The following is a 125,132-nucleotide window of genomic DNA, read 5'->3' as shown; positions in this document are numbered from 1 at the left end:
AAAACAATATTGGGTCCATTTAGTAGCTCTTCCAGATCTTTTCAGTCATGTCACATGAGCTTCATTAGTACAGATGGAGTTTTCCTACTTAGTCATAGATCGTCAAATACTATTTTTTTCAAGGCATTTTAAGGACTTCTCATGGGACTTTCCTTTTCTCGTCTGCTGATGAAGATCAAATGAAATGATCAAAAGCTGCAGATCAGCTACTAAAAAGACTTTATGGTGATGAGAGAAAAATGAGAGAAAACTAAATAAGACTGAATAATACTGAATAATTAACAATACATACTGCAGGTGAGTAAAGTAACAGTAACACAGCATAGCATTACTATTTTTAACAGCAGTAGCAGTAGTGCAGTGGCAGCAGTACTACTTGTTTGTTTAAAGTTGTCCTTCATTAGTTTAAGTAAAATTTGTACATATCTGTTTACCAGCTCTGCACAAAGCAGCACTTCCCTTGCTAAAGAATGAGGTTGTCTAATAAATACACTCTGCAACATAAACTGCAAATGGTGCAGAATTCATGCAGTCCAATAAAGGCGTAATGACTTGAACATTATACAATAGTCCCTAAGAAGCCTGTAAATATAAATGTCAAACACAGGGAGGTAAAATTATAGCTCCATATTGATTTATAGAAACATTAACTGACAAATGTTGCATTAAATAATCTCCTTGCATTAAATAAGGCTTGCCATGGACCAGCCCCTAGTTATGCTGCTATAGGCGTAGACTGTGGGGGGACTTCCCATGATGCACTGAGCTCCTCTCTCTTCCTGTCCCTCTCCATCTATTCATGTACCATTAATGCATGTTACTAACTTGGTATCTTCTCTGGAGTTTTGCGCTTTCTCATCTCGCAGGTGACCTTCGGCTGCGGACCGACGGATGTCCAGCGTGACGCCCACCGCTGCTGCTATTATTATTACTACCATTATTATTATTATTGTTCATATCTCTATTATTATTATTGTTGTTATTGCTATTGCTATTATTGTTGTTGTTGCTGTGTCTGTCTCTGTGTCTCTCTCCCCTCTCCCCCTCTCTCTTCTCTCTCAACCCAACTGGTCAAGGCAGATGTCCACCCACCTAGAACCTGGTCCTGCTTGAGGTTTCTTCCTGTAAAAGGGGAGATTTCTCTTGCCGCTGTCTCCAAGTGCTTGGGGGAATGTTGGGTCTCTTTAAATCAAAGAGTACAATCTAGACCTGCTCTATGTGAAGGGTGCTCTGAGATAAATAAAATTGACTTGACTTGAATTGAACTGACTCCTCCTCGGCTCCATGAAACTCTGAACTGCCAGCAATGGCTCGTGTCCTCCTTAAAATCTTATATTTATTATTGTTGTGCTGTCACTGCGCTACTGTTTACTAGTTTTTTTTATTTCATTTTAGAGAAAGCTTACACCGTCTTTGCTGCTGCTGTAACCCTTCTGTGTCAGTCCTCGTTGTCGTAATAATCCTCATATGTCTTCTCCTCTCTGTCCTCGTGCTGGCTGAATATTTGTTCCCCTCAGGGCCAAATAAAGCTTGTTTAATTGAACGTGAAATATCATATAACAATGAGATGACAGGAAGTAGTTGTGACACACACCTGAGTGGGTTTACTGTCGGTTAGAGTGAATAAGCCTCCCTCACATGGTCAGGTCTGATTATGTAACTGTCTTCATGAGTCCATCCTGTATTGTAGGTCATGGAGCTGTCTGAACTGACGAGTATAAGAGGATCAGATACATTGTGCGTAAGGAAGGGCAATAAAATATCAATGAACTAATCATTGCTTCCACTACAGCATCTGTTCGTAATACGTATTCTGAAAGGGATGAACCGAAACTAGAATTTCACTTGTTTGGACAATATTGTGTATTATATTCTGCAGAGTCTTTTCAGGGTCCTGGCCTTCTACAGTACTCAATAAGCATATGTGTTGTGAAACCAAAGCAATTATTTTTTTGCTCAATAATTCAAATTGAGAAAAATCAACCCCACTACAAGTGATGGTAGCAGTTCTGCAGCTTTTAATGTGTCATCTTCACCAAATGTTGATTTTTCCGAGTAGTTTAAGGACTTTTTGTACACGTTGTCTTGAGCATGGAAACAGCAGTTAACTAAACCATCTGAAGAGGAAAACTGTGTGATATGTGGTGTGGTTAGACTGTTTTGTCATCTGCTGTTTCCAGCGTCAACAATTATTAAAATGGAATTTGTGAACTCCTCATGGAGAAGGCTTCATGGCCCTCCTTGGCACTTTGACATCAAGGGATGGCTGAGGACTGTCTGGGAAATGAGGAGGAAATGTAAACTTTATTCCCTAGGAGTGAGGACTTGTAGGAAGCCAGAGAAAAAAAAAGACTAAACAAATGATAGTGGACAGATGAGATAAGAAGGGTAGTAGCAAAAAGCAGGAATAGACAGAATTTATAGGAAGAGAAGAAAAGACAAGAGAGAGATTCTTCTGAATTTTAAAAAGTCCCTTTTATTGTGAGTACTCAACCATAATCAACTCAGACACCAAAAAAAGTGAATCAAACATTAAAACATACTGTCTGGCACTAGTGTATGAAAGTATCCCAAGTGTTTAAAATAATTATTGCAGCCTAATCTGGACCACAAGCAGATAAACCAACATTGACTCTGGGTCAATTGACTCTCGACTGTTGATCTGTTTAAGCAAGTTAATCAGCACACAGAGAAGCTTTTTCTTCGCACTGTGCTTAGGTCCAAAAATAAACAACTTCAATAAAAATAGCCTTAGACCATGGTATCATCCCTCTAAAAGTGGCAACAGCCCTCCAAGCATGTAACACTGTGCAAATACATAGGAGTCTGCCTCTCTGTATATACAAAAGGTCAGTCCCCAGTGTGCGACTGTAGATACCCTCTTGAGGCTAAAGCTCCATGCAGAATCTTGGGTTTGTAATTAGCCTTTCTGAGAAGACACTGGACCAAAAAAAAAACCCTTAGACCACCATAACACCTTCAAACCTGTTATAGAGCATTAGTGTGACACTTTAATACAGGTATAATACAGATCTTTCTTCGAAAAAGGTTTAAAGTAAACACTAGTAAACTCTAAAAGACTAAATGGGAATCTTAATCTTTTCCTAAGCTTAATACAACACAATCATGACAGTGAATAAGAAAACCATAACAAAACACCTCTCAAGAGTTTCTCTATCTGAAGCTTATTGGTTGAAGGATAAGGCTGGATATTTTCTATATTTTTTCTTATTGTCAACAAATCTCATGTGCAGAGCCAAACTGACAACGAATCAATCAACGCACAAGTATTGTGTGTGTATCCAAAATCTGATATATTTAATTCCTCTGTCAAATACCCCTGTTGATGTCCAAAAAAGATTAAAGACAGGTCAGCAAGTCACAGTGTTGCACTGGGTGACATGACATCCTTCATCCCTGAGGACAATGGTTATCGTCATTTGTTTAGAAACGCCTCCGAAGAGGAATAACAGCAATCACGTTTTCAGTCTCCAGAGAGTAGTTCCGTGTAAGGCTATCTTGTTGTGCTACATATCACGACCTCTTGACTTTATACTAAATTTATTTACAATGTGCAATGTAGTACAAAATCAAGAGGATGTGATATGTAGCACAACAAGCTATCGAAACTGTAAACAGAACTGCATTCCTGCACATGCTCAGTCGTGTCTGCCTTACACAGAATTACTCTCCGGAGACTGAAAACGTGATCACTGTTAGTCCTTGGGGCCATTTCTAAACAAACTAACGTGACTGCAATCTTCACAATGAAGGAAAATGTCACCCAGTGCAATGGTATGGCTCACTGACATGTTTTTAATATTTTTTTGGACAACAACAGAGTCCTGAGGCACAGAGGAATAAGATATATCAGGCTTTGGATACACACACAATACTTATAAGTAAGTATGATGAGTTCATTGTTGGTTTGGCTCTGCACATGAGATTTGTTGACAGTAAGAAAAATATAGAAAATCACCAGCCATATCCTTTAAAACCACTCATGTGATTGCTCATAAATCAGTTTATAACCTTGCAGGATATGTCTAAAAGCTTGTTTGGCAGCATCTCAAATAAGCTGTCAAACTCGCAGCTGTTCACTGCATTTATCACTGAGTCATCCTCCAGATAAGTGAAACCTTAATTTCATTGCACACAAAGACAAAACTCCCCTACTGTGCACATGTCTTTAAGAGACATGAAATCACATGTAGAAACCCAAATAAAATACAGAATGACTCATTCACTCCTGAGATGCAGACAAAACAATCAGAAGCAGTCCTCTTCTGGCATAAACCCATCTTTGTTTTTTTTTCTCCTCTGGTTTTATGTCACTGTGAACTGGATCATAGTTGAGCTCTATAGGGGAGGTCTCCTCGTTCAATACACACCACACTACGCTCTTTTCTCTCTCTATCCTCATTTTCTCTGCTGTTCTTTCCCTCTCGCTCCCTCCAACAGCTGCAGGACTCTCAGCATCTCCTGCACAGCTGACCCGGATACACTGACAGCCATGAAAAGAGCTGTTGTTGTCCACTGATGAAGAACACACACGTTTCACCACTCTACAGCACTAACAGACACGAGGACAGACTTGCGATGGCTGTTGCTGGTGTCAGACTTCCCATCCTAATCCCCCTTTTTGACATTTTATGTTTCAAATCCTGAGATTAAATGTGGATGAATGGCACGAAACTATGTCTAACCATTTGTTATTCTGAGTAAACTGCTATTAAAGCTTTTCATAATTGTTATCTTTCAAAAAAAAGTTGCCCTAGATATTCTTAAATTGTGGTTTATCCATGAAGCTTCACTGGTTTGTACTTCTTTTACATTCCTAATTTTGGCTTAGAAATCTTTTTTAATATCATTTGCTGCTGTCTGACCCAGTTAGATTATGTAATTGTGTAATTGATTTGCACTGTCATATCCCACATTTTGCAGCAAGAGAAAAAGACTGCTGCATCCGATAAAACAAAGTGTTTCCTGCTTTTTTTTCCTTTTTTCTTCCTCTTCTTCTTCTTCTTTTTTTTTTTTTTTGCACCAGGGCGTCTGTTACAAATGAGGCCCAGCAGCTGTATTTTTCTCGTCTCATCTCAGTCACTTTCATCCAGATCCAAATGCACAGTGGATCCGTCTCGCCTTTCTGTCACACACCCACTGATTTCATTTTGTTTAATGTAGCAGCATGAATGCACTGAAATGAAACCAAAATTAGTTTTTTTGTACCAACAGGGGCTACCGTTACCTCTGCTGTCTTATTTCATGTTTTTGGTGTAATTATGGCTTTCTAGCTTGTTTTACTTATACAGAAGCTGATGTAATACAGTTTAAAGTGTTATTTATCTGTTCTGTTTTCCCTAAATTGAATACTCTGTCACTTGATAGCTTGCCTGAGTGCTGTTGTCTCTTTTCATTTTGACTTTCAGGTGATTTGGGTTCAGTCAGTCACCTGGAAAATTATCCCATTCACAGCTCTTGGAAAGAAGGAAACAAAGGAAGCCACAATCAAAACAAAATGACGAACAGCATGAAAAAGAAAGAAAAGCATCAAAATGAGAACAAGAGAAAAAGCAGAAGTGATGGAGACATCAGACATGAAAGGAAACCAGGGCAGTGACTTCACAGAAAGGAGTGGGTGAAGAGGCGTAAAAAGAGGACACAGACAGAAGGGAACAGGGTGAGATGCAGAGAGGAGAGAAATGATGAGGAAAAGGAGAACAAAAGGGGGAAGAGAGAATAATGGGTGCTGCAGAACGAGGGCACAGACGGGCAGAGAGGGACAATAAGCTCGGCTGTGGTGGCTGTTGGAGTCAGACAGGTTCACCTGATGACACATCTGGCCGTCTGACTCACCAGACTCACTAATCTCCCTCTTAAAGACCTGCACAGAGCAGCAGACAGCACAGACAAAAGACATGACACGCTTATTATGTTATGTTATTAAACATCCTCTGCATTTCACCCATCCCATAGGAGCAGCAGGCAGCCACGGTGCAGCACCAAGGGACTAACTCCAGTTCTTTTTGCCAGTGCCAGTAGTCAAGGGCACTGATTCGAGTACTAATCCTAATGTACATGTCTTTGATGGTGGGAGGAAGCATGCAAACTGCATACAGTGGGTACCTGGGTCAGCCAGGATTTGAGCCCTGTGCCTTTTTACTGTGAGGCAACACTGCTAGCCACCAAGCCACCGTGCTGCCCTACTATTGTCCACTGCTGACATGTTGGAGGTCACAGCCTGTGTTTTTGTTTTTTTGTGTCTGAAAGTATCTCCTCCAAACATACCACTCAATCTAAAAGAGTGATTGTTGATTGTGCATGATTGATGGATGAAACAGACATTTGCAGCTGTAATTTTTTTCAGCATGGAAACAATCAAATCTAAATTACATGTATTAAAAAGACTTGTGGCATTTCTGTCTGATCACAGTTTTGTTCGTGAGTTCAGATGCAGGAATGTTCATTAAATAAGGAGTCATTTGAAAATGTGTTTTCATCACAATTAAAGTTGATGGAATATGCATTCTTTTACAAGTAGGCTACAACCTTAACTGTACAAGCTTATAAACCTAAGATTATAACTTGAATCAAGCACACATTTATGAATGATATAGGATTGTATACATGACTGGCTGAATGAATTAAAGGGTTTCAGAAACTGGGCCAATGTTCTGCATACATGTCGTAATACTGCACTCTAGTGGACAATTTAAGTCAATTTCAGAAATATATTGTCTGACCCAGATCCAGAGTTTGGGCTAAGGAAGTTAGTTTTATTGGAGTTATTCAGCACTAAAAGTCCAAATTACAAATTAATTTGTTAAACTGTGATGAAGCTCTATTGACTAACAGGTAATGACAGGCACTTTAAACTGTGGTGACCATTGTCAAAATGCATAAACGTATGGTTTTGTACAGCTCTGAGCAAACATCTAGTTCATGTTAATAATGTTTCATGCTTTTAGCCAATAAGCATTGTTTCTCTACCACAATGTCTATTTTGATGCATCATTTTTAGAATAGGTAACCATATCCAGAAAAAAATGCACAAGTGTTAATTATCCAAAAATTCAAGTAAGTCTGGTCATCACTGCAGTTATCACCATTTGAACTGAAAGCACTTAAATTTTACAGGACATATGTTTTTTCTTCATATTTTATTGAGAACATGTCACACAGAACATGAATGACATCATTTAACAATCAAACCAGACATAATTTCGTCATCACTATATGTTTCCTATATATATATATATATATATATATATATATATATATATATATATGTATATATGTATGTGTGTGTATATATATATATATATATATATATATATATATGTACCCAGACACAGGACCCCAGGTGCAGGCTGTGCAAAGATGCTCCTGAGACAGTTCAGCACATAATAGCAGGGTGTAAGATGAAGGCAGGAACAGCGTACATGGAACACCATAACCAAGTGGCTGGCATAGTGTACAGGAACATCTGCACTGAGTATGGGTTGGAGAACCCAAGGTCACAATGGAAGACACCTCCTAAGGTGGTTGACCAAGCCAAGATCCTGTGGGACTTCCAGATCCAGACTGACAAGCTGGTGATGGCTAACCAACTGGACATCGTGTTGATCGACAAACAACAGGAGGAGCTAGAAAGGATGTGGGGAGTGAAGGCAACAGTGGTGCCAGTAGTAATTGGAGCACTGGGGGCTTTGACTCACAAACTGGGAGAGTGGCTCCAGCAGATCCCGGGTACAACATCTGAAGTCTCTGTCCAGAAGAGCACAGTCCTAGGAACAGCTAAGATACTGCGCAGAACCCTCAAACTCTGGTAGAGGACCTGAGCTTGAGGAAGACACACCACCACCCCCCCATGGGAGGGGGTGAGAGGGAGATTATTATTTATATATATATATATATATATATATATATATATATATATATATATATATATATATATATATATATATATATATATATGTATATATATATGTACACACACAGATCGGTGACAAATTAAAGGAAAAACCAACATAAAGTGTCTTAGTAAGGTGTTGAGCCACCACGTGTGCTTGGACAGTTTCAAAACACCTTGGCATTGATTCTACAAGTCTCTGAACTCTACTGGAGAGATGAACACCATTCTTCCAAAAGATATTCCCTCATTTGGTGTTTTGATTATGGTGGTGGAGAGTGCTGTCTAACACGTCAGTCTAAAATCTCCCATAGGTGTTCAAGTGGGTTGAGATCTGGTGACTGCGAAAGCCATAGCATATGATTCACATCATTTTCATACCCATCAAACCATTCAGTGACCCCTGTGCCCTGTGAATTGGGGCACTGTCTTCCTGGAAGAGACCATGTACTCCCATCAGGATATTTATTTGCAGTGACCTTTCCCTCTAAGGAGACAATAAATAAAAAGTTTTTTTTTAATTTTTAAAAGCGCATTTATTTACAGCACACATGTTAAATTTGGTCGCTTACTGCATAACGAGGTTTGTTTTCCTAAAATAATTTGGCAACCACTTACATTTTATCCTTGTCTAAAACAAATCAGTAAATTTTTGGGCTCATTATTTATTAAATTTGATGACGTTTGGATGAATTTTGTTGCATTTTGATGGGAAAAAGGCGTTTAGTAAAACCGTTAAAAACCGTTAAAATGGACCGTTAAATCATGCGTTAAACTAGAAGGGAATGGGCGTGCCCTGTGACGTATTTCAAGCTAACGTGCGGCCTTAACTGTTAAACAAACAAACAAAGCAACACACAGGTGTGAAAATAATTAGCCTACTTATTATTCAAAATAACCCCAGATTAAAACGATTGACGAGTTAGAAGATTTAGCTGTATGTTCCCAGTATCCGCCTGTTCCCGGCAGGAGGAAGAGCCACCAGGTAAGATAATAACCTCAGCTACTTCATGTTTGCTAGCGTCATTAGCTTTTGTTTAGGTAAACTATTTTTAGTGCTGGCTCCTCAAATCAATGCAGTTTCATTTTCACTTTATATCAGTTATGACTCCTATAAAGCCTTTTGAAAAGTACTGCAGAGTGCAGGGACAGTGGCAAGTGTGTATTCATTAGTACTTTTGAACCTTTCAAATGTGCTTTATGCAAAATTCACCTTTACAAACTCAGTTTCCTATCATTCACTATTTAATTCATGGCATTGTGATGTAGTTGGGATGCTGGGGATGTTTACAGTAGTGCAGCACCTCTGAACCTCTTATACTAGTTACTGTACCTCTGCACTGCAGGTCTTTTGTTTATATACCTGTACTGGCACTGTACACAAGTTCACATCAAATTAATGTGCACCTATATAACCAAAACTGCATTTAAATGTGTTGATATCTTCCAAATATTAATAGGAACATTCTGTTGAGGTTGTTGTTCATAATAAAATATCTCAAACAGGGCTGTGGCTACAACTGAGGAAACTGAGGTCATGTCCTCCTATTTTTCCATTTCCATTTTTTATTTTACTTTGGGGATTTCAGTCAACACTTGGTAGATATTTTCTAGACACAATATATTTATTTATTTTTTTACTACTTTTAGGCTAATAAATAAATAGGATGTATTTTCTAGGGCTGCAACTATTATTTTCATTAATCTGTCTATTATTTTCTTGATTAATCGACTGGTTGTTTGGTCTATAGAATGTGAGAAAATTGTGAAAAATGTTGATCAGTGTTTCCCAAAACACAAGACACAACCCCAACATGTCTTGTTTGTCCTGACCTACAGTCCACAACCCAAAGACATTCAGTTCATTGTCAAAAAGGACTAAAGAAACCAGAAAATATTCACATCTGAGATGCTGGAATCAGAGAATTGGGACTTTTTTTTCTTGAAAAATGTCTCGAAAGGATCAACCAATTATTAAGATAGTTGGCGATTAATTTAATAGTTGGCAACGAATCGATTAATCGACTAATCGTTGTAGCTCTAGTATTTTCCCCAGCACAGCTGTATTTCTGTGGAGAGAGATCTGGACCTCCATGTTTGGAAATAAGTAACAGACAATATAAATTAACACTTAAATGAATAAACTATGTAAAATGGGTTTCATACCAGGGAAATTCAGTGGTAGCAGCTCAGATTCAGAAAGACTTGATAAAGCTGAAGCACTATGAAATGTTGTGCTTGGTTTTGCCTCTATGCTCACTTTGTATGTTGCATCTGAATTGACAGAACTTCCCAGTAGAGGGCACTAGATACATGTGGTCATGTTGTCTTCTACTGGCTGCTTGCATTTGTTGCTCTTTACATTGATTAGTGTTAAAGGACTGGTTCACAATTTCTGTCTTCAAGTCTCTCTTAAAACAATAGTCAGGTGCCCAAATGAACACTGAAACATGTTTTTCTTGCCGTAATTATTCCTCCTGTTCATACTGACCATTAGAGGATCCCTTCATAATGCACTGACAATGTAAGTGATGGGGGCCAAAATCCACAGTCCTCCTTCTGTGAAAAAATGTATTTAAAAGTTTATCCGAAGCTAATATGAAGCTTCAGCCGTCCAAATGAGTCAAATCAAGTAGATATCTTTCAACGTTACAGTCTTTTTAGTGCCAGAGTCCCTCTTATTGTTCCTATACTTCCGCAGCTCAACAGGAAAACAGTGTCCGAGGAAACACAAAGAGGGAATTTGATGCTAAAAAGACTGTAAATATGGCAGATATCCACTTGATATGACTGACTCAGACTGCTGAAGCCTCACATAAGCTTCAGATCAACTTTTGACTGTTGATTTGGACACCTCACTGTTGACAGACATGAAAACTTTTGAACCTATCCTTTAAAGCCTCCGGTGCCAGTTTAGCCTGGAACTAACCTAACCTGTACTGGCAAGACACTGAATGCTTTTTATAGAAGCACTGGGCTTGGCAGCAGTAGTAACGCTCAGTAATCCATTATCCCAAATTAATTGTTGGCCTATTTTGCCAGCTTCTCTGCTTTTATCAACCCTGCATATTACTGTTGCTATCAGAAATGCTCCCCGGCAAAGTTCATGTACATACATTACCACAAATCCTGGCAGATGATTGACTGATGTGACTATTATGTTAATGCAGTGGAACTAAACTAGGATCCAGGAAGCTTGAGGGGCCTTTGGGTGAACTCATGAGGACCCCCCACCAACAAGACAAATAGTTTATTCTTATAATGATTAACAAGAATTTTTTAGAAACACATTTGAGTCATGTTTGGCTGCATTATTATCTCTTAGAGTGAACTGTTTTATAATTTCACATTAAATAATCAATTTTATCAGATAGTCCTTAATAGAACCCAAACAATTAGTCAGTTAATAGATTAGTAGAAGGAGATGAGAAGAAATAATCAGCAACTAATCTCCCTTAAAACCACAATGTTATGTTTTTGGGTTAAAGAAATGAGATATAACATGATAATTAGTGAACTTAAGAGGTGCTGGTAGATGCATTTTTACCTTTGGACAGAGCCAGGCTAGCTGTTTCCATTTGTTTGCAGTCTTTGTGCTAAGCTAAGCTAACCGGCTGCTGGATTTAACTTACCATACAAACATGAAAGTGGTATCAATTTTCTCATCAAACTCAGCAAGAAAGCAAAACAACGTATTTCCCAAAAAAGTGTAACTACTCCTTTTAAGTCATCTATTGAGCACAAATGTCAAACATCCATTGTTCCAGCTTCTCAGAAGTGAGGATTGTTTGCTTTTCTTTATTTTGAATAATTGTAAACTGAGTATTTTTGGGTAAGGTGCAGTTGTTACCTTGGGCTCTGTGAAACTGTGATGGACATTTTTTTGACCAATTTCTTTTTTCTTTTTATTTATTGATTGATTGACAGGATTATCAGTTATGGAAATCATTGTTTATTGTTTTTAGGATGATCTGTGATATGAAAAATACTAGAGCTGCAAAGATTGATTGATTAATCGATTAGTCGAATCATTTTTTAAGAAAAAAAAAAAGTCAAAATTCTCTGGCTCCAGCCTCTCAAATGACTTTTTTATGGTTTCTTTAGTAAACTGATAGTAAACTGAACATCTCTGGGTTGGTCAGGACAAAACAAGATATTTGAGGACATCACATTGGGCTTTTGGAAACAGTAATTAACAATTTTCACCATTTTCTGACATTTTATACACCCAACAATGAATTGATAATTAAAATAATTGCTAGTTGCAGCCTTAAAAAGTACACTGTACAATATAAAAGGAGATCAAATGGGGGTCCATGGTCTAAAATGCAGCTATAGAAGAGGCTCAGTTTTAGCTTGGCTTTCATAGTAGCTAAAGTTTCTCCAGTCTCTGCCTCATGTCTTCCTGTATGTTTGTCAGTTTGTCGGCCAACCTGTCTGTCTTTGACCATCATGCCTGGTGGGGACTCGGGGGGGGTCAAACCTGTTAACCTTTCCACTGAAGAACACATCATCGGGGGGGTCGATGTGCTGTTCGCTACACCTTTAGGCACACAAACAGACACCCTGATCCCACAGGCAGAACGTAGCTTTCATCACCAAGCAAACATTTGATCCGGCAGGGGATCAGCGCACTAACCCTCATCCCCCATTAGCTCGACGTGTTTCACTCCATTGCTTGTTTTTTACCGTTTACAGATTGAACAGATGCAATAGAGCTGATGGCAACACGTATAAACAGCTATAACCCATCACCGAGCAGCTTCAAAAGAAACATTCACGGTGGCGACTTCATTGTAGAAAAAGAGTAAGACATTAGCTGTGTATTTAGGGTGTGATGGGATTTATAGGACCAGAAAATTAAGCCTTTCAGCCCCTGTTTTGGGATTTCAGGACAACTTGTTTGTTGTTGGAGCGCAGCCTGTGGTGTTAACCCATGACCCTGCTGCCCCTTGACCCTGAGGGGGACAGCTCCATCCACGCGTCAGGGAGAAGGGCTGTCACAACGGAAACATCCAGCACACAGGGAGGACTGCTGGGGAGGGGCCGATGGCGAGGCAGGGACAATTAGAGCGGTGTGGCTAACGCAAGATCAAAAACACCGCGCGAGTTAAGAATGTCAGGCTACCGGATACATAATCTGTCTGCAGGAAAAGTGTGAATAGATGCCACAGGCGGAAGAGGAGAGTGCGGATTAAGAGCTTGGTTTCTTGGACCAACTGATTTGTGCAGTGAGCAAGTTAAATGACAGATTAAACTTGCAGTGTTATTAGTAGTAAAGATACTCAAACATCAGTGGGTCAGGTGCTGGATACAAAAACCTTTCAATGTTTACAACTGCAGAAAAGCAATCCTTCATTTTTACACTAAAATCTTGAATCAACTTAGAGCTGAGAAACAACATAATAAGCATCAGTTTTACACAGCATCAGTGAATACACAAAATGTCTGGAGATAAAAACATGCACAGTATATATATAAAATTTCTCATTTGAAGTTATGATACAGCCATAAAAATAATGTATCAGATGTAATATTTTAGGTCTGCAACATTATTTTCATGATTTATCTATCAATTATTTTGGCAATTAGTTGATAATAACTTGATAATGTCAGAAAATACAGACATGCTCATTACACTCTGCTAGAGCCCAAAGTGACTTCTTCATGTTGCTTGTTTTTGCCAACCAGTGGTCCAATATCTAAGACAAGAGATGCTTATTTTACCTTTTATAGCACTGGAGTCCTGCCCTTTTCAACTGTTTTGAGGAAACATTGCAGGTTCAGTGTTTATTTTGAGCACATGCCTACAGACTCCATATCACTTCACCTCACTTTAACAGCAACGTGACCATTGTTTTCAGCACAGCATGAAAAAAACACTCAGCATCAGTGGCACAACCTATATGGGACATTGTCTTACAGTTTGAAAAGAATGTTTAATCCAAAGCTCAACCTACTTCAGGGGAAACTTAAGGGGAACATTGTGGTTTGAGTGGTCAAGGTTCCTGCATCTATTTTGCCGTTTATTTTATCTGGAACTCGTCATCCATCAGATTTTGAGGGCTCAGAGAATTTATCACTGTTTTTTGCTGATAGCTGCCTTCCATTGTGGTCATAAGTTCCATATTTGTCATCTTATTTTTTCAGGTGACATGTTTTGCCATCCACCTTGCTGATGTGCCCAAACGTTTGCACCCATGGGCTGAATAACTGCTGAGGGCGGTTTTTATTCATGTCTGCGAGACCTTCAGGCTGTCAGAGGAGAATGTAGAGGTGGGTGACCGCAAACATCCGTGTGCCAAAGCGGTGCCACACATGCATCAAACAGGGTCACATTATCTTCAAAGCCTGTCGCCTCCAACATGTGATACGACTCAGACCTAAAAAAAAAAAAAAAAAAAAACGGCAGACATCTTGCATTCCTCAGCCCATTCCACAAAGTACAATAACTTCCTAGAATTCTTAGACCCTCGACGGCGGAGCCAGGGCACATCCTGTTGTCCTCGCAGCACTTCCTGCTCATGCAGCTCAATCAGTCTTCCTCGTTGCCATGGCCACTGGAAAACACTGTGCTCATGCTTAATAGGCACACTAACAGGTAAACGCTTGGATGATCGTAGAGCGATGAGTGAGAGATCTGGCAGGAGTCTCACAGTGAAATGCTGGCATCAGTTGGCTGTGTTTGTGCACTTTCAAAACCTCCATCTAAAGTCTAAGTAAGGTGCATATTGGCATGATAACAAAGCTTCGGAGCACTAATAGTGGTTCTGGTTGGTTTTCAGCCTCTTGGCATCCAGTTTTTGTTTTCTTTTAGGCTGGAAAATCATCTTATTCTACAATGTCTAACAATATCATGTATATATTCTGTATCAGCCTTCATTGAGGATATGTGATGTTTACACTGAGTGAAATATTCAAACCCAAAACTTCATGTTTTTATAGCTGCACAGTTCCATCAAATGGAAATATTCTGGATGTTGTGTGCATCATTTTATGCACATTTCCCCAAAATCCAACCGGACATAGTTAGTATTTTAGGGAAGTATTTTAGGGAAGTAGAATTTTAAATTAAGTTTTACAGTGTTTCCCTGAACAGCATGAGTTTATAATGACTTCCTACCAGCAGGTGAACAGGGTTTAAGATGGTAAACTGGAAATTCAGGCAGAAAAGTCACAGTGTGGTACATATAAATACATGAAAGTCAGGTCTCACAATTTCATTTTAATGCACTGAAGCCACAATTCCATTTGAATTCATATTTATTCAAAAAATGCGATAATGCATATTTTGCTTGGTTTGATTTTGGGGTCACATGAGGCGCGATGGCAGGGATGCGTCATTCGACACCTGTAGCAAACATCAGACAGGTCATACAGACAGAAGAAGTAGTCTGTCATGGTACAGGAGCTGGGATGTGGCGATTCAGGCAGCAAATGTCATAAAACTGCTGCTTCTCTTGAGAGTTGACATATTTTGACCCGTTGGCATTTGTCGACCTGCAGTGACAAAAAGGCTGCAGATGTGCAGCGTCACATATAAAACAATGGGTGCAGGTGTTCCGATGTGCGTCATATCAAAATCCTGTTTGAGAAAGGATCTGTGCAGCCTGATTTTCAAAATTTAATGTATAATTTTCAGTAGTCTTGAGCACGTAAATGTGTATAGTGTGACTGTGCATACTGTATACTTCTATATATGTGTTGACTCTGTTCTGTTCTGTAGTTTTATTTGTGCACTGGCTCTGTATATCCCTTCTGCAGAGTCTTTGGTTATGAAACGAACAGTGCAGGCTAGAGCGTGCATCGACCGAGAAAGTCCTTGTTTGGATGCTGAACTGAAAGCAGTGAACTCGGGAGAGGAAAAATAAAATACTATGGCTCGCTCATTTTCATTAAATCTTGTTTTTTGACCTTGTATATTTGCTTTTTGGATGAGTGCTAAATTAAGTTTGGTTTGTTTCATAACCACATACTTGCTGCCAGCTCGGTGTTCATTTGTCAGCTTCCAGCACGGCAGTCCTGGCCAAACTTTCATGCTGCTTTGTCAGAGAGTGAAAGACGGAAAGCAAGCAGGCTCTCCTGGGTATATACTAACCCTGGAGGGATGCATTCAATTCTGCTTCCTGCACCGCTGCGTCTTTCCAAGAGTCCACAAGCCAGAGGAAGTCAGACTGGCAGCAGGCCCGTTTTAAAGAGATGTTAAAGAGGTCCAATGATTTGGACGTTTTTTCACAATGGAGAATAAGTGTTTTTTAAAGTCTGATTTAACTTATTTGGCTTATTTTTAACTGTCACTCCACGTGAACCCCACCTGCAACCTACCTGTAACTCAGCGCCAGCTTTGTAAGCAGAGGAGTGATGTTACAAACCCTCATACCCTGATGGGATAAGGATGAGCAGACACTTGGAATGGACAGAGATGGCAGACAGAGAGGTGGCAGCCCATGACATCATGCGTCAGGAAGGTGATACCGCCTCGCCTCTGTTAGGGAGTCGACCTGTTTGCCAGCAGACTGCACACCCCACCTCCATCTGCTGCTGGTAAACATGGTGGCTGACACCGCCTCTCTGTGTATTAGTGCAGGAATGTTCAGACTCTGTTTAGGTTTGTTTTTATCATCCAGACAGCTGGGATAGGATCTGGCTGGAATGAGCTCAAACTTTCCCTTTTACAGTGTGTTGGAATATTTTCCTCCCCTATGTTTTCCTAAATCATCCAGTTAATTGTTATATTGTGTCACGTTGCTGCTGACAGTTGAGTCAAAGAGATTTTGACATCCGGTGGCCAAAGCAGTAACGTGAAGGTAATGAGGGTATTCGTGACTGTACACTTTTCCTCACGATTCATCCCGTATCATGTCATGCTGAGGAGTTTTCACGCCTTTTGGATTAGGCGTATCAGATGGCATACCGGATGCATGCGTCTCGACAAGGATGCAGTTACCTTGAGGATATTCTTCAGATCAGGTTGTTTTCATGAAATACCCCTACACAACCATTCCCAAACATACACAAACAACATTTTAATGCAGCAACAGGAATGTACGGACGTTATGTATTTTCTTTATGGGACATATTTAGGGTCTTGGGTAAAAAAAAAAATACTTAAACGGTACCCTGTCTTTCCTCCTCTTTACCTACGTCATCATGATGTATCAGTATCATATTAAGTTATGGAGGTAGACAATCATTGGAGGTGATCTCTTATCTTAGATGGTGCTGAAATCTCTTTGGCACTCCCAATGATATTGACTATGACGGTCTCTCAGACTGTGTCCAGGGCAGGTATGTATGAAGCCGCTCATCATTTTAGGTATGATGTAATTTTGCTCTTATTTTTAGAATGAAGAATAAAAGTCCACGCTTAAACATTTGTGAGTGTTAAAACAGGTCAAACTTTGGATTTCTTTACTTATTGAGGCGGTAAGCATGAGACTGTAGTAAGAGTGGTACTCAATGTCTAAAGAATCTGGAGGGTGCTGTCCTTCTTCTATTTACTTTAACATAAGCTGCAACTGTTAGCATATCTGGCTAACTAGCTTACTGCCTACAGTAGTAACCGAGCGTTACTTCCAAGAGTGAGGAGTATTTAAAGGGGCAATAATGTGCTTTTTGTGATTTTATGTCATTTATATACTGTTACAATGTCAGATGTCTATGTTAAACATGATCAAAGTTCCAAAGCTTGAGGTGAATATATGTAAAATGTTCCCTTAAAGTCAAAAGCCAGGTCTTCAGCCTGCTCTGAATGTATCGTTTGCAAAGTTACTTCTACTTCCTCATTGAACTGACATCTGGTTGTTTGCGCATGTCCAAAAACAGCCATCCGTTACGTAGTTTTTGTTGCTAAGGTTGTTCCACGAGTTGTTCACGTTGTCCGCTCACATATTTCAGATCAGATTCGAGCTTGAACCTGCACGGATGCATTTGAGAACATTTTAAGTAAAGAACAAGAAAAGGACGTGACATCTGACTACTATTGTTTGGTTACGTAGCCTCTGGAGCCAGCAGAAGTCAGCTGTGATGCAGCTTCCAGAAGCTAACCGATCAGAACAGAGCGTGCTCATCAGGAGCAGGGCCTTAAAGTGACCGGAGCTAAAAGAGTTTCAGAAGGAGGCTTAATTGATGGGCTGCATAATGTGCCAGTCTAAGATAAATAAGGATTTTTTTTAAAACTGTAAATCATGCAAAGATATTCCAGTGATATAAGAATATAAATGTAGACCTGGAAACGTGCATGATAGGTCCCCTGTAATAAAGTAACTATATAACTTTGTGGGGTTACAGGCTACGTTTAAAAAAAATCCCTGTTCACAACTGGTTTGCTATTGGCTGATCAGATGCTTGAGGGAGGGCATTTTGGGCAGACATAACTGTAGTCCTTATTTTTTAAGACTTAGAAGTCACTGCAGCACTTACTGTAAGGATCAGATGCTAAAAGTTACTTTAATCTTCATTTCTTCATTCCTATTTTTTACTAAGATTTTTTTTTTTCCTATAAGTCAAAGTTTAGGCTCATTTTCAGGACCGTTTCTTAGAAGCATTATGCATACCAGCCACGATGGAAGACATTTCTGGCATGCAACCATTGTAGTCAGAAGTATAATTGCCTTCAGTTTCAGCAATTAGACATGACTCAAACAGCTGTAAAATTAGATGGTATTATGTCAGAAGAACACACAGATCTGAACACCAGGTTCCAGTCTGCGAATCTTAACATTTGACATGTTGAAACACGTGAAATCTATGAATGTTTTCAATTCTGCCGTCATTCTTTAAATGTGCTCCACTCTGAACTGAGCGACACCGTTTATTGGCTTCTAACATGATCAACGAAATCCTCTTTAAGCCTTGTCCCCTCAGCTCTGCACGCTCATCAAACTTCACTCAAATATGTTATGATCTTCTAACTGCTTTCCCCAACAGGGCAGCATGTATGGAATGCTGCTTAATGTCAGCTCGCTGTCAGTCCGACTTAACGCGAGCCACCCTGTAACACTGCGAATATGTTAAACCCCGTGATGTCATGGCGTGAGAGCCGGGAAAGAGAAACTGCCGGCACGCGATGTTATTAATAGTGTGATGTGCTTGTGCGCGTGTGAAGTGTGTGTGTGTGTGTGTGTATGTGTATGTGTGGGTGTGTGTGTCTGCAGGGAAAACCTGAGGAACAGACATTGCGTGGGACAGATTGGTCTAATCAGAACCCCCAAAGGTATTTTATCAGAAGTACAGATGTGAAGATTAAGAAGCATATGTAGGAACTCTTAATGAAATCTTCACTTGTTAAACTCAGTGTGCTGTAAGTGGACATCCATGACTGTATGGTCTATATACTATACTGCTAAAACACACAAACAATAAAATTTTTTTAAATTTGACCAAAATAAAACACCATTGTTAAAAGAGACATATTATGCTTTGTCATTTATACACCGTTGATGTCCGAGGTCCATGTTAAACATGGTTGAAGGTCCAAAACTGGAGGTGAACGTATGTAAAAATGCTCCCTGTAAGACAAAAGCCCAGGTTTCAGCCTGCTCTGGATGCTTTGTTTGTTTTTTTACTTTCCCGGAGAGTAAAACATCATGTTAAGTAAGAAGTTTTTTTAACTGTAAGTCATGCAACGGTATTCCAGTAGAGCCCAAGAATAAAAATATGGACCTGGAAATGTACCTAATATGTCCCCTTAAAGGTTGTTACTTTTCTGATTACCAAAGGATCTTGGGCAAACCTTCCCAGCTGTTCTTGAGCCCTTTACCAGGACGCTAATGTAACCTCAGTGAAGTACTTTTCTCATTAAGTCTTACAGACTCTGAGCTTGAAATTACACTTGAGTCTCAATCAATATTCACATGACTACACATATTATCAGAGTTTTGAATCGGAAAGTGTGCATAGTCTCTTGGCCAACATCAAGATTACGTGTTGACACAGAGTACCAGATGAGATTGTTTCTCATAACAGATGCTTGTCAGGTGATAACTTTGATGAAGATGGCTCTACCACTTATTGTGAGCTTTGTTTAAATTGATTTTACATTAACTATATGTGCGTTGTGTCCCAAATGTCAAACATGCTCGTAAATATCTCTCAGATCAAAGAGAACAGGGATGCACGTGGTCCCAAATTCTAATCGAGGTTTGAAAGGTTTATCAGTGAGCAGCAGGACAGTGAACTCATCACCCAGGACATGTTGGCATTTTAAGTCAGTTTCATAAATTTTTACTATTTTTACTAATATTTTTCTATTATGTAGTGTATAATTAAATAGGGCTATGAAAAGGTAAAGGTAATCTGCCATCAGAAATTAGATTAGACATTTAATTCTCTGTAATTAACTAAATTCTCAACACTAATCAAAAAACACATTTCAATTTAACAGTTTTATTTAGATGCGTTTTGGGTTTTAGGCATTTTATCGAATTTGAGTCATTTAAAATCATTTATCAGTTATATTTAGGCTCAGTTTTCATTCATTTTTAAATAACCAAAGTCAAAATATCGACACTCAGAGATCTAAAACATTAATTGTGGCAGACAGATTACACATTTGTTATTCCAGTAAATGGCTACTTGCGTGTTTAGCACATTGGTCTTTGCCATAATAGAAAATGAAAGATTTATTTCACTTAAATGCAGCCAGCTATCAGAGCCCATCCCTAATTACTTATATAACCCAGTAATTTGAAGGAGGATCCAAAGTCATTAAAAGGCTTCTTCTCACATGTCCTCATAACTTGTTATTGTCTTTTAGTTTCATACTTGCTTGTTTCTCCACTGAACATATACTTTTTTTTTTTTTTGGAGTTTCTGTCAACAGTGTCCGACATGAGTTTATAAAATCACTTTTTACTCTCATAGAAGTTTTCATGAATGTTTACTGTAAAGCAAACTGACAGACATAAGGGTGCCTGCTTTGGCATGCCATACATGCGGTATTGCAGTGAATAATAATAATAATGTAATAATGCAGCAAGTCTGTGCACCTTTAATCTAAAGATGAGTGACAAATTTAAGGAAAAAACAACATGAAGTCTCTGAACTCTACTGGAGGGATGAACGGCATTGTTCCAATAACCATCATTCTTTAATTTGGTTTTGATGTGTTGTGATTATGTTTTGAAGGCTGTAGCACACAGACTACTCAGACTCATCAAATCACTCAGTGACCACTCGTGCTCCAGTTATGGGGGGGCGATATAATCCCGGAAGAAACCACTACCATCAGAATAGTTGTGCACAATGCACATCAATGCATAACACAACCACTGGACACCTTCTCTGTAGTCATGCATCCAGGCATGTATGGAAGCACATGCGTTAGTCGTGCTTCTCCATTAGATTTTCTACCCCGTTTGTATTTGTGTTATGCACCATGAAAACTACATTATTGCTTTGAAGTTTAACTTAATCAAGTAATGTTTGAGCTAACTGTTCAATCACACGTGAACTTGAGTTATGTGGACTTAAAGGAGCACTACCGATTTAGCATTCACAATGGAAGGTTTAAAAAAAAGATGACAATTGATGCAGCAGAATCAGAGAATATCATCTTTTTTATTCAGTGCCCACAATGCATCTCGACCACAGACCGTTCAGTTGGACACTCTAATATAAGCTAGTAGTGGCTAATGTTGCCTCGAGCCGCTAGCTTCAAGCAGAGATGAAGAGCGGGCTACAGAGGTCTGGTAACCTCACTTCTTTCTAGCTCCATACCAACCAGTAGTCATCAACCCCAGCTGACACTGATTCAAGACATCGCTTGAGGCAATTTATCAGACTTTGCGCAGCTCCCTCTGGATCCACAAAAGGCGTATACTTTTTTCACATATGCAGTAGTACTCCACAACATCCGTAAACAGACTTTGATGTGTAAAAATTGGTGTAGTTCTCCCTTTAAAACTTGACTTGGTGTCTTTGATTTGAACATTAAAGACTGAACTTGTACTGAAGATTTGGTGACTCAGCTACAACACTTAGAGGGAGTGTTTTGTTGTGAAAGCCTTTTCGCCCATAGCAACATTTTTTTATCAAATGAGAAATACAGTAAAACTCAGATCAAAGTCAGTATAACTGCAAACCTCCAACATAACTGAACCTGTCTGCCTTTCATAATAACCTGGCGCACTTCCTTGTCCTTAATGCAGAGTCCATGATGAGGAGGAACACATGTGCGTGTTCCAGTTTAACCTGAATAACAAGCAAACAGCAAACACCAGCACAGCCAAAGGGGAAAGTAGTTTAGATGGTCATTGTTGTTTGTTTGAACTCTGTGTTACTCTGAATCACCGTGTTGCTGAGCAGCTCTCTCTCGCTCTCTTTGTTATGTTTTACCGAAATTCTTCAGAAACCCTTGATTTGAAGCCCACCATCTTTTCACTTCCCCTGAACGCGTTTGTTGTTTTGACTGTTTGGGAACTCCTCATGAGGAGTGGTAAGAATGTGGCTTTGGCTCGTATGCCAAAGTCCTCAGGGTATCCATAGTTCAGAGAGATTTCTGCCACACTTTTGTGTTTTTATGTCACCATGGGTTTAGAATCTAGGCCACGATGCTCAAATTTAACAGGAATTACTTATTCATTGAAGATTAAATTAATTAAGTTGTTGACTGGCATTGTTTAGCACAAAAATATGCATCTCTTGAATTTTTGCAAACATGATAGATTGCTGAGAGTTAGATGAGAAGATCAATACCGCTCTCATGTCTGTGCGCTGCAGAAGGATATGTAGCTGAAGCCAGGAGGCAATTAGCCAAGCATAACATAAAAACTGGCATAAGGACTAAACAGCTACCCCGACTCTCTCTAAAGTTCAAGACCCACCAACACCTCTAAAGCTTTTTTTAATCTTGTGCTGCAACGATTAGTCAATTAATCAGCTAATCAATTAGTCAACTGACTGAAACTTAATCGCCAACTGTTTTGATAATTGAATAATTGTCATTTTTTAAGCAAATATGCCAATATATTTGGCTTCTCAGATGTGATGATTTAATTATTTTCTTCATCATTCATGATAGAAAACTGAATATCTTTGAGTTTTGGACTGTTGTTTTGACATTTAAAGACTGGGAAATAATAAGAGGCGTTTATTAATCATATTGTCATTAATACATATTAATCATAAGTTGCAGTCCTATTTTAATCCACAAACAGAAATCTAAAAATGACCAACGGTCTGCTGCAGTGTTACAACATGTTAAGATAATACTGGTAATACATAATTACTGGATTTCCTCAGGAAAAAATGCAAATAACTTCTGCTGCAATGAACACTACTAGGATTAGGATTGTGTAATAAAGAGACTGTTTATGTAGATTTCTAACTCAAAGAGTGCTTTTGTTGACAACACCTCATGAATTTGCAACCACTCTCCACCTCGACCACCTCTCTATGAGTTGTGTGTGGTAAATAAACGTTTCTATATTGGAAAACACTTTGCCAGTGAACATAATCCAGGGAGCAATTATATTTCCCTTAAAATGTATGTTGCAAAACTCTTTAGTAGCATATAAATGTAATTTCTAGGATTTAATCCATATCTCCACAATTTTATGTAGGCCATACATCTCAAATTCAGCTGAAATTATATTTTAATTTATGTTTACGTTCCAATTTTAGCATTTGCCAGATATACCTGCTGTATCCTCCTTTTCTTTGGTGTTATTTTTGTAAGCCTGCATCATGAGGAGGCTTTTATGCAAGAGCTGTTATCTATATTTAAAATGATTAATCTAAGTTTGTAATGATTACAAGACCTTGAAATGCAAGTCAGTGCAAACCACAGGTTTGTTTATGGACAAGTATACCCTTCGGAGGAGCACATTCATTTAGCGTTTTGTAATCACAGCGTGTGGTGTCTACATTCAGCACTGCAGTTTGTCAGCAGGAGCACGCACACACAACATGCCAACTTGTATTATAGGTTAAACAACACATTAAACAAATTCAACCTGACCTCGTTTTACTGCAAAAAAAGTCTCAATTAGAATTACATAACACGGTGGAAGGTCTTTTCCTCGGGCAACCTCTGTTCACTGATGATAAAGGCAGATAAGCGTGTTGTTTTTGAGATACTGGTTAGTAATTTCATAATATTTTCACTTTAAGAGACCAACAGCCAAGACGTTTGACATTAATTGGTAGTTGCCCGGGAATCTTGTCCAAAACATCGGACAGAAAATCACAGTCAATCAGCGTGCAGACACAGGAAATGGAAACTGGCGTGGCAGAGTTTATTATTTCACCTTTACATTCAATGGCGACGTCCTGCTGAGTTTATGGTTTGTGAGGGCATAGAGGAGTACACATGAGGATTTAAAGCGAGCGGCATTCCTGAAGTTGTTGTCATTCTATGTTTTCCATGACATCAGAGCTGTCTGAAAGGCATAAAGGGGAGAAAATCGCTGTCAATTACTGAGACAAACACATGTCACCATCAGCGCTGACGTTGTCTGTTTAAGAAAAAGAAGTCATTCCATGATGCACTCAGAACGGTTGTCAGAGGTTGACGTTTCGATGCGTCATGTACGGAACGTTTTGGGTTTGTCCTCTCAGATTCCAAGCAGTGTTTTGTCTTGAATAGTAGTAGAATATTACCAGCATTATTCATTATTGGAACTTTTTATGAGGCAGCTTAAACAGCCTCAGGTCCTCATTCAGCGTGGCTCTTATCTGCAGCGCTGCAGGAGCCACTCTGTGGTTCCTGTTATTGCGATCCCGCGTTGTGCAGGCAGATACTTGCACCCACTTTGGCTGCAGCCGAGCTCTCGCCTTTTCCACCGCCTGACAATTCAGATTGTGTAAACCTCGATGGCAGAAAATAAGGATTGTTTGTTATTACAATGCCAGTCCACAGTGGCTTGAGCGTGCGTTGTTTTGACTCTGAGAACAATCAACTGTTGCAATAAAAGAGCCTCCCTCCCCTCCCCGCACAGCTCACCACCTCCCGTCTAAACCCCTTCCCTTCCCGGTTTATTTACAGCAAGGATTCCTCTAAAAATGTCAGATCCTCATTCTTTACTTTTACTGGAACAACGGAAACACCTCTACCTTTACTATTATGTGGAATAGACAAAGAAAGAATTTCCTGTGTTGACAGCTGTCAACCAGTAGGTCTGATTTAATTTGATATCGATTTAATGAGGTGTTACACAAGAATGAAATGAGGGAAATAAAAAACACAATAGTATGTTGCATATGAATGTAAAATGAACGTCCTGTCAATTTGTTTTATAAGAACAATGCAGACTGGACTTTTAACAAGTACATATATATCCAATGTAACTGTGATCGATACTTAACCCACATTTAGTGCATTGAAGTGTCCTGTTTTATCTATTTTAACTTGTAACCACAAGAAATCTTCCTTAATTAACCGTTTGCCAAGTCCTCCCAACTTTGTTACTGTCGCTACACTTGCCAAATTTTGCGTTCTACCACAGCACATATACGCAATTTAAAATGATAATGGTGTAATATTTATTATTGAAACAGCAAGCAGACAACAGAAGGCTTCTTATTTCTTCTTCTCCTTCATTTCTAACTGATTTAGTGCTCCCCATCTAGCCAAATAATATTAACTTTGTGAGGTGGTTGAAAGCCATAGCAGTATCTGCAGTCATTCCCTATTTACTTTATTGTGCTCTAAATTTACTGTCCGCCATTTTTTTGTGTGTAAAATTTGTGGTCTATGTAGAATCCCTAAAAAATGTGTAGTTTCCACTTTCTGTAACAATCCCACAATGCAATATGTCACATTTAATAGATGAATGAAGAAGAATTACAGTCATGTGATAGACCACCTGTCAGTGATGATTCATTAGTGTCTGGAATCTCAGTTTACTGCTCACTACAGAGTAAACTACTTAGTGTTTATTAAATAGAGAGCAGTTAATAAATAAACAAAGGAGTAATTTCAGACACACCCAAAGAAGGAAATTCCTGTTCTGTTGTGTTGCCGTCCACATGCAGGTCTGAATTAATTTGATAATGATTTAAAGATACTGACTATAAAACATTTACTTCAAATATGGAGGTAAAACCAACTGTTTTGTAAAATAGCAAAGTTTGAACTTTAGTGACGTTATCATGCATCATCATCACTACATGAAGCCACATGTCTGGAGTTATTTATGTTTCATTTCTGAGCACGTAATTGGACATTTTTAACACATAAAAACGTTTATTGCAAGCATGTGAAATATATTTTGTAAAGGAATTATAATCACACAAAGAAGGAAACCTCTCTCTTAACTCAATTCCCCCTTTCTCAATGTCCCTGCTGTGTCTTTGAAAACACTCGGGCGATCTCTCACAGTGTATCTCTCTCAACATCTCTGCTATATATATATATATATATATATATATATATGTGTGTGTGTGTGTGTGTGTGTATATATATATATATATATATATATATATATATATATATATATATAATCACAATATATATATATATATATTGTTCAACACCATACACGTAGGGAAATGACTCATGCACCACTTCACTGCCTTTTATCTGTTTATTTATTTATCTTCTCTGGTATCACAAAGAGCTCACAAAGAAATAACTGATTATGAGCATTAATATTATCCACCTCATGTTATGAATGATGATGAAGAGGCAGAAACAGGATGAAAAAGAGGCATCTTGTACTGTAATATTACACTGCGGTCAAGCCAGCTGCCACGTTATTTCCTCCTGCGCGTACATGTGCCTTTCTACGTCTTTTTAAAAGTATTCTGAGTAGAACAACTTGTCTTTTAGTTCATAATATATTTGAAAGGCCTGTACTGTGAGATTCCACAGTGAAAGGTTCTGGAAGTTTTCATGCAGCTACCTGAGGTCCTCTAAAATGTGTCTGAAGTGGAATTAGTGATTGGAAACAGACCATTTCCTTTTCATAATATGTTGAATATGATACCTTGTTAATTCCACAGTGAATTCTCTTGAGTCATAACCTCCTGGAGCCAGTGAAATTGATTTGGCGTTTAGAACAATAGTGTGTTTTTTTCATCTCGCTTTCTGAATCAGACCCTAATATCATTAGTCGAATGTAAAATAAATGAAAGCGACGACTAACCGCGCTTTGTCGATGGATTATTCAGTTCTTCCAAGTGGAAAAACCTCATTACCGTAATAACACACTTGTACACATGAGGAGGAGGATATAACGTTGCGACTGACTCGACCAAAGTAATATTACAGGAGGAATAATTACATCTCACTCACTTTTTAATGAGGCCAAATACAGAGTAGTGAACAGGCTCAACACCTGCCGGTTCAAAGTCCTTTTCACTTTTGGATTTATAGCCAAAAATCCTCACTCTCACATAGGGGTGTAACGGTTGTGAAACTGAGACCCGAACCGTGACACAAACATCCACGGTCTCGAGTCACAGTTGCATCTTCCGTGTCGACCCCACCCCCCAACCTGCTGCCTGTTTGGCACTCATTATGTTATTAATGGAACACAACACACACAACCGATTCGTCTGATTACATTTGGAAAGTCTAGAGGAGCTGCACGATTCAGTTATTTTATCCCCATTCAAGTTAGCAGAGGGCTAACCTGAAGTTAGGTGGTGCGGATTACTGTAATTACTGGTAAACAAACGGAAGAGGATCAGAAAACTAGGAGGCTTCATACTAAAATATTATCAAATAGATTTATCAAACAGAGCAAATTAGAAATGAAGGCCTCTGTCTAATATAAGCCTGCTTCCAATAAAGGTTTGGTACCCTCTGCAGTTGAGCTAAATAAAGGCCTGGGCCACTACTAGCTGCTTATACAAATCGCCTCCCTGACAGTTCACAATCAGCAGATTTATTAAATAGTTCTTTAGCTTTTGAATTCATGCTAAAATTATATATATCTGCTATCATAATATCCTAACACACCAGAGTCTGAGAGTTTGGGCAAAGAGGCTGATGGACTAGATTTTGTGTAAAGCACCTTTTTAAATAGTAGTTAACTGCACAACCTGTGGGATGTGCTGTAAAAAAAATAGCCTTCACAGCTCTTCGTGTAGGCCAGTCTTACATCATGTACTGTACCTTTAAGCTCTAGTGGTTTCATTAATGTTTCAGCACCACTTGATCTTAGGAAAGTGTGGAGTGAACAACAGGAAGCCACGCTGCATGTTTATGGAACAGGTAGCTTACAGACAGGCTACATAGCTTTTTGTGAGCAAGATAAGACACAAAAGCTGTGAATTAAATTGCCCCACAGAGAAACTGTCTGAAATGGAAAACTAATTACTGATAGAGACATTGAAAGCTTTTCAGCTTTCCTCTCCAAACTTTCCATCCTTTTTTCTTATGAAACTGAAGAGGGAAGGAGGGAGTCTGTGTTTGAGGGGATTGAGGGGAAGGGGGGAGGTTAGATGGACGGTGGGTGGTGGAAAGGTGGGAGTCTCTCCTTTCAAAAGGTCCGAGAACAAAACAGGAAACCATCCCCTTGTTTTGGCTCGTGGGTGCAACAAGTGTTTGGAATTTTGAGGAGGTGAATTCACATGTTATGTTCATGTCTGTGCTCAGGTCAGAGCATGCACACACAAACATTTCCACGCACACAAACACACACACACACACACACAGTGGAGGGAATGTCTGGCATGCCTCGATAAGCAGAGACACGAAGACTGCGAACCCCCCGTGGATGTTATGAGGAGCGATCGCTGAATAGACTAAATACTCGGCGAGATGGTTCGGTGACCTTGCTTGAATCTGGGCTCATGTTCTATGTGGGTCAAAGTGCTGCTGATGCTTGTGTCTTTATGGTTTTTGCTGCTTTTGTCTTTATGATGATTGTTCAAAAAGCATCATGACCTCTTTTATGCACCGTTATCTTCACAATACTTTTATCAGTCGTGCTTTCTGAATCACGTTGCTTTGTGTTTCAGAAATTACACGAACGCAAAGAGCGTGGCTTCTCGGAAAATGTCTTATCACCGCCAACAGGCAAAACAGACAGTAAGAGAGAAGGACTCAGTCTGCAGAAATAAGCTCTGTTGTTGTTGTTGTTGTTTTGAAAGAAATCTGGGAGCTCATGCTGTTGCTGATGTTGTTGTTTCTAGTTAGATTCCTGCGCTTCCTGTGGCACCGTGTTATTTTGGCACGGCTGGCATCCTCGAGCAGATTTTTCTAATACTGAGGTTAGTTGGCATCCTTCACACCCTGAAAACAGAGTAACTAAACAACGTGACACCTATTCTTTTCTGTTCATGTGAGGGAACCTCCCCGGCGGATGCTTTCCTGTAGCTGTCAGTTTTGTGCTCCTACCCTCATGATAAACAATGTCACAAGAGATGCCTCTCCTGATATTAAAACTCTTTAATGCTTCCTATTATTGTGTGAAACAATCGGGCTACACTGAGGTCAAAGCTACAATGAGGGAAAAAAGGAGTATGGTTTATAATTGATACATCAATTGTTTCAATTCAAATAAAAACAATCAATCAAACTTTTTTTTATGCGTCAAAATCTTTCAACTACAGGTTTCTTCTGATGGAAAGTATCACTACTGATTTAAAGGGAAATGACGGTTTGTTACGTTATGATACCTGGTTACCTTGTGAAATTTTGGACTTACAGGATCCCACTTCAAAACTAAATCAAATGAAATGCACTGAAATCTGTAGGACTATTTAAATATTAATTGATTAATTCTGCACCACTTATATATAATAATTCAGCGCTTCCTCTAGGCTGACTGCTTTGAGATGGTGGCGGCGGTGGTCTGGGGGCGTTGGGGTATGCACTGAGCAGCAGCCACACATTTCTCCATTCTCTATTTCTCTGTTTAGTGTCTTCAGGTCAGGCTAACCCATTGTTGCTAACTTTGGAGCTAACCCCCTTTACTTTTCCAGCAGTTGGGGAAACAACAGATGTGACTTTTTTTGTCTTGAGAAGCTGCAACATTTATTAAATGACACACTGTAGTCTGTACTGTACATTTACTGCCAGATCGACAACTTCCTGCTAACCTTTTCCTCTGCTCCGCTCACACTCGCTTACTTGCTACGCACACACGTTACGCACTACCCTATTCCTTAAAGGAGCTACGCTACCAAGAGTTTCCCGGGCAATGACACAGGTTGACTTACATTTCGGAACAGCGCTGCACAGAGACGCCTCCAAATGCTATTGTACTTGTGTTATTTTTGGCATTAAAAAAAGATATTTTTGGCCTGATGGGGGTTCTCATTCGCCTGACGGCCTGCCAGATCTGTACAGTTAAAGGGGAAACAATTATTATTAGTTTTATTCCTTTTTTTTCCCCAATTTTTCATTTTCTTGTGTTGTTAATGTTATATATATTTATATAGTGCATTTTGATTATGTTTTGGTATGATTCCATATATACATCTATATATCATTAAAACTTAAAAGGATTTTTCCAAATTAAAAAAAAAAAAAAATCAAACCAAACCTGCATCATTTACTATGTAAAAGTAGCAAATATTGACACATATACTAAAAGGTTTTTTAGGCATTGAGCATTAATACTTAATTAATTAATTATAACTCCAATATTTATCATTTATTGTAGATGTAAGAAAGTTAATAAAACATCAAAGTATTGTGTATTTTGATAAAAAGTATTTTGGAAAAGCAAACAAGAAAGAACAAAGAATAATGTGACAGATGAAGACTATATTTTCCTGTGTTCCTGTGAACCTCAACATTTCTCTCATTACACTCAGTGTTTTTTGTTTGTGTATAGACGTTGTCACTCAGGTTCAATAGCATTGACCTTTGACCCCGGAGAAGTACTTCCAGGTGGGGCCTCTCTGGTCTCACCCCGACACAGAGCAGAGACCTCCTGCAGCTACACACACAGATATTCCAACGCTAAACAAACAGTGATCTGACTGCTCAGAAATGTCACGTGATCTCCCTGAACATGCCGACTCAGTCATGCAGAGACGGAGCGACAAGAAGGGAAAATCCAAAAAGAGTCAACTCATAATGAGGGTGATCAAGAGTTTGACTGTTTGATTGTCGTAATACTAAAACACATCACTTTTCTTGTTAAAAAAAATATCTGTAGTGATCATATCTTTCACTATGATACCTGGTATGTGGGACATTATGTTGCCATGGTGATTCCAATTAGTCTGTGTGTGTGTGTAGCTGTATTCATGTGAACACAATACCTCAAAATCAAAACACGATAGCAGCTTTGCACCACAGTGTCAAAAACATTTAATGCTGGAGCACCTTCTGGCATAAATTTACATATTAATGAGGAAATTATAATTTTCTTCATACAACTATTGCTCCTTAACAGGGAAGGATGTCAGGTTTTCAGTCTTTCTGACTATCTCTACTTCTGATTTGATGTTTTTATTATGTATTAACTGAGAGAAGACCAAGAGCTAGAGTGTCTATTAAACAGACAAATAAGACACAGAATTATATAGAATTGTTAGACTATATATATATATATAATTACGTTAAAAAAAGCACCAAATGATTTTAAGTTTCACTGTTTCCATCTCTCGTATGCTCTCTCTTTCTTGTTAGGCCAGTCAAGCACTTTCTGTCTTTCTTTCTCTCCTTAAATTTCTCTTTCCATCATAATATAACGTTATATTAAATGACTCCCCTCTGGGCAATTTCCAGTGTTCAGTCCAGGATCCAGGAACATCTTATGGAACTCAGCGTTCATGAAATTTTTATTTTACACTTTCCTTATGTAGATGTTTTTCCACCTTAAAAGTCACTAAAAACTAGAACTAGTGAGTTCCTATTTTCAACATTCTTTCCCTTTCATTGAATGAAAGAGCAGTGATACATACTGTAGTATGGCATTTGTGCATCACTGAGTCAGTGTAAAAGTGCTTTAATATCTCTTGGGGCTCTTCCTTGAAGTTAGTGTCCCAGGCAGCTTATAAGTCCAAACTTTTGACTTGGACCTAAAGGTTTTTCCGATGGTCACAGCACTATTACCACACAGTAAAGTTTAGGAATTCATATTCTGCTGCCAAAGATGGACAGTCTTTCCTCTGGATGCTATGTGTTATATAAGAATAAATATGTTGTTAACTACTTTATTTGCTAAACAATTCATTTAGCAGTGTAAAAACCTGAGCTATCTGATAACGATCAGTGTGCATCCTGAATTCTGGTTTGTTGCTCGTCATCCCCTCCCTCTCTCAGTCTATCTCCCACCCAATTTCCTGTCTATCCTCACTGCCAAATAAATGAAACCATGATAAAAACATAATAAGATTATATTTTCGTATTCGCCTAACCTGTGTGTCTTTGGACTGTGTGAGAGTAAACTCCACACCGCCCAGGTTCAAACCAGGACCTTCCCGCTGTGAGGTAACAGTGGAAACTAAGCAACTGTGCCTTCTATTACAAAGGAGCTGATCAGACAGTTTGATGCATGATGATTCGGTTGATTTAGTCTCTTTCCATCACAAACTGCGCTCCTTGTGTCTGCAGATGTTGACATGTGTGTATCAGCCTGCCTTCTCATATACAACGCTCGCCTGTGGCTCCAAACATCATCAGCTAAAGATCAGCTGTCAGGCCATCGTTGCCTAAATCTGCTCCATGTGTCGGAGGAATGTGCGCAGGACAAAGGCTGTGGCTTGTTGCATTAGTGAAGCTGGAAAGAAATTATCATTCTTTCCTCCAGTACCTCAGGAATGCTGGTGTGTGAACTGAGGGGTCAGTGCGGAGCGCAGAGAACATGAATGTGAGGAATTTCTTTTTCCAAAATCCTTAGCAGGTGCCTGCAAGCATACTTACTGTACATGTAATATTCCCTGAGGGGACCATGGCGGCCCTGATATCACGCAAGTCTTAGTCATATCGTTCTTTGTCTGGTTTACCTGCGCTCTCCCAGCGCGTCTGCGTGCTAAACATTAAGCCACAGTTAGCGATTAGTGACTTGTACAACACTGTCTTATGTTCCACACTGAGACGTCCCAGACCCCACCTGCGAAGCTTCAGAGGAGCTTTTGGGACTGAAGCTGAAGCATAAAAATGTTCACAATGCTTGAAGTGACACCCTTAAAGAGTTACGCAAGCAAATCCATCCGCATTTTTTCGGCTGATTTCACTCAACTTGAACGCAGCAGTTCGTGGAAAGTTTGCAGAACTCACGGGAGGTCTGTCACCTGTAACAGTTGATTGAACAAACAAGCTCGGATGCATTAGGATGATGCTGAAAGAGTCAGCAGGCTGAGGAAGAGGATGCTGTTCACAGTGTGGTGGTGACTGAATGATGCCAGCTGCCCACACAAACTGCTTCGGACCAGTTAGAAGCTGTCCCCCCCGCCCCCCATTTCTGTACTCACATTCAGCCTGTTTATGTGACTGAGGTGTAGTCAGTATGCCAGGCATTAACAAGCATTACCGTCATGGTTCCTATTGTTCATCTCTCTCTCTCACTCCTCTTCCTCCTCCTGTTTTAAAGTTTTCCCTCAACTCAGAAATGGGAGATTTGGCAAAAGTTCTGACTCTCAATGTTTGGTTTAAACTCATACAAAATGCAGCAGTGGATTCTCACTGGAACAAGAGATTTGATGAATAATGGTCTGTGTTATGTCTTGATTTCCTCGTTTTTTTCCATCGTTCCTGTTTGTGTCTACACCTGGGCTTTGTATTGTTTGAAATGTTTTGATACTAATGGAGATACGATAAATGAGTTTCAGGACTGACACCAACTTTAAACTTATTTTTTAAATACCTTACCTTGAGGGAAATAAAAAATGTTTCAACAACACCTTAACTCATTTAACTTAAGAAACTTTACAATTTGTAAGATGTTAAATGTTGCTTAAACACAAGCAGTCGTACAAGAGCTTTACCTAAATAAAATAATCCAAAATTGGTTAAATTATCATTTAAATCTGTGAATATCTGATGCATGACTTCAAATCTGACCTGTTATTTAATGCCAAACTTAAACAGACACATTTGAATTTGTACCCTGAAAAGTACAGAGGTTCGATACCCAGCCCAAGTCAAACCCGAGTCTCTGAAGTCATGCCACAAGTCTTTGAGAGCGTGACAAAGCCAAATTAAGTCTTAAAAAGAAGAAACTTGCATGTCAAAGTTGTCAAAGCATTTTTACATCACTGAGCCCTTTCAGTGCTGCATGTATATTTATTTTTCTTGGATTTAAAACTTTAGACTTGAACTCTTGAGTCAAATCTTTAGAGATTCAAGTGTTAGTAGTCCTCTCACGTCCTCTCACGTCCTCTCACGTCCTCATTTTTGTGACTGACTTTAAGTCTCAAGGCTGCAGTTCTGGTTTATACATAGTCAAGACAGTTCCAAATATCAGGACTTTGTTTTCCCATTTGAGACGAAGCCTTTACTGACCTGCATCCTTACACAGCAAGAAAAACTATTTCCATAGTGATAATTCATCATAGCCTCTGTAGTTTGACGTAGTGTCCAGTGTTCATATTGTGGCTCTGATTTTTATTACTTTTGCTGTCACAGTTTTTAATAGACCCATTCTTAATCACTTTGTAACTGCTCTTAAATGTGCTTTATAATAATACTACTATTATCATTAATAAAGAAGTCACGTACAACATGTCAGAAGCTTAGTGGCGTCAGTCATCCCTGCTCCCTCTGGGCATCACTGGTGCCTCCGACTTCTGTCACCCTAAACCTTCCCCCGCACACGCCTTCACCCATTTCACCCCCTCATCTGACTGAACCCACTGTGAGCTGCAGGATTACCCCAGTAAGAAGCTGTCTGTCGACGCCTGCGGCCTGTGGCAGAGAGGTAATGGAGCAGTTAAGAGTGTTTTGAGGTGTGTATCTGTCAGGCAGCGCGGGATGCTGCAGGCTCATGGCTTTGGGATTAGCGTGACAGAGAAGCGAAGGGGCTGTTTCCTCATATTTGAGCTGACTGACTGACCTCATTGTCGATGGAGACACACCGCATGCCATTAGCCTTTCTGATCGCCTCAGCAACACCAGAAAATATTTCATAGTGCGACCAGAGAAACTATAAAGTTTATTGCATGTGCTTGTGTGTGTGTGTGTGTGTGTGTGTGTGTGTAGCCGTTGTTTCCACAGGGTCTTTGATGGCTTTAATCGTCCCACCAGGGGCCTGAACTCTGCGACCTTTGGGTCTAGCTTTGATCTATGGTGTTGTTGCCAGGGATCTCTGAGGGACAGGTCAGGAATTAGGAGAGAGTTAGGCTCGTTCTACAAACAGGCGGTGACACCAGCGCTTTGCCAAAATATTTCATGCTTAGCCAGGCTTGCCCAAAGCTCGTTACCTAAGTACGTCCAGGGAGGGAGGGGAGAGCTGCCGGTGACACCAGCATCAGGCCGAGATGAAGAATGTGGATAAGGGTGTTTTGTAAGGATCTGCCTGCATAGAAATTAAAAAAATAACAAATGTCCAAATGGAGTCATCAGGAGTTATAAACTCTTTCAGCAGGTGTTAACAGGGATTTGCTGATGTTTGCTGTCGTCCAACAATAACAACACGCAGACATAATGACGCTGCTGGGAGAAAACATAAAATCTCTTAAACATCAATGTTTTCTAGACCTGCATGTATTACTCTTTATCCTTTTTATTGTTTTGTTATTATAACAGTTAACCATGAGGAAACATTGAAGGGGATACTATTTCTTCAGTTAATGTTTAAATATCCTACTTGATAAAGCAATATCTCACAAGGTCCATTTAGCAGTTGTTCTGGAGCTTTCAATCTTCCTCGGCAGATGGAGTTTTCCCAACTGTAGATTTTCTGAGACTTTCAGAACTTCTCATCCATGTTGGTTTAAAAGCTGAAATTGATATGAAACTTATACTAGTGTATCACTTTTAGAACCCTTAAAACCCTGTTCTCCTCCTTTATTTCCAGTTAAGTGGCTTTAAGTTTGGAGAAATCATCTCTGTCTGATCATATATATATATATATATATATATATATATATACACACAGGTGCAAATATGTAGATTTCTTGCACATATTTTGGACACATTACCCCAAAATTTAGTACATTTGTTATCAGTAGAAGCTTTAGGATTATAAAAAATTGTGTGCACAATCAATGTAAAAAATGTATCCAAGGCTAAATGTGTCTGATTTTCTCCCAACCTACAGAGGAAACATGAGAACGACCAAGACTGCATTGACAACAGCAATATGCAAAATCGAATGAGTTGCAATATGATAGAACTGATATAAAAGGAATAATTGGACATTTTACAGGGATTTGTGCGCTGGACTAACTTCCTGGAGTTGGTTGCCTGGTAACCTCACGATGATGACAAGTCTCCAGGAAGTCCCTGTGTGTAGCCAAAAAATTGTCCGGCACATTAATCTCCGTGAAACCACAACTTGTCTTTTTTACACTTCGGTTTTGACATGGATTAATCGAACAAGATATAACGCGTTTATTTGTGAGCTTTAGAGGTGCTGGCAAGAAGATTTTGTTACCTTTGGACAGAATCAAGCTAGCTGTTTAACTCTGTTTCCAGTCTTTATGCAAAGCCAAGGTAACCAGTATTTGTCTGTAGCCTCATATTTAGTGTACAGACATGAGAGTGGTATCAATGTTCTCATCTAAGTCTTGGCAAGAAAGCAAATAAGTGTATTTCCCAAAATGTTGGACTTCTGTAGAAAAATTTAATCTTTATGAATGTCTTTTCAGTATAAAGCGGCCTGTTATCCAATAAACAAAACATATGAGGTTAGCAACACAACTGTTCTCACCATCTGCAGGTGAACTACATTGAACAAACACAGAATCAGCCGTCTATTCAGCAAATCAAGTGAGCTGGAAGAAGTGAAATGAAGCTTAGTGAATCGAATATGTCCAACGTCTTGGATTATTTGGGATTTTAAAGAATTTTCATTATTGACTTGAGGTTGCATCACTCGAAGTGCAGATCATTGTGATGACTGTGGCATGAATGAAAATGGCTGTTGTGTTTCTCATGTTTACTTTAAATGTGTTTACATAAAGATGAAATTCAGGATAACTGCTTACACTGATCTGTATCTTCATGCCTCTGTCACCACTATTTGTCTATTCCTACAATTAGAATGAATACCAACTCAGGTATTTTGTGCATTTAATCTCGAGATCAGATGAGAATCCATCCTGGTTCATTCTGAGAAAGAGATAACATCAACATGGTGAAATGTGTATGAAAAAAACAACAGGAAACTGGTGGAAACTGGTGTGATCTCACCCCAGCCAGGGAGAAAGTAGTCCATGCAATTAGACAGAGAAGCATGCCGGGGTGTTAAAATCACACCACAGCATGTTAACTGTAAATTCAGTAATTATTAGTCATATGTAGGTGTATTGGCATATTAAAAAAGAATTTTTCACTAATACAGGCCTCCTGTAGTTCTGCTTTGAGCCCACTTGATTCTGCTTCACCCCTTGCCGACACTTTGCACTGTAACCTTCCTGGACAAGTTTTTTTTTCTTCTCTTGTTCACTTCATTCCTCTCTTTCTTTCAGCCTTTTGTCCGTGACTCTTGTCTTCCTCTGGCCTTTCAGGAGAGCATGCTCGTTTCAGGTTCAGTGACCAACAAGCCTCTAACACAATAAGTCTGAGAAGTGGGGTTCAACTTAGTTCCTGTGCAGAGAAATCCAGTTCTTTCCAGTTTGTAAATGACAGGAAATAAACACTCGTTTTCTCAGTGGTGTTTATAATGTATCTGTGGTGACAAGTCCATTATGCAGTGCTAGTCAATCAAATATAATGGGTAATGGGTTAATGCACTGTAATGAAAAGTATAAAGAATGAAATGTAAATATACATATTTTGTAACTGATATATTCATTTTAATCTCTTAATCTAAAAGTATGTGTATATGTACGTATGTGTAATTTGACAGTTGTTCAGAGTGACGAACCCACAGAAAATTGTGTCTTAGCATCTTTCAACTCATTGTTTTGGTTTTACACCTGTAACTTTACTGTTTTTATTCAGTACTGTTATTTTTCTAGTCAAAGCTGCTGTTGTCAGTGAAAAAGCTCTGAAAACCCACTGTACACTACCTGCTTAGCACCAAACAGCAGACAGATAAAGTTAGTGACAAGCTAACAAACAGTGGAGCGTTAGGTAGCTAAAGAGCTAGGTATTTCCCTCAGGAGACAAAAATAGAGCTAAAAGAAGAAGAAATTTTAGAGTAATGTTTACTAGATGGACAGAAACACGACTCCAAGTGAATGCTAATGTTGCCTTGTATCCGCTGGACATGTAAATAGGTAATTGTTGACCATATAAACTTTACAAATAATTTGTCTGTTGTGTTTACAGCTGGCTCCCAAGTAGCCCAAAAAACCTAGGGTATGCAGGTTTAATATAGACATAGCTTTGTTCCAGACCTCAGATTCAAATACAGGGATGTAGCTAGATTCTCAGCACAGAGGGGACGGGAACATTTTTTGTGCTCATTGACAACAGTTTCCTCGGTTGGTTGACCAGTGAGAGCTTTTTTGTTGGCTTAAGAATGATTAGATAAAGAGTGGGGACATCATCTTCCCACATAGAGTAGCTAGCCTGCTAACTACATCCAAGAAAAATAGTGACAGAAAAATAGCAACAAGCACTGGAAGAAATTGACAAAGCTGTACAAGTTGTTGCAAGTTGAGTTGTAGAAATACCAACTCTTAAATAGGCATATATTTTGGATTGTCATGAAAAATGTTTACCGCTCCTAGCAACCGCGATCACAGCTTTCGTGACAACTGAAAATAACTGCACTACGATGGATACAGTATGTCACTAGCTACTGATTGGGCAAATTGGGCAAAACATGACAAAATAACCCCCTCTTGCTACCAGAAATTGGCTTACAGGAAGAAAAAATCAAGGTGAGTGAATTAAGTGGAAACAAAATTGCATTTCAGTCAATAATCAGGCTAATAATAGACTTTGGAGACAGCCAGAAGGCAGACAGATATATAGTGTGACACTGAGCTCAAGCTCTTCCACTTAACCACCAGTCTTCCACTGTGCCCCAAACTGTCACATCATCAGTTGTCTTTCATTTCCTGCCTCTCCAAAAACAACACGAGTCACTCAGGTGAGGCTAGATGCTGGCTCGCTCTGGCATTCCTCCGGGTAGTCACTTTTGAAAAGTGGCTGTTTTGATTCTGGCGGTGAAATTGCTCCTATCTACAAAGGGACATTAGATTTTTTTTTTTTTCTCTGCGCTCTCTAAATGCCTTGTTAAGAATAACAAACAAGCTGCCAAGATAAATCATGCCATGTTTTTCACTCCCAGTTCTAAAGGCTGCCATTTCATCATGCTGCTGTCATCCTCGCAGTGCAGTTCCTGAGGCAGATAAAGGGTCAAGAGACTAAGAGAGTGTAGAAAGCGATCTGTCCTTTGGCTTCGCTGCACACTCACACACATACACACATACACACACACACACAGCCAGTTTGCATCCTCCTGTCTGTGCCTTTTGGCAAGTGAGCATGAAAGGGAAATTTACATTGATCTGTCCGGATGTCTGCATCACAACGGCCAGAACGGTGATATGAGGTGTTTTACTAAGGAGATAAAAGAGCTTGGCCAGGCCACACGGCGGACACAAGAACACAACAACTCTGAATAGGAACAACTGACAGGATACTCTCAGCTAAATAAATATGACCAGTGCATTAAATAAAAGATAAATGTGTCACAATACCATTATCACTTCCGCTCACTCAGACAGACAACACAATTTTGTTCCTTTTTATAATCTTGGAATACCAAACTTAAGTGTTGTCACGTTATTAAAGGAATATGATGGTGTTTTTGGATATTCTGTCTCATTAATTACACACATTGAAGAATTCCATCCAAAAAGATGTCAATTTAAAAATGTTATCGGTTGTTTGGACCTACAGGAACCTTTTCATCATATCAGTATTGATATGATGAAAAGGTTGATGAAAAGCAGTATATGCTTCTGCAGAATCCTGGATTATGTAAGTCTGGTCAACAATTTAACAACAATACACAGTAATACATATTGTACAGACAAAATTTAAGCCCTCTAGAACAACATACATAAGTGTTTTCTGAATTGATGTCATTTGTTAAACCACTGTTGCAAAAATAAAAATGTTTTTTGATCTGGTTGAGGTTCAACACTTATGACCCACTATATGTGGAGTATTTATCTGCAGAGACCCCACCCTCCGCCTGTATTTTCTTATTATTTTGCTGTGTTAGGGATGTTTCTGGGCGTCAACCTTTAGGCAGCAGGTCTATAGCCTCCAGCCAATAACAGCACGCAGGGTGTGAGGTCGGGAATCGTTGCGTAGCGACCAGGTTAAATCACTGTCTCCGTCTCTCTCCTCTGCTCCGCTCTGCTCTCTGTCTCTGAGTCATGGATGTATAAAGAGCCGCAGGTCTGTGTGTCTGCCGTACTGAGGGCGGGGCTGTGCTACACACACACACACAGAGCAGAGAGGATGAAGCTCTGCAGTCACACAAAATCCGGCGATGCGGCACCTTCCCGCAGGGTTGTGTGGAGGTGTGGGCGTGTTTATTTGTGCTTTAGACTGTAACTGCCGTGCAACAATCAGAAAATAACATTTTATTTATCTGATTCATTCTCGCCAGCACTGCTCACTCTCTTAATTTACTCTATAGCTCGCTCAACCACCACAAACACCAACCGACAAATCCTGCATAGTATGACTTTAAAAGAATCCAACATTGACTGTATGTGAGAAACAGTTAGTAATCAGCGGTCACATGTCAATTGATGTTTTGTTGACCCACCCATTCCCCCTGACTCTGACTTTGTGTACTTTGTAGCTCTATAACAACATTAATCGGATATGACTCTGCGGACAAAAGTAGTAATTTCTACGGCCACTAGAGGGCTTTGTTACTTGAACGTAAACATGTCTTTTCTGGGCATTTACTGAAACGACTGATGCTGTAGTTATTCTTTGGAGGACAATCTCAGACTAAAACATTGTGGCTTTGTTTAATGAAAGGCACACATCAATACAGGTCTGTTACCGGACGGAGACTCACATTCCCTGCATGAAAGTCAATGCTTCTTGAGGTGTGTTCAGATTGAAGTCAATGCAAATTTTTAGTCACTTTCTTTATGCAAATTTGAATACTGAAATCTTTTGCACCCCATGTTTATGAGTCACAAAGTGCATGGAGAGATATTCTGATAAAGGTTTATGACTGAAAGCTTAAATAATAAACTGGGTGCGGATTATTTGTCATCAGAGAAATAATCTTTTAATCTGATTAGTGTTACTGTAGGTGTGGCAGCTATACAGTAGAATATCACCGCACAATGTTGTCATACACCTCATTTAGACATTTATGTTACCACATTCCCATGAAAAAACATAATTGCGGGAAACTTTAGACTTTTATTCATCAAACTACTGAGGAAATATTTGGCTTGTCATCATACTGCTGTGATCAAAAGAGGCTTGTATTTAACCTCTGTTGGTCTCTTACTCCCTTTTTGCTGGTAGTGATGACCTGTGTGGTCTGGAAAGTGGATGTTGGGTCTGGGGAAACCATAAAGTCTGTAGGATATATGCAGCCCATAGAGAGAAACTCCAAGAAGAGAGAAGATTGTGAGCAAACAGCGGCTTTATGCTGCAAATACTTAGTCTCTATATGAGTCAGTTGTTGTTTTTTAGAGCAAGACAACACAAATATCACCATTTTTAAGACAATGACAGTGATAATACATCAGCGTCAGCATAAAATGTCAAGGCATAATTTATAACCACCTAGATAAGTTTGTTCTCTCCGTGAAAAGCGTGTCGGCATTGTGCTTCAATTACCTCGCCTGAGGCAGACTAGAGTGAGCCACATGCTGTGAAGGGACGTAATAAAACCTACAACACAGAAACCTAAATCTTAACACTTAAAAACTACAGCAAATAATGTATAATAAAAGTGTCAGTGTCTCACAGGGCGGTAAATATGATCGTCAGCTGTGCTTCAACTCAAGCTTATATGTTCAGTACAGTGATTGAAAAGAAGACAAAGAGCTGTTGTCTTTCCTGTTATCACTAAATAAACACAAAGCCGAACAACAACACACAGGACCACACAGGCTGAACACAGGGCAGAACTGGACAAAATCATATTTTTACCGTTTTTGCACCTCTTTTTTTCTAGTTGTTTTGCTTTTTCAGAATCAGAAAATCCTTATAATTATTGTTTTTGTGGTTTAAGTGTAGTTTTTTTTGTCCCACCAGTTGTCAGCCCTGCAAACAAAGATGTTGTGACATTTACTGACCAGATTACCTTAAACTTTGATATACATATTCATGGTCCCCAGAGCATGATTCTGAATAATTTTGGTGACCTCCAGAACTTTTGTTTAGGGTCCTTATCACCATAGGCGCCTGAGCAATGGAGCAAGTGGAGCAAATGCATCACTATTATTTAATTAGGGGAAGCAAAGTTATGGTTTTGCTACCCCCCTTTTTGTCTTTTTAAAAATAAACTTATCATCATACAGTCCCTGCAATGAGGTGATTATATTTAAGCAGGCTATATCAATGATCATTTTTCTATTTTCAGCAACTGACAAAAACAAGTAATAAAAAATCTGATGTTTTCGGACCACCCTTTGAGTTGGTTCAGTCCAACCTGTGAGAGACAGACAGACGGAGCAAAGCTTTTCCTCACAGCGTGAAAGTGTCTGAATTAACAAACAGTCAGATGTTCAGCATGGGAAAATAACTTGTTTAGACTTCTGCTAAATACTCTGCTGTAGTTTCAGTTTTAGCCAGACCAGACTTTGGATGGAATTATGTTTAAATATGATGACGGCATCACTCGGTGTAGTGATCCCTCATCCGGCTGCTCTGTGCTGAGCTGTCATTATTCTGATTTTTCTCTCATTTTCTCATACAGGCAAAATGAGAGCAAAAGTTTACTCTAAGGTCAAGTAAGGTCTAGTCCTCAACTAAAATGGCACCTTTTTAAGTCTCGAGAAGCAAAAATCACCTTCTGAGTTGTACATTAAAATAGTCCTTGATTTGAGATAATGTAGATTAAAATAATCTGCTTTTTAGGTTATGATTATTCATTCCTGTATAACATTACAACTACAATAGCTACCACTAGAACCTGTGTGTGGGATTGGAATTAGATAGTTGTTGTGAGGCCATTTCATTCATCCAAATTGTTTTTACTTTGTTGCAGTTGTTAGACTTTGAAGATGGCCACGTGAGTATTGAGAACAGAAGCCCTCAGGTTTAACATTGTTTAACCAGGGTTAATTATACAAGTCATATAGTGATGTGTTGTAAGACTATTTCATTAAATAAATTGTTTGTCCTTGTTTAACTTTGAAGATGACCTAGTAGCCTGCAACCTACTAACATTTTAGGCTACATAATGTTTTTATGAATATAATTAATGATATGAAATAGCCATTCTTCTAAAGATCATTTCCTGCCGTCATCCACCCAATTATACACTGTTCTTGATGCATTCCTGGTTGCCATAGCACCCTCAATCTAACTAATAAAGACTAGTGCAGGTGGCTCTTTATTGATTTAAAGCAAGAGGTTAGGTAGTGTAGAAATGCAGGAAATTTGTTTTAAATTACAATTTTTTTTAAATGTGGGAGGACCCCTAGATCCCCCCACCAATTATGTACCTTTCCAAGTTTGCTCCCCCATTTTTAATACATAACCAGGCACCTATGTCCAACTAATGGCCACATTTTCATTTATGTTCACTGTGGATATTAATCCCATAGGACAACTCTGTTTTTCTTAGTGACTTCCTGATGTTTCAGTCCAAATTCAGTCAAAATCGAACGAGCAAACATTTACCTTTAATGGGTCGATTTTTCAGCTTTGTACAGATAAGGACTCAGAATCCATGAACAATACTGTCCTGCAATAAAATGCAAAAGGGAAATGAAGAAGCTTCTCACAGGTGCAATAAAACTCTCGACTCTCGAACCTGTCTATTGACCTTTATATGTTGTCATCACATTGTTCTGTTTTTAAGTAAGATGTCTTGCCAAGGTGTTTTTCACTTTTTTGTCGAGGGGACTTAATGTCTATTCTGTTAGGAAAGAAGAAATAGAAAGGTTATCCGAGGTGCATTTTACATGGTGACCCAGATTCTCAGAAGTGATTGTTGGAAAAGGGGAACTTAGCAAGAACCGGGAACTGTACGAAACGGACATGACACTATATTATTGTTAATGATCTTGCAGGAAATGTGTGAGGAGGTGGTTGTGTTTGGCGGAAAATATAAAATGCTGATCAATGTACTTCTCCTTTGCTACAGAGCTCGGAAAGCCTATAAGCATATACTTGATGATCTAATTGTCGCTGTCACCTAACTAGGCAGGCTGATTTTTCAGCTGCATCGACAACATTAGTGTGTACTTAATGTACCTTTGAAATCACATCATTATTTTTTTTATTAATTTATTAGATTTTATTAATTGACCAATGATTTTTTTTTTGTTTTTACTAGGTTCTATAATAGTTACTAGTACTAGTTTTTAGAGACTGATTATCAACTGGTAGTATCTAAAATATAAGTTCACTAAAAGGCAAAAGCTAGACTAGACTGAAATACTGAAAAATGTCCATATACATAAATATTATTATATATATACACACATATATTATTTAGCCTACTGCTGCCACTATTGGCTCATATTGATATTGATTTATTAGTGTTATGGTCATGTTGGTCATGAATAAAACCAGTGCAGTAGTGAGCAGGTTGAGCTGACATTAAAATGCTTATTTAGTTGTGGTTAAAAAAAACAACAAAAACAAGTCAGGCCTCCAGTTGTTCATGAATGCTTCTGTCTGGAGTGAAAGATGTGATCAATCACTCTGTTCCGCTGTTGTCAGAGTATGTTGGGTGGTCGGTAGAGCTCATGTTATAGGTGGTGAAATTTAAAACAGACGGAGCAACTTGAGGCTTTAGTCTGTTGGTCCGGCGGACCACTAGCTTGCCCACCTCAAAGGTCTTCTCTATCTAATCTCCCTCCAGAAAATGTTCAAACCCGGGAGTCAATGCCCATCGGAGGGCTCTCTCTCATTAGTGCCGCTACCCAGCGCAGCAGTACTGTTCTCCGTTTCAGCTGCAGTTTATGAAAATGGGCTTGTCCGTGGCTTTCACCCTATAAAACTCATTTGTACATCCAGGAGCAATACAGTAGTGGCCTCCTTTTTGTCTTCTTCTGTCCTGTGGCTTCCCAGTCTCCATCTTTCACTGTCTCACTGTCTTTGTCTCTACCATTCACTGTTTATTTGTTTATTTGTTAGGATCCCCATTAGCTGTGCCCTAAATCACAGCTAGTCTTCTTGGGGTCCACATTTTAAAACATACATTAAACATTACAGTCAACACAAATGGCATACATGAGACATATATTAGAAAACATTAATATGTATGAGTACAACTTACACAGCAAAAAACTACAAATCTGCATATGCAAAGCATCCTACAAATATGTTGTTGCCAGGTGTGTCCTTATTTGCTTTTTAAACATTGATTTCTGTGTTAATTTAGTCAGTACCAGTGGTAAAGAATTTCATGTTTTCATTACTCAACCTACTACTGTGCGTTTAAGGAAATGAGTGTTTGCCTTGGGAAGTGAAAACTGGCCTTCTGTTGCCTGTCTGGTGACATATGTATATGACTGTAAATTGTGTTTTAATTGATCGTACTGATATGATGAAATTCTGGATTGTTAAACTTTCCACAGACATCCACTGTTTCTATCTTTGTCTTTACCGTTCACTGTTTCTATCTTTGTGTCTGTTGAACTCAGCCAGTCCAACCAGCCCTGTGACGTCACAGTTTATAGTAACGATCTTGCAGGAAATGTGTGAGGAGGTGGTTGTGTTTGGCGGAAAATATAAAATGCTGATCAATGTACTCAGCCAGTCCAACCAGCCCTGTGACGTCACAGTTTATAGTACCGTAAGATGGTGGCGCTCTCACCACGAAAGATATAATAGGGTTTCTCTTTTCATTTATATGTTTATATTTGTCATGTTTATTATATAATTGTTGATTTGAGTGTAAATCCTTGTAATAAATTATGTAAACTTTATTTACTGCTTCATATCCACTACAAGTCCCCAATATTAGCATTTATAAGCAGTATACAAACATTTACTCTTCATGTGGGCCCCATAATGTTGATATTGATGTTGATGTATTAAAATATGATAAATGATAATATAGTAAAACACAGTTGTAATGATAAAATGACTTCAGAGAAGTTACAATTGCAGCATATATCTGCTCGTAACACATTATAGTGTGTTATAAAGTTCTTAAGTGTTTGAATACTGCTTATAAATGCTGAATAGAGAGACTGAAAGTGAAAGTTTTACTCCTGGGAAAACATTTTTCTTTCTTTTTTGTGTTTCATGACATCTGTTTGCACACAAAATGTAAAAGTGCAATGATTTCTTATGTACTACAACTTCCAACAACCTGCTCAAACAGTATACTATTAAAGTTAGTTTTTACTGTGTACTGAACGCTAACAGGGCTGCATCCCCCAGGAACAACCTCTAGGGGCCGCTATTGGAGCTTCAAAATTTAGATCTTGTTTTTATTTTTTTTATTTAGACTGCATAATTTTATAACTGTATAATATATTTGCTATACAATTGATAATAAGCTTGAAGTAGACTTTGTCCATGTTCTATGTACGTTACACTCATAAGAACAAATTAAATATTTATGGAACATGCTGCTCAGTGTTTACAAGCTGACAAGAGGCATCAGTTACATTTCATGTTGCCATCAAAAGGAGCAGTGTTTTGGTACAGTATGTGATGTCAGACGATTACTACAAAGCAGTGCATAATATTTAATTTTAATACAGCACCCAAACAAGAATGATGTACATTTTCCTTTTATCCCAGACCAAAACATAAACCTCCAGATTTGCTGTAATATTCTTATCTTTTGTCAGCTTTATGTCAAAGAGTCATAGATAATATAGCGTTTGAGGTCACACCTGCAAACTGCTACTGTACCATCTGTGGGTTTGCAGGTGTTACAGTAGTAGTTTATGTATGTAACAGCTGCCGTACTGTATTAGAAGTTTATATTTAACAGGACTAAAGTCGAGTTCAGAGACAATCAGAGCTTATCTTTGTCTTAGTTACAACCACAACACCTAACTTGCGACCTCTCACCCTCTTCAGTTGTTTTAGAAGTGCAACAGTGTCACAGTTGCTGCCTTCATGTGTCCGTTCCCAGTGTTTCACCATTATATTTCTCTTCAGCTTGTGAAGTTTGGACGAATGGAGGCCATTCAAAGCAGGGAGGGGATTTGATTGACCCTGTTGTTTCTCTGCACCTCCCTCTCTGCCCCGAGGCCCTGGCCTGAAGGGAAGGTCATCACGGCCTGAATGGCGCCCCAAATAGCCCTCATAAAGGCATGGTTGGTGCGGGACCCCTGTGGGGATCAGGTAGAACATCTGGGCCCCACAGTCGAGGCGGGAGAGGAGGGATGAGATCTGACCCTCCAACAGGCATGTTGCCATCCTTAGTTCATTTGTAGTTTCTATTAAGGCTGCAACTAACTATTATTTTTTTTATCGATCAATCTGTTTAGCATTTTTTAAATTAATCTATTAAACCTTTTGTTTGGAATATGTTGGTGTATTGTAAAAAATAACAACTTCTCAAAACCAGGTGACGTCTTTAAATTACTTGTATTGGCCAATCAACAGTCAAAAACCAAAATGTATTTAATTTACAATGATTCAAAACAGCATAAAACAGGAAATCCTCACATTCTGAGAAGCTGGGAGGAGCACATGTTTGACACTTTGGCTTCTGGTAATTGACCTAAAGCATTAATTACGAAACTTGTCGACAATAAAATTTAGATTGTAACTTGTCTAAATGCTATATAAATCATCACAACCACCAATAACAGGGCAGTTATGCATTCTGTTAAACAATAAATCTTTTTTTATAGATGTTTTGGTTAAAGTTATAGTAAGAAGATATTTTTATAGCTAGGTTGTCACATTACTGCGTCATTATCATGTATTTTGTAAATGTGAGCGCTATTATTTAAGAAAGATATCGTATGTCTGGTCCACATCTTCTAAACCAAACCTCCTGTAGTTTCCTCCGACCTAAATGAACAAACCTTATGCTGCTGTCCAAATGTTGGGGTCCTGACCTCTAAGTGGACAGGACATTTGTTAGAACATTTCTTTGACTCATATCATATAACCGTGTCAAATAAAGAGGTAAAAGCAGGTTTGAAATATATCACCATTTTTTTTTTTTTGCAATTCCTACATACTGTTAAAATTGAATACAAAAGTTCACCATACTTAAATTCTCATGACTACTTGACCACACTGTTGCACAAGGGTCACAAGAATTTTGGCACCTAAAAAAAAAAACCTCCTAAATCTCAGTTCACTCCAGCAGGTGTGGTCCAGGTATGTGGATTAATTTTTAACAGTTAACTGAATGATTTACCACAGAAATGTGTGACAAATAGTAGATTGCTGTTAACAAATTATGAGCCATGTTTTCCTCTTCCTCTTTTTTGTAAGTTGTGATTCATTTTTGAGATGAACAAGCAGCAGAGATTTCCACAGGGTATGGCTTGGCTAACTTTAGGTTGAAAATTAGTCAGCGTGCAGCAACAACACAAGTCTACAACATTTGTATCTTTGTGCAAAAAGCCATGTCCTGATATTTCTAAGGAGGAATGAATACATGATTTGTATCCTAATCCCTTTTTTATCCACATTTGGTGCTTTTAATAACTGTGAACACAAACTCCTGAATCATTTGAATTTATAACATCTCCTGCATTGGCAGCACACTGTTGAATTACAATTTTAAAAAAAACATTAATGTATTACAATTTCAGTTTCATTTTAAGCATGTTACATAATTTTCTACTAACATTTACTCTAAATGACACATCTTCTCGTTAGATACATCAGTTTAGGTGGGGGTTCACTTTCGGTTGTGATAATCTTTCATGTTGTTTGGGTTACAGTTGTCTGACAGTGTGTTAGTTGTCAGCGGACTCACACGCTGTTGACAGAGTTTGAGTTTTGTTTGGGAACGACTGCCTCAACATCTTGCAGGTGCACACAATCATGTTTTGTTTCTGGGAGATAGCACCAAAGCAGTGAGGGAGAGGGTATATTATTCAGCGATGGGTCACAGCAACATTATAAGACTGTAGTAGTTTGGTTATTGCTGACAGTCAGGAATGATAGCAGAATGTGGAAACACATATCATTTTAGTGTCAGTGAGCTCAGTTTGTGTGCAACTTTGTCTGGAAGTCAGTGGCTGTTGCTTGTGATGACAGGCCACGGTGAGATGCACATGCACATGCATATAAACAAGCACACATACACACACACACACACACACTGCATCAAAATGGTGGCTGTTTTACTGGCAGTGAGCTGAATTGTATTGTCCAGACTACACTTTGGAAAAATGGACCAATTCACACAAACAGTCAGATAATCACATCAACAGTTGACCTTTCGGTTGACTATAATTGGGACGTTTACATAAACTTTGGTTGCTCATGCTTGTGTAACAGAAGAAGCACTTCAGACTGCGAAACTGCAAGAGGGTGCAGGGTTTTGCACAACAGCACAAAATTAATCCCTGTACTGATGCTGATTTTTGCCCACATGTATACATACATATACATATATTATTAAAATCTAGTTCTGCAAAGCTTTGTTGACATTTTTGTTCAATTTCAATGTCCTTCATATTAGATTAGAGTTGATTCATTGTAATTGCCTGTATAACAAATCAGAAAGTGCAAACAGTAGCAAGGTACTTTTAGATAAATTATGAAGATGAGTTAATGTACAAAATGAACAATTACAAGACTAAGAGTCAACAGCCATGCTAGCAGCTCTGTCATTAGTTTTACAGGCATTTAGTCATAAACTAAATATTGACGTGGTGATGATGCTGGATGAAAAATTAAGGGATCACCAGAGTTGATTCATCCTGAGGGAGACATGAATGTCTGCATCAAATTTCATGGCAATCCATCCAGTAACTGTCGAAACATTTCAATAAAAAAACAACACCATGATCCTCATTATGGCGCTAGATAGAAAGTCAGATAATCACTAAAATCAGCATGATTCATCCTCCGGGAATGTTTGCATCAGCATGTCAGTGTGGTTATTGTTAGCATGTTAGCATACTGATGTTAGCATTTAGCTCAAAGCAAAGCTGTACTTAACTATAGCCTCACAGAGCTGCTAGTGTGACTGTAGGCTCTTGAGGTTTGTTCAGACAAGGAGCAAAGTGAATTTTTGCCTCGGGTCATTAATATGACTTTGATACAGGAGCGGGCCTGTGTTTGTGTTCGATGCAGCCTCTGACTGAACTCCGAACTCACCAGAAACTCCAGTTCTTTCTGTATGTTCATGAAACAGATTCATAAAGCTCCAGGATATTTTCAACTCTCACAGACACGTCTTCTTGTTAATTTGCGCTGCCCCAGGTGGATTGGCATCCAAGTTTTTCCATTTACTTGGTATGCAAATTCATGTGCCCAATTTCTGTCTGAACACACATTTAGTCTGGTTACACCTGATTCCCTTAAATTTTATGAAAAAAGGCCTATATGTATCTGTAGCAGCTCTTCTTTCTCTCCGTACCACTCATACATCTCTCTGTGATTCTCAATCTCTCACGTGATGGGACCACAGGACCTGTCAGACCGCGGGCCTCTAGTGCAGCTGCGCTGTCTGCACCGTCTATATTTCCGCTGGTGCTGCGAGTGTGGTATTCAGTGTTGAGTGGGGACGTGTGGGGCCTCGGTGGAGACTGACAGATTCTTTGGGAAATAGGACAAAGTCTTGCAGCAACTATGTCTGGAATGTATTACAGAGTAAAAGAGAAAAAAGAGAAACTTTCGTAACCAAACCAAATGAAGGTTAACAGTTACGGTACAGTTCCAGTTTATCAGTGATGTAAGTGTTTAACCCCTCGGCCTTGCAGATAATTTTCAAGGATATTAGCCAACCTGTGGATATTATCCACATCTGCAGTATGTACAGTACTTTTACTGAAGAGGGTCAAGGTAATGGATTATGTCTTCCATATAATGTAGTTCATTCTTTGGTTTGTGCTATTGTACATCCTTGTACATGGTACTGTAGTGTGGAGGATTATGTGAGCTTAATTACAAACTGAAATTAGTTAAAGGTTGTAAAAATAAAAAACAAACTGAAACAAACCCATTTGCTTTCACAAGAAGTTTGATGCCACTCTTTGTATTAAAGGTGCCATTTGGAGTTTTCTTCTAAACAAACAAAAGTTACGTTTACATTCATTGTTTCTCACAAAAACGCATAAGGTCTAACAAACATGTTGAATGCATTTCTTTCCACATAAAACATTGCAGAGCTGCTTCTAAAAAATATTTTAAATTGTGCATCGTTCACCTCTATGTTTACTTGGACGCAGTCTTCTTCGTCACTGTCTTTGTTAGCACATTGCTCTGTTTGTTGGAGCGTTGACATCACATAAATGTCGATTGGTTTAATAGCGTCACCACAACAGGATATGAATTGTGCTTCTTGCAAATGTTCAACACAAACCAGGGTCACAACTGGGGCCAGCTCATAAAAACATTGCTCCATAGCGCTACTAGTGGTCAAAAACTGCACAGGGTAACTTTAAGGGGTTACACCTTGAAAAGATTGAGAAACTGGTGTCGCAGACCTTATGATAACATGAAGGAATCCTCTCCAAATGTTCCACATGTCCTTCTCTGCACTGATATGTTTCAGTCCTGAAAGCTCACAGTTTACAGCAGATCACACACCAAATTTAAACAGATTGAGTGTGAGCAGTGGCCCTTCCAATAAGGCCTCACCTGTAAGTGCCCCAGCTCATTCCTCTGATTGCACTTTGCACAGACCTGTTGGCCTGCGCTGCTCCTCACTTCAAAGAATTTGGATGTCTACATCTCGGGCTGCATCCACATTGTGCCAGTGCACACATGTCAACAGTCTTCTCATTCCTGCAAGATCCCGTATTTTTAGAGCACTTTTTTCTGCAGCTCATCCCGTATTGTTCCTCCCTTATTTCCCGCCTCAGGATGGGATTAAATCTCTGAACTTCCACTGAACTACATCGATCTAACTTAACACACCTAAGAAACTGGATACACATAGAAGGCTGCTGCAACCAGCTTATTTGTTCTATTAAATCTGCTTAAATATTACAGCAAGTCTGCGATGGTATAATAAAGTGACACGATGATGTAGTGCTACCTGTCGCAATCAAGGCTTGGACAAAGTTCTGACTCATTCAAACAACATTTATTACAAGCAGAAATGTCAGCACGTTATGTAATCTGATTGTCCAAAGATTATCTGTCACTCCTTGAAAAATAATTGAATAATGATTATGTGACAAAATGCAGCTGAATTCATGAGGTTATAAAAATATCTCTAGAGATATTAAGAATACTGTCAATGCAGAGTTGAAAATAGCTAGTGACATGTGTTATTGTTTTGGCTGAGACTGCTGTCTGATTTAACCACTAAATTTTTTGTTGACAATAGAGGGGAATTAAAAATTCCAGGCCACAACATGAACAATCATCTTGGCACAGCCATATACAATGAAAGGCTGAGCTAAAGAGGATGATGATGGAGTATAAAAAGACTTGACACAATGAGTCTAACCCCGAAGTTTATCACTTGGCAGTCGTCCTGTCAAAACAACAACCCGGATTCTCGGTGCTGTCCCAGCCCAGGTTTGCTGTCGCTGGCAGCTGGATGGCGGAGGCTCTGAAGACTGGCTCAGGTCATTTATCTCTCATAACAAACTGGGTTAGGTGTGTTCAGGGTCAGTGTGTGAAGCTGTTGTTAAAGGAAGAGTCCAACATTTTGGGAAATGTGTTTCTTTTCTGAGACTGAGATGAGAAGATAAATATTAATCTAATTTTAGCTTTAATCTTAGCAAAAATACTGGAAACAGGGAAATCGCTATTCTTGCTCTGTCCAGAGTTTAAAAATAAAACCATAACATCCGCAAATTGTTGTTTTTACATTTCTGTTTATGTAGGGATTAAACAAACAAAATACAATGTGTTAATTAGTGAGCTTTAGAGGTGCTGGTGGGTGTATTTGTTTCACTCACTGCTTTCTTTATGTGAAACTAGGTTAAACATGTCCTGACTCCAGCTCCGTCCTTAAAGGAATAGTTTTGTCTGTAAGTATGAGTACGAGTATGATAAAACTAACAGCTTAGTCACTGCTTCTGGCAGACATCTTGTCTTTTTTACACTTCGGTTTCTGTGCAGGTCAATCAAACAAGATATAACATGTTAATTAGTGAGCATTAGCGGTGTTGGTAGGTGGATTTTTTTTTTTGTTACCTTTGGACAGAGCCAGGCTAGCTGTTTTTTTCCTGATTTCAGATGCTAAACTAAGCTAACAGTCTCCTGGCTCTAGCCTTATATTGAATATACAGACATAAGAGTGGTATCAATCTTCTCATCTGACTCTCTAAAAGAGAGTGAATAAGCATATTTTCCCAAAATGTCTAAATATGTACAGAAATGTGTACAGAAATATTTATAAAAAATGAGATTGATATCTTACTCTCATAAAGGAAGCAACACAAAGTTAAACTATTTCTTGGATGTCACTGTATTTTGAATTGCATCCCAAAGCTGATTGTGTAACTCAAATTTTGGTGGATTTTCAAACAGTTAAATGTCTTCCCAGCTCTTGGGTGTTTGAAATAGTTTTGGAAAATATTACATAATGTGAAAACTAGTACGCCATGAAGCAAAAAACAAGATTTTTTTCTTGTTATACAAGTTACTGACATGTTGGATATCCAAACTATTTACTGCACAGTAAACTATAGAATTTTTAAGGGTACATATCATGCTTTTTGTGATTTTTGTTGTTGTTGTTGTTATTTTTATACTGTTATGATGTCAGATGTCTATGTTAAACATGATCAAAAGTCTTGAGGTGAACGTATGTACTGTAAAATGTTCCCTGCAAGTCAAAAGTCAGGGTTTCAACCTGCACTGAACGCTTCGTTTGTATATTAATATTACCTCCACTTCGTGAGGATGTCAGATGTCAGTTTGTTAATGCCCAAAAACAGCCGTCAGCTCCGTAGCCTTTGTTGCTAAGGTGGTTGCTAAGTTGGTTCCGTGGGTTGTTCACGTTGTCTGCTTGAATATTTCAGATCAGATTCTGGCTCGAACATGTACAGATATATTTGAGAAGTTTAAATTTCGTGTAAATTATGAGAAAAAGAAGTGAAATCCTACTGCTATTGTTTGTTTATGTAGCCTCCCGAGCTGGCCAATCATAGCAGAGTGGTCTCATCAGGAGGCGGGCCTTAAAGAGACAGGAGATAAAACAGCTTGTTTCAGACAGAGGCTGAACTGAGGGGCTGCATAAAGAACCAGTATAAGAAAAAAATTTTTGTTTTTTGAACTGTAAATCATGCAAAGATATACCAGCAGAGCCCCAAAATATAAATTTAAACCCAGAAAAGTCCATGTTATTTATGGAAATGTTGGCCTTGTGTCAAAATGTGTTCGACACACAGTTTGTGTGTTGTTGGACAAGCTGTGCCAAATGAAATTACAGAGGTAACTCATTTAACACAAAGTAGTTGTTGTTCCAAACCCACTTAGTCTAAAGACTGAAGTATGGCATTGCTATTTACACACATTAGCAAATTAGAACTGAGATAATGGCATTAATCGCTGATGAAATGTTTGTTTTGAAATGTTTTACACACAAAGGAGAAGCCTTCACTGCTTCTTACACACCATCAGTGTCTATCAACGTTTACCTTGTGCATCCTTCACAAGGGATTTTCATCATGTGTTGAGAGAGACAAAGCAAAAAAAAAAGGGAATGGCAGAATTAGAGTTTCATCTCCACCTACCTACCAATGTAAACAAACACAGTGACAAAGGAGAGCAAAACAAACAGCAACACAGACGCCCTTAATAACACTGTGCATGCTACTGTTAGCGAGTGTCCCCATTTCTTTATGTATATGTCTATGAAATTATCTTTGGAAACTCAAATCAGATTGATATCTGTCTGTGTGCAGTGTTGGCACGGCAAAGTGTTTTCCCAGATAATGTAATGTTTATTCTAGGTCCAATATCTCAGCGCTTAATGTTGACAATTAAAGGAGAAATATGGGTCAAAACTTCTCAAGCCGAAAGGGACATTCCCATCAGCAACACATTATTATTGTAATAAGATAACCTTGAACCATTTTAATTCTATTTAGAATAAAGCCTCAAGGGAATCATAACTTCAAAATATGACCCCGTGAAGTTAATTCTGCTATTTAAAGCTTGCACCGAGAGAAAACTGCACTTGTGGATAGCACACCCTCAGGCCTTTTCTTGTCAGACATTGATGAATGTTCGACAGGGGGAATTACTCCATCTGGTATGCTCTAAGACTAACACCTGTTAGCCACTCCAACAAAAATGCAAATAATTACTTCAAGTGCCAAATAAATGCATCTTTTCCAATGCATTTACTATCTGTACGTATCAACTGTATATATGTCTTATGTAATATGTATATATTTAGATTCTATGGAATAAGTGTTTTTCATCATCCCTTAGTTAATTTCGGATGACATAGTTCAGACCGTGGCTGGTTTATGAAACATGGTGTATAATTCCTCGCATTCTGAACATTCCCTCCAAAGGTGTATATGAGCAGTGGGTGACAGGGCCCCCCACTCTCTTTGATTTCAAAGTACAGCAAAGTTAAATAAAGCCAGGAAAAGCGCCCAAGCATAACTGCAGACACGACTCATCCTCTCATTTGTGCTCGTCAGCAAAACATTTTTTAAATGTCTAGGGGATATTCTGTAATGCTTTTCAGTATTTGTTGTGCTCCTGGCAGGCAGGGCAGGGAGGGATAGAGGGAGGGAGGGAGAAGTTGGGTTGGGTAGGACTGAGAGCAGGATTACAGGCAGACAGAGTGCTGAGAGATACCTGTACAGATTCCCTTAATCTACTGTCTGAGAAGTGTGTCATCTCCATTCTCATCTCCACGTGACGACAAATCAAATTCACTCAAGGCTGAAGTTGCCAGTCTGACTTTCTCCTGCCTAGCAGACATCTCTTACCCCCCCCCCACCGATCCAACTCCCACTCCATTCTCATCTCCACGTGATGACGAATTAAATTCACTCAAGGCTGAAGTTGCCAGTCTGACTTTCTCCTGCCTAGCAGACATCTCTTACCCCCCGCGGCCCCCCCACCAATCCAACCCCCACTCCTCAAGTAAACCTCCCTGACAGGTTTCTCATGGTGCTCAGTCATCCAGCTGACTCCTGGTGACCTTTTCAACCAAATCCTGACTTTGACTACACCAGCCAAAGTAATTAATCCCCTCTGGTTGGGCTGCGGCAGGGTTTCGTGAGATGTCTTGGCACAGCGGGGAGTGTTAGTTGGAAACCTGGGCGTGTGGAGGTAGAGAAGGGTGTTGGTCAGACGTCAGAAATCGAGGCCAGTCCGCCCCGCCCAGATGTTCCTTGCACAGAGTCCTATTGTTCGGCTCCTGAGCTGGAGAATTCCTGTCGAGTTGAGGAGATTCCTTGCTGTGTAATGGGCTATTATGTTAGCGCTCGCTCTATTCAATAGACTAATGAGTTATGCCAAAAGCTAATGTCTCAGGGGAGTTTCTTGCATAGAGCTGCATAGCTCAGAGGGTAAGTGCCATTGTTTTGGGTCCCGGGCCCGTCCACATTCTGTTAACCTCTTCAATGTGCAGGTACATGGAGGCATCTCCTTTTAGCAATGCCTCTGCAGAACTGACAGCTTAATAAAAGTTATTGCTGGCTCATGACGTAAAACGGCCTGTAATGATCTTGAAGATAAGAGCGAAGGAGCTAAATCATAGACGCCAACATGCAGCAGACATGTTGATAAAGGTAATCTGATAACAAGTTCAATCAGTGTAAGGGCTGCAGCGATATGGTGCATAGTAAATAAGTACATTTACTCAAATGCTGTATGTTTTTTCTTACAGTTTGGAAGTACTTGAAGTTTACTTGAGTCTTTCTTATTTATGTTTTATGCTTCTACTCCACTACATTTAAGATGCAAATACTGTATTTTATCCCACTGCATTTATTTAACAGCTAACTTTCACACAGTTTCTCAGTCATATGATAAAACTACATTACATTACACAGATCAGAACTACTCAACAGTGTATAAAGTAGTTGCTCACATGCTAAAGGAGACCATTTATCCTCGTAATGTGCACTTTTATATTTGGTACTTATGGTACATTTTGCTGATAATACTTGTTTACTTTTACCTATATAAAAGTTTGAATGCAGTACTTTTACTTTTACTGTAAAAGAACCACTTTTAAATAGAAAAGCATCATCTGTGTTGGCATCTATATTTGCTTTCTCTTGTTATGCAACATGTAGATAAATAACTTTCTGCATTATAATGCCGGTTTCTTGTTGACTTGATTGCATTTCCTTATACAAGAGAGAAGATACACATCAGCAGATCCCCCTCCTTTAACAAGATGTTTGTTTGGCTACATAAACCAGCGAACGCTGTACCTTTATCGTGGGATTAAATCTAGCTGAACACTCTTCTTGCATGTCTAAACTTTCTCTGCCATCCTCTATTGTCTTTATCTGCAGTCCTGACTGACTGCTGCACCAGACATGTCTTAAAATTGTTTTGCAAACAAAAACTAGGTCTGTCTGGAAAATATGACATCAGTATTATTATTATTATTGGACTCTGCACGCAAGAGGGACACAACAGTGTTTCTTACAATAAGCCCGAGGCACAAAATCCTGCATGGATTTGTTTGCTAAATGGGCTGGATAGATAAGACTTTTCAACCAATTTGCATTGGATTGTTCTCCGCTGCCAGTTCAAGCAGCACTCTGACGAGTGATGGGAGCACCACTGTTTGAAATGAACCCAAGAATAACTCATAGGACGTTCATCTGCAAGAACCGAGATCCAAAAGGGACGAATCTGACATACTGATGCGACACGTTCACACTGCTTTAATCTCTCCTTCACAAAATTTGAAAAAAAGTGTTTGTGGTGATAGAAAACGCCTTGAAGGACTTTCTACTTTGAAGACTCTTATACCTAAAAGAAATTACAGAGCTTGAAAGTTTGTCAGTTTTTTTTAACAGTGTCCAAATTTACTGGGTGAGTCTTAATTAGGGTTTTTTTTGGTAGAAATGGTTTTGCTGTTCAGTGAAATCCAAGTTTGATGGTTTTTACATTTTCACATGAACTGAAGAATAACACGCTTGTTTTATGGGTTGGGAAATTCTGCATCTTGGGCTAAAACTTTTTTTTTTTAAAAAAGCTAATGTGATTATCTCAAACAGGCATTTCTCTTAGTTCCTGGGAAGTTGGCATTCGCAGAAAGACCCAAGGTTTTATTTTGACAGCAGCGATATTAGCTGGATGAGTGATTAACTGAAATGAAATGAAGCTGATCCAAGTCGAAATTAAAAATATCTGCGGAAGTGCCAGGAGGTCTGAGTTCATTTAGGGAGAAAAAACAGATGCAAGGCCCCTGAAGGAAGAGTGGTAAAGGTTGATGAAGGGACAGCAGCTGTTAATAATAGCTGTTATCTGCAATAAGGTGCCAGAGGTGAGTGGATAGGTGGGTCTCTAAAGGCCAGGTCAGGTAGTTAAGAGGTTAACATAAGAGTGACTCTTTGTTGAATTTTGCTGAGTCACTTGTTAGCAAAGGATGGAAAAGCTCAAGCTGGAAGGTGGTAGATTGTTGATATCCAGAAGATATTTTAGAGAAATAAGATCATCGCAGGGCTGAAAATAAACAACGTGTTGGATTTCTTTGAAATCCAAGCTACTGGAAAAAACCTTGAATCCACTTTCAGCTGATTCAGAAATTGCTGTGTATACACTGGTTTGGCACACAGATAAAAGAGCAGAGTTAGCAGGGCTTTATTGTTTTTTGCCTCTTTGTCTTCCACATCAACACTTTCTTGTTATGACATGAGTCTGTCCCTCTCTTTATCCAGATCTCTCACACCGTCTCACTCGTTTTTCTTTCACTTTTGCTTTTTCTATTTTATGATTTACAATGATTTACGAGAGTCAAAGCTTCTCTCCTGTCCGTCATCTATTTTAGCTTCAAAGATCGGCGTAATTATGATCCAAAGAAGAAGAAGGAGTTGATCAGTTAGTTTTAAATAAGTGTGTAAAAATTTATTAAAGTTTGGCCAGAATATGGCACCTCAGTGACAAAACATTTCATAGAAATGACAAAACCAAACATACAACCAATATGGCCATCAGATTACAATGTATGAAATGAATAAATAAATAACACAGTACGTAGTAGCGACAGCAAACATAACATATTTAGTGAAAAATTAAATTATGCTAAATGCAAACCAATCTGTGATAGCATGGAAAACTCCCAGGAGCTACAGTACGACACAGCTAGAATGACCTGTGTCCTGACATACAGGAGACGACCTGTTACGTAAATGCAGTAAATAGTTTCAGTCAGTGAAAAAATGTCTTGAGTAAAGTGATGACACAAGACACATAATCCCTTCTACGGAGGCATCTGTGGGAGAAAAATAATGGCATGTTTGAAATATAATAAGTAGAACTGCCTTCATCCATATATGGCAGTGTTTGGTTGAGAGATTTCTATTAACTGCTCCCAGTAATGTCAGGAAAGTTTTTGAAATGCTATTTGGTGGGGTTTTTTTGAGTCCAGATGATGTTACAGCGACTGTAGAGCGACTGAGTCTGACCGTGACACCTGAAAAGATCAATAAATGTCTTTGATTTTTGCAGAGTGGGGGCCAAGTCCTCTGTTCAGCTTATCTGTCTTCACCTGAACTCCCCTTGTATTGTCTCTGACCTTGTTCATCTGTCTGATGAAGTGCAACCAAGTCGAGGTGTAAATGCTTTCTGCTCTGCTGCAGACACCTCAGGACGGCCATCGAGCCAACACGGAGAACGTTTTTCCGGCCTTGCGTGGGGCTCTCCAGTGTCTTCTTGAGGGACTCCTCTTTGGCAGATGGCTTTAGAGAAGGGTTATGAAACTCTTTCCCTCTCTGTATGACAAGGTGCGGAGGTTATCTGTCTTCTTTTAGGAGGCTGAGCTCTCGCCCTCCCATGCTCTTGCCCTGTGGCGCTGTCTCACCCTCCACTTCTCGAGCAGCAGGCGGGTTTTCAACGCAGCCCTGAGAGCTAGAGGCGACACCCGTTTCTTGTTGCTGCTCCTCATCCTGCAGACACAAGACAGAAAAAGCAATCAGACATCCGAACCACTGAGCTCTCAGGTTATGCGAAAGGTAAAGCCTACAGCTAGGTGGATTTCGAGCTGTCTGTCACTCACATTGAAACAGCCAACTATGCCAAGTGTCATGCACAACACACTTCTAAATGTCTCAAGTAGATGGAAGTTTATTTTTCCGTTTATTAATGTGTCACAGTGCAGACGTAAGGCGCCGCAAACTTTGAGAGGGTTTAATTTTGTAACAAGATGGGACATGAGTGAAGAGAGGAGCCATAACCCACATTACTCTTAAGTTGAGGGTGAAAAAGTGATGCAGCTTGCTTTTTAGTAAATTCCACACAATCTTAGAGGTTTTATGGAATTCATAATGGTGCTTAGTCATCATAACATGCGGGGAATTCCCTGCTTGAAGGTTAATCTCCCAAGTTTCTGCCTCTAAAACACGTGCTGACTGTTTTTATCTCTCAGGACTCTCTCAGAGGGTTTTATGCATGCAGACATGACGTGCCCTACAAAAGACCTCAATGTTGCGTGAGGTTATATAATTACCGTGTCCATTTATATTTTTTTCTGCAAACACACTTTAAGGCATTCAGTCTTCTTCAGTCTGAGCGGGTTATCTTACCTCTTAATCCTGCCCGTGTCGGCTGCCAGCTTGTGTTTGCACTGCTCCCCAGCACAACCATCGCCCTCGGCGGAGCGGATCACCGTGTCTGGCGATGTCTCATACCTTTGAGCGAAACAAAAAAAAAAAAGAAAACACACATGATGATGACAGCTAGATAACATTTCAATTACTCATCCCGCTGTTTCGACGCATTTAGGAGCCCATTTAAGAAACGAAACTTGTTCTAACATGCGGTGGAAACAAGCACAAAATGATAGACTCGTTTTTTAGTAGGTTATCACCGACAATAAACATGATAGATATGTTGCTTACGGTTGTCATTGCTTGTTTACGATGCGGTTTGAAGCAGTGTTAAAAGTACCTGAGGTGGTTTTCCAGTCGGCAGAAGTTTCTGCATGTGTTGTCGTTCTCGCGGAGGCACTGGCAGCGAGGTCCGCTGTTGGTTGCCATGGAGTCCGCGACCGCGCGCCTCGTCCTGGGAGCGTTGCCCAGTCCGTAGGAGACCACGCGCCTAGATGAGACAGGGGCACAGTTAGCGTCAAATAACTGAAATCAACGTTAAAAAAAAACGAGCAATTTAGGTAAACAGAGGAATGTATGACGGTAAAATACGTTTCGATCTGCTTGTGACAGTCCATTTATCAAAGTTACATGTATCCAGGACTGACAAGGTAGGCAAAACAGCACTTTATGTACAGTTTATTTACCCCCCAAAACAGTTAACTTAGCGTCCCCACCCGCAAAAACGTTAATTTACAGTTAGCTTACTGTTAGCTACTTGTCTATTATAGTGTAGTATTGTTTTGTATTTAAACCTGTATCCAATATGAGTAATTAATTATTAATATATTTTTATTTTCTAAAAACAACCTCTTAAAGGTTAAACTAAATATTTCTGCAACTGTTGTCAAACAACATTACGCTAAAGATGACTTACTCAGGTGTATTGACCCATATGATGTCCAGGTGGCAGAAGTAGACGCACTCCTTGTCCAGGAAGGTGGCGCAGGAGCAGCGCTTGGTCCGTACATGGCGCCCCTGGGTGACGGTGGAGGCGGTGGGTGTCTCTCCAGCTGGTGCTGATAGGACTGCAAGTAAATCATCGTTATCAAAACAGAGTCCATAAACTATAAACCTATAACTAACCTATGTTATATGTCAGGAAAGGGTAGCCTAATGATGCAATTGCAGCAAGATTTTGATCTGCACTTATGCAAAAGGTATGATTCAAATTTAAACGTTTAAATAATACAAGTAATTGTATTTTACCCACAATTAGTGTTTTTTCTTAGATTAAACAGCTAAATCTATTCTTTTGGCTGTTGGGAGGATCATGCAAAAATTACCTGTGCACAAAATCCAGGAGTACATCACTGACAAAACGGTAATCAAAATGTATGTATCCATCTTTCCAGGCTCTTCTAAAATAAAAATTTTGCTCAAGAAAATAAATAATCCACAACAAGTGAAATAAAAATCATCCAGTGTATCCCTGCTTCGCAAAAATGTTGCAATGAGCGTCCTCGGAGATTGACGCAGGAGCGCAGAGGCGTCAGTCTGGAGCCTCTCTGTCAATGTGGCCCCACATGTTCAGCCCTTTGACTTTATACAAGTGCTTCCCACCTCCCCTCCTCCTCCTGCAGCGCCGCACAGTTTTGTCCTTTGGCTCTTACCCAGACAATGCTGTTTGTTAGTAGTCGGTCGCTGATAAGCAGCCGTGCAAGCCAACTTCAGGACTTTGAGATTTCTTGGTTCCGAGTTAGGGGATGGGAGGAGGGGAAGGGGACGCCGGGTGATTGAATGCGACCTGTGCCACACTGCCGCCTCTCTTCTTGGATGTGGAGTTTACTTTTCAAACAGCAGGTGGCAGTCAAGTGACAGCATTTTTCAGTTTTTATGGTGAGCATTGCATACAGAAGTACTACTGGAGCATGTAGACTGATGGGATTTATGTGATGTGATCAATTATAATTTAGCAGAAGTGTAGAAATTATAGATATGAGGTGTTGTTACTTGATTTAAACATCACTCTAGAAGAAATGAGATTACATACAATATGTCTTACTGAAAACTACTCAACTAATAGATAGATAGATAGATAGATAGATAGATAGATAGATAGATAGACAGATTGAGTAGAGGTAGGAGAAAAACTACTGTGTTAGAGCAGCAAAGTCACATATTTTATCTTATTTCTTTTTTTTAATTTAACCAGGTAAGTACTGTTAAGGATGGAAACCTCTTTTGGAAGGGAGACATAAAAATAGGCATACAAAATGCAGGTAAAGCAGTACTAAAATGGAAAAAACAAAAGTGGAAAAGAAAATACACTAAGAACAGAGAAAAATAACCAAGGGGGCATTTACCATAAAATTTAGCCTCAAATTCAGTCAGAGATCTGATTCCTCAGATTAAAATCACAATACAGTTGAGATCAGGACACTCAAATGTCATGACATAAATAATAAACAATCTGAGAATAGAGACAGGCCTAAAACCTACGTCCATACTGTAACTACAGTTATGTTTTGAATATACACTGTACAGTTCAGTCATAGTGTCCAGTAATAAACTACATTTTTAGTGCAAGACAAGTACAAAAGTGCCTCAACAGCCTCAGTTGGGCATCCTGACTGTAACTCCATTAATGTGAATTCATCCATATCACCAGTATTTCTTAAAGTGGTGAGATATTATTTATCAATATAAAATCCACTTGATTTGATGACAATAGCACAATGTGGTCTTCACCATTTTTCTTGCCTTTTGAAAAACAGTAGTAACAAACCTCAATATGTTCATAAAAATAATTTTAAATGAAAATGGTATCAAATGTATACTGAAAAAGTGCAAGTACATTATAAACTCACTTAGTTTCAGCAGTAAAAGTACTTCTTGATAGATATTTTACCCTGTTCTAAAGCAGCAATCTTGTCACGTATCAGAGTTTGAACTTTGTTTCTATACATTAGTTGCACTGCTGCAGACAAAGAAGCTGCCTGGTACGAGGGGATGTTGCCCTTTGCATGATCTGGACTGGAGAACTGAGTTGGAAAATAAATCAAAGTGTAATGCACCTTATTCACTGACCCTAAGAATATAGTAGTTTAGTCTTAAAGCCTTATAGTAGACACCCAGTATGACATAACAACACATCTTTTACATATTGTTCTTTTTGAGCACAACTCTTCACAACAATCTGAGCTATAACTAGATGAAGTGTCTTATTTATAGAGCATTAATTCTGCTTAAAATCCAAAACATATATGTATAATCAAATCTAACCTACTAGGCAGTCTGTCTTCCTGATTGCATGTTGTCTTACATCATCCCCTTGCGATGAATATAAGGTCCTGCTGGCTCTGTACCTTGTGCTCCACAACTGCTGTGTTTTATTAACTGATTAATGAAGTGATGCTGATTACTGAACGTATAAACTGGTTCCAAAGTGGCTGTTAATCTAATGGTTGTTGGTGGAGGGAAAAACTGTGGAAACTGAGGGGTACTTCATCTCCATAAATCACTCACACACACACATACACACACGGAGACATTGTGTGTGTAAGGCAGTGGTGGAAAATTGACTGTGTTCGTGTGTATGCGTGCATGCATAAAGTGGGAAAGTCTTGAGTAAAGTATCCTGACATGCTGCACCTTTGAGGCCCCTAATCAGAGGCTAGTGTTAGGAGTTTCCACTGGCCAGGGGAACAGCTTGTGCTACTGGCAGGAGTAGCTGTCCTCTCTCTTCATACAGGACAGAAACAACAGAGCAGAGCTGGCAGATTTGTTATGTTTCAGTTCAAATTTGGACTCTCGAGTTTATCTAGTGAGACCGTGCAGCTGCTGTGATGCTGTGGTGATGATGTGTTATGTAAGACTTTTGTTCTGACTGTGCTTGGGATTTAGTGGACTTCCATCAGCCTTCATTTGTCTTCTCAGCACTAGCAGATATTCACCTCTAGAGGTCTCTGTTCACTTTGCTATTGCATCCTCTACAGGTTTCAGTCAGCCCTGAGGAAGGAGGGGGTCTATACTCTAGATGGATGAGTCACCTTCTGAATGGGAACAAGCAGGTTATCACAGTAAAGCCTCTTGAGATGAGAGTAGAATTTCCCTCATTGAGGCCAGATTGTTATGTTTGGTCCTGGTCCTCTGAGAGCTCTTTAACCATTACTTTACCTGTAGGTGTAAATTAAAACAAATATAATTTTTCATCAAGTGCCACTCGTTTGATTGGCCAAATGGTGATTTTTTAATTAACTGTTATCAGTGTGATGTTGAGAGGATCATGAAGTTGTCTCCTGAGGATTGAATCTAAATGATCTTTGCTCCACAGTACATGTCACCTTTTATAGTTAGTGGGATGTTGAAGGAGATGTAATTGTTTTTACTGTATGCGGCGTGAAATGTTTACATTATTGTCTTCATACAGAAAAAAACACAATAGTAATATTTTAGTTTATGTCTCTGTTGAGCTCCATAGAAATGTTAGAAAGCAGAATGGTACAGTATATAATTATAGTGGTGGAAAATGATTTTGAGTGACACACAAATGTCACAACTATTGTTACAGACACGTATCCAGTCATTTATTTTAAGAACTGGTTCATCTTATGCTGAATGTTTCATTGTCATGCAAGAGGCTTTATTTGGGCTCCGCAGAGCATCTCAGTGGTTGATTAGTCAGACCTCATGCAGATGCTGTAAGTGATTTAACAACTAAATATCTCTAATTTGCTGTAGAGTAACTTGTAGTATATTATAAAAGTGCACATATTAATTAATCAGATTATTGTTGCTGGGTATAAACATTTTTTAATATTGAGCTGGACATAATAGCCATTAATCACAGTCCTACTTTCTATGTAGTATATACTACATTATCACTTACTTCAAAACTCATTTTGGAGTGAAATGCTTTATTTTTCTACTTGACTTTCAGCAGCCAGTTTAGGCTGCAAATAATTACTATTTTCATTATCAATTAATCTACTAATTGTTTTCTCAATGAATCAATAAAGCGTTTGGTATGTAAACTATCACCAAATCTGGAGACTTAAAAAAACAGAAAATATTCACATTTGCAAAGCTTGGATGAGTGAGTTTATGTTTATAAAATGACCTAAATGATAACTTGATCATCAAAATTATTGCAGATTTATTTTCTGACAGTTGACTAATCGATTCATTGTCGCACCTCCAATTCTTTTATGTTTTAATATGGAAAATATGATCACTACAATATTATATATCAATAAGAGTAAATCATGATATGTTTCAAAATGATTTAGAGAATTTGATCCACTCCACGGCCCCACTGTTAACACTGACTCCAACAATTTGTATTGATCAATTTCATCTGTTAATTAGAATGAATACTCTAATACTCTGATTGTCTATGATTTAATGTTAGTGTATGAATGTGTTATCTGTTTTTGATGTCCAGTGAAATATGTACTATATTTTTAGTGTTTGACCAACAAAATACAGTGACATCACTTTGTTTGTAAACAAATTTTTACTGATACAATTAAGAATATTGATACAGCAATGTAAAGCTACCATAATGCACATACCTATGGACTTATGAATCATAATGGGCACTAGATGGATTATAATAAATAGTTGAACACAACATCTGTACACAGAAACATTGCCCCATAATCCATAGAAATGTACATATACCAGTACAACATTTATAATTCCATAAATTTACGAATGACAAGTCCTCCAAAATAAAACTCATATCCTCCATTGTTATGCCTCTCTTTACTTCTAGTTTTTTGAAATAAACACAAGCAACTACTGAATTTATAAGGAATTATGTACAGGTTCCTAAACAAGAAACTCCATAAAGGCACAATTGTCTATACAACATGTACAAAAAAAATTGGAGCTGACAAAAAAGTAAAAATAAAATGATTGGTCATCATTATAATTGTCATATGATTGCACGTACAATATGAAGGTCAGCATCTGTGCTTTGAAAGGTGATTTGCAAAGAAACAAACCCCTGAAGAAGTGTTTTCAGTCTTACAAAGTGACAAGAATTACAAAAAGAGAACATAGAAGAGCTTTCCGCTTGGGGGTCTTCAGGTGGCAATGACCAGTCTGTCTTCATCATCACTGGATACCTCATTATAGTCATCAGTTACCTTCTGCCAGCTGGACACTGGCAGTGGTCTGGGAGGTGCAGGATCACTAGCTCCCTCAACTGGTGAATCCTTAACACTGTCTCCTCGACTCTGTGGAGCTGGTGATGGATGCTGCTGTGGGGATTTATTTCTTTCTTCCCTCTCCAAAGTCTGTATGAGCTCTGCTGCACCTCCAGGGCTGGGCCTGCTGCCTGAGGTCAGTTCTGGAGGGCTGTTGACCATCAAAGGGGCCGGCGGGGAAGCAGGCATGCAACTCCTTGAAGGATGTTCAATTTGAGATGGCTGTGCTGCCAGAGCGTCTGGGCTGCCCTGCCTCTCAGAAGACCCGGGGAGAGGACTAAGGGCAGACAGAGGGCTTAGAGAAGGAATGATGGCAGGCAGGGCGATGTTAACTATCTGCAGGCCCGGCACATGTGTCTGGGGGCCGGTGCTGCTTTGGGAGGTGGGGTTGGCAGCTAAAACCTGCAGGCCCAGGGTGGCATTGAGGGTGAGCCCTTGCTGGGGTAGCAGCTGGGTGGGTGCCAGGCCCGTGTTGGTCAGCCCCATGAGGTTGAGTGTCTCCAGACCCACTGGCTGTATTGTTTGAGCCTGCAAGCCAGCGACCTGCCCCAGGGGGAAGCAGGGCACAACACTACTGATTGGCTCCTGGACCACAAGGGGCTGTGTCTGCAAGCCCTCCGGCTGGGGTGGAGTGTTGGGAGCTGGTAACGGGCTCGTGTTTCTGTGAATGACGCTCACTGCTGGAATGGTGAGCTGGACAGGGCCAGCCTGGATCGGTACAAAGGTGGAGTAAGCTGCCAGGCCAGCGGGCACCAGCTGGATCCCCCCAACTGGGACCATACTGTAAGAGGAGCGAGAAGGCTGCTGGGAGTGCAGAGGCAGGTGACTGAACAGGTGGGTCTGTGTCTCTGCTCCTGGTGTTTGAGATAGACCATGTTGGGGAAAGTGCATAGGACCTTGAGAAGCATAGGAAGTCTGAGTGCTCCGGTCCACTGGTATGCCCGATTCACTGGTTGGCACAGAATGAGGGGCAGAGATGGTGTCCTATGAAAAGAGAGGAAAAAAAAAATAGATATTCAATCTTATTTTGTGACTTAGCTGTGGCACAATCCTTGAAGATTTGAAGAAGATGAAATCATATTTGGATCAATCCACCAAGCCTAATCAAATCATTATTATAAGACTATTCACCTTTTTCTTTTTTTTTAGAGCATTCACAGGAGCTTTGTGGAAGTGCCTCGCATGCAGGATTCAAAGTAAGGGTATGGATAGGAAAGAAGGGAGGCAGGTAGGGGGTGGTGGAGAGACACACAATGAGAATACATGGGTCTCACCTGGCCAAGCTTGAAGCCCTTGCCTGGCACTGGGGGACTAGGGGGCACATCAAAGTCAGGGTAGTCGATGGACATCTGCCTGCATGGTGACACTGGGCTCATCATGTGCACTGACTCTGTGTCTGAGATGTAGGAGTCTGATGTGGTGGCAACAGGTGGAGGAGAGTAAGGAAGGGGCATTGAGCTGGAGCAGCACCCAGAGATGGATATCTGCTTGCTCAGGGACACGGGGCTCATCATGGGGACAGATTCTGAGTCTGATGTGTGGGATTCAGGGGCTGGAGGCTGGGATAGAGGGAGGGAAACTGAGCTGATTGACATCTGGGCGAGGAGGGCGCTAGGAGGTATCTCAGCCTCTTTGGAAGGAATATGCTGTGGGCTGGCAGAAACAGAAGGATTGGTAGACAGGCCAGACTCTGCTTGGCTGTCTTCCTCTTCCTCCTCGTTGTCGTCATTCTCTTCATCATCAGGGCCATCGGAGTCATCACCATCTGAATCTTGACGGTCAGCACTGCTCACATGACTGCGGTCTCCTGCAGATGAGAGAATACTGTAAGTGAGGGGGATGTCTATTCTCAGTATTCTGCAGAAAATATGAGTCATCACAGCTAGTATGAAAAAAGAAAGCATCTTCAGAAGCATCTCTGTCACTTTCATTCATTAAAAGTCTTCCATTATCATCTAGGTTTCTCTCTCACGGTGAGAAAATCCACCACTAAGAATAAAATTGATGTTTTGTGCTGGTGCAGCACTAGTGTTTTACACCCTAGACCACTATACGCCCCTGAGCTCCATCACAGGCAGAGGAGGAAAAACAAATATGCTCTTAGAGACTGGGACCATAGAATGCTTTCAGGCAGCTTCTCTCTCTCTTTTTTTTTTTCTAAAATTAGACGCAGCAATTTCCTCTTTCTAAACGCTGTGCATGCCGCCCACATGCGCTTTGAGTTAACAGAGGAAGAAGCTGCATTTAGAATTTCTAATTAGACCATGGCAAAGCTATTGATCGACATAGCAACAGAGCACAAACAGGGACAATCTGTGTTTTATATCTCATGCCATCAACAGAACTATTTAAAGAAGGGCGATCCTGTTGTTTGAAACCAAAGCAAATGGGGTAAACAAGACCTTTCTGTAGAAGTCACTAATACATATCTGACAAGATACTGTTAAGAAACCCTTAATTATTAAAAAACCCTTCATTTTTTTAAATTTTGTTTTAAAAACTGTGGCTTCAAGCACACAATAATCCTACTATATTTTCCCCTAGGCTAAGGCTGAGCGGTGGAGCACTGTACCAGAGTCCTCTGCATCTTGATCCTCAATGAGACCCTCAGGCACCCCCATCTCCATGCACTTCTTACTGTGGGCCTTGGATTTCATGTGCTTGGTCAGATTTCCTGCAAGAAGAGAGGCAGAAAGGTCTTATAGGTGGGTAGAGCTTGAACAATAGCACAGAAGGAGTTTATGTAAGAGAATACGGTCTTTGGGCAAGCTGTATGTAAAGGGTGAGTAACTGATAAAGACATTTTTAAATGAACGTGGGTTGCTCTGACACCAAGTACTGTTCTGCAGTGTCGCGTGGGTAGGCAAGTTCGATAAAGAATGGTGAATCATACTGTCTTGGTTTAAGAGATGGTGAAACCACATCTTTAATTTCATAGCTCCTAAAAAGAATAAGTGAATGTAGCAGTTCAAGTCTATTCAAATATATAGTCTCAGATGTAAATTGTGGTGGAAAAAAATTGTATGTTCAGATGTAAGTGAAGTGTGCGAACATTTTTTTTTTCCAATTAAGATTTGTGGAACTAAATTCATCATGGTGAGTGTATCCAGTAATTTAGAACTACATACAATTAAATATCATAAAATAATGCAAAAAAGAGACAAAAATCTCATATATGGGTAATATCTGGATCATGTACTATGTGATGATGTACTATATTAACTTGACTTGAGGATACATTTCAATTATTTTCTAGACAGTTGATTAGTGTGAAGGTACTGACACTGTCTATGCACTGCAAGAAGGGAAAAACTAAGTTTCACTAACTTCAAACTTGGAATTTTAATCAAAGGTTGATAGGAAAATATTTCATTGCCAAAAAAAAACATCTCTATTATATCATAACATATGTACCCAAATAAAGGAGTTGTGGTTTTAGATTTACAGCTTTAAACACTGACTAACCACTAAGCTCTAACCTTTTGTCTTGAAGGAGAAGTTGCAGTGGACACAGTGGTATGGCCGGACATCAGAGTGGGTGCGAATATGTTTACGCAGCATGCTGGGTTTCTTACAGCGGATCCCACATTCCTCACAGATGTATTTACCGCGCCCACGCCCACGTACGTAGACATACTCTTCATTAGATTTGTATCTGTGGGGTTGCAGACATAAGGTTAACATAACATGGAAGACAAACACATAAAACTTAAGCAAATAAGAGTTCTAATTTTGATATTAAATTAATTAATTGATTCATTTAATTAATTGTTTAGAATCGTACCCGCCATCAAATATTTTGACCCGTCTTGGTTCTGTTTTAGATGCCAAGTCCTTGTCTGACTCACTGCTGGCCTGAGTTTCTGGTTGCACTTTACTTCTGGTTTCAATTGATACAGACTTCTGGGTTATTGGCAGCTGCAGAGAGATGTAATTGATGTGTTTATCAATATGATTCAATAAACAAGGCAGTAATATACAAGAAACATTAAGATTGTCTAAACTGTGCAGGAAATTAGTTCTTACCCTTGGCATGATGTCTTTCAGCTTGCCTGAGTAAGACAAGATATCAGATTTTCCACAAGTTCTTATGGCCGAGGTGTAGTGTATTTTCTTAGAGCTCTGCTTGGAGTCAAACAAAGACATGACCACCTTGGTGGGCAACCCAAGTGGGTTAGGGTTGTTTGGGCTGACTGTCCAGGCAGCATACGCTGAAGTCTTCAGGTCAGTCTGTGGCACATGAAGAGGTTTCCTCTTCATCAAGAAACACCATGTGAAAGTGGTAGCAGTCTTCAGGCTGGGGAAAGACAGGCGATGGCTGTCTTTTGTGTTAACCACAGAAACAGATGTGGTCAGTTTCACCTGACCACCATGGAAGCTGGAGGGCCTAATAGGAGATTTGGTAGGAGTCCACCTCTGTTCCTCAGCTTTCTCTTGAGGCTTCAGAGTGTTATTAGCTGGCATGGCGCTGCCCTGGCCACCAGGTGTAGTATTTAGGGCAGGGCCAGCCTCTTCAGGAATAACAGTGCTTATGTCTTTTTCCAGCCCAGCACTGTCAGGTGACATTGGCTTAATGTCATCAATAGCCTCTGAGTCCTTCTCTCTGTCTGTTTTAACCTGAGGCAAAGGTGGTGCCTCAGTTTCAATGGGACTATCCACTGGTTCAGTTGTGCAAACCTGCCTAACAAGTGTTAGCTTCCGCTGTCGGGTCACCTCTGACATCTTGGAGTTAAGATAATTGACTGATCTGCCATCAGTTAGACAGGCCACACCATGCTCATCTTTAGCTCGTTTTTGGTGCTTTTCCATGTAGATGTCCAAGCTGTTGGCAGGTGACAGCATTCTTTTACTTGAGGCAGTGGGTTCCTGCTGTGGGCAGAGTGTTACTGATGCCAGTTTCTGTGTGCAATGTAAAGACCCAAGAGAAGGTGCTCGTTCTCCTGTATGGTTATGACTGCTAACAATCTGAGTTTGAGTCCTATCCTTCTTAACAGCTGGTACAGCATGGGCATCACTATCTACACTGTGACTGGATGGGATGGTATTTTTATTGGACACAGAGGGAGCAGGGTGCATCTGCTCAGGAGTGATCAGGATCTGTGGCAATGTTATAGCACCTGCTTGGGTTTGACTGAATGGATCCCTTTGCTGTTCACCTGGCAAAACTCCAGTCTTGGTCTTAATCTCAGACAGCCGTTGATTGGGTTGAGCAACGTATACATTTTGGAGTACATCTGATGATTTTGAAATGCTCAAAATTGGATTGGCAATAGGTATTGTTAAAACTGGCAAGGCTATCTGAGTTCCCTGTGTGTTGGAGAATGAAAATGTTTGGCTAGCTCTCATGGCAGGACACTGCAATTGGTATTTGGGCACAAAACATTTCTTTTCTTCAGAGTCAGCTGGCTTATTTTGGACATTCTCACGACAAACTAAGATCTGGCTCAGAGGTTGTTGTAACTTTTGGCATATTTGAACCCTTGATGTTTGATGCCAAGGGTGTGGAAGGCCATGGACTTGAGGCTGCTGAGTCGGGCTGCCCAAATGAATACTTTGCACCATTTGCTCATTCTTTTGCAAGGGTGGTTCTCCAGAATGTAAGATAAAAGGTTGAGCCATGTTGCGCCTATTGGCAATATGAATTTGCTGGGATCTATTCTGAGATAAAGAGCTAACATTTGTAATGGGAGGTTTATCTAGAGGTATGACAGCTTTCCGAACAGGTTGCTGACTCTCTGGGCCTATTTTTAAAGACATTTGGCGAACTAATGGCCCCCGCCTCCTTTCAATAAGTGGCACCTGAGAAAGTTGCGAGATTTGTCCACTTTTTGGCTGGCCAACAGGTGACAGAGATCTGCTGGGAGATACATTGCCACAGTCAAAAGACTTGCTACGATAGTCACATGAAATCTCCACAGAGGGTTGAGTACAAGTGATCTGTTCAGATGCGGCACGCCTCATCATTCCAGGCACACCAAGAGTGTTGAAGGCTGTTGGCAGACCTTGAGCCTCTGGAATTTTGCTGACACACTCCCCTCTAGATGGACTCTCTGACCTAGATTGTTCATCCCTGTCAAAAGAGGCTGAAATGCTCGAACAGCGAGATAGACTGCTGTCCCTGCTGAGGCTTCGTGAGAGGCTGGACTCAAAACTGGATTCACCTGAGGAGTGGTCCATTTGAGCAAGACGAATTCTTTTCTTTTTAGGCGGAAGTTTCTCTGCGGGTAACTTTGACAAACTCTCACTTCTCTGAGGCCAGCTGAATTGATCTGCAGGCTTATCTGCTGGCTCAGAAGTCTGTGATTCATGTTCTCTGTCAGGCTCCTCTGTGACCAAAATCTCAGGGACCTGGATGTTGTTTTGACGAACCAGACGAGACTGATGGACAGGAGTAGAATTTTCACTAACTGCTGCTACTGTACCATCAGTGCATTGTTCCATCCTTTGTTTTCCAAAGTCAGCACTCTTGGGTTTGGACATTTTTTCATGGTAGCTGTCAGCTGAAGCATTTATAATTGCATCTGTTTTGGGCTTGTTTAAGGGATCTTTTTCCATACCATCAACAGGAGAGGCCCTGTCAATAGATTCTGTCTCAAATGAATTGGGTCTGCTGAGAGAGTTGGTGTGTCTAATGACTGAAGTACCGCTGCCTTGCCTTTGCATCTCTCCTTTACTACAGGTGCTGATTTGGGTTTCTCGTATTGGTGACAGTCTGGAATCTGAAGTATTCATACCTCTTGCTATGAGCTGAATCTGAGGTAGCTTTGACTGGTTGTTTTTGGGCTGGATGTCTACTATTACAGCATGCTGAGAAAAAGTCCGACTTGCCAGAGCTGTTGGTAGCTGACATGAATCAAAACTAACTGAACAAGGTGGAATGGTGTCAGTTGGAGATTGATCATCCTCATCTCCAACACTTTTCATTTTCCTTCTCTTCCTAATTGATGTCTGTTGATCAAGTATTCCTGAACCAATAGTTGATCTAGGGACTAGAGGCTGTTGTATGTTAACATGAAAAACATCTTGATCCGTTTCTTTAACAGCATTTGGCTTGTTTTTTGGACCATGGAGCTCAGAGCAGTAAAATTTCTTGTGAGTTTCAAAATTCTCTAACTTTCTGTACCGGTTACGACAAGTTTCACACTCATACATTGTGCCTTTATTCTGCTGAGGCTTTCTGTTTCTGTCCTGGTTGTATTCAAAAGATCTGCTTCTTTGCATTAGTTCTGTGGAATTGCTTAGACCATGATAGCCTTCATCCATAGAGCGAACAGAAGGGAGGCCATGCCCCTCACTTGTGGAGAAGTCCTCCACTGCTGCTTGTCTGACTAAGGTGCGAGAATGTATTGCTGGATTTGGGGTTGACGGGGCTGATGAAAATACATCATCATTCAATGAACTAATTTTGTCATCAAATGACTGACAAATTCGCAAAGGGTGGGGGAGGGGGGCAACATTGAGGGGAAGAGCAGAATGTCCTGGTGTGGTAGGCATAGAGTTACTCCTTGTTATTGGCAAACAATCCATTGGCGGGTATTGAGAAGGTACAGAGAGAAGAAATACTGGCTTTGATTTATCTGTGGGGGTGAATGGGGACTTAGGGATGTCTGAGCTGGAACTTGACCGTCTTCCCATTGGTTTAAGATCAAACTGAAAAGAGTCTTTAAATATGTATGATTTAGGGGAGTCTATGCTACCTCTCCTTGAGAGAGATGTTCTCCTTGGTTTGACACTGTCCAGCTGCTTGTTGTCAACCACTGCCTCATTATCTGATATCAACTTTGAAATTCGTTCTTCCAGAGAGAGTGCTTTTGCTTCTAATGGTGGACGCATCTGTCCTTCTATGGCCCTCGGCTTTTGCTCAGCTGCTACATGCATTACTGCAGCAACCACAGGAGGGACAATGGGAAGAGTATTCTTGGCTATGTCAATGTCTGGGGGAGTTATCTTTACAAATGGGCTAGGTGGACTCATGGCCTGGTCAGCACTTTCAGAGCGTGAGAAGTAGCCAGAATCTGTGCTTCCCAAACTGCGGGGACTAAGTAGGCACTTAGCCTGTTGCTGTTGAGAAAAGTCTGTCGCTTGTTGCCTCTGAAGCTGTGCATGTCCAACTAACAGTGGAGACTTGCACTGTTGGTCTTCATCTTCACTTACAGTATCTAGTGATTGATTTGTACCATCCACTTCTTTCAGAGATGACAGGACTGTGATGTTTGATCTCAGATTACCAGTCTGGCACTCTCGTTGCCGTTGTGCTGCAGCTTGCTCAGGTGCTGCACCTGTAACTCTCGGGCTATCTGCCCTCAGAGGGGAGACATTAACTGGATATACAACAACTTTTGGAAGTGCAGCCGTCACTTTGGGCTCATGAGCCCTCTGACCAAGGGCTGGTTTCATTGAGTCAAACACAGCTGACGAGTCCGCTTCCCCGTGGCTTGCTTGGGTTGTACCTGCACTCTGTAAACTGTTTTCCGATAAAGCTGCCACACTGCTCTGTGATGATTCAGGGTCCAAGTCTGCAGTGCTACCTTCCTCATCACTGTCCCCGCTCTCCTCCGCCTCCGAATGTGTTCCGAGGGCTTTGTCAGATTCTTGTGATAGTGATCCACCTCCAGATTCAGAGCGTGCAATGAGACCCAGTTTTATAGCATGAGCATGGGATTTCTTGTGCTTGTACAAGTTACTCTTGGTTTTGAATGAGAAGCCACAAGTAACACAGGGGTATGGTCTCTCTCCTGTGTGAGACCTTATGTGTTTGAGCAGCACACTGGGTTTTGCACATGCTCGGCTGCAGTATTCACAAACATACTTTCCTGGCTTCTTAGGTTTTTGGTCCTTTGAGACCTGTTCAGCACCAAAGTTCATTACAGTTGTCATCTGAATTTGGTTGCTTCCAGGTGTAACTGGGACCTGAATGGTGCTGGGAACACTTGCTGAGAGGGACTGGCATGTGTGCACTATAGGTGGTTGGCTTTGTGGCAAAGCATTGGAGCCGGAGGGAACAGGCGCATGAGTTATAGTGGATGGTCCAGTATTAAAGCTCATGTGCAAGCCAGGCTTTTCTGGATTCGAAGCAACGGGCATAAAATGCGGTGTGGCAAGCGGAGAGGACTGCAAGGGGGTACCCTGTGTAGATGTCTGCACATTTCCCTGTAGTGGTGCTGCAATGCCAATGAAGTTGCCTTGTTTGTCAATATAATAAGTCTGCATATGGGAAGTTTGGGTCTGGAGACCAACATTGGCAGCTGGCATTGTTAGTTCACCACTGGATTGAGCATCAAGGGTGGAAACTGGTTTTCCAATGGCTGTGACTTGCAAAGAGTTTTTCCTCTCAGCCAGAGTACTAAAGTCAGGCTCCATGGCCTTAAGTAGGACATCAAGTGGAGCACTGGTGTGGTAAGGATCTCCCTCAAAGCTGGGGTCTTTGCTCTCTTTGTGCTGAGACACTTCAGCTGTTATCAAAGAGCCCTCCTCACCATCTGCAGGCTCATGTGATGGTGGCCTAGAAGACGTTTCCTCCTGCTTCAGCCTTTCTTGGTCAGTGGAAGATGCCCCTTTATCAGGGGATGGTGCAACTGATTGGGCATACTGTTGGTCTCTTTTCTCACTGGGTGATGTTGAAGGATTGTGGGAAGGGCTGTTGGAGGAGGAGGAGCAAGAAGTTGTAGTTTCCTTGGACGATGATCCGTGGAGAGCAGTTTCAGATGTTTTCAACTGCAGAGGCTTCTTCACTGGAGATTTAGGAATTTTCTTCAGCTGATTCTCTGCAACAACCTTTTTCCTCTTCAGGCCTTTTATGTTATCTGCATTTCTTCGACTGCTTTCAGATATCCCTGTGGACAAACAGACAACAATGAGAAACAAAGAAAAGCAGAGTTGGCACAAAAACACCATCTTTTTCTAAACCTTTTTCTCCACTGTACCATATGGGCAGATTGAGCACAACGGTCCCTGCTGAGAAAATAAATTCTATTTTCTGTGCTGAATTGGATTCCTTATTGGCTTTTGAAACTTGACACACTTAAATAAATAAAAAATAGACTGCAGATAAATGTAGCATGTTATATTAGATTAAGGGATCAGAATTTTTAGACATTTAGTCATTTGGTTTAAAAATAGAGAGACTATTTCCAAGAGTCCAAAAGTCCACCAAGACTCAAAGCTTGACCTGGTGTGTTTTTTTTCTCCTTTTTTTTTTTTTTAGCTCTGTCTATCTGTAATATTAAATAGAATTCTCATCCAAAATTTACTTCCACAGTTAAACCCATGAAAGAAAACAATGAGTACAGTTTTTCCCCATAATGATGAACAAACATGATTCTATCCCAGACATTTAGTATCCAGTGATAAGCATCAACTAATTGTAGAGGGAATTATCAAGTCTAATTACTACACTTGTCATCTATTAGTCACATTTTCCTTAAAACCTCTTTTGGCAAACAGAGGACAAAATGAAGACATTACCCATGAAAAACAAGTTTTTGGTACACCTACATGACATTATATTTCTTTGTTAGACCCAAAAAGAAAACAACAAAACACTAATGTTTAAATTACTACAGTATTTTTAATTGTTATATATGCATTACCTCCTCATTGCTTTAACTTTATATTACTACTCCCTATTGTAAAAACTTTATGTTTAATGTTATTTCTACACCTACACACACATAGCTCTGGTGACCATTATGGTTTTACAACACTTAACACTGTTTTCAGACTGAAACACAAATAATAATCTTGTTCTAATTGCTTTGTAATGTCATACAGTCATTCTTAAAACCATCAATTCAATGCTGACGAACATGCAGAATACATGTATGATTGCAGCATTTTAATTATAGTTCAATACAATGACATAATTTATGTATAACATTCACAGCTGTTATATAACAAGATATTGTGCTCTACAGCATAAGTAAAGCATAACCCTACCACCACATTACCATAACCACATTAAATCTCTTTAATCTTTACTCTGTGTTTACAGTGATTTCATCAGTAACTGTTTTTGTTGAAGTGGGATATACTCAACTTAGACACATCACCCTTACTTTTATTTATTTGCTGTGTGACTAATGCTGAAGAGGCCCACACTTCATTACATAAGAAAACAATCCTTTCTTCCTTTTCTTGCTGTTCAAAAACCTACGTAGGATTGGCCGATTAAAAAGAAAACAATTAACTAAGGCAGCACAGACAAACTGCATGTGTATGATTTCAACACTGCCACTAATAATAAAGCAGCACTGTTTTAAAAGGGCACGCCCATACCATGGTGTCCCATAATTTGTCATGTTGTCCCTGCAATACTGATTCAAGCAGGTGTTTTTAAAAGGACACGATGCTGAAGTTTAGCAATGCCCTGTCACTGTTTCCTGGCGTGTGTAGGTATTTCCCAGGATGAGGTCAGGGCTCCTTCGGGGCCACTGGCATAATTAGCTTGAGGAACGCCTTGTCTTTACATGAGTTAATCCATTCTCCACACAAACATGCACCCAAAGAGCCTTGAAGGCAGCACAAAACCAATATGAAATGCTCTCAAAGTAAACCCTGTGATTTTTCTACAATAACCCGGTCTGAAAGATGCCTTACAAAGAAACACATTTATATCAACTGCTAAGAGACATGGGAAAAGGATTAGTTCTCCGTCTGCAAAAGAGATTCCATGACTTCACCGCAAGTTTTCCATCATAAAAAAGTACTTCATAAACAAACATGTGTCAGTGTCAATCCTCAGCTATAATGTTTATTGTTAGAAAAAGCTGTTAAGGCTATTTTCATATAAAAATAAGAAATCATCCAATCAGCAAATTCTTTCAAACAGTAGCTAAGCTTTTTCCATGACTGTCTGAAGCTAATTTTTAATGTAAAATAAAGACCATGCCTTAGCGATCCTGTGTGAAGGAACTACTGACAGATTTAACTTCTTTTTAAAGAGGGTTGTAATGGAGATTAACCTTTGACTGGTAAGGAAGGGTCATCAGTACTTGCTGTACTTTGAGAAGGGGATTGAGATATTCTTATTTGTATCCTTTCTATTTAGCGTCTCCTCCCAATCTCATTTACAGTGGATGATTCAATCAAAGCTTGCATGTCCTACAAATAAGCTGGGTGTTTTTTTAAATGACAACGTTGCAGTTTTAAAGTTTGCTCAGCTGGTTAATTCTCAGGCAAAGCTTAAACAGACACCATGACGCTGCCAATTGCTTAACCAAGATGACTTTTCTATTTGAATGAAGTTACATAATACTACCATTACTGTAGCGTTAGTGCTGTACATTGCAGTAACACTACAGTTATTGCATTGTTACCTGATGATATCTCTTGTTTTCTTGAAGTGATAAAACATTTCCTGTATAATCATTACTTCCTCGGATGCAAACTATCGTATTTAATCATTAACTTGGTCCTCACATTTCAATGTGTCAGAGAAATTGAAATGTGAATTTAAAACTGTTGTTATGACAGGTCACTGCTGTGAAATATTCTCTAAGGAATGTGCAACCCAAATGAAACTTTTAATATATTGCAAATAGTTTCACTGAAGCAGAAACATTTAAGTGCCGCAAAAATCCAGATGCTTCACAGCAGCTGGATCTGCTACTGCAACAAGTGGTAACCAGAAAGTATTTTTAACTCCACTTACATGTAAATAAAGCTAATTTTAATAAAAGAACACTGCAATGATAAACACACCCTATAATAAATTTGATTATTGTGTGTAAATCCTTTACAATCCAGACCACTGAATTATTTTGTGCTTTTAGTGAAAACCCTATTTTAGGTTACATCATTAATTTTATTCCTTTTAAGCTGGTGGTGAATACGAAAACAGAAAATCTCTTACAAAATTCCTTCCAAATAAAAGAGAAGGCATTCAATTCATTTCTTCTTTAAAAATAAATTTAATTCGTTACTTTTAATCCAAAGTGTTGAGAAAAAAAAAAAGATCTTACCTTTCTGTGAGCTTTTGGGGTCTTTAAGCTCTTTCTGTGCTTCTTCGATTTTATCTGTAACACAAGAATAGAAACCATATTGAGCACGAGGAACATTGCTGCACAGATGCACACAGACTCCACGGTGAAGGCAGTGCAGAATGTAACTAATGTGATATAATTACATGTAACTACTGGGGATGCTTCCCACACGGCTGTAGCAGGATGAAGGTCTTTTAAATGAAAAACAGATATTCTTCCATAGCCGAGAGAGAGCACTATTCTATTATGGAAACTACTGTAATCATGAAGAGAGTACGCCTGTGCGTGCACATAAAAATACAACCATACAAGCACACCCACTTACAGAAATAAAAGTGTGAACCTGTATGAAATAAAGGTTAAAGTCTACTAACAAGTCAATATGGTGGGTTCATTCTCATTATCACTGAGTGAGCACTAAACCCACAGATCAATTTACATATCAAAACGCTGTTTACACCCTTCGGGGAAGACAAATTCATTCCACTCAGCCCTTTTATAAGTCACAATCATCACCCACAATCCAGCAGGTGAAGAACATGTTTCTGTATGAGACATATGGATGTGTGGGAGGTGACACAGCACTGACTGTGTGTTACTGTAATCAATATTAATTATATACGCTGGCTCAACGTGATGTGAACCCGTTACACACACAGTGGAATAAAGTGAGAGAGAAGAGGTAAAGCCTCTGTTTTCCTGCACTTCTACAGGCTGTTGAAAGAGGCATACATAAATCTGTGAATGTATAAGTCTAATTTATAAAAAATAATATTTGTTTTTCTCATTACCTTAAAAAAATCTCATGCAAAATCAGCAGCTTTTTTATATTCTCCCCATTTTGCTGTTAATTGAAATACATTCTGAGCTGTGGTTACTGCAAGAAAACTTAAAAAACTGTAAAACCACTTGAAACTACAGAGATTTGTGTCTTCTTGCAGTTTCAGCCAATCTGAATTTTTAAAATCAGGTTTTGCACCATGAAAATCAGTAAAAAAAAAAAAAAAACCAACAACAATGATTAGCATTCTACATCTGAAAGTGCAAGTGTGCATGCAACACACTCACATTAAGCACAGAGGAAAATAACGAGCACAGCACGACTGTAGCATGTTTCTGCCTCCCGTGACCGCGGAAAATAGACGGAAAAATAAACCCACTGTGGCTTCGGTGCCCTGCACATGACATTAGAGTCCTCGAGGACCAATGGTAACAATTTTGTCCTAGATTGCACAAATGTTAATGGAGGGTGAAAGAGGATGTTCTTCTTGTGGTTCCCAAAATCACAGTAATGCAATGCCGGGAATACTCGGAGGAGGGGTGGACACGAGCGGGCCACAGAAGAGGTCAGTGGATTATGTCATCGCGCGCGTGTGTGCGTGTACGCGCGCGCATATGTGTGTGTGTGTGTGTGTGTGTGTGTGTGTGTGTGTGTGTGTGTGTGTGTGTGTGTGTTACACCACAGTCACACCCTTCATCATCTCTCTCGCTCTCTCTTTCTCTCTCTATATCCCAGGCACACGCCACAGATTACATAATGTGTCCCCACCCCTGCGCTGCCGTGGAGCAAAACAAAGGCACCCTGCCAGCAGAAACACAGCAACGGAGGCGCATGAGAAGAGGGCAGAGTGTTTGTTTATTTGTGAGCCTTTTGGAAAAAAAAAAAAAAAAAAAAAAAAAAAAAAAGGTAGACAGACAGAGGAGATAGCTATGTGCTTGTGTATCTTGTCTATTTGCATATAAATGACCACGGTGAACGCCCTCCGACAAAAGAATCAGGTAGGCTGTGTTTTCCTGGCAATGAAGCTGGTATTTCTCCAAACAGAGCGGCTCCTGGAGCTTTCCTCTGTGTCATAGTTACCACACTGTAACCTCACAGCTTCCTCGAGTAAATGGCTATGTTATTGCGAACCAATTTGAGATAATAAATGCTTATTTTAGCGGTTAGAAGATTTGGAGGTAGATTTTCGCTAGCATATGCTTCATTGTTTGCACAGCTTGATACATATGTCTTGTATTAGACCGCACTGGCAAACCAAGGCGTAAGTGATTACTGCCCAACAAAAATCTTATTAGTGGTTGTGTATGGTAGGAGAGCAGAGTATAAGCTATTATAGATCAGATTGCACTCCTTACATAATAAACCACAAACAAGACCCCTCATGCTGAATGACACCCATGAAGTCAAGCTCTGAACCGTGGAAAAAAACGGAAAACACCAGCTCCAATGAGTGGAAAGGGACAAGGCAGCACTCCCCCTCATCCCTCACCCTTCAATAAGGACAAAATATTCCATCCACAGTGCCCGTTATTAAGACAGCAGGGAATGATTATACGGTTGTTCATATTTCCCTCGTTAGGGCTGCTGGGGTTGCCGAGGTGGTCTTTACGACGGCTGTATGGGGGCTTCGAGACGTTCGGCATGCCATCTGAAAAGCGTGTAATTGTCCCGTACCCATGGGAAAACATGGAAAGGAATGTACACAAATGTTGCGTGTTGCTCGTGATGAAAACCAGAGCACACTGTGGAACATGACCACGAAACTGCGAGGGCAGGGAGAGAAAACAGTCAGAGGGTACTAAACTCATAAAGGCCCCACTTATAACTAAACTGTTTAAAAGTATGGTCTGAAACAAAACAGAGAAAAGGTTTGTAGGATGCCACTTAACAATACTGTACAGTACTGACAATTTTTTTTTTTTTTTTTTTTTTTTTTACCAGAGTTAAAGCTCCTTCCAACCAACAAATGACACAAACAATTATCAAGGCTCTGAAAAGGACATTGAACCTCTTGCCTAAGGGGCTTGGTATGCTTAAGTCGGCTGTATTGTAAGCAAAAAGCATGTGAATTGTCTGACTGGCTTTAATAATTTAGTAGACTTTAAATCAACACTCTCCTCTAATGTGACTTAAACATGTGGAAGTGATATTCCATCTTACTCAAATCATAAAAGAGATTGATCTACATCTGATAACTGTTACTCACTGTTAAAAAAAACAAAAAAAAACAGAAAAGATAAATTATAAATGCCTGTTTTGTTTACTGATCTATCCCTCCCTTATCTACCTGACCCCTCTAATAACTCTTGTAATGCAGCGTATAGTTTTGGGTCTTTGAGCAGAGAACAGGAGGGAAGTGAATTGCAGATCGAGGTTCGCCCTCGGTCTCAAGGTGGCAGACTCGTGATCTTTGATCTACGCAACGTGATATCTAAAAGATATGCGAGGATCAGGATGGGAGGGACTAGAGTGGGCGAGTGCATGTCAATTACGCAGGAGTTTGTGGGCGAGGGAGTCGGCCTCCTCACTGATCGCTGTCATGACGACCACGAATCTTTAATGCCCCCCCCCCCCCCCCCCATCATCCGAGTGGGAAATGTGATCACTCGTGCCTCGAGGGCCTCAGTGACGTCAATACATGAGAAACATGCCGGCTTTTGAATCCCAACGCCCACCTGATGTAAATCTACAACCCATCAGCTATGGCTGAGGGGGAGGAGGGGGGCTGCTCAGTGGGAGGGGAAGCCCATCCAAAACTACGTGAAGGCGTTTGACAGACAATAATCAGGGAAGACGTGGTCGTAACAACCGCAGATACAAACACATTCTAATGAGCTGGAACGCCAACTCGCTTCTGGAAAATGGACCTAATAAACCAAACTTCTGCCAGTCGAATGAATAACATATTACACTACAGCGAAGTGGCAGCCCACATGGAGCAGCAACACAACTGCATCTTCCTGGCACTGCCCCCCCCCACCCCCTCCCCTCTCTCTCTGCCTGTTGGCCGACAAATCACCACCAGGCTCTACACACCCTCCTACCCTCCCAGCCAGCCTGGAACACTCATATTCTGTTCAACAGCCTGCCCTGCTGGGCCTCACCATGCCAAATGGCGGCCATCAACGACGTAGTGGCAGCTTTTTACGGGGTCCATATGCACTATGTTCACGTGTTTCAGATGGCCCTGATGGCTTGGCTCTTCCTGCTAGCATCAAAGATATGTGTTGGGGGGAGTGGGGGAGGGAGGAATCGTTGTTTTGTAAACACCAGTATGCCAGCAACAAGCCTGAACAATACCAGAGGACCGCTGTGTGCGGGCAGATGGGCGTCCACCAGCAGTAATGATGCAAGTGCTGCAGTAAATCATCTCACACTTTATCACCGCATATTTAATGAACTAGAACAAATGATATTGTAAGAGTTAAAGGTTAAAGTCATTTGCCTGTTAGTGCAGATAAAGCGCTCGTTGATATAACAGCTCAGACAGACGCACAAACACACACAGCGAGGAGAGGACCAGCCAGGTGGATTGAGTTTGATGTTTGGATGATAACAGGATGATGTCTGGAGACAAAGGGATGGTTGCACCGCCAGCTGGATGCAGGCTGCACAGTGTAGCGTACTAAACTATAGAGAGGAAAGGAAAAGGAGTGCCTCAGCAGGCTGAAGATGACGAGATCGGAGTCGGCAGCTGCCCCCTTCTTCCCTGTCACTGTGCGGGAGGGAGATGGAGATTATGTAACTCAAGCACCTCCACCAGCCTGCTGTACACGCCCGGCTGTGTGCAAACACGCAAACACACACACACATACATACACACACACACACACACATACACATACACACACATACACACACACACACACACACACACACACACAGCAAACACACCCTCACAGAGGGTGATGCATTCTTAGAGCAGCCACTAACAAGGACATTTTCCAACTCAACAAAAACAGGCCGTACAGGAAGACTTGAATGCTGCTGGTTGAACTGAAAACTACATCACAGCACATGTAATTCATGAGCTGATTGACAGAAAATTTGTTGTTTTTCAAGCAAAAATGCCAAAATTGCTGGTTTCAGCCTCTTAAATGTCAAGATTCCCTGCTTTAGTTGGTCTTTGTGATCTTTGTGTTTTTAAATGCTGTTGAGACAAAAAAAGCTATCTAAATTTATCATATCAGCCCCTGGGAACTTGTGATATAATAGAAAGATATTTTCTGGAACAAACAATCGATTAATCAACAAAGTATTTGGCAGATTAACTGATTTAAAAAAAATACTCGTTAGCTACAGCCAAACAAGGTCATTTTCCAACAACAAAGAGACAAACAGAGCAGTCAGCAAGACATTTAAATTCTATCAACAGAACTGAAAACTCTGATTAATCATTTTACCAATTAGCTGATCGACAGAAAATTCATCAACAGCAATTGTGATATGTTGAATTATTTTTCAATCAAAAATGACAAAAAATCATGTGGTTGATGACACGCAAATGTGAACATTTCCTGCTGTTTTTTTTTTTTTTTTTTTTTTTTTTTTTGGTCTTACATAATATATTGAATCACTTTTGGTTTTGAAGTTTTCAGACAGAACAAAGCAGTCTGAAGACATCAGGACTATTTTTGACATTTTATAAACCAGACAATTGATTAAGTACCGCAGTATCTACAGCTCTACCCTACACGGCTTTTGGACAGCGTTTTAAATTTTCTAGCTGTGATTAGAGGAGAATAAACAGACAGAGAGGCTGACAGCTTGCCAGTTGCACCAGCTGTAAAAAAGAAAGTAGTTTGTAGCCAAATCCTGAGTTTTGTTAACTTTGACAAATACTCAGTTTGTTCTTTCATATAATTACATTTTTATATCACACACGTAATAGCAACCATGACTCAATAATAATGGGATTATTCAACAAGGAACGGCTCGTACAGCAGAGGGGATGTATGAGCTTTGCAGAATTCCTCGTCATCTTTAGAGGAAGTCTGTTGATCTTATCTCAGCTTTCTTTCTGTGGCCTGTAGAGGAGACGCAGCAGTTTTTGCAGCCCTCAGCAGCTGACCCATGCAGTAAGCAGACATAAGGGTTACTGTCAGCATCTGACACATTCTTTATCTTCACGGACACGCCCGTACAAAGACGCTCCCAGCGGCCCCGAGGGAGATGAACCAGACCGAAAATCAAGGCTGAGACTGAGAGACTCGCGGGGGGGTGGGGGGGGCTACAGGAAGTACTGTGTGCTAAGATGATGATGCAGAGCAGAGGAATCCCCCGCCATAGCGAGAGTGTCCTATTACCCTGCAGTCTATCATCATCAGCCTGCTTAGAGGAGAGCGCAAAGTGACTTCCTCCCCCTCTCCTTCCACATATTAGCCGGACTGGGAGCTGCAGTGGCTCGCTTTATCAAACCTAATGGACACAAAAGGACACAGATAGAGAGAACGACCGACAGATGACAGATGGAGACTGAGGAAAGAGAGTGAAAAGATACAGATAGAGCTACTTTTTTGGTGCCAACTTATGTGTGCTGAAAAAATTAATCAATAGAAAATGTATCGTTTATTTACCATCAACTATTGGTTCATTACTTAAGTCTTTTATCAAGGGAAACACAGCAAATATTTGTTTGTTCCAGGCCCTCGAATGTGAGGATTAGCTACTTTTATGTTTTTATATCATTGTGAATTTAATATCTTTGGATTTTGATCAGACAAAACAAGACATTTGAAGACATCACCTTGGTCTCTGGGAGCTTGTGATGGTATTTTTCACTGTTTTCTGTCATCTTACAAACAAAGTGGTAAATCGATTTATAAATATTTACAAAATTGTCATTAGTTGCAGCTCAGTTTTGTAGCACAGAACGTTGAACACTGACGTACCAAAAGCTGGCACATCTGGTTATATTGGAAAAGTTGTTTACTTATTCTTTGATCAGGTGGATTATTTTATTCAGGCTTAGTTGTAATAACATTTAATGTTTAAAAAACTTTTCTTTTTAGGGCTGTAACATCATAGATTAATCTACTGATTATTTTCTCAATTAATGGATGAACTGTTTTGGTTTATAAAAATGATGAAAGAAACCCATAACAATGTTCTGACATCTTCATATTGTTTGTTTTGTCTAAAAACCCAAAATACTTTGTGTGCAATGATACAAAATGGAAAAAAGGCAGCAAATCCTCACACTGGAGAGGCTGGAAACACGATTAATCCATAATCAAAATAGCTGCCTATTGATTTTCTGTCGATCCGCGAGTCGATTAATCATTTCATGTAAGACTGGCGCTGGAAATGATACTGAAACTGATCCCTAAATACAGACAAAAGAAAGAAGGAGAGAGAAGGAAAGATTTTAGATTTCATACTCGGCATAAAAACAAAGCATTCAAGCGAAGCAAGTCCTGCTTTCTCTGCAGCCTGGAGATCAGCTGCTGACTGCTAAACATCCCACTACTGGGAGCCACAAGGTGGAGGGAAGCAGCCCCTCTGGCTGTTTACCCTCCGCTGGGAAAGACTGAGGGAGACTGTTTATGTGCGGCATGAAACAGCATGTTGAACGATAACGACGGAGCCAGACCAGGTATGAGTTTAAAAAAAAAAAAAAAAATTACAGCATTAACTAGAGCTTCGGGCAGGCACCTTTTAATAATATATGGCTATAAAAGGGGGAGAGATGCACATCTTGTACACAGAACGACAAAAACACACATGATGAACAATATAGTTATGTGGATTTACCTGTCTGAATTACCTGCCCTGTTTTATATAATGATAATAATTAGAGGATGTGTTTAGAGGCGTCGTTATCACTCTGTCCTCCCAATAATTCGTGATGAAACTGCCAACACCCAGTCAACAAATGAAATATTGATCACAATCTCTCTCCTGCACACACACACACACACACACACACACACACACACACACACACACACACACAGCACAGACAAAGACAGTGGTTTGGTGCGGTATCTGTACAGTACTGCTGCCCCCGCAGGAAACTGTAGGTGGAAGAAGCAGCAGACTGGAGGCCACTGATTATTGGGACTGCGTGGGCACCCCTGTGAAAAATTGATATAACGAGAAATCTACTGGGTGGGCAGAGGTGTGTTTGTGTGTGTGTGTATGTATGTATGTATGTAAGGGGTTTAATGGTGCAGGCGGAGACGAATGTGAATACTACCCTCTTCCATCGTTTTCAGAACACGCACATTTAACCTTCCCCAAAAAATCTGCCTGCACCAAAATAGATGATAAAAAGCCAGACTTCCAAAACACAATACAGAAACGCGGTGCCAAGAAACACAAAATAATGATTTCCTTCCCTCGCAGTTGCAAAAATCACGGAGGTGTGAAGCCTGTAAAGCCTGTTTTCAGCCGTAGTAAAACAAATCACAAGCTGCCCAGAAAAATTAAGAATAGAATCAGGTATTTACAATCAGACCCCACATTCTGCACATCAGCACACAGCAGGGCTGCAAGTAACGATCACCGAAATGATACCGAAACATGTTTGTCTGCTACTGTTAAATGCTCTGAACACAAGCAGATGCACTTTAACAAAAAAAAAGTGGTCAGTTTCTTGTTACAACAACAAATTATTCTCGTTATAACACGATCCTTTTCATGTTATTATGAGAAACCTCTCTCGTTTTTATTGATATTTAACTGACTTTTGTCATGGTGGCAGCAATAACGGTTTTAAAATGGCAAAAAAAAAATTGATTTAAATCAAGAGCTATCTGATTAAAAAAAAAAAAAAAAAAAACAGGTTGACAAGATTATTGTTTGTGTCTGAGTGTCAGCTTTGGGTTCTTCAGTCTATAGATATAAGATAGCGGCTGTAACACTCATAGATATAAAAGACTAGATGTGATGTGTCATAATGTCTTGTCATTCTGGGATGGAGCCATATGGCAGCCATCTTAACTGGATCCAGTTTTAAACTCACTGTAATTGGAACCTGTGGGGCTTATGTTGTCTTTATAATTATTGTATTTTTCTACCAATACACCAACACTGTTTTTGATTCAAAGTAATGAGACGACTGTGTCTGTTTATAATGAACCAAAAAACAGGGAATCTGGTAGAATTTTGATTATTTTAGCTCCAATTGTGCATTTATATTGCAGACAGTGATTTTAATTTTTCCATTTTGCCTTAACTTAATATGTAAGAACTGTCTTTGATGTTCTGAGTGGCTAATATACTATATTAAGCAATATCTTTTATGTAGACGTCCTAAATAGATTCAGTATTATGGTCTATATTGGCAGGCAATTACAAGAGAGAACTGAACCTGCTGTAATATATTAATATATTTATTAACGTCATAAATTCTGGCAAAAAATAAATCTGGCATGGAATCAGCAGTTTGGGTTATATTAATGACTTTGTTATAATGCTACTAAACGTTAGCGTTGAGCTCTAAGTTAGTGTAGCTAACATTAAAACAATGTTTGCTGGTTATAACTGATCTGTTTATCTAACAGATCAATGCTGTTGAGAGCTCACAACTCAGCCGGTCCGTTACTTGGTAGCTAACAGTAAAGACTTTTTATTCTATACTATATTTTATATTATATATGAGTGGAAAGTGATGGCAGTAAAATTAGGTGCTGCACAGCCGACAACCATAGCTGCTGCCTATAGGTGGCGACTGTAAACAATACCAAGGTAAGATGGTGGACGATTATTCCATGATTTATGGCGTAATGTTGCATCTAGTGTTTTATATTGTTTGAATAATTTATTATTATAAGATTAGATTATTATTATTACAGTTAGATTAGATTAAGTTCAGCTCTACTACATGTCTACTGTTCTATAAAATCCATAAAAAGTCTTTAACTCTGAGCAACTTCTCAGTTCTGATTTTTGTCATCCTTTGAGCCAAACTGTCTCAGATAAGAAGTGAAACACTCATTGAAATCCAGCAACAAAACCTTCGACTGTACACAAACACCCACTTCTTTCTTTGTGGAGGCTAAAAAAAGTGGAACCAAAACAAGCTGCATGTCAAACTATCCAGTCAGTGTCTCCACTTCCCCCCTGGGATCGTGAGGACCGTGACACAGAACCAACAGTGCGGCGGCGGTTTCACTTTACTGAGCTCAGCGAGCGTCGGCCAGAGTGTTTTCAAACGATGTATCGACGCGCCTTGTGGGACAGGAAACGCGTTTCTGTGCGAAAACATATTTTGCATATACAGTAAACTCTATACCTCAGCTAAGGAAGGAAGGGGCGTCGCATGTAGCCCAGACTTCAAAAGACCTTTAATATATTTCATGTCAATTAGAGCTGAAAAGATTGATTGCAATTGCAAAAATACCAAAATTTGTTAGTTCTAGCTTCTTAAATGTGAACATTTCTGCTTTTTTTTTGTCTATGATGGTGACAGTTCTTCAATCTCACAACAACAAGGTTCATTCAACAGCTGTTCTGGACCTTTCGATGCCCAAGATGCAACCCAAAATTTCTTGTTTTGTCCCAACCAACAGTCAACAACCCAAAGATGTTCACTTTACTATCACGGACAATTAAAGAAATCAGAAATATTCATATTTAAGAAGCTGGAGTCAATAAATGATTCAAAATAGTTACCAATTAATTTTCTATCGATCGATTAATCAACTAATCATTGCAGCTAAAGACAAGAAGTCTACTAAATGCTCAAAAAAATGTCTTCTTCCATCACAGGGCGACTCTGTCTGCTGAGGAAGATCATGTGATATGATCAAAAGCTCCAGAACAGCTACTGAATGGACCTTGTGGTTTTGTGTCAACTACTGTTTCCAACGTCAAGAGCAAACCTTCAACTTCAATTAAACTTAGTATCTTTGGGTTTTGGACTGTTGGTCCAATAAAACAAGCAATTTGGACTATTTTCTGACATTTTATACACCAAACAATTAAAAAAATTGAGATAAATACAGAAAACAGTTGTAAATCAATCAGTACTTTGCCCGAGGTTGACTTGTTTTTATGCACAAAAGCTAAGCACTAAATCGATACAACATTTCGGTAAAGCTTGCCAGATGTTTGCCTCACAGAGAGAGAAAAGCTGTACAGTAATTAGTAACGGTAATAAAAATCAAACTTCATTACAAATTAAACCCAGAACTTAGACATGAGTCTGTTTTCTACAGAACAGCCTGGTTCCCACAGCATCTGTCAAATCAAAACTGAAAGCCTTACATTGAAGGAACTGTACTTCACAGCAGCAGCAGCAGAAGAAGAAAAAAAAAAAAACAGGCTCCCTCAGGCCCGACTGTCCCACTGCCCACTTGTTCTTGGTTACCACGGCGCCACGGTTGACTGACAGCACACTGCTTCCTGTCTGCGTCGTTCACTTTGACGGCAGCTGTCTTGTTCAGTTTGGACGAGAGCAGAGATGTTTCTGTGGACGGTGGCTTTTAGTAGCAAGTCAAATCTTTACATCCCAGACGCTGAAAACGTAACTGGAGTTTTACGCACATATACACACACACACACACATCTGACGTCAGAGTCCCAAACAACACAAACAGTTACTATATAAGAGTAAATAATGCATCACCTCAGTGTGTGCTTTGTTTGAGCGTGTTTCACAATAGTCTATAGGACAAAATGTTCACTTCTTACCCCCGACTCTGCTGATGTTTCATGGAACAAACACTCAGCGACTCCTTTTGTTTCGGGAACAAAAGGCGACTGGAGAAAGAACAACAAGTGCATACATACTCCTGTGTCAACACAGGCAGTCACAAGTCTGTGTTTCCGCCCTATCAGCTGTGGCTCTTCAGCGGTTCAGGGCGTTGCCAGCGGTTTCCTCAGAATAATGTGACGAGGAGGGGAATTCCTGTAAGGCCCAGGAAGAGGGGTGGGGGGAGGGGGGGCAGGAGGAGGAGAGGAGGGCCTGCCCAAACAGAGCAGGCCAGTGACGTCACTTAAGGCTTTGGCACCCTCCAGGGGATCCTTCTCTGGCTCTCCCTCCTTCTCTCCGTTTGCCTCGCAGGGGGAGGGATTTAACGTGCCCTGCCAACTGCTGCTGGTTGCCCAACAGCTCACAGAACGGGTGAGGACGACTCACCAGAGGATGACTTCTTTTCTTTTTTTTTTTTTTAAACCTCAAATTCTGATCCTACAGCGTCTTTTTTTTTCTGTTCCCTTTTAATAGTGAGATTGCTTTTCTAGCAGTAGTATTGTTTGTGTTTGGTTTGTGTGTGCTTGATGTGACAAAGTTTCCTTAAAGCTCCTCTTCAGACATGGTTTCAGATATAAAACATCTGCGTTGAATAATAATTTGTGTCTGATATGGTCCCCCCCCCCCCCCCCCAAAGTTCAATTATTTTGTTAAGATTACTCCTGATTCCTCTTTAAATACAGGATCTATGAATATACAACAATATACAACAGTTTGGCTGTTCTGGATTCAAGACGTTTCCTACTTGCACTGGAGGTTTTAAGTTTAAACATTAAACTTGTGTGAGTTGCACATTGGACCACAATTAACTCCTAACTCATTGTGATGTCGCAAATCGTGCTGTTATGTAAATGTTTTAAACTCAGATTTAAGGTGAACACAGAGAGACTTTCCTTCTTCAGCAGATGGATGTGAAAACAGTCTTCTAGTGTCAAACACATACATCATTTTACACAGTGAAGCTCAAACATCCGACTGAAGGAACAAGAAAAAAAACAAACTTTTTTTTTTAAGCGAAGGGGGCTTTTGTTCTTTAACTGTAACATCCGTTTGCTTCTATTTTTGGCAGCTCTGACCTGTGAATTTCCTTCTTTGTATAGTCAAGTTTAAATGTGTTTTCATTTAATTAAAATAAGTCAAATTCAATTTTCCCCTTCTATAAAATCTCCATATATTAGGGCTGCCCCTAATGAGCGCTTTCATTATGATTGATATGCAGATTATTTTCTCAATTGAATAGATTAATTGTTTAGTGTATGAAACATCAATAAGAAAGTGGGGAAACCCTCCCCCCCCTCACAACTTCCCAGAGTCCAAAATGACCTCCTCAACCAAAACAGATTTAATTTACTATCATATATGATAAAAAAAAAAAACATGCAGCAAATCCTCATATCTGAAATCTCTCCTCAACCCAACCAGTCAAGGCAGATGGCCGCCCACCTAGAGCCCGGTTCCGCTCAAGGTTTATTCCCGTTAAAAGGGAGTTTTTTCCTTGCAGCTGTTGCCAAGTGCTTGCTCACGGGGGAACATTGGGTCGTTGTAAATGATTTGTTGCTATATAAATAAAAAAAAGATGATATCTGAGAAGCTGAAACCAGCAAATATTTGGTATCTTTTCTTAAAAAAAATAGTTGCAGACTAATTTTCTCTCAATCAAATAATCATTGCAGCTCTACCATTTATAAATACATTTTGTCACGTTGTGCCTTAAGAACAGTAAACACCTGCTGCTGAATCTGTGAAAAATGAAGATACTCAGCAGCATTATTGTTTTTAACTCCAGAAAGAGACACTCGAGGCTGAGCGTGGCCATGAAAACTGCAGGATCTTGTGAGAATTCAAGTCAACATTTATTTGTGCCACTCAGCTGAAGCTCTTAAAAGGAGTTGCAGAGCAGCCTGACTGACTGACTGACTGACAAAAGAGAGAGAGAGATGTTCACACTAACAGGATGAGATAAAGCTGCAGGGTCTCAGTCAGATTCAGCCTCCGGGTCACTGTGTGAGGGCTCACAGCGAGCTTTTAAAAGGCCCGGGGTCGATATTTAAAGGAGGACGATTCACCCCGCTCGGCCTGCTGCGTTACATAACACAACCGGCCAGGCGTTAAATGACAAAAGCATCCCCCTGCTCGCCTGTACATCTCCCCTCGCTGTACTGTACTTTGGGAAACTTCAAAAAAAAAAAAAGAGGAAGCTCCCTCTCGTTTTATTTTTGGATTAGTCACTGAGGGGAATTCTAAGGGTTTTACAGTTTGGCCGCAAAAGAGGTTTCAGCAAATCTGGTAAATATTTACCGAGGCCAGGGACAACAAACAGTGTGACCAAGCACTTTCTGCAGTGTCATTGCCGGGGTACCGAAGATAAATACTTCACAGGCAAAAACTCAACCATCAACATCGTGCTCTGTAATTAGGCTGCCCAAAGCAACAGCGTGAAGTTGGTGTTGGCGAGTTGAAAGCAAAAAATAAGCACTGACTCACTTCGACGGCTTAGCGCAGAGTCTCTACTGTTCTTAAAAATGACCTACAGACGGATCATTCTGCAAACACTGCACCCCTTCATGTGTGCGTGAGTGGAAAGTGCAGGGAGCAGTGGAGGACGCCGTCTCATCCCTGTGGGAACATCTGAGTTAATGACAGCTGAGCTGGTGATAATGCAACAGGCCTGAATGAAGTAATCCAGCTAGTAACCTCTAATACCCTGCCCTCTGTGTGCCGGGTGTCCATTAGGTTAAAGACGTCCACAAACAGAACACAGACGCTCACCCTCGCAGTCATTCAGCTGCAAAATAGTCACGAACTGAACCGTCTTTGTTGCCAAAAATGTCCTCTCTCTGCATAGTATAAGTGCAACCAGCCGCCCACGGTGACCCCATCATACTCTGAATACCGAACGGAAAACCAATCCAAAACCATGTGGGGAAGGCTGATGAATAACAAAACTCAATCACACACTTTCTTTGCCTTTTTTTTTTTTTTTTTTTTTTATCACTACTTCTATTCAGAAAGCTCCCATCATAACCTTCTTTTCACTTGGCTTCGTCTCAAAACTTAAACGCATACAGTCGAGCACAAAGGCCACATTCAAATGTTCTTTTGTGCGTCTTAAAATGAGCAGATTCGTTCAAGCTTTTATCAAAACCCAAATGTCGGACTGCAGTCTGAGACCCAGCGCAGTCACTAACGGCCGACTATTGACGGCTATTTTTGGTTAAACTGTCAAGAAGTTCAGCGCATCGTCCCAGAGGAGCCGGTACACGACCGCTCACTATCAGACAGATCTATAAGTCAGAGGCTTTGATGTCACCGCCAGTCCAATCAGAGGAATCTAACACAATTTTGGCCAATAAGTTTTAACTGGTTGACAGATATTGCTCTCGTATCTCTGAATCTAATCACAGTGCCATCTCCGCTGGAGCCTTCTAGGAAAAGAGACAACTCTTAATTAGATCTGGAGCTTATGAGGCTGTTACAGTGAGAATCAGTGAGTGTAACAAAAAGGCAACGAGCCTGTACAGGAAATAAGGATCTGAAGGTACGCAAGGTCATTGATCATGTTACAAAACAGCAATCGGATCCCGCTCGGCCTCGGCTTCAGTATCTCGGTTCCCGCACATTCTCCTCCTCCTTCCCTCTTTTCTCTCCCCCCCTCCTCCTCTCTTCTGTTGAGATTGCAAAACAAGGCTCTCTCTCTCAACCATCACACTCTCCTCCACCCGCTGCCTCCCACTGCTCGCCCTCAGGGGAGGAGCTACGATGTTAACGAGGGCTGTTGTGATCGCTGTGAGTGTGTGTAAAGTGTTGAACATGGAAATATGTGAGACCTGTTAACACCATAAATCCCCATTATGATTTACTTTAAGCAAATGTTTCTCCTTTGCCTGACTGTAGAATGAAGACACATTTCTTTACCTTACTTACTTGCTTACCTACTCACTTAACAGCCAGTATTTGGTTGAACTGCAACAAATATCTTCATTATCAATTAATCATTAAGTCTATAAAATGTCAGAAAATTTTCACAATTTCCAAGAGCCAGAGGTTCATCTTCAAAAAGCATGTTTTGTCTGATCAACAGCCTAAAAACTTTGATATAAAACAACAAAAAGCTGAAATAATCCTCACATTTGAGAAGCAGGAACCAGCAGATGTTTGACATTTTTGCTTGACAAATGATTAACTATTGATTAATTATCAAAATTGTTGTTGATTAATTCTCTGTCGATCGACAAAATCATTCGAGCACAATAGTGAGAGGGGTTCTCCAGCAATTAAGTGTTGCACTTTCATAAAGTTGGGATACTTTCAAAAGACAGATCTTACTGTAACAAGACCGAGTCAAAACCTGGTGAATGGGCTTTGACTGAAGCCAGTTTGACATCAAACCTTTTTCAATACCAAGTACGCCGAGCTCAGACATGGCAAGTTCAACTTGGGGGTACAAACATCCGAGGACGGGAAGTTGGATCGTTCTGTCTGTTGACAGCAGCAGCTCAGCTTTAACACAACTACCTAACTGCACTGTGACAAAAAGAATCCGAAAAACACTGAATCCTACATTTCCCATAATGCAACTAACAGTATATTCCATTGAACCCTTCCTGCCCTGTAAACACTAACATCTTACAAACTCCTCGGTTTGTGATGAAGGCTTTCTGTTCTAAATTTAAAGTCCCCAGTCCAACATTGTCATCAACCCCGATGACATCACTATGACATAATGAGGGTTATTTTCTCCTGTGCTACAGAAGACATTATACAACTATTTTCAGTGAGTAACTTGTCCTTGTGACCAGTAAACTAAACCTCATGTAAAATGGGCACAGTGCAAAGGAAGTGATAGTCTTTGGTTTTGTTTTTGTTTTTTTGGGGAGGAGGCAGATAAGGAACTTGGTCGTAGTGAGCAATCATCGCCACTTACAGACACCTTGTCAACAAAAAAAAAAATCCAAAGAAAAAGACATCACAGAACAGTTTTGACTGACAGGAGACCTCTGGGAAATGCAGTATGAAAACATCACAGTATGAGCCCCCAACATACAGTATATCATTTAATAAATAACTGTCAAGAATCTGTCAGATTAACACCTGAAGTCTTCATGCGCCGCGACTTCTCGAAGGCATTTAGTGATGAAATCCAACACGGACGCAGTGTTTTCAAAGGGAGATTTATATATACGTAGCAGTGTGTTCCTGCGCTCTGCAGCGGCGCGCGGTGTGTAGTTACAGTGTGTAGTTACAGCGTGTTGTGTTGCTGTCGGCTTGCCTAGGGAGACCGGTGGCCGGCTCTGTGGACTCCCACAGGGCTTTCCTGCAGCTGCTCTGAGGCTCTCTCTGGTTTCTCTCTCTCTCTGTGGATGCCGCCAGACAACCATCTGCTTTTATAGCTCATTTAGCACATACACGCTCTCACATATACATGGCCGGTCCTGCATGTAAACACAGAGGGACGTGTCTCGACAGCGGCCGCAACAGACAGCCCCTGTAGACCTCAACCAGTGAAGCAGAAATCCACCTTTTGAAACCGGTGACAGAAATAAGTCGGTTAAGCTAATTTTTTGTACGAGAGGTGTTTTAATGTAACAGTTGCCAGCCAGAGTGAGACTGTGCATCCGCATGACCCTGCAAAGATTGTGCCAAATGACATATTATTCTAGTAAAGAGCCCCGTTGTGACCGCATGTCCCTGATCCTCGGTGATGTTCAGGGTTTCGACAATCTGGCGAACAACACCGCTCCTCTGTAGCAGGTTGATTTCTGGGGAATTACATGGAGCTAAAAAAGCAGAGGGTGTAAAAGCTGCTTTTGACCTTTGATATGTTTCTGATGGATACCGCTTCGTCCTCTGTGATGATGTTATTGTTGTTGTTGTTGCCGCCCACTTCCACGCCATTCACTGCTGTTACTCTGTGCTTTCCTCTGCCATCAGTAGCAGGCGGGAGGTAACGTTACATAACTGCACCGAGCGCAGCGCAGCGCCGTGTGGAGACATGGCGTTCCCTCACTGTCTTTTCATGTTCCTCCACCTCCTCCTCCTCCTCCTCCTCTCCTCATTTTCTCAATCCTCAATTTCCCCACCTTGTCTTCCAGCTCTCCTCCCTCTTTCTGCCTCTTTCTATCATCATCACCCTTCTTTTACTCCCCTTGTTTTCTCCCCTCCCCGTCTCCTTCCTGCCTCCAGCCCTCCAACTGCCCGTTCTTCTCTCCTCACGTCAGAGTTACAACAGTGGTAACAAACATCATGTCTGTGTCTTACGAAACAAAACTTTTATGCTCAAATGTTCATCCGTCCATCCGAGCACAAAAATGTTGATGCAACTGATGATTATTCTCGTAACTGATGAATCGTTTGGCCAATAAAACATTAGAAAACAATGAAAAACAACCAATCACAACTTTCTAGACCCCAAAAGCAGCAAATTCTCACCTGCTGAAACCATGAATTCTTTTGCCTTTTTTGCCCAAGAAAAAGACTGAAATGATTTATCAAACATCAAAATAGTTGCAGAAATAATTTCCTCTGAATCGACTAGTTGATTAATCAACTAATGGTTGCAGCTCTACTTATTTCATATTTTGAATTCAGCCAGAAAAGATGAATATCAAAGTACAAAAGTCTGTAGTTTGTTTGTTTGTTTTTTTATCACATTTAATGGCAACTAACAAATTTCCTACTGCCTGTCGATCCTTTTTTCTATCTGCATCTGTTTTCAGCAGGTTGAGTAACAACAAAGAAATTTCAGTTCACTTTTAATGTAAGAGAAGCAAAAGCCGCAAATCATCACATTTGAGAAGCTGGAACCGGAACATTTTTGATATTTTTGCTTGAGAAATGACTTGAAACAATTGCCAAAATAGTTGCGGATTAATTTTCTGTTGATCTACTAACAGATCGTTTTGAATTCATCCGTTTTCAGCCAGTTGAGTAACGACAAAGACTTTCTTTTCACTTTAATGTAAGAGAAGCAAAAGCAGCAGATTCTCACATTTGGAGAAGCTGGAACCAAATGTGCCTGAGAAACGACTTAAACGATTATCAAAACGGTTGCACATTCATCAATCAACTAATCAACTTCTAATAACATCCTTTTCTCTAATTAAGACAATGTGACAAACAGGAAATCCTGCAACACCGGGGGGATTAACGGAGGCAGCTGCTGAGGTGGATGTTACCAGGAGCGCTAATAAGATGATGCATTTAAAAAGGATCTTAATGCATTTACAGCAGAAAAGACAAAAAGCAAAGCAATTAACAAAAAAGGACGTCCTAATGCAACAGCACTCGTACCTGACTTGGTAGTATTTTTCTTCTATAATAGGAACATCTATTCTTACATGAAGCAGCCCAGCGGGGGAGCAGCTCGCGGGCGGGCGGGAGGGAAGCTAAGTGAGCCTGATGATCTCATGGTGTGTGGAAGAAGTCAGAAGTGTCTAAGTTCAGCTCTGCTCTATCTCTGGACCGAGCTGTTGCATAACACCTACAGCTCATCCCCGGCTGCAATACACAGGCTTATCCTGTCCTCCCGCTCTTGTAGTACGTCAAGCTGCTGCTACTGCTGCTGCTGCCTGGCCGAGGAGGAGGAGGAGGAGGAGGAGGAGGAGGAAGAGGAGGAGGAGGAGGAGGAGGAATACAACGCCGCAGACGAGCGCTGGAGCCGGGTTAGTGAGCCGCTGGAGCCATTAACCCCTTGACCGACATTGTTGTTACTTAGAAAAAGATGCAAAAAGGCAGAAGGATGGACGAGCAGAAGGAGATTTGTTGGCTGGTGTGTGATAATAAACGTGATAATCATACTTTAATAAGGAAAAACTCTTGAGAAAACTTTTGCATTTTAGGACATTCAGCTTCTTTTCTGTTGAATTCATCATATAAAATGAAAAGAACTGAAACAATTAGTTGATTAGATGATCTACAGAACAGGAAATCAACTATTTTAATGATCAGTTTATCAAGTCAAGCCAAAAAAGATGCCAAAGACGGTTCCAGTTTATCTTACTTATATACTAATAAACTGAATAAATGTGCATGTGTCTAAAAATGCTTTTTTTAAATGTCTTGAATTGCCCTGTTATTGAAAAGTGCTTGGACATCTTCAGGTTTTTGATTGTTAGTCTGACAAAAAAAAAAAAAAACACAATCTGAAGACTTGGGATCTGGGAGATTGTGATGGACATTTTTCACTTCCTGACTTTATCAACCAATGATAATCAAGAAAATTATCGGCAAATTAAATCAATAAATCAGAGCCTTAAAAGATGTGAAACCCAACAACAGCAGGATCGAGCACTCTTTAAAAACAACACTAAAAACCGCAAGTTTGATAAGGGAACAATTACATTTTGATATGATACAATAGCACAAGAGAAAATGAGGAGAAAGACTGAAAATAATAATAATAATAATAAAATTTAAAAAAAAAAACAGACAATGAAACTGAACTACCCACACTGAAACAAAAGCCTGCAGCGAGGAATAAAAACAGACACTGATCAGCAGCAGTCACACACACACACACACACACACAGACAAGCTCTCGCAGCGCTGCACAATACCTGTTAGTGAACCAAAGAAGTCGGCTGTGTTTTCAAGTCGACACTTTTCTCAGAGAGCGGCTGGCAGGCTGGCTTTCCCTCCCGGAGTCAGACGCGCTTACGGGGGAACACCTGACATTCCCGACTCAGACAGACACTTTCCCAACCAATAACCGCTGACATTCCTGGGCCGCCCTCCCCTCCTCCTCCTCCTCCTCCTCCTCCTCCACACCCTCTCTCCCCTCTCTCCCCTCTACCCAAAAAAAAAAAAAAAAAAAACAACAGAAAAGAAAAAGGAGAAAAACTGAAATGCCACTGCAGAGCGGAAAGCCGAGCGTCTGGCCGCCGTCTGTCCTCACACTCAAGACACACACACACACACAATAACACACGCACACACACACACACACACACAGTAACACACAGCTTTGTGTGTGTGTGTGTCGAGAGCCGAGCTTTCACTTCCCACTTCTGCCTGGTTTCTCCACTGTCAGTGTAGCAACCACGCTTCTTTCTCCTCCCTGCCTGCCTGCCTGCCTGCCTTCGTGTTCCTTCTCCCCCCCCCCCTCCCCTCCTCCTCCTCTTCTCTTCTCCTCCCTCCTCGTCCTCCTTTTTTTTTTAATCCCTACTCTAAATCAGGGAAAGCCCTGCCTGCCTGCCTCACTGTGCACTGACTTCCCCGAGCAGAGCAGCCCTCTTTCTATAAAAAAAAAAGCAAAAACAAAGAAGGATGGAGGCTCTAAAAACAGCTTTAATTCCTCTATATGCAACTCGCTCTCATACACACACACACACACACACACAGTGTCAACATCAGATTAGCCGCTAACCTACTTGTGGCATTCAACCTCCCACGTCCCCACAGAGGCTATAAATACTTATCTATCTGTTCTGTGCATTGATCCTATCTGTGTAGGGTGAGGTGCGAGCGCCGGGGACAGCCGCGACGTACCGTGGTGGGACTAATGAAGGCGCTAATAGGAGAAGAACCTGAAAGAAAATAATCTGTAGAGTCAGACAGAGAGAGAGAGGGACGTGTGACGCACAGGGTTAACCTCAACCCGCCTCCGCATCGACACACGGGGAGAGAGGTCTGCTGAGTACAGCTGTAATAATCTTCTGTCACGCTGTATGTAGTTTATTATTGAGATGTTAATAAGTATCATGATGTCTTATGGAAACAATTCAGAAACAGGCTGCAGATAAAATAACCAGATGGGAGCAATTAAGTGAATTTAATACCTGAGAAATTAAATGCAACAAGAGATACCGTATTTCCTCTAATAGCGGCCCAGCAGAGGGGACCAGACCTTTATTGGAAGCAGGCTTATATTAGAGAGAGAGGCCTTTATTTCTAATTCCCTCTGTTTGATAAGCATATTTGCTTATATTTTAGTATAAAGCCTCCTTGTTGTCTGATCTGCACTGTAGTGTCGCTGCCATCATTATTATTAAAACATGTGTTGTTATCCCTGTATTTAAATTATATAACGTCTCCTCTGTGCCCCTCCCCTCTGTGACGGTCAGTTAAAGAGCTACGCATGTACTCATAGACCTGGACTTACATCCAGGTAACTACTATTTATGCTTAACTGGCACATTATATAACAGTCACCAGGAGTTTATCCATTCTTGTTTTTGGCCCCCGGCCATTATAGGAGACCCAGCTTTTAATTGACTATTGTCTTTTATTTGAGGGAATACGGTATTAAAAGGATGGCGACCTCTTTATAATTGATCCCACACATATTCCAAGTCTTTAAAATAAATTATTAAACTCTTAATTAATTCTTTATGATTCATTTTGAAGTTTTCACACAACCAGCTGTGTCACGTCAGTCACACCAGACGGAAAAAGTAGCCGAGATGTGTCAATCCAATGAGGCAAATGTGATTTAAAAATTATACTTTTCTGAAGAGATGATGTGGATCGATGCTGGGAAATATGACTGCGGCGTATCCTGACGAGCTGACGCGCATCAGGACACCATCAGTGTGTGGGCTTATGTAGAAAACAATGCTTGCGGGTGTTTTGATGGGTCACACGCTGCGCCTTTGTGATGCCTATAAGGGTTTAGTCTATAAAACGTGAAAAACAACAGTTGTTTTGTCCAACAAACAGTCAAAATCTTAAATATACTTAGTTAAAATGATGTGATATTGTGAAAAAAATCAACAAATCCTCATATTTGAGAAGCTGTAACCAGAGAATGTTTAGCATTTTACACAATAGCTAAAGGAAAATATGTGGGGGGGGGGAGACGCTGTTTTGCTTTGCTTTTTTTTTTTGAGAGCGAGATCAGAAAATAGATATCAGTCTCATGTCTGTGCATTAGTCACAGGTCAGGAGTGTTTAGTCTTGCTGTGATGACAAGACTCCAGCTGTCATTCACCAAGAGAGATTACAGCATGTAACTCCCAGTAAAACCACTTTTTCCAATTCTGTTTCAAATCAAATGATATAACGTGTTGATAAGAGGTGCTGTTTTTACCACTTCAGATAGAGCCAGGCTAGCTATTTCCACCTGTTTCCAGCCTTTATGCTAAGCTAAGCTAACCACATCCTGTCTCCAGCTTTGTGTGTTAGAAAGAAAGCAGCAAAATGTTGAAATCTTTTAAGTGATGGTCAGACTTGCTGTGGATTCATTTTAGTTTACTGACCAATATTTCTACTAATTGTAAGTTATGACACTACTACCCAGGATACATGTAGTATACACACACACACCTTCAGAAACACAGCACCTGAACTGCAGCAACACCTGTACACGCTGCTGAAACTCACCGACAGTCATGGCGTGCACATGCAAATCAACAACGCGGTTATAAACAATGCCAGGATTTAATTTTATAAAGACACACCTGAATCAGAGCTTGAGTCACACATCAACGCCCTGCAGGTTCCCATAAACACACACACACGCAAACACGCAAACACACAACTTCTGACTCCCTCACATGCCAGTTTCACATGCAAGTAGCTTCCTTAATTTTATTTTAAATTCTTTAGTCGGTGGCCGGCAGCCTCGCTTAGTGCTTCCTCTGAAATCTTCCAGAATGCAAAGTCTAAAAATATAACCGGCGGGTTTTAAGATCAACCCCGTTTCCCTCCTGCTTTTCCTCAGCGAGCGCTGTTGGCGGAGAGGTCGGAGATCGTCCCTCAGCTCAGAATTCCCCAGAGTCTCTCCCAACCGTGAGGGATACGGCGCTGAGAACCCCCCCCCCCTCCCACCCTCCCTCCTACCCCCCCCTCACCACCATCTCTCCCCATGGCAACAGCAGCTAAAGGAAGAGATGGCCCATGTTACGCAAGAGGATGAAGCTTTGCCAGCAGGCAGCACCCCTTCCTCCTCCTCCTCCTCCTCCTCCTCCTCCTCCTCCTCCTCCTCTTTCCTCCCTCTTACACATATTTTCACAGCCTCCCTATTAACCCTCTTTACGTTTATCCCTATCGTTCTCCTAACCTGACATCATTCTCCCTCTCTTTCACACCCTCGGCTCTGGCTCTCTGCCATCCACGTCCCCTTCCCCGCCCTCGACCGCTGCTTCGCCCTTCTCTTCATTTTCACTCCTTTTCACCCCTCTCGTCGAGGCTTTTTCGGTGGGTGTCGACAGAGGTGGGTGGCACTTATCTTTGTCCGTGGCTGCAGAAACACGGCATCGCTGCACGGCTGAGCGGCTCTCCGTCTGAAAGAGCTTTTTTTTTTTCTACAGTCGACTGACCTGATAACCGGCTCGACGCTATCGCCTGACGGATGTTCGACGTGACCAATTGACCCCGCCGAAAGAAGCGTAGCACGAGTTTCCCTCGATCGCAAAGCTTTCGTCAGACAATGTATCATGTTCTCGCACCTGACTCCCACCTGTCACTGCTGTCTCCACTCCTGAAACGAGCCGAGGATGGCCGTCAACCTCCTGACCCCTCTCTAAACGTGTGTGTGCGTGCGTACATACACCACTACATGTCTTTAAAATATTGACCTGACCTCGCTGACCCGGTGATACCTTCCTGATGACTCACAAGCTGTCCTGGGGCTTTCAATCTTTCACTATTGACTTGCTGGAATCCACCAGGTCTGACCAGTCAAGGACAAAACTCTCTCCCCTCTCCCCCTCCCCTCCTCCTCACCCGTCCACTCCTTCTCCTCTGACATCTAACTCTTCAGGCCATACACGCTCACTTCCTCCCACTCCTCCGCCTCCACGCTCAGTCAATACCTTACAAACACACAAACCGCACAGATGAAACAACAGATTTCCTGCTGATGGCAACTGGCCTACACAAGCAGCGAGGAAACAAAACAAAGAGCAGAGTTTATGAATGAACAGGCAGCGATATGAGGCGGGGCCCCTGTTTTTTCTTTTTTTTTTTTTTTTTTTTTTTAAGAGGCCACACAGACGGAACTTGTTTGCTGACATGCGAAGGGTCCAGTGATTCCAGTAAAACGCCCCCAGTCTGGAGTTATATAGCTTTCAGCTTCATTATTCAGCATCCTGCTTTCTGCTGACTGACGAGTGAAACCCGTATGTGTCCCTTGACTCTGAGTGAACAACATCCAGACCATGACAGGCTGAGGGTGTCCATTGCATCGAGTATCAAAAACAGTCACGTAGCGAAAGCTGACATCAAATATCTGGTCAGATTCCTGGAGTTGTTTACTTACTCTTTGATCAGACAGTTGCTGATTTAAATCAAGTTTTTGGCAGTTTTACTTAAGAAAAAGTCTTGTTGTCCAAACACAAGCAGATGTACATCTACATTTGAGGAATTTGGCTTCTTTTATGAAATGAAGAAAGAAATGTGTGAAGTGTTTTGTTGAAAAATAAATGTTTCTCTTTCTCAAACAGTGTTGCCAGGTGCATGATAATGATCGTATGTGTACCGTAAACAAAGAAAGAGGATATTTGAGGACGTCATTTTTAGCTTTGGGAAACAGTGATCAACATTTTTCAGCATTTTTTAACACTTTATGGACCAAACAACTAATCAATTACTCTTATCTGTTTTCTATCTGTGCAGATTAAGTATTTAATCTATTAACAGATAATGAGAACACATCTGTACAAACGAGTGCATGCAAACATCATGAATGCCTGCGAGCAAAGATTGACCGAAAGTGTACGGCATGCTGCACAAACCGGTTTTCTTGTAAACAAACAAGTTTTGTTTACATTCAGTATTTACCACCAAAACGCACCGACGCCTAACGAGTGTGTCACACGCATGTCCTTCTTCATAAGATATTAACGAACTCAACTTTCTGAATATTTCAAATCCTGCATCGTTTATATCAATGTTGACTTTGTTGCTAGGTTTCTTTGTGTGTTACCACCACCAGCTGTTAATCAGCAGAATGGTGAGAAACCAGGAAGGATGTGACCTGTGTCACCCGTGTGTGTGCGTGCAATGTTTTGCAATACAAACACAATGGTGATTTCTAATAAATTCATGGCACAACTATTGTTCAAAAAACTCCACAAGTCACCTTTGGTTCATGGTGCTGAAAACCATTTGCTTACACGCTATGTGTCCTGGTGTCCCTGCCTACATAATAAACGCTGGCCTGAAGTCGGAGCTTACAGACGTTTACTCGCTGAACTCGGATGAACCGTGAGCAGCGACACAAATTCATACATATTGCAAAGTCAGTTCCAGGTGTGCTGCAGCCTGGTCCTGAATGTACAATATTTACACTGAAACATGATAATTCTGCAGTCTTTGTACAATAATTTAGTTTTCAGCGTCTGGTAGCGCTGCTCTCAGAGTAAGTAATCAAAAAAGTATTGTTTTGGTATCAGCACCCAAAAACCCTGGTAATTTTTTTTTGGGCAAAAATGCATAAAATGAGCAAGTAAGAGCAGACACGATGTGTTAGCAGCACCATCATAAGTAACTATTGTCTCAGCTGTGTCATATCAGCAAACACACAGCAGAATATCCTTCACTGCACACCACAAAAGGCTCACTGCAATTTCCTCTAATCATTTCAAATTGCTTGTTGTGCTGCTAAATGCATAGCCTTCTTAAAAATCCCCCCCCGCCCCTTCCCGAGCATCTTCACAGATCACTAAGTGTTTAGGAGGGAGGGAAAAAAAAAAAAAAAACACTTAAAAGGACCAGTGAGGCGAGGCGGCAGGATAATCTCTAATGGAGCAGAGAAACTGTTGTGTGGAGATTTTTAAGAAAGCTAAATTGACATGTCTTCTGACGGGGGTTTTAAATGTTGTTAGAGGGGGTCGCTACAGAGGGCCTTTTGTCGCCTGTAAGCAAAGCAACAGCTTCCGTTCCCATGGGGGCCCCTGATAGTTAGTCATTCCCCCCCCTGATGCATGTGACTCTTAAGCAGCACACAACCACACAGCTGTGCTCTGATTGGCTGGTGTGCTGCAGTGATGATGGCAGACGTCCCACGCAGCAGAGAAACAGCAAGTGTCAGTGTTGATAAATACAGCCCACGGCCCGACCTTAAGGAAACTACACAGGCTTCTCACCCATCTGCCCACCTAGCCCTCAACATCTGGTGGGCACTGCAACAGAAGACCTGTCGCTTCCAGTCAAGGACGAGGTCCCCTGAAGGCTGACCGGACTGACAAACTGAAACTTTCACATCTTTTATGATCTTAAATTCAACATAATATGTGTAATAACTGAAGAGAATACATCAGGGTTAAAGTCCCAGATGTCTAATGTGTGTGCCGTGTGCAGAATTAAGACACTGACATTGAATTAATTATGTTGTGATCTATTATATTGCTGCAGCTATCTGCTCCCATTAATACTAATAGCAGGATGGCTGTGTCCATAAACGTTCGTAGGGGGAAATCAGAGTCAGCAGCTCTCCAAACGGCCTTATGAATCAATGCATGATCTGAGCGGGAGTCTGACTGGACCAGACGAGCGTTGACTGGAAAAAGGATGACGAGGAAAAAGAGTGGGGGAGTGGGGGATTCATGGTGGAGCGTGTTTTTTGAAGCAGCTAGGAGTGTCTGAATGTACCTCTGGGCTTGTCACTCACTCGCCAAGGAGAGGACAGAAGTGGAAACGGCGCCCCCCCCCCCCCCTCCCCTTTCTCTCTCCCCTCCAGATCTAAACTGACATGCACACATTCAGCGATTGTTAACGGAGCCACCTCTGTCAAACCTCAGACCTCGCTGCCCCTCTCTCTGCCAGACACTCGGGCTTGAATTGACAGTATTGTTGTTGCCTCTCCTCCTCTTTAGAGCCCCCCCCCCCCCCCCCCCCCCCTCCAAAACCGTCTCTGACAGCATGAGTGTGACTTTGGTTACGGTCCCCTGGTGCGAGGCTGCAGAGGTCCTCGACTTATAGTCAAAGACTCCCTTGGTGTGAAATTACCCCGTTTCTGTCATTGCACATGCTTCAGTATGTGTCTCTACATCTACTCAACTCTTGCTCAATGTTACAGTCATCAAATTCCCAACTTTTCTGTTTTTTTTTTTTCTTTTTTTAACATTTTATCTCAACTCTATCTCAATGCTTTTCTGCCCTCAGTCGTCTTTTTTTTTTACCCCTCTCTCTCTCTCTTCCCTCCCTCCGTATTCGTAGGAGGTTCCAGCAGTAGGACACAAGGAACAGCACCTGCAGACCGAGACTCATGCTGCTCTGTTTCCCTGGCAACCCCTACATTGGGCTTTGCTTGTGCAAACCATTAAGCAATGCCAGCTCTGCATACACACACACATACACACACATGCAGCTGCACACAAACACACAGAGAAAAGCGCCCCCACACAACCACCCATTTAAGGGTTTCCGGCTGGCAGACGATAGCTTCTTTTTAAAAAATTTGAGCAGTTTTTCCAAAGCTTTTTTATTTTATTTCTTTTTTTTTTTTTTTTTTTTTTTTACCTCTAACTCCAGCAGCTTAACTCGCGTCACATTTTCCCCACAATCGTAAAAAAGGACCCCCCGGGAATCAGCAGCCCCCGTCTTAACAGAGGCAGGTTTTGTTGGGGCATTTCACTGCTGCAGATGACATACATCCTCAGTGTGTATAGGAGCTCTCCACCCCCTCGATGTGTCATGAGCACATCTCCAAATAATGTGACATCCAGCCCCTGCATCGGTCCTGTTTCGCCACCGCAGGGAGAATTTGTTCCACTATTCTAGAGTCTCTGTGCTGACGCGAGCAGAGGCAAATCCTGCCGGCCCCCACCCTGTTTTTTCCCCTCATCATTCCCGCTCCGACGCCAACGCTCACCTTTCTGAGTTGCCAACATCAATGCTGCTCAACCAAGTTTCCAGGAAGTGGCTCCCCAGGCCGCAAAGAGCTCACCTGTGGAGGGAAAAGGTGCGTGTGTGTGTGTGTGTTTGTGCACGCAAAAGGTTTATGAGGCTAACAAGTACGAGAAGGTCACCGTTCGTTAGCTCCAATTTAACTCGGACTGCCTGAGCCCTTCACTAATGCTTCACTTTGAAAAGTTTAAGCCAAATAATTTGACTGATTGGGCGGCAGTCCTTGTTACAGACCCAAGATGAAGGCCGGGACGCACACATGAGGCTATGAACAGGCAGGTCATCGGTATTCAGGGGTTCGTACGTGAATGGCAGAGTGGGTGGCGGGCTCATGGTGACAGACGAACGCACATCTGCCTCAGCCGTGGACGTCTTTATCAGCGACAGGTAAAAAGGGCTCTGACAGGCCGTTAATGAATGATGCCTTGATGATTTGTAGAACATTTTGTCTCGCAAGAAAAATACATCTCTGCCTCCACAGAGCGACGCTCACGGCACAGATGAGAAGCTTCACGGCTTAACGAACAGAGGGACACACGCACAAACACACACACACATATATATATATATATATATATATATATATATATACGTGCTCACATTTGAAACACACAAACGCAAGACCTTTCTCTGCACAAGCAGGCGGGCGGGGTGTTAGCTATGGTATTAGTCACCAACGTCTGATAAACAGGCAGGAGTTTGACAGACATTCAAACTGAGAGTCTGCACAGAGGAAATTGGTTTAGGTGAGGTGGGAGGAAGAAAAACCTGAAGTAGGACTTCAGCAGAAGGAGGCTGAGAGACACTAATTTACAACCACAGAACTGTAACAGTATCATTAAAACACAATCACGAAATTGAAAGCCTCTGTGAGGTTTGACATTTAAAACATTTCCTGCTTTATCTGCATCACGGTCACTGTACAGGAGATCTAATGTAAAAATGTCAATTAAAGTGAATTTATATGGTTTTTTATACTTTTTATTTGATTGAAAACGGCCTAAATATTGATCATTCATTCAGTTACAGTCTTATAGGTTCAACTGGTTGACCTTTTCCAGAGCAGTAATTAAAGACGCACATTAGGATTAACAGATTGTTCAATATTAGGTCTTTGGTTCAACACAGAGCTGTTATTATGGGAGATAAATTTCAGCTCACAATAGGAAAAAAAAAAAAAAAAAAAAAACAGGATATTCTTACTGTGAGGAATGAAAGAAAAACTGCCAACAACTTATCTCTGAGCACCGCAGGCAAAATCATCAAGATGTGTCTCGAAACTAGAAAGACCTGTTAAAATCAAACGGTCTGGCATCGCTACTGTACATAAAAACACATTGATTTGTTGTCTGCTTCAGCACCTAATTAATATCCAACAAACTTTACTTATTCATTTATAAATATGCATCATCAATCCTCATATTTATCCTCAACATTTTCTTATTTTAAGTACATATAAACACAAGAAAGACAAGAAATGTGTTAACTTTTCACTGGTAGTTTGTTTCACATCATCAAGCCTTGAAATGTAGATGCGAAAAAAAAAGTTCTAAAATAATAATAAAACAACAACAAGCTGCCATCTGAAATCTTTGCAAATTAGCTAACTGACAAATTGGTTTCCTCAAAACCAGATGTTACCAGGTGTTGGGGAGGTTCCCGTCTTGGCCACCATCGCGATTGTTGCCCTGAGGGCTGATTTGTCAGGGAGCGACTGCCCTCCACTTAGCGGAGGCCCGAGGTGATTAAAAACACTTCCATTTGTGAGAATCACCTCACAATTAGAGCTCACACACACACACACACACACAATGGAAAAAAAAGGGCACAAGACACTTTAAAAAGCTGAAGCTCATAATCACATTTTCCATCATCAAAAATGTATTTTGTGCAATGCGCCTGCTGTTAAAGCCAGCACACGGTGAAAAAGGACTAAAGTATATGCTTTTACTCCATTAAAAAGAAGGAATAGACATTAACCCACATTTCAGGATGGCAAAGTGAGCAGAAGCCCTCTCTCTTTTTTTTTTTTTTTCATCATATTCAATTTCATTCACACAAAATATGGCCATAAAAATTCCTCCCTCTCTGTCCGAGCTCTGCCTCTCTGTCAAAGTGAAAGCTTCTCTGAGGTTACCACCAAGTTAAACAGACATCCCTGAACTAGTTTCAGCCTGTCTGTTGTAGTTACTGTTGCTAAAACCCGGGTTTATTCCTGCCTCTGGGAGAGAAGTTCCCTTTGTGTGAATCTCGCCGCATTCACACACACTGTAATTTGAAGGGACCGTACGGAAACACTGGTTTGGCTGCCTAAGCATGACACAACATGTAAAAATCCATTCGCTGAGGCCAGGTTGTTAACTCTTTCTCTGCACTGCTCGGCCATTTACATAAGCAAACTTGTTTTTGTTTTGTTTTTTTTTATAAGCTAAACCGCAGTAGCTCATTACTTTACAGCACATTTAAAGTCCAACTGAAATTTGAATTCTTTGCACTTTTTGTGTAAGAAAACAGAAATTAATGTGCAAATTTTTTAATTTTTTCCAAATACATCCATATATTTTTGGACATGTGGAAATAGCATCTTAAGCTTCGAGCTTCTGGGTGGGTGTTTCCCATGGCAACGGTTGAATGACACTTGAGAACAGTCGTTGCTAGGAGACGCAGTGTCAACTACCAACCGGCGAACATCATAACCCTTTAGCTCACGAATGCTGATGCACATTGTTCGACAAACCCGCGTTGGTTATATAATTAATTATTCAAGACGTTTTTCTTTACATTTAACATTTGGACGGATACACTGTGCTGTTATGTTTATATTCCACTATGAAACTGGAAGCTAGTCTAGCTAATGTTAGCGCGTTCCCACTAGATGTTACTTTTTTCATGTTATTTCAACACCTGATGAGTCATCAGCTGCTCCTACACACACTGTTTTGTGTTTCGTTAGCGTTAGAGCATTAGCCGTCCCTTGTTTATGTGTCCAGATGTCTTGACAGCAAAATAAAAGACCTGTCAAACCTCGCAGCAACAAGCAGTCCTGTAACGTAAACACAAGAGTAACTAAGGGAGTGTTTAAATCACAGACGGGACAAAACAAAACTAACAACATCAGCCGCTGAGCTTGTTAACCGCCTGTGTGGCTGTTGGAGTTGAACTGATATTATCAGAGCTGTAACAAATCAGAAACTATTCTGATAATCAATTGATCGTTTCACCCTTATTAAGAAAAAAATGCCAAGAATTCTCTGGTTCCAGCAGCTACTTTATGAGGATTTGATGCTTTTCTCGGTTTTTCAGTCACTGGATATGTTGTGTGACGTGTTGGGACTGTTAGTCGGACAAAGCAAGACATTTGAAGACATCAACGTGGATACTGTTCACTGTCTTCTGAATTATTACTGAACAATTACTCAAGAGAGATTAATCAATAATGGTAATAACAACTAGTAGCAGCCCTAGACATTAGAAACTACTTTTAGTGATGACCCAAACAGATATTGCACCGTATTGCACCATCACAGCGGAAAAATAAAAAAAATTGACCTGATAGTTTCATAAATAGGAACAAACACCAAGAATCTAGAGTGTATTTACACTGATTTCTTTAAAAAAAATACTTTAAATTTCAGTGTGGCTTCAAAAACTTCAGCGATCAGCACAGGGTTAAAGATTTATTTCCTCATCAGTCATTCAATGATTCAGTTTTCTACAATGCAAATGGTTGCCTGTGTGGTATGCAGGAACACAAACTGTGGCCTGACTCAGAGATTATATAAAGTTGGGAGGAACCCGACGGCAGGTCAGAGACGAAGTAAAAGGCCAAACTAAAGAGCTGACGGAACAGGCATCTCAAACCTCTCAGACATTCGTTATAAGATACTTGTGAGGGTTAAATGAAGCTCCTTGTAACAAGGGCAGACAAGGCCAGAAAAGCCCGCTGTAGCTGTAAAGCAACAAACAAACGCCTGTGTGTGTGTGTGTGTGTGTGTGTGTGTCCAGAGTCGGGCCCGTCTCTAGGTTAGCGTGTAACTTTGATTAGTGTTGGTTGCCGGCGTAGTTGATTCTGACCCTGGATATTTAACCACAGTCAGCGCTGAGCTCAGAGTCACGGTTGATCATTAACAGGAAACTGTTGTCAGTTTGTTGAAAATTACTGAGGCGGTGAAAAATAACACAAAGCTGAACTTTGTCAATTTAAAAGATGGAGATCTGAACTGGATTTATCTGGTTGTCGTCATCCTTCCCCAAAATTTTGGCTCGCGGAGACAATTTTGCACCTGATTAAAGCGTAATAAATCCACCGTCCCTGCAAATTATACTTCTAAACATTAATCAGCCATCAGGTTAATGTAATAAAATACACAAACTTTATTTCTTTGCATAAACATCCTTGTCAGCGCAGTGAAGGATGTCAGAGGGATGGGAAACTCCATCTCCGTCTCCCTGCATCGGCTTTATAGGGTAAACATTTTCCACCTTGTTAAATGTACCCCCTTTCACTGCAGTTGTTCACCATTTATCACGCAGCATGTTCTCCGTTAAAACAGGGGACCAGACCTGTAGGGGCTTTGGTGCGAGCAGCCTTTTATAAGACAAGAGGAATGCAGAGTCAGTTCTATAAACACTGGTGTTGCTAACAAGTCTGGGCATTTTCAGGGGGGGGGGGGCACTTTGAGGAGGGATGGCGCTGCAGAGGACGGTAGAAACCAAACGCCACACACACACAGATGGTGGAGGTACCGTCTGGATGAAGCCACTTACAGCCGCAGGAGAAAAAGAAACGGACCACAGAGACTAAATGTACAAAGAGACAGAAAGAGAGAGAGAGAAAGCAGCTCAGCGCACGTTGTGAGAAAAGGTTAATATACTGCACTCATTTCTGAATCAGTGGGTTTCAACTTTGGGTCACATTTTTCCGTTGCACCTAACTAGGCCACACATCCTATGCCACAACTGTTGTACTTAAAACTGAGGTGAATAGTATTCATATGGTTTTACACACACATTAACACTTTCACAAACAGATTTATCAACATGGTTCCAGCTATGCACCACAGCATAGCTTTTTTTTTTTTTTAATTTAAAAAGGACACATATCATGCATTTTGTGATTTTCTGTTATTTTTATACTGTTATGATGTTGGATGTCTTTGTTAAACATGGTCAAAGGTCCAAAACTTGACATATAATGTATTTAAAAATGCTCCCTGCCAGTTTTAGCCTGTTGTTTTTGCAAAGTGACACTCCACTTCCTCATCGAAACTGATGTCAGATCGCCTACATCTGTTTTTAGCCTTTGTTGCTAAGGTTGTTCCACAGGTTGTTTACGTTAAAATACTCGCATATTTCTGATCAGATTCTGATCGGGCACGAACATGTACGGATGTATTTGAGAAGTTTCCATTTCGAGTTAAGAACAAGAAAAAAAAGCTAAATCTGACTGAAGCCTCCTTAGCTGAAAGCTAACCAATCAGAACAGAGCGGGCTCATCGGGAGGCGGGCCTTAAAGAGACAGGAGCTAAAACTGCCCGTTTCAGACGGAGGCTGCATTAAGAGCCAGTATGAGATAAATAAAGAGTTTTTTGAACCGTAAATCATGTTAAGATATACTTTCAGAGCCCCGGAATATAAATATAGACCAGGAAATGTGCATGATACGTCCTCTTTAAAGTATTTACTTGAGCTTCTGAAGTAGTTTGTGTTAGCAGCAATGAGAGGAGGAAGTTAGCTTCACTCATCCAACAAGAGATTTCCAACGTACACAAACATCTTGTTAAAATAGACACATAAACACCCTTTTAAACCGGACACACCACTGATAAATACAAACATACAAGATATAAACACAAGCTAAAATTGTTCAGCTTGAAAATTTCCAGCTGACATGTTCGCGGGTGTGATTCATAGCATGGAACAAAACGTTAAATTATTTTAGGTTTATGAAACAACAGACTTTTTTTTTTCCAGGGTGGAAAAACACAGTGAAACTCTCTGTAGGCTGGCCTACTAGACCGACATTTAAATTGGTTGGATTGATTACCTGGGGACACTGACTGCAACGTATAGTTAGACTAAACTCCAGGTCCACTGTCTAGCTTTTTTCTGGAGCTTTCAAATACATCTCACGTCTTCATCAGTGGGTGCTCAACAGGCATGAGCGACACGCATTTACTTTCAATTTAGAGTCACAGAGAAACACTTGTGATACAGTCGGTAGAACTCTACGGTTTAGTTTGTTTTTGAAGTTTAAGTTTGGTGTAACAGTTTGTACTGAATATATCAGTAAAATAATATTTCACGAATTCAAAGTTTCTCCTGCCAGCAGTGAGCTTTGTGTTTCTGCTGATGTCCGCAGAGAATGAGTGTCTGTCTGAGGGGGAAACCACTGCATATCCCGCCAGAGCTGCTTGGAGACCAGCTGTTTGAGAAAAGTAAACAAAACATTGAGAGGTGGGGGGACAGGAGTTCCTAACTTCCTGCATTGTTACCCGCAACCTGCGTCATAGACTCATTCCTGACAATGCAAACACACAGACAGACACAGGAGCACATGAATATACTGACAAGCACTTGGCAGACTTCAGAACATGTGGAATGTGCAGCCTTTAAGGTTTATAAAATGCTTGTGCAAGTGAGTGATTTTTTTTTTTTTTTGGAATATTTTTGCATTTCACCACTTTGACCTTTACTTTATTAGGCTGCCAAGTATCATGAATGAATCTCCCGACTGTCCCTCGAGGGTAAATGAATCACTTGTTGCCTGTGACTGGGGTTTTTCTTTCCTTACGTCTAAAGGAGAGAAAAAAAGGGATCAGAAAATAACTGAGTCCGACAATTCCTCTGTTACTGTTTACAGCATGTGATGGTTTATTGTGATGATTCAGATAAAAAATACAGCCAAGTATGCTCTCCCAAAAGTAGTCCGAAGATTAGCCAAAACCACAACAGACTCAAAGTTCCTTCCTCTCTGCTGTTTGTTTTGTTCATTTGTGCACTTACACGCAGAGTTACCAGCTTATTATGTACACCTGCAACAATCTACAGCCATGCAGGTGTTTCTACAGCAGTGGATCCTAAAGTGACCTGAGTGCTTTTAGGATATTTTAATAATGTTTCTCTACGTTTAAAAAACAAAACAAAGCCATATAACAATCCTGAATATGCACACTGGTGCACAAAAAGGTGACAGTCAGAGAAAGATTTGTCACTATGAATGAGCTCAAACACATCAAATCTCAGCCCCTCGACACAGTCTGAGACAACCAAACCTGATCAGATCTACAAGAACAACAGCTGATTCGTTCACTTACATAAAAAGGAACTGGCTGCAACGCAAGCTGCAGATGCTGCAATGGAGTTAAGTGAGGAGACAACTCGCCCACTTTAACCGACAAATAACCCTTTAAAAACAACCTGAATGTAGGTTGTAGAGTTTTGTCCTTAAATATAAACCAGTTTCACTTTTGAACATTTAACTAACAGTTAATTTGGGTAATTCATTATTTTAAGTTAAACACAGCATCAAAGCCTTTTTATCTGACGGAGAATACTACTTCATTTACTGGTGTTACTTCATATACTGTATGTAACGTCACTGTTATGTTTTGACGACGTGAATGGAGGGTGGCATTAAAAAAAACACCACTATGAATGTAATTTACGGCTGCAACTCACGATTATATCACCACTGATTCATCGGCTGCTAATTTTTTCCGATTATTTGTTTTGTCTATAAAATTGTCGTGATGATAAAACTCTGTGAAACTATCCAGCTCAACTTTCACAAGAGCTCAAAGTGACGTCTTCAAATCTCTTGTTTTGTTCGACCGACAGTTCAAAAAGATATTCAATTTACAATTATATTAAAAAAAAAAAAACAGAGAAAAGCAGCAAATCCTCATAAATAAGAAGGTGGAACCGGCTAATTCTTGGCATTTCTGCTTGAAAAGATAAATCAAACAATTATTTGTTTATCAAAATAGCTGCAGATTAATTTTCTGTCAATCAACTGAGATTTTTTACTTCCCTCTGCCACAGTGTCAACAAAAACTAATCATTATATGTTCATCAGATAAGGATTCATTGCAGGGTTGCTGTATTAGATTATAACTATAAAATGCAAAAAGTAAACACCCTTTGTAACATTTACACAGGGTTTTTTTTTTTTTTAAATAATGCAATATATTCACTCTATCTCACCATGGTCCATATAAAGTTTAGTCTAGAGCAGCTTTACTGACAGCAAGCTTGTACATTTTCTCTTTCTGCTCTCACACAAACCTGCAAGGACGCCTTAAATTCACCTGATAGATGTCAGCAATGCAGCCGGGTCTGGATGGTGTCAATAAAACAATTCAGGTCTTTGTGTCCCCCCCTGACAGGACAAAGTGTGTCAAGTCAAGATTTCAGACGAGCGAGAGAGAAAACGTTAGTGTGGTTCCTTTTATACGAGTGTCAGACTGCTGCCAAGCCTCTGAGGCAGAAAAGCCCAGAGACGAGGCTTCCTCTCATCCAGCCAAAAACTCAGAATACTGAATTAAATACGACCTTTGGGGGTTATAATCTCTGCTAAGATTAATTGCTGAAAAGTTTTAGCAAAAAACAGGAATATAAAAATTCTTATAGCTGTGTTAAAGGCCCATTTAGCTTCAAGCTGAGTGTTTTTTAAAGCCAATCTTGGGCATTAAGCATCATCATGTGATGGCTTCAAGGCAGTATGAGGAGGATTTTTTTTTTTTTTTTTTTTTGAGTTTCCAGGAAAAAGACATTCTCCACAGCAGACTTTAAGCATGTGATAGCATGCCATGCAATTAGCATTTCCTGTCTGATGAAGGAAACGCCTTAAGTGCAGGCTGGCTGTGAGGAACGGTGATGAACTGGGTCAAATGCCACAAACAAGAAGCCAAACAAATGTCTCAACAAGTTATTAGATGATGAGGAAGTGAACTGGGTAGTCCCCACATAATGTTGAGAAATTTCACCAGAACTGAGGATGGCGAGTCACGTCAAGTTCACATTAACACTCCAAGATACTATTATGCTGTTCAGGCAAAAGAATAAAACACTTCTGCTTTTCCTAAAAAGGCATTTAAACTCAATTGTTTACCCTTTAAAAACACTGTAAAGCCTCGGATTTGGATAACAGAACTTCAGAATAATCCCTGCAGAAAAGGGAAAAGCACCAGCATTTTTTAATCACCATTAAAGATTTTACCATGCAAATCAAATTACTGCCAATTACAGTCTTTTCAAGTCCAGTCTTTCATCCTCAATTAAAAAAAAAAAAAAAAAAAAAAAATCCAAAAACACTGCAGCAGCTGCAGCGCTACTGTCTGCACCACAAGAAGCAGGGGACCGATTACCATTAAAAATAGAATCAAGTATCATTTGGCTGCTGTTTCTATTGTCCTCTGTTGGGCGATGCAATGTACTGTTCTGAAACTTAATTATTTATGTTGTTTGGCCAAGTAAGCTGCATGAAAAAAAAAAAAAAAAGAAAGAGCGCACAGGAAGTGTTTATAAGATAAATAAACAGAGGACTCTGGCTCGCTGCTCGCAGACATTAGGAAATCTGCTGTGTGGATCTACTGCTGGGGAATGGCAATGATGCACATTTTCACACCCAGCATGTAACGCTGCAAAAACCGGAGATCTGTGAACTGCAAACGTCTGTTGACACGTAAATCTGTCAATTCTCAACATAACACGGAACCCTTCAAGCCAATTGGTGTCCTTGTATTAGCGTGGCAGGATGCTGTAGCTTTCAATATGCTCTGTCAGCCCCATTATCTGTAATATGTGTCTTTTGAGTCTTTGTTGCTGCTGCTGCTGCTGCGTGAGGGTCATTAAAGATTCACCTCATCTAAAATGTATTTTCCCTCTCGTGCCGACACATAATTACACGCTAAATACTGTTTGGATAAATACGCGTCTTCGTTCGCCGCTCTGACCTCATCAGATTTGGGACTATAGTCACTGTATTACCACATGATGGCCAGTGAGGGGGGATCAAAAGCAAACAATGCAGCCACACACTCTGCTGTGTGTTATTACATGTGTTGGCAAAGACAATATATAACATCGGTAAAGCAGATTCTCACCATAAAAACCAGAAAGTGTGATATGACAGAAGGGTGAACGTATTGTTCATGATAATACCAGCATGAGTCTTAATCTGATCAAAATTAAGCTTCGGTATCATTGATAGGTTGATGTGTCATGATATGTGCGTCCACGTATCACGATAACACTCAAGCACAGCTGAAAGAGGAAGTAAAATTACAGTGCTGCCACTATTGACTGACAAGTAGCCCAGTTAGAGCCTCAAAACTGCTCAGTTGACTTGAATATATGCACATTTTTTGCATCAGATTGAGTGTTTTTTCCTTCCAACATATGCGAGTTTGAAATAATAAGTCTGAACTGAGATATGATGATATTTTGTTAAAGTAAGACTAACTATGGCTGCATCGGGCCTCTCGGATATGTTCTGTGGTTGAGTGCGAGAGGAGAAATGAAGCGTTCAGGAGAGGCACCGGACTGCTGAAACTGCCTGTTTCAGACAGAGGCTGAACTGATGGGCTGCATAAATGGCCAGTATAAGATAAATAAGGAGTTTTTTTGAACTGTAAATCATGACGAGATATTCCAGTAGAGCCCCAGAGTAAAAATATAGACCTGGAAATGTGCAAGTTACATCCTCTCCAGCATCCATGTCAACCTTATCTCTATACAAGTTAGAGAAGGAAACCAGGAAACCGTCCAAATGTTACAAAAAGTCATCCAAACGATCAAACGCTGCCAAAATTGATTTTTACCTGAACAATCAAATAAAAAAAATAGCTAAACTCAGTGGAAATAAACCCACCAAAACTGGCAACACTGGTTTGCTCCAAAAATAAAAGGAAGCAACTTTTGAAGTGTGGAAGTGGTTTGGTTGTAAAAGATCTAAAACAAAGCACGGTAACATTTCAACAGTGTAAGAAGAGAGTGACGACACCGCAAAAGACTTATTTCAAGCAGAGGTACCCAGATGAGTGTGAGTGGAACTTAGAAATCCCATGAGGAGAGTGAAAAAGCTGATGTGAGGTCTAAACAACCAGACAAGACATCAACAACAAGTTGTTTTTAACACATCAAGTCAATATTATTCAGTATTTTATCACATGATTGTATCTTTACGTCTTTAAGAAGAACACCTGCTCCACCTCTATCACACAGGAAGGAAATAAAGGCTATTCTCATCACATCTTTCAGGCCAAAAGTAAGTGATGATCTAATTGCTTTGTGGTTAGGCGAGACAACCGAGCATTTCCTCTTTGCATCCAAACCAACAAATCCGCCAATCGATTTGAAATGCTACTTCCGAACACAGCATAGACGTGAGTCGGTGCAGCGCAAACTCACCTTTTAAATTTTTCGGGTTGTTCTGCTTGGTGCGCGGCATCTTTTCCGCCTCAGTTCACAGGTGCATCTTGGGGAAAGCGGGGTCTAATGTTGGACCTCGAGAAGAGCCGACTCCTGAGCCGCAGTCTGGGTACATCTACAGAAAAGAAAAACAAGAGTCAGAATCAGCTGAACATGAACTCAACGCATCAATAAGGCACTATACTGGCCTTGCAGCGTGTAGCCTCCTCCTGCTCTCACTTGGCAGCTGTCTGGGAGTCCAGGACAGAGCCACTGATTGAGTTTATTCCTCTAACAGGTGCCCAGGCTGGACTTTTTCATTTCAGGCCTCTCCTCTCTGAGCTGCTCTGTAATAATGTGCAAGTGCGGTGGGCTCAGGCTACTGTCTGCTGTCAGTGGGAGGAGGTGTGAATATCTTCTCCCCATATCAATATAACCTCTGCAGCAGCTGCTATCTGCCACTCTGATCTCAACAGAAAAGACAAGAGAGAGGTGCAGGATCCGTTGCTGTTTATGGGAAATGTCTGATTGACATGTCAGCCGCCTGATACAGGGTGCCTGCTCTTCACTTTGATGAATGTCAGCCCGGATGACAAATCATTGCAAACAATAAGGTCCTGTGAGTGTGTTCTGTGTGTGTACCAGCAGTGATCGCTCGGGGCCACCGGGCCACACAGAGGTTACTATCAGAGTTATCTCCCTGCTCACGTTAGATCACTGCAGAAAGTCTATGCAAAACATACAAAAAAAAAACAAAAAACAAAACAACAGTGACTGAACCCACCTTCACAGGGGAAATGTTTCAACTCGGTTGCCCTTTTATAAAACAAAAGATTAAAAGCTTTTAAAGGTGTCATGCAAATTCTGGTTAGGGTTAAAGCAACGTTAAGCAAAAAAGGTGGGCGCTCAAGTTAAATGTTACCAAGGACGTGTGAAGCCCACAGAGCTGCCTGATATGCATAAACAACCACAGAAGAAAAGCTCACCACTGCAATGAGAGATCTTAGACAGAAAAGCATCAAATCATGAAGTAAACATCTCATATCAATATATATTTTTTATGCTTTCTTGCCCCTTGCATCATCTCTCCCATGGTCCTCCCCCAACGACAACTCTTACCCATGCCAGTGCAATGCACGTTGCAGTGCTTAAGGAATCAGCCTTTTGTCTCCCCCTCACCATTATTACATAACACTTACTACAACTGGATGATGGTTTTTCTCTCCATATACAGTTGGTACATGTGGCGCTAGAGCAATGACATCATCTTACGGTGGATTTCGGTGGACTCGCTGTGCACGGCCGGGAGCCTTATAGCTGCACCGGGTTCGCGCACACACACACACACACACACATAAAAAAAAGAAACACACACACACACACACACATTCAAGTCACACGACAGAAACATGAAGAGCTTCTCACCTGGCTGCTTCAGTCAGTGATGCACAATGCATTTTTTTTTTGTTTTGGTGCAGGTTCGACGGCGCGGATGAGGCGGGAGGAGAGAGATGTGCGCATTTTTCCCTGGGGTGTCTGTCAGTCCGTCTGCCAGCCTGCCTGCCTGCCTGCATCTATGTGTGTGTGTATGTGTATGTATGTGTGTTTGATATTTGAGGAAACACCCAAGTGACACAAGAAAGAAAAAAAAAAGCATACCGGTGACTCAAGCTGCGCTGTAACGCTATGTCCTAACCGAGTCAGGCTGGAATGCAAAGGCAGGTGACTAATGATGATTTCACACCTGAGGATCATCAACCGGCGTTATGTAAAAGCAGGAAAGCGACGATACACGCACTGTGACGGGAATCTGATTGTGTGGCATGATTTGAAAGCTTGTAAAAAAAATCATAACATATGAACATAAAGCGATGCTGAACATTTTTTTTCTTGCTCCACGTTGCAGAAGGCGGTTAGGGGGGGTGAGTGAGAGTGAGGTTCATCTGGTGCAGTCATGGTAAACACAGCTAAAAGGGAAGGGAATTATTGGCATAGCTGCATGGAATGAAGTCAGCAAAAACAATGCGTGGGAATAGCGTATTTTGTGCCTGCTGCAACACGTGAACGCCCTGTAAGTGAGGGAGGAGCCAGGGAAAACCCCTCACTGTCTCTGGAACAGCGCTCGAATGGGACACTTCCCCGTTCATCCGACATAAACCCCCGCCGCGACGGCTCCCCTTCAGCCCTTTCCACACATGCACATTTAATCACAACATTAGCGATGACAGTGAACACATGAGAGGTACCCGAGCTGACAGAAATAGCTTCTGGCTTACCTATAACGGTGCACAATATTTTTTTTTAAAAAAAAACGGAGCAACAAAGAGCGCAGCGTAGAGGAGCACAAGTTGCCTCTCCTCGGTGATTTTTTGCACGGTTTGCTGCAGAAGTCCACACACACAACAAAAACAACACTGCGCCAAAACCGGCCAGCTACGCAACCTCTTGCCTTGCTTTACCTAGACTTTAAAGACCGTTTAAAGTTAACGACAGGCCAAAACCCCGGACGAGAGACACACGGTGGAAAAGCGATAGAAGCATGTCTGACTCTCTGAGGCGCTGCAGCTACCGAGAGCGACCTATATCACAGTGACAGAAACCCCGCTCCGGCAAGCGGCTCTCACTCAAAAACACACGCAGGAAAACAAAACAAGCGCACTCAAACTGAATTTATTCATACTCACAGGTGCAGTTTTAGCTAGTGTCAGGGTTGTAACACACCTTTAGTGTAAGGAGAAAGAGAGGGGGGGGATACGGCTCTGTATTTCTCCCTTCACCTTGTCTCTCACTTTCTATTGCAGGAAACAGACAGGCCCACTGACGTCAACGGGGGTCCCGTCTCCGCCTCCCAGCCACGGGGTGTCCTCTCCGGGCAGCGGGGGGCTCCCGACGGTCGCAGTCGCATAGCTGATAACTTGTTTTAAAAACAGCGGAACCATAAATTTGTCTTGGTCTGGATCCATTTTCGTTAAAATTAAGCCTCCTCCTAATTCTCGCGGTACGAGTCGTTTCTTGTCCGAAAACGAGTGGCCGCATGCCGCGTCGTTTGTCGTAAACCTCCCCCCCTAGGCGGACCCCCACCCGCCCTCTCCTCGGCACATAGTTTAGGACTGACGGTTTTCCCGGAGGTTCCTTGTTGTCAGGTCACGTTGTGCCCCTCCGCCACTACCGACCGGGCTTTCCCATGCACAAACCCGCAGCAGGGACATAACAGTGGGCCTTTCTGCACCGGCACTGATGCCCGTGGTGGTAAATAACAAAAACATGGGTGAACTGTAGCCTCCACTTGGTGCTAATCAGCCACTGATGTAACTACAGTTCAAAAACACTGCACGAAAAGGATTATTTTATGGGATTTGTCCTCCCATATAACCATGTTCTGGTGTTTATTTTGTGTATCTGCTATTTAAATAGCTTGAAATTTGTTGCCACAGTCTGTACAGAGCCTTGCATGAATACATGGATACATAAATACAGTATAAATCCACAACATAACTAGGCCTACATGAAATTATGTAAAATATAAAATTGGAGCAATTAATAAAAGTAAGGTAGGTATTTTTTTTAAAATTATGGTTATTATTATTTTACATTGCAGTTAGTATTTAATTTTTATTTTGTCATTTTAAAAATTATATAAAATTGTACATATATAACATAAAAATATATCATATGAAAAATGTGGCAGAATAAAATTAGGACCAAGTTATAAAAAAAAAACATAAAACCATTAAAATGTCTGCATGGTGTTTGAAATTAACTAAATGTATACAGCATATATAATAATAAATATATTTCTGTAATGTATTTTGTATTGACTGCAGATGGAAAGTAGTTTTAGCTAAAAGAACAAAGCATCTCTTCTGTTTGTTTGCAATAATACCATGTACATTATACATGGTCCCTGACAAATAAATATAGTTAATTGAATTCATTAATTAGAACTTAAACAATTTAGTCAAATAATCATTTAGTTGCACAACATAAAAAATAAACTAATAATTTTAATAATCAACTAATTGTTAAAATGTGAAGATCATTTTTCACTATTTGCAGACATTTTATAGAGCAAATTATACATACATTAATTGAGAAAATCTGAAGATTAATCAATAATCAAATAGCTAAATGAATGCTCAAATGCTTTTTGTGTCAAATGCATTTTGTGTCCAACCTGTCCATGCCTTTACCTGAATTAAGGTTTTTTTTATGTATATAGCCAATCAAACATTTCATTTTCAACTTAATTTTATTAAAGAAGTAACCATCACACCATTTTAAGGGTGAGAGGAAGCTAACCCAAAACAAACTGGTTTAAAACAACCACAAAAGAGCACTGAACTGTGAAAAGCAGTAAATATTAGCTGTCTTATCCTCAAACATAAACACACATCTTTGTCTTTCCACTTTGCTTGTTGAACGAGCTGGCAATGTCAGTTTGTAGCCTAGCTAGCTAGCTAGCTATGAGCTAAGCTAGTTAGCTGCAGCACCTTGTATGTGAACAGCTTGAAAACTTACCTCCAGGTGTAAAGATCACCTTCAGTTGTATAGATTGACCATTTTAGAAGCTGAAATATGTTAAATGTTTTCTTCAGTATCACTGTCAACATTTTTACAGTCTGTCAGTTAGCAAAACCAGTTTATTATCATTGTGTTTCCCTGTTAGCTCAACTGTCAGTCAGGCTAAAGCAGCTACTATATCTCCAGAGAAAATACACTTTTCTTTCATTAATACAATAACATTTTTTGACTGCAAAAAACTTTTGTAAAGGTCTCTGTGCCACCAAAATACAAAACACATAATTGCTGTCAATCTTTAATGTTTTAAACAAGGACTTGAGCCAATATTAGCTGATGCAAACAGTTAGCATTTTTCAAACTAGCTCCACCTCCAGCAGCTACAACAGTAACATGCTGCTTGCACACTGATGCTTCAATATTAATAATCTAATGATGTCATATATGGTAATATACCAGTCAGAGGGACCAAATGAATATTATGCTTTAATACTTTAAGTATATTTTGCTGCTAATACTTATATACTTTTACATGAGTAGGATTTTTCATGCAGGATTTTTACTTGTAATGGAGTATTTTCACGTTGCTGTATTGGTACTTTTCCTTAAGTGTAGGATCTGAGGACTTCTTCCACCACAGATTTGTGTATTTGATCAGTTGGAAAACTACTCCAAATGTACAGATCTATAGGTTACAACATATATATGTGAAAACATAGTGTGGAATCAAATGAGTAAGGTGGCGTTTCAGATGACCTTTCTGAATTACTCTCACTTTTTGCACGTTAGTATTTCCCCAGTGTCCAACTCACATTTTCCACGGTAGCTTTTTCTGCTAACAAGTGACAAAAAGTGACAAAAAGATCTAACAGCAGGGGAGGGAAATTTT

At 40.5% G+C, this 125,132-nt stretch overlaps 2 protein-coding genes and 2 long non-coding RNA genes across 7 annotated transcripts; 2 read left to right on the top strand and 2 right to left on the bottom strand.

Moving 5' to 3' along the window:
* Window positions 1–8,723: 8,723 nt before the first annotated feature.
* LOC122970372 lies at window positions 8,724–69,693 on the top strand. The gene is made up of 3 exons (XR_006399188.1): window positions 8,724–8,897; window positions 14,063–14,188; window positions 69,610–69,693. It is a non-coding gene; the product is annotated as an uncharacterized LOC122970372 (long non-coding RNA).
* On the bottom strand, window positions 59,146–62,632 carry edn1 (endothelin 1). Its single transcript, XM_044336490.1, has 5 exons — window positions 62,197–62,632; window positions 61,788–61,938; window positions 61,212–61,361; window positions 60,848–60,952; window positions 59,146–60,211 (listed from the first exon to the last, which is right to left on the bottom strand). The coding sequence occupies exons 1-5, from the start codon at window positions 62,255–62,257 to the stop codon at window positions 60,073–60,075; spliced, it is 606 nt and encodes a 201-aa protein (XP_044192425.1). The 5' UTR covers window positions 62,258–62,632; the 3' UTR covers window positions 59,146–60,072.
* hivep1 (HIVEP zinc finger 1) lies at window positions 66,264–122,548 on the bottom strand. Of its 4 annotated transcripts, none has more exons than XM_044336485.1 (9): window positions 122,410–122,548; window positions 119,726–119,861; window positions 80,025–80,078; window positions 71,092–76,898; window positions 70,850–70,983; window positions 70,545–70,720; window positions 69,638–69,739; window positions 68,340–68,872; window positions 66,264–68,049 (listed from the first exon to the last, which is right to left on the bottom strand). In XM_044336485.1, the coding sequence occupies exons 2-9, from the start codon at window positions 119,763–119,765 to the stop codon at window positions 66,943–66,945; spliced, it is 7,953 nt and encodes a 2,650-aa protein (XP_044192420.1). In that variant the 5' UTR covers window positions 119,766–119,861; window positions 122,410–122,548; the 3' UTR covers window positions 66,264–66,942. The 4 variants fall into 4 exon arrangements, with proteins under 4 accessions (XP_044192420.1, XP_044192423.1, XP_044192424.1 ...); XM_044336488.1 differs by having other exon boundaries at window positions 122,447–122,542; XM_044336489.1 differs by lacking the exon at window positions 122,410–122,548 and adding an exon at window positions 121,385–122,382.
* On the top strand, window positions 69,682–77,051 carry LOC122970371. The gene is made up of 3 exons (XR_006399187.1): window positions 69,682–69,770; window positions 70,559–70,688; window positions 76,893–77,051. It is a non-coding gene; the product is annotated as an uncharacterized LOC122970371 (long non-coding RNA).
* Window positions 122,549–125,132: the final 2,584 nt, after the last annotated feature.

The sequence above is a fragment of the Thunnus albacares genome, chromosome 19, assembly GCF_914725855.1.
Source record: "Thunnus albacares chromosome 19, fThuAlb1.1, whole genome shotgun sequence".
Lineage (NCBI taxonomy): Eukaryota > Metazoa > Chordata > Actinopteri > Scombriformes > Scombridae > Thunnus > Thunnus albacares.
Note: the sequence above shows the minus strand (reverse complement) of the source record. Positions and strands in the feature narration are given on the sequence as shown.

What these genes read in the sequence shown, in the direction of transcription:
- edn1 (XM_044336490.1), bottom strand. Translation starts at nt 62,257, where the DNA reads ATGGATACATACATTTTGATTACCGTTTTGTCAGTGATGTACTCCTGG. An exon ending in ATATGGGTCAATACACCTGA is followed by an intron (nt 61,362 to 61,787) that starts GTAAGTCATCTT and finishes TGTCTCATCTAG; the next exon opens with GCGCGTGGTCTCCTACGGAC. An exon ending in GACACGGGCAGGATTAAGAG is followed by an intron (nt 60,212 to 60,847) that starts GTAAGATAACCC and finishes TTGTGTCTGCAG; the next exon opens with GATGAGGAGCAGCAACAAGA.
- hivep1 (XM_044336485.1), bottom strand. Translation starts at nt 119,765, where the DNA reads ATGCCGCGCACCAAGCAGAACAACCCGAAAAATTTAAAAG. An exon ending in CAACCCGAAAAATTTAAAAG is followed by an intron (nt 80,079 to 119,725) that starts GTGAGTTTGCGC and finishes CTTGTGTTACAG; the next exon opens with ATAAAATCGAAGAAGCACAG. An exon ending in GTCAAAATATTTGATGGCGG is followed by an intron (nt 70,721 to 70,849) that starts GTACGATTCTAA and finishes GCAACCCCACAG; the next exon opens with ATACAAATCTAATGAAGAGT.